At 41.6% G+C, this 137,889-nt stretch overlaps 12 protein-coding genes across 17 annotated transcripts; 7 read left to right on the top strand and 5 right to left on the bottom strand.

The window, feature by feature from the left end:
- Window positions 1-20,075: 20,075 nt before the first annotated feature.
- Window positions 20,076-25,530, top strand: mpx (myeloid-specific peroxidase). Its single transcript, XM_076757242.1, has 16 exons — window positions 20,076-20,121; window positions 20,255-20,320; window positions 20,418-20,505; window positions 20,683-20,858; window positions 21,065-21,197; window positions 21,409-21,535; window positions 21,627-21,833; window positions 21,925-22,288; window positions 22,721-22,881; window positions 22,991-23,249; window positions 23,334-23,504; window positions 23,614-23,851; window positions 24,146-24,363; window positions 24,513-24,550; window positions 24,768-24,860; window positions 25,433-25,530. Exons 2-16 carry the CDS (start codon window positions 20,257-20,259, stop codon window positions 25,439-25,441), a joined length of 2,346 nt encoding a protein of 781 aa, XP_076613357.1. The 5' UTR covers window positions 20,076-20,121; window positions 20,255-20,256; the 3' UTR covers window positions 25,442-25,530.
- An 8,820-nt stretch (window positions 25,531-34,350) lies between these two features.
- Window positions 34,351-39,110, top strand: loxa (lysyl oxidase a). Its single transcript, XM_076758275.1, has 7 exons — window positions 34,351-35,153; window positions 35,493-35,601; window positions 36,059-36,196; window positions 37,348-37,504; window positions 38,210-38,305; window positions 38,472-38,587; window positions 38,689-39,110. Exons 1-7 carry the CDS (start codon window positions 34,526-34,528, stop codon window positions 38,693-38,695), a joined length of 1,251 nt encoding a protein of 416 aa, XP_076614390.1. The 5' UTR covers window positions 34,351-34,525; the 3' UTR covers window positions 38,696-39,110.
- A 978-nt stretch (window positions 39,111-40,088) lies between these two features.
- Window positions 40,089-46,067, top strand: snx24 (sorting nexin 24). The gene is made up of 7 exons (XM_076757952.1): window positions 40,089-40,284; window positions 41,610-41,693; window positions 42,452-42,556; window positions 42,843-42,937; window positions 43,074-43,103; window positions 43,309-43,373; window positions 43,547-46,067. Exons 1-7 carry the CDS (start codon window positions 40,216-40,218, stop codon window positions 43,615-43,617), a joined length of 519 nt encoding a protein of 172 aa, XP_076614067.1. The 5' UTR covers window positions 40,089-40,215; the 3' UTR covers window positions 43,618-46,067.
- ggcx (gamma-glutamyl carboxylase) lies at window positions 46,063-52,240 on the bottom strand. The gene is made up of 15 exons (XM_076757951.1): window positions 52,007-52,240; window positions 51,555-51,755; window positions 51,288-51,446; window positions 50,193-50,358; window positions 50,014-50,092; window positions 49,803-49,909; window positions 49,532-49,695; window positions 49,121-49,422; window positions 48,597-48,728; window positions 48,321-48,472; window positions 48,025-48,194; window positions 47,767-47,897; window positions 47,532-47,679; window positions 47,189-47,384; window positions 46,063-47,076 (listed from the first exon to the last, which is right to left on the bottom strand). Exons 1-15 carry the CDS (start codon window positions 52,029-52,031, stop codon window positions 46,920-46,922), a joined length of 2,289 nt encoding a protein of 762 aa, XP_076614066.1. The 5' UTR covers window positions 52,032-52,240; the 3' UTR covers window positions 46,063-46,919.
- A 2,776-nt stretch (window positions 52,241-55,016) lies between these two features.
- gmcl1 (germ cell-less, spermatogenesis associated) lies at window positions 55,017-61,679 on the top strand. Of its 2 annotated transcripts, none has more exons than XM_076758256.1 (15): window positions 55,017-55,365; window positions 55,975-56,157; window positions 56,280-56,403; window positions 56,505-56,601; window positions 56,724-56,821; window positions 56,942-57,054; window positions 57,159-57,224; window positions 57,494-57,578; window positions 57,679-57,769; window positions 57,879-58,019; window positions 58,601-58,670; window positions 58,791-58,866; window positions 58,965-59,110; window positions 59,754-59,841; window positions 59,957-61,679. In XM_076758256.1, exons 2-15 carry the CDS (start codon window positions 55,982-55,984, stop codon window positions 60,095-60,097), a joined length of 1,512 nt encoding a protein of 503 aa, XP_076614371.1. In that variant the 5' UTR covers window positions 55,017-55,365; window positions 55,975-55,981; the 3' UTR covers window positions 60,098-61,679. The 2 variants fall into 2 exon arrangements, with proteins under 2 accessions (XP_076614371.1, XP_076614372.1); XM_076758257.1 differs by having other exon boundaries at window positions 55,228-55,365; window positions 55,975-56,161; window positions 56,284-56,403.
- Window positions 61,680-62,924: 1,245 nt separating this feature from the next.
- Window positions 62,925-64,751, bottom strand: fam136a (family with sequence similarity 136 member A). Its single transcript, XM_076758258.1, has 3 exons — window positions 64,478-64,751; window positions 64,221-64,361; window positions 62,925-63,816 (listed from the first exon to the last, which is right to left on the bottom strand). Exons 1-3 carry the CDS (start codon window positions 64,562-64,564, stop codon window positions 63,628-63,630), a joined length of 417 nt encoding a protein of 138 aa, XP_076614373.1. The 5' UTR covers window positions 64,565-64,751; the 3' UTR covers window positions 62,925-63,627.
- A 649-nt stretch (window positions 64,752-65,400) lies between these two features.
- Window positions 65,401-70,283, top strand: pcyox1 (prenylcysteine oxidase 1). Its single transcript, XM_076757284.1, has 7 exons — window positions 65,401-65,659; window positions 65,872-66,009; window positions 67,002-67,208; window positions 67,325-67,499; window positions 67,626-67,837; window positions 67,959-68,111; window positions 68,219-70,283. The coding sequence occupies exons 2-7, from the start codon at window positions 65,889-65,891 to the stop codon at window positions 68,887-68,889; spliced, it is 1,539 nt and encodes a 512-aa protein (XP_076613399.1). The 5' UTR covers window positions 65,401-65,659; window positions 65,872-65,888; the 3' UTR covers window positions 68,890-70,283.
- A 402-nt stretch (window positions 70,284-70,685) lies between these two features.
- Window positions 70,686-73,927, top strand: LOC143337667 (uncharacterized). 3 transcript variants are annotated; one of them, XM_076757351.1, is made up of 13 exons: window positions 70,686-70,906; window positions 71,082-71,135; window positions 71,241-71,267; window positions 71,552-71,602; window positions 71,713-71,748; window positions 71,844-71,864; window positions 71,949-71,984; window positions 72,086-72,121; window positions 72,264-72,290; window positions 72,390-72,404; window positions 72,620-72,658; window positions 72,754-72,786; window positions 73,808-73,927. In XM_076757351.1, exons 1-13 carry the CDS (start codon window positions 70,852-70,854, stop codon window positions 73,819-73,821), a joined length of 444 nt encoding a protein of 147 aa, XP_076613466.1. In that variant the 5' UTR covers window positions 70,686-70,851; the 3' UTR covers window positions 73,822-73,927. The 3 variants fall into 3 exon arrangements, with proteins under 3 accessions (XP_076613466.1, XP_076613465.1, XP_076613467.1); XM_076757350.1 differs by having other exon boundaries at window positions 70,749-70,906; window positions 72,083-72,121; XM_076757352.1 differs by lacking the exon at window positions 71,949-71,984 and having other exon boundaries at window positions 70,749-70,906; window positions 72,083-72,121.
- Window positions 73,928-74,108: 181 nt separating this feature from the next.
- On the bottom strand, window positions 74,109-86,747 carry slc20a1b (solute carrier family 20 member 1b). The gene is made up of 11 exons (XM_076757349.1): window positions 86,443-86,747; window positions 84,553-85,265; window positions 83,950-84,090; window positions 83,137-83,222; window positions 82,716-82,812; window positions 79,116-79,235; window positions 77,734-78,015; window positions 76,945-77,581; window positions 76,191-76,376; window positions 75,969-76,053; window positions 74,109-75,750 (listed from the first exon to the last, which is right to left on the bottom strand). The coding sequence occupies exons 2-11, from the start codon at window positions 84,899-84,901 to the stop codon at window positions 75,595-75,597; spliced, it is 2,139 nt and encodes a 712-aa protein (XP_076613464.1). The 5' UTR covers window positions 84,902-85,265; window positions 86,443-86,747; the 3' UTR covers window positions 74,109-75,594.
- Window positions 86,748-90,015: 3,268 nt separating this feature from the next.
- Window positions 90,016-95,474, top strand: stard7 (StAR related lipid transfer domain containing 7). Its single transcript, XM_076758488.1, has 8 exons — window positions 90,016-90,923; window positions 91,242-91,405; window positions 91,542-91,591; window positions 92,003-92,113; window positions 92,327-92,409; window positions 92,502-92,601; window positions 92,702-92,786; window positions 93,111-95,474. Exons 1-8 carry the CDS (start codon window positions 90,469-90,471, stop codon window positions 93,284-93,286), a joined length of 1,224 nt encoding a protein of 407 aa, XP_076614603.1. The 5' UTR covers window positions 90,016-90,468; the 3' UTR covers window positions 93,287-95,474.
- Window positions 95,475-100,554: 5,080 nt separating this feature from the next.
- On the bottom strand, window positions 100,555-107,259 carry drg1 (developmentally regulated GTP binding protein 1). The gene is made up of 9 exons (XM_076758989.1): window positions 107,071-107,259; window positions 105,464-105,587; window positions 105,146-105,321; window positions 104,982-105,051; window positions 104,310-104,479; window positions 103,477-103,607; window positions 102,160-102,327; window positions 101,899-102,021; window positions 100,555-100,907 (listed from the first exon to the last, which is right to left on the bottom strand). The coding sequence occupies exons 1-9, from the start codon at window positions 107,107-107,109 to the stop codon at window positions 100,808-100,810; spliced, it is 1,101 nt and encodes a 366-aa protein (XP_076615104.1). The 5' UTR covers window positions 107,110-107,259; the 3' UTR covers window positions 100,555-100,807.
- A 960-nt stretch (window positions 107,260-108,219) lies between these two features.
- On the bottom strand, window positions 108,220-135,450 carry kcnn2 (potassium calcium-activated channel subfamily N member 2). 3 transcript variants are annotated; one of them, XM_076758755.1, is made up of 9 exons: window positions 134,558-135,450; window positions 134,056-134,151; window positions 119,348-119,766; window positions 118,918-119,059; window positions 118,589-118,699; window positions 118,355-118,482; window positions 116,350-116,358; window positions 113,273-113,342; window positions 108,220-110,285 (listed from the first exon to the last, which is right to left on the bottom strand). In XM_076758755.1, exons 1-9 carry the CDS (start codon window positions 135,326-135,328, stop codon window positions 110,010-110,012), a joined length of 2,022 nt encoding a protein of 673 aa, XP_076614870.1. In that variant the 5' UTR covers window positions 135,329-135,450; the 3' UTR covers window positions 108,220-110,009. The 3 variants fall into 3 exon arrangements, with proteins under 3 accessions (XP_076614870.1, XP_076614868.1, XP_076614869.1); XM_076758753.1 differs by lacking the exons at window positions 113,273-113,342; window positions 116,350-116,358 and having other exon boundaries at window positions 110,132-110,285; XM_076758754.1 differs by lacking the exons at window positions 113,273-113,342; window positions 116,350-116,358 and having other exon boundaries at window positions 110,132-110,285; window positions 134,056-134,148; window positions 134,558-135,421.
- Window positions 135,451-137,889: the final 2,439 nt, after the last annotated feature.

Here is a 137,889-nt window from a genome sequence, read left to right as displayed (position 1 = left end):
TGAAGACTTAAAGATGCATTTACAAATGTACTGTGATTATATTTAAAACATGCATTGGCTACATTGTATCACATCATCCTATTTTATAGTTTGGTTCACTTTAGCTGTGACTACTGAGATGTATTTTGCAGATTCATCTGTATAATGTTAGCCACTCCACTGTAAACGTTCACAGAGGTGCATCTTAAGACAGTGAGAGATGGTGTTACTGGTGCAGAAGGCCGTGTTGCCATGGCCGTGTTGTGGTGAAAAATAGTTACACGGGTCCACGTTCTCTCTCCATGTACTGTTTAAACTATAACTTACTACATGTATACTAACGTGTGCTCGCACCAAAGCTAATAATTTTTTCAGAATACTGTAGACTGATTTCTAATCTCAGTTTTTGTTTGAGAAACTCAAGTGAGACATACTGTATGATCCCCCTGCCTTAAAATAACCTTCTCAACTTCCCAGAAATTGTACTTTATCAGCAAATAATAAGACAAAACATGCAAGGCAGGTGACACCACCTCAAATCTCGTCATAGGACGTCTTTTGAACAAATCTGTCATACTAAATCTCATATTTATGCTTTCACAACTGTTTACTTTTGCAGGTAATTCTTGTTGTTTACCTGTGAATGTGGAGTCCATGCACATTGTAGAGGCAGGAGATTTTTTTGGTTTCAGGATTTAAACCCTTTCTTGATGAAGTGTGACCATTAGGTCTTTTCAGACATGGCCATATCACTCTGGCGACTCCTAGTGGTAGCTTTAAGGACACAGTGGCAGAGAGCAGTGCTCGCAGCTCCCTCCCTGTCCCATAAATGGGATCTAGGAATACTGAGATAAATTAACTGAAAGCGGCACAGATGCACCAGTATTTACTGTGATAGCCTCATTTTTCTACAAATGAAAAATCTTTGCTATTAGAGTAATTTGAGGTGCCATAAATACATAAAGATTCTGCACAAATACAATTTAGCATTTTTTAGAGATTGCAACTCCTGCAGGTCTAAGTTTGAACACGCTGTAGGTTTTTATTTCTGCAGATCACTACATCTGGGCTGTAAAACCACAGCATGAAGGAGACTACAACATGAAGCCTCACCATCGTCCCAATTCCATAAAAATTGATATCTATGAATGGCCGGTACACCACTTTGGTCCAGACTGAAATATCTCAACAACTATGCACATTGCTGATTATTTAAGTTCTTGCGCCACCAGCAGGTCAAAATTATGAGCTATCCAATGAAATATCACATCATGTGAAACAGTCATAGCCTTAGCGTGATGTATACCAATGACTTTGGTTATCCTCACACCACTCAGGATGAAGTACAATAATATTTGTGATCCCTTCTCATTTAGCTCAATCAATGGGTAAAACATTGAATTTGTCAAACACTTTGGTTTAGGACCAAATACCTGAAAAACTAATGCATTCCCATCAGCCTCAGCTGTCCATTGTGCTCAGTGCAAATTAGCCACAAAGTTAAGATGGCAAGCATGGCAAACACTATACCTGCTTAGCATCAGCATGTTAACATTGTTTTTGTGAGCATGCTGACAACTGCAGTATATTTTCTGTCAGCTGCAAAAAGCAAATTTAGGTGATCCCATACTAGGTAATATTCAGAATTTAATGAGTTTTTTAATGTCATTAGCTGGCACAGCAGTTAAAGTGATTTGTTGTATAAACAGAGATAATAGATAATGAAAGAATGTCAAAATTAAAACGTTAATGAAAGTAAAAATTGCATAACCAGAAGTCAGAAGAAGGCCTCAGTAGAAAGGTCATAAAAACGATTACATCCTCAGAAAAACATTAGAGTGCCAGTAATTCCTGTTTTTGCTTTCAGTGTGTGTTCTAGAGATTAGCAATAGATTAACAGCATTGACATACCCACACACACACTCCTTTGCATGGACAGTAAGTTTTTTCTGTCTGACAAAGTACGCAGAATAATTGCTAAGTTTGTGTTTTTCAGCATTGCTTTTATTGAAAAATCACACATTTTGACAAGCTAAGTTTTGTCCAGCGTAGACTAGATATACAATGCAAAATCCCAAAATGCAGCAAAAAAACATTGCAGTTTCTCAAACGTCAAAACGATTTTCTGCTTTTCTCTGTTTTATATCATTGTGCTGTACATTGACTGTCCTTGAGTCTCTGACTGTTGGTCAGACTAAAGCAGCTTTTTGAAGACATCACTGTGAGCCCTGGTGAATTATGAGGGACAATTTTAATATTTTTCTGTGCAAAACAATCAATTAGAAAAATATTTGAGATATTATGTGATTAGTTGTCAAGCCTGAACACATCACTGAACAAGAGGCAGCTGTGCTAACTCACCTACAAAAGTAGCCTCCCGCAGTCAACACAAGCGGATACCAAGGCATATGACTGAAGGCCCAGCTCCCTTCAAGATGAAGTCCAGTATCTGCTTACCATACTTCTCAATGAGGATGGTACACTGAGGTCTGACGGAGACGGGCATAATATGACAAACCTTCTCCATGAAATGAAGCACAATTTCCTGCAGAAAAACAGGATATAAAATTGAGATGAACATGAGCTTGCATATCTCCCCCACAGTCATCAGTGCTGTCTGTGTGCAGGACAAAAGTATACTGTGTTTGTTCATGTATATGTGCGCTTCTTCACTGCATCAGTGTGACACACCTCAGTCTGAGTCTCAGGAAGTAGCTGAATCAACACCTTCATCATAGTTTTGCAGAGTATGCATGTGAATGGCCCCTTAGGTAACTGCTGTGGAAGTGAAGCACAAACAGATCAAACTCGGATGTTTCAACAATAATGTTTCAAACAATATTGTTCTTTTCATGTTTCCCTCCAAGTTCTGTTTAACTGACATTTTCAGCTACAGAGCCATTGCTGAGTATGTTTGAATGTGGGTCAATGGAGCCGTTGCTCTGCACCTACAGACAGAGAGATGAGACATAAGAATTAGAAAAACACAGAAAGCAAAGACGACAGAAGTCACTGTTATACTGGGAGACATTCCCCCTGCCTTACCATGGCAGCAAAAACCATGTTGAGGGCCAGTGGAAGCATCTCCTGCACCTCTCTGTTGCACATTTTGGAAACAGTGGGTGATGCCGTCGGGTTGTCACACTGCTCTTCATCCATAAATTGATCCTGGAAGTAAGGGGTGTATTAGCATCCGAGGCACCATCATTGTTCTGTTCTTTGTATGTATACGTGCTTTTGTTTGTCTGGTTATTTTTGTTGTATTTATGTCATGTCTGGACTTTTTAATTGCTTTGAGTGTATCCACATGTGTGTGAAGAATATTTAGTCAACTTTTGTACTCACCTGGAGGTCTGGATTGGAAAACATGTCAGCAAAGAGTTCAAATATTTCAGCGCAGTTTTGGCAGTGGTGGTAAGGAGGTCGCTGGTGCCAGGGCCTTTCTGTGTGAAGTCTGCATGTTCTTCCGATGCATGGGTGGATTCTCTCCGGCAATCCTGCTTTGGGCAAGATAAGATGGTCCCCTGGGTCTGGTTCCTGGGTTGTCTTCTATACGTGGGTATAGAAGATGAATGAATGAATGAATGAATGAATGAATGAATGAATGAATGAATGAATGAGTTTTGGCAGACGGCTCCATTCTGAGAATCCTATGAAGTCACTTACAAATAACATTTGCCACATTCTCAGTTGTTGCATCATGAGATACATTTGTCAAAGATATTTTTCGGTTAGTTCTGTTGTGTCAAATCTGTTTATTGTTCATTCAAAGTGTAGTCCTTGAGGCTGAACTCTAATTTGTGGCTGCATCAGTGTTTCTGATCTTGTGCAAAATTCACTTGCACATCTTTAACAAAACTGCTGGAGTGGACCTGATTTAAAACCTGTCAGGGATTCTGAGGAGATCTCTGATTGTGCTATAATTCATTCTTTCTTGTAGTTTGCTGATTCAAATCATGTCTCAATAAGTTCTATTTGGTTACTATAAATGACACACATCACATTGTAAACCTGCACATCACTATTGTCAATCAATTATGATTTCTTTCATATTCTTGTTTTCAGTAGAAAAACCCAGTTTTGTTGAAAAAAAACAAACATGTCTTACATTTTCCAGAACATCCGGATCCATTGTCAATTCGATTTCAACAGCAGAAGTCAGAGCTGAAGAGGAAAATGTTACAATTAGTCATCAAAATAATACTCACCAGTATTGGAAAAAAAACTGAGTACATTTATACTCAACTGATGTACAATTTCAAGATACTTAATGTTTATTTGAGCATTTCTGCTACTTTGTTCTTGTGCTGCACTACATTTCAGAGGCAAATATTGTACTTTTTACTCCACTACATTAATTTGATAAGTTACTAAAATGTAAATTAGTTATCATGTAATATTATGGATAAGATAAGATGATCCCCTGGGTGAAATTCACAAGCTATACAGCTGTAAGTATACTTTGATGCTATTACTTTTGTGCGTTTGTAAAGTTTTGAACACAAGACTTTCACTTGTGACAGATTATTTCTACACTGTGTTAATGTTACTTTTACTGAAGTCAAAGATCTGAGGTCTTCTTCCACCACTGATGCTCACTGTAATACTGTTATCTTCATCCTCACACAGCAAAGTGAGTAAAATGTGCAGCCTTACCGCAGCCAAAGAGGACAAAAGAGAGAAGCAATGCAAACTTGAGCGAGGCCATCATGTGTTGTTTTCAGGCTGTTAGTTCAATGCCTTCCTTTCCTTCCACAGATGTGTGCAGTGAACAGTGGCTGCAGCTTATATTGGAGAGGGTCCACCTGCCACCTACAGTCCCCACCAGCCAGAATTTGAGGGGGAAAAAAAAAAAAAAAACAGGCCAGTATGTTACCGTAAATCATGTGTTTACATGGCTTTCATCCAATTTAGATAAGTTTCCCAACCAGTTTCTCATGTCAAAGTACAAATACTTCACATTATTTGTTTCACGTGCATGCAGATATAGTTGTTGAACTTCATCTTATCCCACAGTTTCTTTCATTCTAGTTGGGAATACTCACACATATTGTGTCATAAGTCCACATTAAGGACTTAAGTTCCCTGTAAGAGTCCATTGTTTTGTACAATATTATCCACTCCAGACAAAAGACTCCACAGTTTGTTTTGGTGTCACACAGCTACACAATCATTCTCCATGTAGTAATTACTTCCTCTATACCAACACCAAAGATAATTGATATTTCACAACGCTGTGATCACTGACTAACTCACCTACAAAAGTCGCCCCCCACAATCAACACAAGCGGATGAGAGCGCATACGGCCGCCGGTGCGGCTCCGTGCCGTCCAATATCTCCTTACCATACCTGTCAATGAGGTCTTATCTTCAATGAAGGAGGGCAGAATTTCACAGACCTTCTCCAAAGCATCAATCACAGCTTGCTGCAGAAAAGCAGGATGTAAAATTGAGATAAACACAAGCTTGCATATCTTCCATACAGTCGTCAGTGCTGTCTGTGTGCAAGAAAATGACATATTGAGCTTGTTTATGTGCAAGTGTGCTCCTTTACTTTCACTGAGTGAGTGTATTCATCAAATCAATGAGTGGATGTGCCAGAATTTTCTTCAGCTTAATGCAGATAAGACAGAAGTGATTGTATTTGGCCCCAAAAATGAAAGGTCAAAGATCAGTGCTCACCTCAATTCCATGTCACTGACAACAACAGATAAAGCCAGAAATCTTGGTGAATTTTAACAGCCAGTTAAAGCTCATTACCAAATCAGCCTACTACCACCTGAAAAATATAACCAGAATTAAGGGATGTCTGTCCAAAGAAGACATGGAAAAACTGGTTCATGCATTTATTTTCAGTAGGTTGGACTATTGCAATGGAGTCTTTACTGGCCTAAACAAAAAATCAATTAGGCAACTACAGCTGATTCAAAATGCTGCTGCACGAGTCCTTACAAACACCAGAAAAATGGACCATATTACACCAGTCCTCAGATCACTGCATTGGCTTCCTGTGAATCAAAGAATAGACTTCAAAATCTTACTGTTGGTCTACAAAGCATTAAATGGTCTAGGGCCGAAATATATTGTAGATTTATTAACTCCATATGAACTATCCAGACCTCTCAGGTCATCAGGGACAGGTCTATTGTGTGTTCCCAGAATGAGAACCAAACCAAGTGAAGCAGCTTTCAGTTATTATGCTCCTCACCTGTGGAACACTCTCCCTGCACACCTGAGGTCTGCACCAACCGTCAGCTCATTTAAATCAGGGTTGAAAACATTATTATTTGCTACAGCTTTTACTTAAAGTAATCATTTTAAATGCTAAATTATTGTCTTAAGTGCTAAATTATTGTCTTTTACTGGCTTCTGTTTTTAATGTTCCTTTAATTGTATTTTATTTTTATTTTTCTATTCTCTTCTAATCTCTTTCTTTCTTTCTTTCTTTCTTTCTTTGAAATGTATGATTTTAATGTATTTTTATCCTTCTGTAAAGCACTTTGAATTGCCTGGTGTATGAATTGTGCTATACAAATAAATTTGCCTTGCCTTGCCTTTACTGCATGAGTGTGACACACCTCATGGAAGTCAAATGGAAGCATGGAAGTAGCATGTCCCCACCAACCAGAATTTGAGGGGAAAAAAAAAAAACCTCAGGCCAGAATGTTACCGTCAACCATTTGTTTACATGGCTTTCAACCAATTTAGGTAAGTTTCCCAACCAGTTTCTCATGTCAAAGTACAAATGCTTTACAAAACCTCAGGCCAGTATGTTACAGTAAGCCATTTCTTTGGGTTTCAAGTGTTTTATTTAATCCAAAAAGCCATCTGCCATCATCATCTTCAACTCATCCTACAGTTTGTTGTTTCTGTTTCCTGTCTTATCCAGGCCACACAGCATCCACAAGTTAGACTTACAACACAAGAGTTTGACCTCAACTTTTATCATAAAACCTTTCTTTTTAACCCTCCTGTCAATCTTAATCTGATCTTCATATGTTCATCATAGTTTGCCTCTAGTTCGACCTTGGCTTCGTTATATATTTATCATCTCCACTGACATGGAAAACAACAAATTGAAGTGTTACACTGGCGAAAAGGCACAAGTTTACAAAAATAATTGCTTTTTACATGTCGGGCAGGAAGTCTGAGGGGAAAATCCAATAACTGTCAAAGCATGTTTCCTTTCTAATTTTAAGGAATCCCAATTGTCACAGTTTTAATTTTATTCTTGATTGAGGCCCTTGGCTGTGTTAGGAGTTCTGCCCAAAGACCGAAGCCATCATTCAACTCAGACAGATTCCTCTGCTTTCAACTGTGTTTGAAGTCGACTGACAAAATAACAGTCATACGGTCGTATTCTTTAATGCTCCCAGCAACCACTGCTGCATCTTTAGTGTCAACTGAAAATGACACTGAGGATGAATATTTGGTAATAATAGTCTGATGTTGACTCAACTCTTAGTCATGTTGGAGGATGTGTAAACTCACCCTTGCACCCTTTAACCAAGCTGCTTGGATGTTTAATTAACCTTGTGTCCATCACCCAGTAGTCTGAACATTGAAGTCTGGCTTAATTAAACAATGAGATCGCTGCTGGTCTTTCTAATATGCTGATAGAAATGTGCCAAGATAGCAAACATGGCGCCAAGGCCAACTGGTTTGCCAGATGTATGTTCTGTGTGTTTATATCCAACATAGAGGTGACAAATCACCTGTTCTGAATGACAGATGCTGGTGCCATCATCATCCATTGGTTGAGCTGAAAGAAAAAAAAATCATGGCAGTTTTCAAATCTGGATTCATGAAATGCTTTCTAAGTGTTATAAAAGGACACACTGGTTGTGACACGAGTGGAAACATCACTTGCTGTCTGCATTTTGCCACTTCTGCAAAATAACCACAGAGAACTTATCGCCAGTTTTAATATTGATTGAACCATTTTGGACATAATTTTAGACTGATAGGTCTCACTGTGTGTGTAAATGTTGTTTTTAAGCAGGTCCACTGCCCACACATTGAACCCAAGGGTTTGTGTATTCCCGCTTATCTTTTTTTTCATATGTACACAAATGACAACACACAGAATACTGAGTTGATTTAACTTTGACAGGGAGCATCAGGATGAATGGCCTGTAGTGGAGAGTTTTGTGTCATGATTTGACAAGAATACCCACAGTTAAATATATCACAGAAACCATGTTTATGTTTATTAAGTAAAGCTTTAGTCAAGGATGATATGTAGCTGATGTATAATCAAGTATAGATAATACAAATAAAGTTGGCTTTAAACTAAATGGGGATGCTGTTCCAAAGGAAAATCGTTTTAATAACTGATTTGTAAAGAGAAAACAGGTTTGGCCATCTTGTTAAGATTCTCAGGTCAAGTCCTGCTCAGAGACTTTTATAACTTACAGGTCCAAACCCAGAGACATGCTACTTCCATGCTTCCATTTGACTTCCATGAGGTGTGTCACACTCATGCAGTAAAGGAGCACACTTGCACATGAACAAACTCAATATGTCATTTTCTTTCACACGGACAGCACTGACGACTGTATGGAAGATATGCAAGCTTGTGTTTATCTCAATTTTACATCCTGCTTTTCTGCAGCAAGCTGTGATTGATGCTTTGGAGAAGGTCTGTGAAATTCTGCCCTCCTTCATTGAAGATAAGACCTCATTGACAGGTATGGTAAGGAGATATTCCCAACTAGAATGAAAGAAACTGTGGGATAAGATGAAGTTCAACAACTATATCTGCATGCACATGAAACAAATAATGTGAAGTATTTGTACTTTGACATGAGAAACTGGTTGGGAAACTTATCTAAATTGGATGAAAGCCATGTAAACACATGATTTACGGTAACATACTGGCCTGTTTTTTTTGTTTGTTTTTTTCCCCCTCAAATTCTGGCTGGTGGGGACTGTAGGTGGTAGGTGGACCCTCTCCAATATAAGCTGCAGCCACTGTTCACTGCACACATCTGTGGAAGGAAAGGAAGGCATTGAACTAACAGCCTGAAAACAACACATGATGGCCTCGCTCAAGTTTGCATTGCTTCTCTCTTTTGGCCTCTTTGGCTGCGGTAAGGCTGCACATTTTACTCACTTTGCTGTGTGAGGATGAAGATAACAGTATTACAGTGAGCATCAGTGGTGGAAGAAGACCTCAGATCTTTGACTTCAGTAAAAGTAACATTAACTGTTGTGGCCTCTGCCATTTTCTATGGTGTAGTCTGCTGGGGGAGCAGCATCACTATAGTTGACAGGAAGAGGCTGGACAAACTTATCAAGAAGGCCAGCTCTGTCCTGGGATGCCCTCTGGAACTGGTGGAGGAGGTGGGGGGGAGGAGGATGACAGCCAAGCTGTCCTCCATGACAGACAATGACTCCCACCCCCTCCAAAACACACTCACTGCACTGAGGAGCTCCATCAGTGACAGGATGCTACATCCAAAGTGTGTGAAAGAGCGGTATCGCAGGTCATTCCTCCCTGCAGCTGTCAGATTGTACAATAAAAACAACCCCAAGTAATCAGTGCAATAGTCTGGACAATAAGCTGTGCAATAATACATGTACATAACAATCTGTAAATACGATCTGCAATTTCTTACAATTTTTTATTTTTACAATTTCTTCTTTTTATTTTTATTTAAATCCTCACTCTTTTGTATATACTGTTTTGTTTCTAATCTGCATTGCACTTCTTATATTAATCTTTACTAATCTTTACTGATGCTGCTGTATTCTGAAATTTCCCCTCGCGGGACAAATAAAGGAATATTGATTGAGTGATTGATTAACACAGTGTAGAAATAATCTGTCACAAGTGAAAGTCTTGTGTTCAAAACTTTACAAACGCACAAAAGTAATAGCATCAAAGTATACTTACAGCTGTATAGCTTGTGAATTTCACCCAGGGGATCATCTTATCTTATCCATAATATTACATGATAACTAATTTACATTTTAGTAACTTATCAAATTAATGTAGTGGAGTAAAAAGTACAATATTTGCCTCTGAAATGTAGTGCAGCACAAGAACAAAGTAGCAGAAATGCTCAAATAAACTTTAAGTATCTTGAAATTGTACATCAGTTGAGTATAAATGTACTCAGTTTTTTTTCCAATACTGGTGAGTATTATTTTGATGACTAATTGTAACATTTTCCTCTTCAGCTCTCACTTCTGCTGTTGAAATCGAATTGACAATGGATCCGGATGTTCTGGAAAATGTAAGACATGTTTTTTTTTTTTCAACAAAACTGGGTTTTTCTACTGAAAACAAGAATATGAAAGAAATCATAATTGATTGACAATAGTGATGTGCAGGTTTACAATGTGATGTGTGTCATTTATAGTAACCAAATAGAACTTATTGAGACATGATTTGAATCAGCAAACTACAAGAAAGAATGAATTATAGCACAATCAGAGATCTCCTCAGAATCCCTGACAGGTTTTAAATCAGGTCCACTCCAGCAGTTTTGTTAAAGATGTGCAAGTGAATTTTGCACAAGGTCAGAAACACTGATGCAGCCACAAATTAGAGTTCAGCCTCAAGGACTACACTTTGAATGAACAATGAACAGATTTGACACAACAGAAATAACCGAAAAATATCTTTGACAAATGTATCTCATGATGCAACAACTGAGAATGTGGCAAATGTTATTTGTAAGTGACTTCATAGGATTTTCAGAATGGAGCCGTCTGCCAAAACTCATTCATTCATTCATTCATTCATTCATTCATTCATTCATCTTCTATACCCACGTATAGAAGACAACCCAGGAACCAGACCCAGGGGACCATCTTATCTTACCCAAAGCAGGATTGCCGGAGAGAATCCACCCATGCATCGGAAGAACATGCAGACTTCACACAGAAAGGCCCTGGCACCAGCGACCTCCTTACCACCACTGCCAAAACTGCGCTGAAATATTTGAACTCTTTGCTGACATGTTTTCCAATCCAGACCTCCAGGTGAGTACAAAAGTTGACTAAATATTCTTCACACACATGTGGATACACTCAAAGCAATTAAAAAGTCCAGACATGACATAAATACAACAAAAATAACCAGACAAACAAAAGCACGTATACATACAAAGAACAGAACAATGATGGTGCCTCGGATGCTAATACACCCCTTACTTCCAGGATCAATTTTTGGATGAAGAGCAGTGTGACAACCCGACAGCATCACCCACTGTTTCCAAAATGTGCAACAGAGAGGTGCAGGAGATGCTTCCACTGGCCCTCAACATGGTTTTTGCTTCCATGGTAAGGCAGGGGGAATGTCTCCCAGTATAACAGTGACTTCTGTCGTCTTTGCTTTCTGTGTTTTTCTAATTCTTATGTCTCATCTCTCTGTCTGTAGGTGCAGAGGAACGACTCCATTGACCCACATTCAAACATACTCAGCAATGGCTCTGTAGCTGAAAATGTCAGTTAAACAGAACTTGGAGGGAAACATGAAAAGAACAATATTGTTTGAAACATTATTGTTGAAACATCCGAGTTTGATCTGTTTGTGCTTCACTTCCACAGCGGTTACCTAAGGGGCCATTCACATGCATGTTCTGCAAAACTGTGATGACCACGTTGATTAGCCTACTTCCTGCGCGCACTGAGGTGTGTCACACTCATGTAGTGAAGAAGCGCACATATACATGAACAAACACAATATACTTTTGTCCTGCACACAGACTGCACTGATGACTGTGGGGGAGATATGCAAGCTCATGTTCATCTCAATTTTATATCCTGTTTTTCTGCAGGAAGCTGTGGTTCATGTCATGGAGAAGGTTTGTCATATTATGCCCGTCTTCGTCAGACATAAGTGTACCATCCTCATTGAGAAGTATGGTAAGGAGATACTGGACTTCATCTTGAAGGGAGCTGGGCCTTCAGCCATATGCCTTGGTATCCGCTTGTGTTGAGTGCAGGAGGCTACTTTTGTAGGTGAGTTAGCACAGCTGCCTCTTGTTCAGTGATGTGTTCAGGCTTGACAACTAATCACATAATATCTCAAATATTTTTCTGCCTAATTGATTGTTTTGCACAGAAAAATATTAAAATTGTCCCTCATAATTCACCAGGGCTCACAGTGATGTCTTCAAAAAGCTGCTTTAGTCTGACCAACAGTCAGAGACTCAAGGACAGTCAATGTACAGCACAATGATATAAAACAGAGAAAAGCAGAAAATCGTTTTGACGTTTGAGAAACTGCAATGTTTGACGTTTTTGCTTGAAAAATGACTTCAGTTATCAGTTGTGAAATCATTTTCTGTCTATCAATGTATTGATTCATCGATTAATCGCCACTACATATGTGAAATCAACAAGATAAGACGGACTACATATGTACTATATAATGTTTCATTCAGTCGTCTATTCAGGCAGGAGTTTTATGACAATTTTTGGCTAATTTAACGCAAAATGAAACATACAACTCTGCAAAAAATATCTCCTGACTCTTCTTTTCAGGGTGGGGCTAAACATGAGTCAACCTCGGTGCTGTCATTGATGACCCTGATCTTTCAACACAAAACTACAAATATTCCTCTACCTGCTTAAAAATGTGGCAGTGTGCCTTGTAAATCTCTCACAAATTGGTACTGATTTGATATTTTGCTGCATTTTGGGATTTTGCATTGTATATCTAGTCTACGCTGGACAAAACTTAGCTTGTCAAAATGTGTGATTTTTCAATAAAAGCAATGCTGAAAAACACAAACTTACCAATTATTCTGTGTACTTTGTCAGACTTCAGTCAGTTCAATCAGTCTGTGAACTTCTCATCAGGTGTAAGATTGGAGGTGAAATCCTTCACAGAAAAAACTTACTGTCTGTGCAAAGGAGTGTGTGTGTGGGTATGTCAATGCTGTTAATCTATTGCTAATCTCTAGAACACACACTGAAAGCAAATACAGGAATTACTGGCACTCTAATGTTTTTCTGAGGATGTAATCGTTTTTATGACCTTTCTACTGAGGCCTTTTTCTGACTTCTGGTTATGCAATTTTTACTTTCATTAACATTTTAATTTTGACATTCTTTCATTATCTATTATCTCTGTTTATACAACAAATCACTTTAACTGCTGTGCCAGCTAATGACATTAAAAAACTCATTAAATTCTGAATATTACCTTAGTATGGGATCACTTAAATTTGCTTTTTGCAGCTGACAGAAAATATACTGCAGTTGTCAGCATGCTCACGAAGACAATGTTAACATGCTGATGCTAAGCAGGTGGACCCTCTCCAATATAAGCTGCACCCACTGTTCACCGCACACATCTGTGGAAGGAAAGGAAGGCATTGAACTAACAGCCTGAAAACAACACATGATGGCCTCGCTCAAGTTTGCATTGTTTCTCTTTTGTCCTCTTTGGCTGTGGTAAGGCTGCACATTTTACTCACTTTGCTGTGTGAGGATGAAGATAACAGTATTACAGTGAGCATCAGTGGTGGAAGAAGACCTCAGATCTTTGACTTCAGTAAAAGTAACATTAACACAGTGTAGAAATAATCTGTCACAAGTGAAAGTCTTAAAAGCAATAGCATAACAGTACACTTACAGAACAAGAAGTAAAAGTACCCCTGCAGAATGGCCCATTTCAGAAGAGTGTGAAGTACATTAAGAATGAAGAATTATGAAACTGTACTTCAGTACATCAGTTGAGTATAAATGTACTTAGTTTCTTGCCAATAGTGGTGAGTATTATTTTAATGACTAATCGCAACATTTTCCTCTTCAGCTCTGACTTCTGCTGAAATCAAATTGAAAATGGATCAGGGGTTTTTGTGATGATTGTGATGTGCAGGTTTACAATGTGATGTGTGTCATTTATAGTAACCAAATAGAACTTATTGAAACATGATTTGAATCAGCAAACTACAAGAAAGAATGAATTATAGCACAATCAGAGATCTCCTCAGAATCCCTGACAGGTTTTAAATCAGGTCCACTCCAGCAGTTTTGTTAAAGATGTGCAAGTGAATTTTGCACAAGGTCAGAAACACTGATGCAGCCACAAATTAGAGTTCAGCCTCAAGGACTACACTTTGAATGAACAATAAACAGATTTGACACAACAGAAATAACCGAAAAATATCTTTGACAAATGTATCTCATGATGCAACAACTGAGAATGTGGCAAATGTTATTTGTAAGTGATCGAATCGGTCTGAGGTGCTGATTTAGTTTCATTATGTGACTTCATAGGATACTCAGAATGGAGCCATCTGCCAAAACTGCACCGAAATATTTGAACTCTTTGCTGCCATGTTTTCCAATCCAGACCTCCAGGTGCGTACAAAAGTTAAGCTAAATATTCCTGAGGATTACTATTTATTCACTGATGTGATTTTGACTGTCTATGTCCATATTCACAGGTCAAATATGAAATACCACCGTGCTTACAGAGGTTTCATAAAAACAACTTAATTCACTGTAAAGTCTTTATGATGAAGCACATTCTTTACATTCAGAGATGCAAACACGTGGAATTAGTCTTGCAAACAACACACACAGGGACATATACATTCACACACGCGTGGATACACTCCACCACATTGACCTCTTCAGTATTTTGGTGAAAACTTCAGTCTGGGTTGAGACTGGATAGTGAGCCAGAGTATAATCAAGTCTTTGGTTAAAAGAAGTATGTAGAATTTTATTTACGTACGTTATCACTGTGAAGAGCTCCAGAAGGCAACGTGTAAAGGTGCAACAAGAAAAGGTGTCTGACAAAACAGCTGTTACACACATTCATTTCTCATGCTTTACACACCCCTTTCTTCCAGGATAAGGTCATGAGTGAAAAGCAGTGTGACAACCCGACAGCATCACCCACTGTTTCCAAAATGTGCAACAGAGAGGTGAAGGAGATGCTTCCACTGGCCTTCAATGTGATTTTTGCTTCCATGGTAAGGCAGGGGGAATGTCTCCCAGTATAACAGTGACTTCTGTCGTCTTTGCTTTCTGTGTTTTTCTAATTCTCATGTCTCATCTCTCCGTCTGTAGGTGCAGAGCAACGTCGAGTTGTGGAATATCCTCACATTTGGGGAAACTGGATTATTTTACATTTTTGTTTAAAGAATGACTTCAGTTATCAGTTAAATAGATCAATTGATTCATTGATTAATCAGTACAACATATGTGAAATCAACAAGATGAGACGGACCATATATGGACCATGTAATGTTTCATTAAGGCAGGAGTTTTATGGCAATTTTAAGACAAAATGAAACACATCACTGTGTAACATGTCTCCTGACTTTTCAGGGTGGGACTAAACATCTGAGCCAACCTTGGTGCCCTGATGACTCAGATCTTTCAACACCAAACTACAAATATTCCTCTCCCTTGCAATTGGTATTAATTTGATATTTTTGCTGCATGTTATGATTTAGCATTGTATATCTAGTCTACGTTAATCAGAACCCGACAAAATGTTCTAATCAACAAGATGGTCTGATCTTCAAATAAAAGGAATGTTGAAAACCACAATCTTAGCAATTATCCTGTGTACTTGGTCAGATTCTTAAGATCCCTAATGAAAGACGCACTTGGCCAAATCAAAGTGAAATAAAATTTATTGATTGAATATTAGCTGTGATTAACACCAACAGATGATAATCAATTTTCTACTAGCTGTAATATCAGCAGTGTCAAACAGACTTGGGTTCATCATTCTTTCAGTGTGTGGATATCTGATGTGTAAAATTTAGTGTCAATATTACCTGAAGCAAACCGCAGGTATGGAAGTTCCTGAGGTGACAAACCACAACAACCACAGCTCGTTCAGTGACGTCACTGACGTACGGCTCGTATGACTCATAGAGAGTGTCGTCAGGAAAAGAATTCGTGAAAGGGAAGAGAGGCTTTTTTTTAGCAAAATTTATATCTGAAGCTCTTCATATAACCTGGTCTGGAGCAGGTTAGGTGTGCAGCTGAAGTAAGCGCGGTGATCGAGGTTGAAAGAGAGCGACCTTCGTGACATGGAAAACTCTGCCTTTATTCCCGTTCATCTCGTTTTGTAGCACAACCCTTTGTTCTCTCCATCTTCGGGATTACCAGCCAACCAACCTGCCTCACTAGTTTCCCAAGCCCACCAGCCAGCTCACACACCTGGGGTACTCTCTACCAAGCTAACTGGAAAAGATAGAGTCTGACCTCCAATGTCACGCACAGTGTTATCACGTCCACATGACATGACGTCATGATACACTTTATCTGTATCAGAAGTAGACCATGGTTCTCCTTGTATTTCCCAATAAGTAACTGTGCTTACGTATGTTGAATCCTTGCCTAATTACCATTTATCTTGATCTAAATGATTTCCCAAACATCACTCTCGGCTTATCTTTATGACCAGTAGTTCATGGGAACTCACGTGTGTCATTGTGGTAATTCATAACTCAGCCATTTGTTTACTCTGCAAACACGTAACTTGAGGTGAGAAACAAGTTTAAACAATGTGTTGCTGCTTTGATGTTGGTTATTTGAGCACTTTTACAACATAGAATTGGACTTCCTGTTGAGCATATAGTTAGGAAAGTAACATACTTTAAAGGGAAGTAAAAACATACGTGAGAGGTGTTGACGGACACTAACAATAGAAAGTTTTAGACTTGTGTTCATGTGCTGTTGAGGCATCCAAGTACCTGGCGTCAATAGTTGTGTGGGAATAATAATGGGCGGGATTCCGTGACAGCATCTTTGTTCTTCTCTCAGTTTCCTTGTTGGCGCTCCTTCTTTGTAATAGTTTAGCTTGTGAAATCCCTCTGGCATTCTGCACATCGCTGCTTCCTCCTGCCTCAAAATTTGCGACAGAATGTGCAAGTTAGGTCCACGTGACTTACAAACGTAATTCCCCTCCACCGAGGAGATGCCGAGGCCTTTTTGTCTGTGCTGTTTTAGGCTGAACAGTTACCACAAAAGTGCAAACAAACATAAAAAATTACAGCTGGAAAGAAATTTCTTCTGTATCTAGATCATCTTGTGCTGCACGTGTTTGTCCAAATAAGTAATAATACCTATTATAATTAATAATGAATTAGAATCCTGCAATTCGACCAAACTTTTGTCTGTCTGTGATCTTTGAACAGATGTTGGAAAACAGATCTCCAGATGCTGAAAGGAACAGAGTTGACCCCGATCAAAATTATTAGCAAGCAAAGTTCAGCTTCAGTTGTAAAACCTGGTTGAGGTTAGTGGGGCATTGATATACTGTCAGGTGGAGGCCACAAGTAATAAAGAATTTCTCCTAATACCAGGCAGGTGTATGAAGACTTTAGTGATAATAGTCCTTATTTTTAAAAATAAAATCACCAGTAGAAATAGCCACACCCAAACAAAACCTTTTCAGACTGTATTATGTGCAAAGCCAGTTTATCCATTATCCATTAGATGCTTGTTGAATTAATATCTTAATTAAACATGAGTACATATAGTGAATTGCAAACACTACAGGAAATATGATAAATAAATCAAAATTTCACATTTAATGATAAAGCCTGATAAGTGAGACATCTGGGAGGAGGGTCTGGGGGAAGTTTAGGTTGAGATATGTTCTTTTTTTTAGTCTAACTTACAAGTTAATAGAAGAATGTGCAATTTAATTAATGAAGCATTTTACAGTGTGTGCTGTACATACAGTATGTCTCCATATAAGGCTTGTCTTTGTGTGAGAAAAGGAAATACACTTAAAAAAAAAAAAAAGACATGATTTTATGTTCCTCAAACTAACTTTGAGTTTACTGGGACACTGTGAAACTAAACCCAGCCGCTGGCCTTACACTCAGCAAAAAACCGAACGAACAAAGAATTGCCAATTCCATCACCGTGTATGTGTACATGTGTTTTTATAGTGAAACTGAAAGAAACGGGCTGATTCTTTGTGCCAGTCGATGCTCATATGTGCCAACCTTTTGCCGCCGCCCTGGCGAGACGAACTCAGACGAGATGTCTGTGAAAGAGAAAGCTGCATTGTTCTCTGCCCTTTTTGCTGTCAAGTCTCTGTAATTTCTTTTATCCACAGATGTTTGCTGCAGAACTGATGCTCTTCAGTGCTCTCTCATATTTGCATGTTAATTAATTATGTTCATAAAGGCCTCACTTTGGTGCATGGATGAGCACATAAGCTCCTGCGCCTTTCTAGATTTTTACATGCATTCATAAAACAGGGTTCAATTAAAGTGACTGAGAACAGTTTAATCAGTAATAGGATAAGATTTCCTGCAAGTTGGAGACTCCTTTTAGCGTAACCATTCTGACGCCTTGATTTTATTGACTCCGGTACCAAGCGCACCACTTCCGTGTTATGTTCATTGTACAGGTGAAGTCTATTGTGCAGCTTTGTGTACTGAGTTATTGTAGTTATAAATGCCATAACTGACTCATGCAGTGTCCAAAACACCTCCGCTTCCTGGGCCATGGGGAATTACACTATTCAACAACAGAACTGGGAGTCATTGTTAACAAAACTTGGTGTTTTTCAATTGGAATCTATTACTAAGTGTAAAACTTGTGTTCTTATGACTGTGCAGAATAATTGCTTGGTTGTAGAAGCAGAGTTTCCCAACAGCACGCTCCTGTCAAATACAACTGACAGCACTGGAGAAATATGATTTCTTGCTAAATCCTGTGGTTGACTAAGAATGTTTCAGCCATTGCTCTTAATTTCTTCTTTTTTCTTTTTTTTCTTTTTTTTTTTACCTCTTTGAAAGGGGGAACTGGACATGATTAGTGCAACTCTCCTGTGGATGTGGCAAACACATGATTTGCTGACAGAAAGGTGAGGGCCCCACGCGTTGTTAACAAGCAGACAAACTGACCTCACATTGAAGCTGATGAGCAAAAAGTGCATGAAAACTATTTATTCATTTCAAATTTTCTTCATGATGTGCAGGAACTTTGACGAAATTTACTTCTTTGGTACCGTGCTTCAAGATGATTGTCCCTGTTTGTAAGCAAGCACATAATTTTATTTTAATATTAATGCAAGTGTGAAATGTGCAACCTATGTCAGGCTTTTTTCACAGGCTAATGGACTTCTCTCGTACCTTTCTTTGTTTTGTTATCAGTGACAATTTTGCATGAGAACTATGAAAAAGCTATTGTGCGTGCAGGAGCCACAGGGCTCCTCACCAAAACAGACACGTACAGGTTCAAGGTAAACTCGTGTTTGGCCACATATCTGTCTTTCTTTTTCCTCATTGCACAACCATGTCTCACAAATACAACCTATTACTTATTTACCTACATTGCTCTGTGGCTAACACCTTTAGTAAATACAGCACTGGTGTGAACTCCTAACCTCATTCAGCCTTACTTTTGTGAGGTGTGGAGTTCTTCCTCTTTTCAGGGACTTTCTCAAGTTAACCAGTTTCTGTGTGGTAACACTGAAGGCCATCAGCCACAATATGGCAACATCAGTAAACAATTGAAAAAAAGGAAAACTGCCCAAAAATTTTTTTGAAGAATAAGATGCTCAAAAACTTTGAAAATTCTGGGCTAAAAAACAATTTTTCCAGTGAGAAAAGTCTCGATCTATTTATGTCAAATAATACAATGAAAAGGGACAGTGACTCAAATTTACTCAAAAATAAGGCTTAAAAAATGTCAAAAAGTCGACAAAATGACTTCTATTTCTTAAATGCACTGATATCAAAGTTATCATAATGAATAGGAAAATTGATTATTCAAATAGCTTCATAGTAAATGATAAAAAAAAAAAAGCCAACTGTGAATAGTAATAATGCCAGGATGATATAGTGACTGTGCCATGATGACTACTATCATTATCACCACTGTCACACCCTTTGTGCTGTTGATTACGTATTTATTATATAGTTTTTCAGCAAAAAAAATCAATCCTGTCAATCCCTGACCAGAAGCCATAACTGATAAGAAGAAAGGATTTCCCTCAGCACAGAGAGACAAGGAAGAAGGAACTGCTCTTTGCTGCTTTACTGTAGTTTCACCTGGACGGCCCCCAGGGGGGGGGCGAGGCCTCGGTGCCTCAGTCAATATAAAGAAGGCGACGATGCTTGACTCAACACCACTAACTCTGATCTCCAAGAGCATCTGGAACCTTCACAGCTATCTTCATAGACACAGGTATTTCTTCTTTTTTTGGAGATTCTTAGATATTTTTTCTGTAACATGAAGCTTGAGCAATAGTTTTAGTGCTTGCCTTTTGACAAACTAAATGAATTTAGCTTTTGAACTGACTTTTGTTTGCTTGTTTTAGAGATGCTTCTCTCTGTCCTTCTTGCACTGGGTGTCTGCCTGATGCCCGCTCACTCCAAACCAGCAGGTACAGGCTACACCTTTCACATTGCGGACACGTTTCTAATTCCCTTTTATACCTGAATTTTTAATGAGCAATTTGATGAGTGTGGTGATTTTTGCAGGAGAAGATGTTAGCAGTACTCTCCTTCAAAGCTGTTTTGAGGAGGCAAAGAAACTTGTGGATGATGCCTACTTATACTCCAGAGAAGAGTGAGTTCATCTTGTGGGTTATTTCACAAGATAATTGATTATCTTTCAAATTAATTCAGCATAAATGCTTACTGAAGTGCTATCTCTTTGGTTTGCAAGCCATTCATTGCAATAACTTTGTAATCTCCAAAAAAGGCCACAGTTTTCACACAACTGTAACTCTGTTTTCTCCTCCAGGAGTCTGAGACGAGTCCGCAGGGACGTGGTAAGTCCCCACGATGCTCTTCGTCTAATGAAGCAGCCTCGTGGTGACACACGCTCAGCTGTGAGATCTGCTGACTACATGGCACAAACCCTCCGTCTGCTGCATGAGAGGATGCATCATGTGCACAAACGCTCACTCAACGCAACAGGTCAGACATGCAGCAGACGAAAAAAGACAACACACACAGTGCTCACATTGTTTTTGTGACAACTCTTCCTGGTCTTGGTTGAATGTCAGAGGTTTACTGTTTCATAACGTCGGCTGCATGGAGCACTTCAAAGCTGCAATTAAGGACAACACCTCCAAAATTGACACACTGTGAATCCATGAATTGTGTCTTTAAACATTTTTCAGACTTGCTTTCTGAAGAGGACCTGAAAAAGCTTGCAGAAATAACTGGATGTGCGGCTCGAGTCAGTCTTCCACAATGCCGCACCACACCAAACGTGAACGTGTATCGCACCATCACCAGCGTCTGCAACAACCTGTAAGAGAAGCATTCAATTGCAGTGTTTCTTTCAAAAAAAGCAGTCTGTGTTGAATTAAGGGAAACAGGGCCTGTGAGTGCTTACGTTCAGAGCATACTATTGTGAAATAGACCTAAACACCTTGGGCCATACGCCGCAGAAGATGTGTACACTTCCCTGGGATTTCTCAAGCAGCATTTCCAAACATGGACGTCTCCTGTTTGATTTTAGAAATAACCCTCGCCTCGGATCCGCCAACACCCCCTTCACCCGCTGGCTGCCTGCTGAATACGACGATGGCATCTCTCAACCAAAAGGCTTCAGAAACCGAACATTCAACAACTTCTTGCTCCCGCTGGTAGGACTTTGAAATCCCAGACACTCGCTTCTATGAGTAAACATCACTGCTTATTAAAAATGAAAACTGCTTAATTCTCCTCCACTCTCAGGTGCGACAGGTGTCCAACAACATCTTAAACACGACGGATGCAGGAGTGGTGAACGATGGACTCTACACTCACATGGTGACCTTATTTGGGCAGTGGAATGACCACGATCTCACCTTCACGCCGTTCTCCCCCAGCATCCGCTCCTTCAGCAACGGGGTGAACTGTGACGAGAGCTGTGAGCGAACTGAGCCGTGCATCCCCATCCCGGTCAGTGTCCAAACTCTAACCCAAACATTGAGATGTTGTTTTCAACGAAAGATTGTCTGATAACCTTCGCTCTCTCGTTTCCTACAATCAGATTCCTCCCGGCGACCCCCGCTTGCCGTCCGGCCCAGAGAGCTGCATCCCTGCGTTCAGATCAGCCCCTGTTTGCGGAACAGGATACTCAGCCTACAATTTCGGCGGAGAGCCCAACAAGAGGGAGCAGATCAATGCCCTGACGGCCTTCCTGGATCTCAGCCAGGTGTACGGCTCAGAGGACAAACTTGCCCTGTATCTTCGCAACCTTGAAAATAATGACGGCTTGCTGCGTGTGAATACAGAGTTCAGAGACAACGGGCGCGAGCTGCTGCCCTTCCACCCTCTCCAAGTGAACATGTGTGCCACTCGCAAAAGAGTCACCAACGACACGAATGCCAAGGAGGTGCCCTGTTTCATTGCAGGTAAGTCATCTTGAAAATTCATTGTAACTGATAGCTTTAGAAATGGATCATTAATAATTTGTTAATGCTTTAGATCAGCAATAAGCCATTCGAGGTGTAATAAGAATTTTGTGTTGCCAGGTTGTGAAGAACTGTTGTACAATTAACTAACTTGGCAACACTTTAGTTAAAAACCCCTATTTATCATTTCTAAGCACAGGAACGCTATGCTATAATGTATTTGTCAACAACTATAACTCCTATTGTACTCTTACACTTCTTATAATAAATTCTTAAAAAAATATATTCTTAATAACATCTTATTGCTGATCCATGAAGAATAGAAAAGAATAATAGACAGAGAGGCCAAATGTATGAATCTGAAGAGGAAATGGACAAACCCTCAAGCATTTGTCCGTATGTGACTTTGATGTCTACGTTTCTGTCTGGTAGGTGATGTCCGGGTGGATGAGAACATCGCTCTGACATCCATTCACACACTGTTTATGCGTGAGCATAACCGGCTGGCTCGCGAGCTGAAGAGACTAAACCCACAGTGGGACAGTGAGACCCTCTACCAAGAGGCTCGCAAGATCATGGGAGCTTACACGCAGGTAGCGAAACCTGAGAGTCAGCCAGCGTTCACGCCTCTGTCTTTACATCTGAAGCATGTGTCCTACACTCCAGTCTTTTACTTAAAGTAAGTCTCTCTGTGTCTCTCAGGTGTTTGTGTTCAGGGACTATCTGCCACACATTGTGGGCAGCGACGCGATGCGCAGACAGCTCGGCCGTTACCCCGGCTACAATCCCAACGTTGACCCCAGCGTCTCCAACGTCTTTGCGACAGCAGCTTACCGCTTCGCCCACTTGGCCATCCAGCCAAACTTAGCCCGTTTAGATGCAAACTACAGGGAGCACCGTCAGTTCCCAAGTGTCTCCTTGTACAGGGCCTTCTTCACCCCCTGGAGAATCATCTTTGAGGGTGAGCTGCACGGAGAGAAGTGTGATAACTTATCGGTCACTCTGCCTTAAACTGTCACCCTAATTTTTTATTTTACCTCCCCAGACGGCATTGATCCTCTGCTCCGTGGTTTGATCGGCCGTCCCGCTAAACTGAACACTCAGGATCACATGATGGTGGATGCTCTGAGGGAGAGGTTGTTCCAGTTTGTGCAGCACCTGGCTTTGGACCTGGGCTCTCTCAACATGCAGAGGGGACGTGACCACGGCTTACCTGGTACATCCCTCACTCTCATTTTAAGCCTTTTCAATTTCTCCTCGAACGTTTCATCTCTTTCTTAATTGTCCTCATCCACTTTTTGCTTGATTGTTGTTTGCTCCTCTAGGCTACAACGCCTGGCGTAGGTTCTGTGGCCTGTCTCAGCCCAGGAACCAGGCAGAACTCGCTCGGGTCCTGAACAACAACGACCTCGCCCGCAGGATGCTGCAGCTCTACGGCACGCCCGACAACATCGATGTCTGGATGGGAGGCGTGGCTGAGCCGTTTGTCCGTGGCGGCCGTGTGGGGCCTCTGTTCTCTTGTCTCATTGCATCTCAGTTCCAGAGGACACGCCAGGGCGACAGGTCAGTAATGTCTGTGTATAAAGGAGGCGTGCAGTCTGTGTTGCTTTTAGCTCGTTCATGTCAGTTGTTTGAATCCATGGGGGCTGCAGAGTTGAGGATGTTGTAATACCACATATGACCACTTGGGGGTGCAAAAGTCATATATTCTATTTTACACGTTATGGATTTAAAAACATGATCTTGTTTTGATTACATAAACTGATGCATTAAGTTTTAGCTTTTGGCCACATTTACGATAACACAGTCACAAAAATAAAGTCTCTTTTCACGCTCTCCTTTGTTTGAAACAATCAGGCTGTGGTACGAGAATCCGGGCGTCTTCACCCCGAGTCAGAGAGCCACTCTGTCCACTGCCAGCCTGGCCAGGATCATCTGTGACAACACCGGTATCAGGTCTGTCCCCACTGACGTCTTCAGCGTCCTCTCAAACAGGAATCGCCTCGTCAACTGCTCCAACATCCGACGGCTGAACCTGTCGGCCTGGAGGCAGAGACCCTGCAGAGGATACTTAGGTGAAATACCACTGGCCCACACTTTTTGACTTTGGGAGGGGGAGCAAGACTCTCAGCATTTTTCAGTCTAAGTTTAACCTGGTGTGTTTATTTCTTCTCTAATCACTTGAATGGAAATCGTTCTTCATATGTGGTGTTTGATCTTGCAGGCCCGGGTCATAGCTGTTTTCAAGTCAGTGGAAGAGAGGTCGGTTTTAAGTACTAACAAGTGCAACTTACTAAAAAAAGTGCAGATTCAAATCCTTTACCTGTTGTTCTTTTTGGCATCTTAGTGAAGGGGATTCTTACTCCCAAAGAAATCAGTCTTGTTTTACTAATACAAGCACATTTTGAAAAATTCCTTACGTTATTAGGCTAAATAAGTCTAACTTCTACATCTTCTTCATTTTCTGAATGTGTATCAGCTGGACCCGCTGGACCCCCTGGACCCCCTGGACCCCGAGGACCCCGAGGACCAAGTGGACCCCCAGGACCAAGTGGACCCCCAGGACAACGAGGTAGTGTATTCAGTTTTTGTATATGGTGTCTGTGCAGCCTTTTGTAAACTGTGCACAGTGTTGAATGTCTTCCAAAGAGCTTAAAAATGTTAAAGAAAAAAATAAAAATAAAATATATATATATACATATATAAAACGCTTATTGACACTGTAATAAGTCACAGAAATTTTACAAAGAATATTATTTTATATATAATAATATCGTATGTAATGTTTTATTCTGAATGCATTATTTAAAAGGGAAACAAAGCACTTGAAGCACATATTATAGGAATATTATTACTGATGCCTTAATAGAAGAGACATAAAAGAACTAGTAACTATCTAGTGGAGTGAAAGGTGCAATATTTCCATTTAAATGTAGCAGAGTAGAAGTATAAACTAGTAGAAAAAGGAAATACTAATGTGAAGTACAAGTATCACAAAAGTGTGCTTGAGTATAGCAATTCAGTGAAGGAGCTAAGTTCCTCTCCATCTCTGGATAATTCATAATGAATGATGATTACAAGCCTACAATATGCTGTGTGTTTTTACAGTGTTTTGAAGTAATCTGTACTTTTGCTTCTCTGCAGGTCTACTAGGACCCTCTGGCCCGAGAGGCCCTCCTGGCCCGAGAGGACCTCCTGGACCGCCAGCACTCAACATCAATGCGTCGCAGCCACAATCTGCCTTCTCTGTCCGCCTGGGCAAGTACAAACCATCCCCAGAGACAATCATTCACTTCCATCAGGTGATCTACAATGAACAGAACCATTACAGCACTAAGACGGGCCTGTTTACGTGCGTCACCCCTGGTGTCTATCAGTTCAGCTTCCTCTGCACGTCCTACAGCAGTGCAGGAAGTGTGGACCTTTGGTGTAACAAAAAGCTGGTGCTGCGCAGTTTCAAGGTCTACCTGGGAGGTCGCCACTTGTCATCAGGGGACATGGTGCTCCGGCTGCAGACAGGGGACAAAGTGTGGCTGGAGGCCACAGACGGGACCACCAGCCTGAGCACCAAAAGCTTCTTCTCGGGTCACCTGCTCTTCGCTGTGTGAGACAAACTCTTCTTCCCCAGACTGAGCCGCCTCTCTCTGATACACCAGTGGTCTGTCTTCTGTAGGATCTCTCTGCACTGAACTTCGCTTTCCATTAATCAGGTCACATGAAATATCGACTATTGATAATTGACGTTTTTGCCATACAACTGCAAACATCACACATTTTTTTCTGAAAACTAAAAATATGAGAAACAAATTTTTGGTAGTTTTAGCCAGCAGCCTTATGAACACCACATATGACAGCACCACATTTATTAAACTCTGTTACAGCATACAGCCTGTTGTAAAATTCATCAGTAGCCAGTTTTGATGGTGGGATTTACTAGTATTATGAATGTTTTATGCACTGATAAAATTGAAGCCTACACTGATAAAATTGAAGTGTGCCTTGAAAATGCTGTGTGTTGTGCTTGTGTCTGTGAAGCTTGTTTTACTTTAACTTTCATATCTGTTTTATTTTGCATTAAATAAATAAAGAGACTGAGCTGCAGCAAATGTTGTGTTCATGTGTTCTTTGATGGTGATGGTTTGCACAACTCTGCACTGCTACAGGCATGCGAGAGCAAAGAAAGACGTAGGTGTGCACCGAAATAAATCACACCCAAACACTAAAAATGTCGTGTTTTTCATTATGGGTGAGAACATACTTAGAATCAGCAGCACGGCAAATAGTTTCCTTGTTGTCACATATTTTTAAAGTTGCATGTTTTTAACTCTCGGCGATCTCATTTGTCCAAACAGCAACATTGTCATTCATTCTGAGTTGTGTTTCTGGCCCCTTGTCGAATGTAAGTCCAATATTCATATTCATGCTTTGAACTCCTGAGAAAAATGTGTCCAATTTGTTTGCCAGTGAGCCTGTGACTGTGTTTCTACACCAACTATGGTAAAATGTGTTATACATTATTATAACAGAGACAGAACTGCACATAGGACCATGTGAAGGTGGTCTTCAGCTTCTCCAAGGTGGGACGAGTGTGCTTCCTCAACCTCCGGCCTCAGCTCCTCCCCACAGAGGAGCAAGGAAGACAGCTACAGCTCACAAGAAGGGATGATGAGAAAGCCCGAGACTCGACATCCAGGACTTCCTTGACGACAGCGATGTTTGCTCCAGACCAGATGAGGAGGATGGATGACTACAGAACCGACTGCAGAGTGGTTGTCACCTGTCTTTCAGTCAGTTAAGTATAAGTGACCGCCTTACTAAGACTACAAAAGCAGCAGTAGTGACATATGTGGTGAAAAGATATAGAATCATTCCAATGTCAGAGGCCAAAATACCAGCAATGCAAATGTTGTGTCCAAAATGATGCATGATTTATGTCTCATTTGTGTTTTTGTCATTTCTGGGGCAGCTAAGAGTGGACCAGTCATCCAAGGAAGACCCAGCACCACCTTGTTTCCTGGCACCAAACTCTGTCTTAAGACCCAGTGAGTTTCATATTTACATCACTTCTGTAAACCGAACAGTAAAGTAAAAATGATTTAACCGTACTGAATGCCTCCTGTAGGTGGAGCCATTGTTCCTTTTTAAACAGGATGAATGAACTATTCTTGCAGTGAGTAAACGGCTCGTTTTGACAGCTAGGCCTTGAACCCATCAGTGTCACTGTTGTCCCATTTTCATCTCTTTGACTCATTCTTAAGCAAGCTTTCTCTAAACAAAACACAAAGTTGTGAATTTCAACAACATCAAAAGACAATTTGGCAAAATATAAATGTTCTTCTTCAGCCTGTTAAACTTATATACTTACCAGCATCTTCAAATATCACACTTCATTCATGCGATAAGATATAAGGGCAAGATTTTACTGGCTAACAAACATTCATTCCTTCAATTGTCTTCTCCATTTTAACCATGTTAAAGTCACCAGAGGGTCACTGGAGGCTGGAACCATCCCACCATGTAGTGTGGGGGAAGGATAGACAAACTAACACACTAACATTTACACCTGTGGTTAGCTTATTGTATATTCTCCGGCCCACCTGGGCTGCACGTGTTCACACTGCAAAAGGCGTCCAGAGGAAACGGAGGTGAAGTCGAGAAGAAACATACAAACGTTATGTAGGAACGTTCGAGCCTGAGGTTCAAACTCAGGACATTCTTGTGGAGGGGTGACAGTGAGCTCGTGTCTTTAAGCAAATGTTTGACATTTTGAGAAAATCCCTTATTTGCTTTCTGGCAGAGAGTTAGATGCCATGATTGATATCATTCTCAAGTGTGTATGGTTAGCTTAGCTTAGCACAAAGACTGGAAACAGGTAGCCTGGCTTTCTCCAAAGCTAACATAACTTGGCTCATCTCAAAGCACCAGCGCCTCTGAAGTTCACTGCTAAACAAAAACCTTACCAGTAAACTGTGAGCGTTTTTACAGGGTGTTATGTGGACCGTTTTCTTGGCACTGAGACTCCACAAAGTTACTGTGATGGGCCAAGAAATAGTCAGAGTGATGAGACATAACGTGTTAATTTGTTAGTTTCAGAGGTGCTGGTAGGTGAGGCAGGCTAGTTGTTTCCCCCTGCCAACAGTCATCCAGTCTAAGGTAACTGGCTGCTGGCTATAGATTCATATTTAATGGACACGCATGACAGTGCTTTTCAATCTTCTCATCTAACTCTCCACCAAGGAAGCCAATACTTCAAACTATGCCTTTAAATGGTGATAATTTGTCAGCATGTTCACAGCTTATTTCCGCCGTGGCCAAAGAAATGAGTTCTTGACTGAAAAGCACATCATTTCACATATCAGCTTTGACATTTTAAAAGGCTTCCACCAAACAGCACTGACGTAGAGTAATTTATGTTATTCCCACACTTTATTCTGTTATTGTCTTGGCAAATAGAGAGACACATAAATCACTGCTGTAAATAATTAATAGAGCATTGCAAGTCAAAGAGGAGCAAATAAATCGCTAACTGGAATTTCTCCCTGCATTTCTGTGGCCGTGGGATGAGAAGAGATACTGGGAGTGAAAAGATAAAGAACCTCTGCGTGAATCATCGGACAATGTAAAGTTTTCTGGGTAGTGTCTTGACAAAGTGCTCCTCCTCCTGGTTACAGGGTCTATAGTGCATGTGCAGAGTGCCACGTAGTCCACCAGACAGTGTGTGTTTGTGCCTGAGTGTGTGTGAGTGTGTGTGAGTGTGTGTGTGTGTGTGTGGTGCAAGCCCTAACTTGGTGCTCCAAGAGTAATGGAAACCCAGTATTTATGAAAGAGGAGAAAATATTTGAATTGTCTGTTTTTGTCGTCGAGTTTTTAGCTGAACTGAATCTGGCCTTATTTGAGTTTTGCAAATGGGTGGAGGGAATACCCACGACTAGAAGGAAATGAAAGAGCGTACATCTCAGAGTGTAAAAACTGTAACAGAAGCAGATGTGTTGTGGGATAGAACTTGTGGGGTTTAAGTCGAGGGATCTGATAGAAGAGTCTTGGAATCCGGCCTTGCCATGGATGCACCGAGACATGTGTGTGGTTCTGTTTTACTGTGATGAGATCATGATGATGACATAAAAATCAATTATTAAAAGCAAATTGGGGAGAAAAAAAATCCAAACTGGAGAAAACAATACATATTTTCTCCAACTGATATTCCTGAAGCTGGATTTTTAGCAGATTTGGACGATTTACTTGAGAAAACAGAGCCACCAAAGCTGCAGCGACATGGGTTTTATGTCATGGCTGTGATGGGTCACACATGCACACACACATGGGTCATACATGCTCATCAAAGCATGTATGATAAAATATCTATATCTGCCTTAAATCTAGTCACTGGCTGCTTTAAGTGCTGAAAAGTAGGCTTCACCTCTCAAGTGCAATGCTAAATGTCTGCCAGATGTTGAGTCAGTGATGGCACTGAGTAATTGGTGTTGGTTTTAAGGTAAATTTAGCATCATGAAAGGATGGAGATCTTTTTTTTTTTTCCTCTTTACACGATGATGAGTTTCATGCAGGAAACCTTGTCACTATTTTCCCACCTCATTCTCCAACTCAGACGTGGATTTATTCAAATTCTTTTAGCTCCACCAAGTGCCCAGAAAATCAGGAATGGGGGTGAATTCCAGCAACGTGGACAAAAGAACACAGCTAATTCCTTACAGATGTGTCTCAGAGCTGTGTGAGGGAACACTGTGCTGCCCTCACTGGAGAGAAAAAGGACTCTGCACTGGAGAAAGTTCAATGAATTACGAGCGAAAAACATCAGTGACCCAGTACAGCTGGTTCTGACTGTCTGTCTGGTTTTCCAGTGAAGAGAAAGGAGGCGACACTGGAGTGCATATTTTTCACTCTCCGGAGGAACTGTTGGTATGCAGACTCACAGGAGTGTATGTTAGTCATCCTCAAAGCAAAAACACAATCACATACTGGTTAAAAAAGTGCATCTACAGCTGTTTTATACTGAAACCAAACCCCTTACAGTTGAATGAATAAAACTGCTAGAGGGCATCTCTGGAGACAAAACAGGAAACACGAAAGAGCAGTCAGATTCACTGCTGATGTTGCTGTGATTCAGTTTGCGAAGACTTTTTTAGGAGTTAAAAACCTTTTATTCTCATCTTTTCACCTCTTAATCCTCATTAACTGATTCTTCTCGGTTTCACTAATGCATCTTCTAGTATATCTGGATTAACAAGCCTTTGGCATCCTCATCCTGTTTCTGTATCAAACATTTCCTACTTATCTTTACTCTTGAACGACTCATATAAGTCTGAAGGGAGGATTCGTTTTCAGAAGCTCATATAACTCCACTTGGCTCAGATTCACCCTCACAGCTTACACAAGCTGAAACGTAACCTCACGTGACTGTGAGATGATGTGTGCCCTCTGCTATCCAAGAACAATACAACTGGTTTAACTGTAATTTACAGCATGATTTAATCAGTGTACTCTACCATTAAAAAGAACCTATTCTCAGACTATTAACTATTTTTGGTCTGTTCTTAATTGTTGAACTCTCTCTCTGCCACTGTTCGGGCGGAAAAGATTTTCACAGGAATCCTAAATGTTTGAGTAAATTGAAAAAGCACCATCATGCTCTTTTTAAAGCTCCTGAAAACTTGGTTTCATCTGAAGTATTTCTCAACAACAATAAATATTCATTGCTGAAATGCACCAAAGTTAAAGGCTCCCTGTAAGGTTTTTGACCACTCAGTGTTTGTATGAGTGGGGCTCTGCTTTGTGGGTTCTTGTGATTGATGCACAGGAGTGCTGTGACACCACCTTTTCCAATTTAGTCTCGCTCCTCTTTGAACCAGTTAGAGGCGCAACGAAACAACAGCGCAGCTAGTCGTCTCTCACATGAAATAACAAAAAGTGTTCCAACTTTGGGAGAAAACTATACTTGCAAGATACCATCACGTAGTAAAAAGGTTAATTGCGAAAACATCTTTTCTGGACCTGTTTAAAGCTGTTCTGAACAACTTCGTTCAAAGTTGGAGCATGCCTGTCATTACAGAGAGAGGTGAGACGCAATAATTGTTCAAATGAGGATAATGGCGCCCACTTAAAGGCATTGATGATGTTGCACTTCTTTGCAAATGTAAAAAGTGATCTGACAATCACACCCTCGCTTTTGGAGTACTTGTGTGAAGAAATTAAAAAGAGAGCTCCCTCACCTCCACACGGCCGGCCAGTCACTGTGTGAAGTGGATGTCGTTGTCAGATCGCTGGTTTTGGAAAGTTCCTGCCAAATTCTACCGGGCACAGCAATGCCACATTCTAAAATGATCAGCCGGAGCTGATCATCAATGATCAGCCGGAGCTGATCATTTTAGACAATGTTTGCAATTCTACCGGGCACGCCATGGCGCTTTTCAGAAGCACCCCGGAAGTCGCTTTCCACTCTGCCCTGCAGAGAATAAGCAGCTAGTCTTTTTTTTTTGATGGACGCTGCGTCAAGCTGCACAGATCAGATCGAACCAAGTAGGTCGTCAGACACAGGAACGACATAGAGAATCAGGCAGATCCTATCAGAATCCTGTGAAGATTTCCAGCTGCTTAGCTTAGCTTAGCTTAGCCTAGCACAAAGACTGGAAACAGGGACACAGACTGCTTGGTTCTTGTCTTACATCTTGTTTGTTGAATCAGTACAAAATCCAAAGTGACAACTTGTTGTGTTATTGCATTGGACAGAACCAGCCAAACTGTTTCCATTTCCAGTCATTGTGCTAAACTAAGCTGAGAATGGTGTCAAGCTTCCTGTCTAACTCTCGCCCTGAGTGAGTAAGTGAATTTCCCAAAATGCTGAACTATTGCTTTGAATGTTAGAGAAGCAAGCTTGTGACCAGATGGCCGCCAGTTCATTTGTAGAACTGACGAATTTCAGCAGCAAAGGTGAAAAACAACACTTGATCTTCCCACATTAAAACCACCAGGAGAAAATTGTTTGTTCAGCAACACTGGAGCTGCTGGTGGTGAAAGGTCTTGCTCATGAACGGACCCGTGTAGACGATTTAGGCGGATGCATTGGCAGAATATGACAGAAATGGAATATAAGATTCGTAAGTTTGTTTTCATGAGTACATAATTACCTGAAAAAAGAAGCAGTGCTTCATTACCATAAAACGAGCTTCTCATATCTACAGAGGGAGCGGGTCCTCTTCCATGTTGCACTGCCATGTTTCTACAATAGCTCTAAAGAGTGCCTTTCATGTCTTTTGCAAGTTTTGAGGCCACCAAATATTCTGCTACACACTTGGAAATGGTGAAGCGACAGGTATTCATTTGATTACAGTCTGCAACCTCACCACTAGATGCCACTAAATCTAAAATACCGGCCATTAACAAACACCCCAAACCTCCCGCAGCTCCAATGTTTCTGCTCAGTGCATCCAACAGTTCAGACCATCGGTGGTCATCGTTGCCTCACAGCTAGAAGGTTTTGGGTTTGATTCTGGGCTGGGGCAGGGTCTTTCTCTCTGGAGTTTGTACGTTCGATCGTACGATCAGGACATTCCTGAAAAGACGGCATTGTTCTCAGTGTTACTAGTCTGGATAAATAAGGTTAATTGTGAAAACATAAGAAGAAATAAGATAAGAATGTAAAGTTCCTCTAAGGTAAGACCGCAATCCCCCTCATAGGAACTGATAAGACAATGGCATGCAGCACTCCAGTATTAATTGCAGTCACCTGCCCCCTAGTGTCGGGATATGGGACACTAATTGATGTGTGATTAGATCGCGCAGGCTCTTTGATCCTGCACCTGTCACATTCCTGTTCACGTTAGAAAAAGCCTTTGCTGATTCATGTCATTGTTCTTCTTTCTCTCGCTCCATTTTGAATCAAACCTGTGAAGCATATTATTTGTTGCCTCTGCACTGCTCGGTTTTTCCTGATCCATAATGGCTCAAAATTGGTTGTCCAAATTCTCCACCTGTAATCTTTGCTTTGAAGTCAATAGCTCTCATAAAACTTTGTGATTTGAGAAACTGTAAATTCCTTGTGACGCCTTTGCTGTGGTTTGGCAGCATCTATCCTGTGGTCAGTTGTGTAGTTGTTAGAAAGAATTTCCTGGTTTGCTAAACAGAAAGAAAATGAATACCTTGGATCAAGTCTCCAAAGCTATGCATTATACCTCTGGTGTTAACAGCAGGGCCGTGATTTGACTGGGCTGCAGCAAATGACTTAGATTTATCAGCAGAGGAGTGCGGCGGTCACCAGTCTGCAACCAGACGCAGTAATGCAGATATCAAGTATCAGCACAGCCTCATTTTGTTTATTGCTCAGAATAGACTAATTATGACCTGAAAGACGATTACTGTGAGAAGCATGTGATGAGGCTTTCACGTTGTCAGCAAAGATCCAGCACAGACAGGACTGAGGCGCGGCTGGGGTGGAGGGGGGTTTGTGGGAGATGGTTTCCCAGAAAAAAAAAAAAAAAAAAAAATCTGCGAAAGCTGCATGGCCATCAAAGAGTCATGTTTAGGTTTCTGCCTCCTATGAGAAAGTGGAGTGTAGAGGCTTCTGGCAGACTGTGTTGCAATTTGGTTGGGAGTTCATCCAACAGTGAGGGGAAAAGGTATTTATCATGACATTTTGTTGATCTGGCAAAGAAAAAAAATGACAATATAGACAATAAATAGTAGTTTCCAGGCAATAGGTCAAATTATTCAAGTTCTATCATAACTTTAGTAGGATGGATTTCACGAGGAGGTTTGCATCTGTGTCCGTGCCTGGTTTTGATATAACCGTTATGTTTCAAGAAATGCATCTGTTTCCATTCTTCGCGATGAAAAAAATAAGTTTCACTCGTTGTTACTAACACACATTAACCGTCTTACAAAGGGCCAGACTGAGCAGTTATCAAACACACTTGGACGGGCATGATCAGACATCACGTATCCAGTGGTTATATGAGCAGCAGCGCTGAACTTGTGTAACAGATTCAGAAACTCCAAATGCTGAACTCCTCCTCCTCATCATCATCTCACTGGGCGCATCTGCAGGCTGCAGGAGCAGAGCGATATGAGTTTACACGGATACATTCAAACTTAGTTTTTCTTCTGTGCTCATTGGATACCCTTCAAATTGACATGAAGGATATTTACGTGTAAAGACAAGAGGGAAGCCCGGCACATTTGAAAAAGTCGCTTTGTTATATTAAATCTGCTTTCATTGAGTTCATAATGGGATTACGCATATTTGGCACGCCACTTTACGCATATGCGTGCGTCTACTTTTTTGTTTTCATCCTGCAAGCTGCCCAGTCTCAGAGGGATCCGGGGACACAACAAAGAGACAACCAAAGAGCGGCTCTCCGACAGACGCTACAGTGGTCACACAACGGCAAGATTTTTAGCATTTTAAGTCAGGGCTCGGAGTATCAGCCACCCAGGCGGAGAGGCGCACCTCAGGAGCAAGTGCAGGCGCGACCTGTCACCATCATTCGTGATGCGGACGTGAGCCATCCGGACACCTCGAGCCTGCCGGCGGCGCAGCAACAGCCTCCCCGGCCGGCGTCCAATGCGCACAACCCCGGTGACCTCCCTCCTCCACTCCAAAAGCTCGTGAGAGGGCACGAGCACCGCCAGCATCACCATGACAGCCCGGGAGAGCGCACGGGAACGCAGAGGAGCGGCAGAGCCAATGAGACCGAGGAAAAAGTCAGGAGAGAAGACATGATGGTCGGTGATGACCCGTATGACCCCTACAAGTCCATTGATGGGGATAATCCATACTACAATTACTATGACGTTTACGAGAGACCGAGGCCGAGAGCGAGACCCGGATATGGAACAAGGAATCATCAGTATGGTAAGACTGGGCAAAGTGCTCTCAAATCAACATTCGAATCATTAATGAGACAGATATGATGTAATGAAGTGGTCCTTAGCTTCCTATTGTTCAAGCAAGCAATCAGTCCATCACTCATGGCATCAGTTTTTGTGTCTTTCTTGTCTCTCTGTGTCTCTAAATACCTGCATGTTTATATGTACTCATCTGTTAAAGTGTTTGTTTATTTGTGTATGAAAACTATGAATTTAGTGAATTATTACAGTCCATTAATTCGTTTTACCAATTGGTACATTTTGATGTACCGCCTGTATTTACTGTCATATTTAGCACTTCTAGAATCTTGTTTTGTCGTTGTAGGTCTGCCCGATCTGGTACCTGACCCATACTACATTCAAGCCTCTGCTTATGCCCAGAGAGTCCCAATGTACAACCTGAGATGTGCTGCGGAGGAAAACTGTTTGTCAAGGTAGACTGCTGTCAGAACTGATCCACATGGAGGGGAAAAAGAAAAAAAGGGCTTACAGCCAAGTCTGTGTGTGATTCAGAGAGCCTTGAGCCATAACAACCACCTAAAGTGTTTGTGGGTGAGGGCTGCCCAGTGGAACCATGAGGTAAAATTAACCGAATCCTGCCACTGATGGTGGCGAGGGGTGGAGTGGTGAATTTCTGTAAAGTTTAATCATAGTTTGTCCGAGGAGAGAAAGCCTGAGTGGTAAACACATTATCGAAAACTAACCCAAACAACCACGTGCCTTCAAACTATTTTTCCACCCACCATTTATACATAGGCTGCCTTCACTCAGACGCTGGAAGTCTGCTCCACTGAGAGGAGGGGATGTAGCAGGAAAAACAATCTCGGTGATGTCATCATGTCCATATATGACCTGTTTTTTTTTTTTTCTTCCTTTGGTTTGTGCCTGCAGCTCAGCCTATAGATCCAGTATCAGAGACTATGACACCCGTATGCTGCTGAGGTTTCCTCAGAGAGTGAAGAACCAGGGGACAGCAGACTTCCTTCCCAACAGGCCACGTTACTCTTGGGAGTGGCACAGCTGTCACCAGTGAGTATAATGTCATGTCGGAGTCCACCTCACCATCACACAGTGAACGAGCCGCTGTGACTTGTGGCTGCTCCCTCGCATCATTTGTTCTCACTGACCAACAACGTGCTGGCATCAGTTAGAGTCATGAACCAGATCTGGACTATTCTGCTCTGACCTGGTATGTAGGTCAAAAACATTTCAGCACTGAAACATTAACATGCTTTTATGAATTTGAAAACATTTTCATGGCACGCTGTAACTCAAAAGGCAGGTCTGTGTTGTTGTTCATCATTGACAAATGAAAGCTTTGTGACTACATGATTTGTCTTTCCCAGTCTGTAGCTGTGGTATGGCACCCCCTGTTGAACCTCAGCTGTGTTACTTTTGGCTGTTTTATAGCTTTTGTTGGCTGTTTTATTGCTTTGCAGAGATTTTGATATCAGGACTGACATCTTAACATGAGTTTTTATTTGTGTCTTCAGGTTTTCAAAGATGTAATTTTCCATTTTTACAGTCTCAGCGTAAAGATAGTAAAACACACTCTGGGCTTAAGAAAGATGGTGTGACTGAACTTCATATGACCTTTAAGTTCAGTTAATTTACAGCTGCAAAGCCAGACATTGTAAAATAAAGTTGTGAGATGTGGATAATGAGCCAAAAAGGAAAGCTGCTGTTATTTTTGTCCCTTTATTGAGCTTCTGGAAAGTGCCCAGCTCTCCTTGATTCCACCGAAACTACCTCATTCCAAAGTTATGTTGTGAAATAACCAGTCCACTGTGCTAATCCCCAAGATGGAGCACAGTTGGCAGAGAGCCAGTAAACTGTTGCTGTAGACTGTATAGATTTTTTTTGCCAGTGTTTTGAAAAGTCAACTTGTGTTAAAATCCAGACTGTTTCTGTCTCATTAAACAAACTGCCTTTAAGATAATGGAGTGAAAGCAGACTCAGATTCACTGCAGTGACTTGCAGCCATTTGAATGAACGCCGGGAAATGTCCAACAAAATGTGTTCAAATGTTAATCAGCAATTGTAGAAATGTGACTCAGGAACAAAAACAGCCCCTCATCATGGCAGACAGTGGTCTGGTTGTCTTAGTAAGACCCAGATTGATGTGGAAGTCACTCAGCTTGGATTAAATGTTGTTGAACACTGTTGCTGCTGGTCCACAGGCACTTCCACAGCATGGATGAGTTCAGCCACTACGAGCTGCTGGATGCCAGCACCCACCAGTCGATGGCTGAGGGCCACAAGGCCAGCTTCTGCCTGGAGGACACGTCCTGCGACTACGGCTACTACAGGCGATTCGCCTGCACCGCCCATACTCAGGTCTCAAAGAAACCTCCTGAACAGACAGCTGTTGAAATGTGGTTGCGTTTATCAGTATTTTAATATTTTCAATGGAATATCTTCACCCCTGTCACGTATGTATAATGAGCTTCTCGGGTGCTGTCCAGTCACCAGTGCCACGCCAAGATTTTCAGTGGCACTTATAATGGATTTCTGGGGGCTTGGGTGCACAAGTGTTCAGACCAAAATGGAGGATAATGTCTCTACTGACGTGCCTCTCCCTTAACGGCCTGGTCGTAGGATTTTGGTTTATACATTTCTAAAAACCAGAGTGGAGCTAAGAAAAACAAGCACTCTTTCACTGAAACGGCCATCTTTCAAAGAACTAGTTTAGTATTTCCTTTTTGCGTGAGCCAGTGATGATGGTGATTTAATGATTTCCTGTTTCTCCTGCAAGACGATCCCACCTGCCTGAACATCTGTGATCAGTTGTTTAGTGCAAGATTTCTTTTTCCATCCTCATCTTTTCTCTGTTTTTTTTTTTCTTGATGAAACTGCATCCAACCATAGCACTAAGAGCGAACAAAAAATACAGTAAAAATTATTCTTTTTATTATACGCTTTTTAATCAAAAAGTCTTTGTTAAAGCCACAGTTACTGTTCTAATGAAAGGGCCTTACATTGTTTAACAAGACGCTTTGTTTGTTTATATAATGCTTTACATGGATGCCGTCCAATGTGCAGGGCCTGAGCCCAGGATGTTACGATACCTACAACGCAGACATCGACTGCCAGTGGATTGACATCACAGATGTGAAACCTGGAAACTATATCCTCAAGGTTTGTGAGAAAAACCAGATGAGACTTCATGTGACACTAAACCTCTTTAGAGGCACATTGAATTTGTGAACTTTTGATCAGAGTTTTTTGCTGTTTATTTATCTTTGTTGCTGTGTTATTGATTGGATATTTTTATGTGTAATGTGTATTTTGTTGTTCTCCACAGGTCAGTGTAAATCCCCAGTATCAGGTCCCAGAAAGTGACTACAGCAACAACATCGTGCGCTGTGATGTTCGCTACACTGGCAACTACGCCTACGTGTCAGGTTGTCACATGTCAGCGTAAGTATCGTGTCTCATGTAACAGATATTTCTTGGACATTCCTCGTGTCCTCCATTAGTCCTCATGTTGTTTTCATTCTCGTCTTCATCTTTCTTTTCAGGTATTAAGAGGTGACAGTCATTCACAGCATGTGCTGTAGATGGCAGTGAAGAGGACTGCATATGAGAGCGTATAAAACATCATGAAATGCATTTTAAGTTGTTGGTGATGTTGTTTCTAATTTAAAATAATCGTGGTTTAAAGAAAAAGTAGCAATCATCTGACGTCATAGTGCCGGATAATGTTGAATTCTTCTTTGCTTGTGTGGGAAAGCAGTTTTAATCCTGAAGTATATTCTTATCTCTTCTTGTCTCGTGAGATATTTTTCATTTCCTGCTTCTGTTGCATTGTACTGTACGCTTGTATTTCATAGCCATTGTAAGATAGTAAAAGAATAAAATCCATGAAATTTAGAAGCTTAGAGTAGTTTAATACAAACATAAACTAGCTTGCCCTCATTGTTAAGTCAATATCACTTATATCACAATTTTAAAATGAACCAGTTGATTAAAGGAAAAATGTATTTGTTATATTTATAAGCAACGGAAGAAGCTCTCTTTACTCTAAAGCTTTTGGTGAAACTTAGTTGAATAAAACATTGAGATATGGTATCACTTTTTTAAACTGATCATTTTTAAGTGACTTCCCTTCTGTCTTGCCTTTTGTTTCTCACTTTTTTGTCTTATAGTGTTTTCAACATCTTCATACAAAAAATGAAATAAATAAATAAATAAATAAATAAAAACAGAAAAAGAAGGAAACACTCACATTTAAGAAACTGCAATCAGAAAAGTTTTGGCATAAGTACTCTAGTGAATTAGTATTTCATTTACATAAAATGCAAAATAAAGTGAAAGTTATTTAGCTTTAATAAGGCTGTGCAGTATTTAAGGGAACATCTTTAGGCGCTGCAGAGAAAAGTCAGTTTACTGCAAGCCCTCAGCCCAGCCTAGCTACTTTATTTGGCAAGGTCACGTGCAGTTTTGTTAAACTAAAAGGATAGCTGACTAAATTTTTTTGCAGTTGTTGAGTTTGCTTAAACCTGGATTAACAGAGTTAAATGCTAAAATGCTCTGCAGAGCTGAGAGGGAATTTATCTGTGGGTTCATCAGAATGAGTGACCCCTTTCACATCCAAGAAATCAAGAGATCATTGCTGACATTAAATAAATAAATAAATAAATAACCACTTTAAAAGAGGAAGGGGACATATGACTGGCTGAAAGATGAGGGGGCAGTTACTGTGATGACATTATAATAATTATTATTATTTTTCTAATATTATAACATGGGTATTATTATCTTTATATAATAAATAGGATTCTTTTTTTAAGCATTTAATTCTGTTGGGCTTCAGCTTTCTGTGTTGGCCAGTATCAGCATGAACCATGAAACGGCCTGGTCATGCGCGGTGTCCTCCGCTCCAGCAGGGGGCAGCACTGAGACTCTGTTTAGGTTATTTGAATCCAGTGATTTCTATCAGGCTGACAGACAAACTGGAGTAAACCACCAGCAGTATGTGAGTGTATGTGTGTGTGTGTGCCACAGGATCAAAAATCACGTAGAAACTGTTCGTTCTTCAAGCCGAAATGCATCCAGTCAGAGTGTCGATTCCGTCGTTTCGCTCAGAAAACAACTCGATGGAGAAAGGGTTCACGGTAAGCTGTTCAGCAATAACCTCTATCTGTCTGTGTGTGTGTGTCTGTGTCTGTGCGTGTGTGTCGTCTGCTCTGCTGCTGTCATCAGTTTTTCATCTGAACTCACATTTTTTGTTCGCTTCAAATGAGAAACTGTCGTCTGTTTAACATCAAGCAGCGTGACTGCTGATATGAGTCTGGTTATCGGCTGTTCGGATGTCTCCAATCAGCCCTTAACTCACCTTGTTTTTAAGCGGACATTTGAACGTTTCATCGATCACAGACTCCAAAGAGCTAAAACTTACACAGAAAATATTTAATGTAACTGTATGTTCGTGTTGTCAAGAATTTTTATTATGATTAGAGACACTGAGCCTGTAAACCCACCCACCCACTCCTCTAGGTCAGAGGACCACCCCCCACCCCACCCCCCCCACCGCTCCCCAGCTGTCTGACATAATAAAGCTTTATGACATCAATTCATTGTATATGGGAACCTCGTATTAAATGTTAATGAGCCTTTTAAACTCTGTTTTCTCACCACACATTTCACTTTAAAAGGTGACATCAGCCACTTAATGTTACTACTGACTTTTAATGCAAAGTATTCTACATTTCCCATAATGCCTTCTGGTTAGGCCTTAAGCTCTCATGTCTTTCATAGTGTGACTTGCTGTCATACATTAGCCCAGCACCTTCTCTCAGGACGTCTGACTCGAGCCCACTGCCCTCTCCTCACCACATGTAAATAGTTAGGCAGTAGTTTGGCATTTTGGGAAACACTTGCTGTCTTGGAGTCAGCATAGCTGTTTCCCCCTGCTTCTCGTCTTTATGCTCAGCTAAGCAATCTGACTCCTGACCTCAGCTTCCTATTTACTGTGAAGACGTGAAAGTTGTAATAATCCTCTTATCTAAATGTTGGCAAGAGAGCAGCTGCTCGTATTTCCCGCTATTTCTTTAACTTCTGCATTCCTCATATATGCAGAGTGAATGAATTGGAAGTGAAACACTCAGTTTTTGTCAGGAAATCGTTTAAGAAACTGTATTTGAGGTGCTTTGCTCACGTCATAAGACTCTCTGAGCTGTTGCCTCTCATGCCTCTAGTCCAGAATTGCAGTAACAATGCTGCCGTCACTTAAGAGTGGATTTCCTCTTTTACATGAAGTCGGTGAGAACAGCAGCGGTTCTGCTGTATCTGCAGCTTGTACGGAAGAATCCAGCTGAGTGAGGGAAGTCTGTTTAGGGACGTTAACGGTAACTGACAGCAGTCAGATGTTTCCTATTCGCTGACACAGGCTGTAACTGACAGATTCACTGTATGTGCTCAACTTTTTCCTTCCTTTCAGGTCTTCAAAATCGACGTGCTGATGAACGGCAGACAGCATTCTGTTGAGAAACGCTACAGTGAATTCCACGCTTTGCATAAAATGGTGAGATTTAGTGAATCCCCTCATTTAATGACCACTGGTCAGTGTCGCGTTTGAGTCCTCCTCTCTCATGAGCTCACATTCCACTTTAATGTCCTTAACCTCAGCCTTTAATAAGTGAAAATGTTATGATTTTTACACATTGGCCACCATGTTTTTAAGCTGTTGTCACTGATATTTGAGTTACAATAATATTTTTGTGCTTAAAAAAAAAAAAGGATTGGTTGTTTGATCAACCCACTGAAAATAAATCAATTTAATCACTGCTGCTCATTTAAAGTAATTTATGAAATTTAAAAAAAAAAAAAACCACTTTGGGGTTTTGTTATTAACTGGATCCATTTGGGCTTTTTGTCTGTTATTCTGTCAAATGAGACAATTGGACACTTTTCCATCTTCAATGTCTGACACTGAAGAGATGAAACTATTAATTGGGTCATCAAAAAACAATACGTGCAGTAATTGATCATCAAAATAGTCATTGACTGCAGACCTAATTGTATACATTATTAAATGAAATCGAGAAATCTTTATTCACATGGCACATTTCATACAGTAATATGCAAAAAACACACACACACACAGAGCAAATCAGTACTTAATGTGGTCCGTGGTGGTTAACCACATTCACCATACTTCGGTCGCTGCTTCACAGATGAGTTCCTCTTCCTGTCCTGCTCATTGTCTGCATTTTGTTTGATGGGAGCGCCTGATCTGCCGTGTATTTTCGTTTTTTTGATGATGTATTTAAATCCTTCCAGCTGAAGAAGAGCATAAAGCCACCAGAGATCCCTTCGAAACACGTTAGAAACTGGGTTCCCAAAGTCCTGGAGCAGAGGAGGCAAGGTCTGGAGCTCTACCTGCAGGTACTGAGACACACTGTCGCTCCACCCACCGGGACTGTTAGCGTAATATAAAGAAGCTAATCATTTCTTTATGTGTGTGAAGTCAGTATCATGAATGCATCCTGTCTGTTTTTACCTTATACACATTTTGTCCAACTCAAAGTAAACATACATGCTACAGTACAGATGTAGGAAGGCTGAACGAATCCAGACGCTCGGCAGAGAAAGGTCATGCTGGTCACTGCAGTTGTGTACCGCCGCTTCATGCGCACATTGTAATTTGCTTTTGTTTTGCCTGTTTTGCCAGACTATAATTATGGAAAATGGGGTTCTTCCAAAGATATTCCTGGATTTCCTGAATATCCGCCATTTTCCTTCTGTGCCAAAAACAGAAAGCTGTGGGTGAGTTGAAACTGCAGGTTTTCTATGAAATAAAAGGCTAGTTTGTGGCATTTTTTTTTCTTTTTTTTTAATTTGTGAGTTTGCTCCCAGGCTACTGGAAGGCGATGTGGCTAAACTTTCATTTTTCTTCTCTCAGGTCATTCGATACAGAATCAGAGGAATCGAGGTGAGTCCTTTTGATTCCTGTTTCAGTGGGTATTTTAAAAAAGTGTCGGTTGAAACCAGTTAAAACTTGTGCCGCTGTTTGCTCTGCATTTGAACTCCACACCACATGTCAGTGACACCATCTACATTTCTTCAGCTCGTTAATTTATATGCAGCATGCAGCCGCGCATAAATGTTCTCACTTCTCCTTTTTGGTCTCCTTTCAGTAAACTTTCACACCAGCCGGTCTTGCTGTTTCTGAGAGACCCGTACCTGCTGCCATCTGCACACGGTGAGTTCAGGACACTTGCCTGTAACATCCCAGTTTGTTCTGTGATTAATAGATAAAATAGGGTAGATGAAAAGCTTAATTATTGCTGAATTATTGCTAAATTAACTGTGTAAAATGGGCATGAGTTTCTTATTATCTTGCCTTTTAATTTCAAAAACTTTCTTTGCTTTCAGACACATTTTCAAATGTTGTGATTGAAGGTGTGGTACATGGAGTTTTCTACCCGGATCTTCAACCAAGGTAGAGCTGCAGACAGATGCTCCGTACGTTTGCACCATTTTAGGTGTGCGTCAAGAAGAACACAACATGTAACACTGAGCCTCATTTACATTTTCCAAAGCATAACATTAAAAAACAAACAAAAAAAACATGATTTAAAAAAAAAAAAAGGGATGCCTAATCTCTCAAAAATTCACTGGCACTACATTTTAAAAGGATCCATCCATTTTATACCCAGTAACTCCTGCACCAGTTGTACTTAAAATATACACTATTGACCCTGGTTCATGTGAAACAGTTTGGCAAGTTAAGATAAAACTACTAAAGAATGAGATTATTTTCAGAAATTACAGATACACACATAGTAATACATTTGCCTGTATTTTCCTGCTTTCTTAAGAAAGTAATGAGTGAAATAAACACACACGATCGACTGGAAATAGAAATAAGAAGCGTGTGAGCGCAGTGGAGACCTGAAGTGTGTTTTGAGAGTTTTTAGTTTCCAGAAGTTCGTAAATCTCCCTCCACCTCTGGGGAACCAGAGAGGAAAAGCTGGTGGCAGCAGATGCAGACGTAGCCCAGGGCTGTAGTCTGGAGCTGGATCATGGCCTGCAAACAGGGAGGTGCCGCTCCCTTTGTAGCACCAGTGCTCTGGTTTCTGAATTTGTTCAGAGCTTCCACACGGAGCCATCTGAGAGTGAGCAGCGTGGAACAATTTCAGGGCTGGGTGCTGGTGGAGCTGACAGCTACGTGCCACATGTTAGGGTGGACGTGATTTGAGCTTCATAAGTAGGTTGCGGCAGTGAGGTGGACCTCTTTTATTGAGCGTCAGATGTTTGTGAAGGAGCGCTGCGGTGTTTACAGTGGTGATGGAGAGCGACTGGAAGGGCAGCTCGGTTCGGTGATGAGCCACTTTGAAATGTGGCCGCAACAGATGTGGCACAACCTGTGAGCGAGGAAAGACGCGTTTAGAGAAAACAGATGCTGACAGAGTGAGTAAAAGAGTGGTCCACCGATTTTGCTTTTTGCACTTCTGCTGCATGATCAGACTCACGATACGTAGTTTAAAAAAGGATCACACGTTTGACCATCGACAGTTTGGCCGTAGATTCGGGTGTTGTGCTAGTAGCGGTTAATGTAGCCTCAACCTGCTAACCTCAGCAGACTGATAAACTCACTTCCTTCTAACTCCACACTAACACTGACTCAAGTGACATCACCTGAGGCAGATAATTGGATTTGGCACAGCTCCCTCTGGAGCCACAAATAGCTTTGTACGACTGTAGTGACACACGCAGAAAACCTCCTCAAGTATGTATAAAATCTGTGGATTTTTCTTTAAGAGAGGATTACAGCGAACTCAAGGCCGCTGCTCCATTTCTTATTTATGCCGCCTTGCTTCGCTCATGTGCATCACCCCCTCCCTTCAAGGGCTTTCCATGTCTACCGTAAGATGCAATAATGAGGTATGAGGACTGATAGCGCAGCAAGAAAACTGAACACAGGGTTTAAAATGTTGCCGTCTCACCTTCCCACCTTTGAAAATAGCTCCAGTTTGTGCAATATAATGTGAACTCGAGAAAAAAAGGTATCTATTATCATAATTAAATCAAAGCAGAAATCCTTCTTATTGCTGACTAGACCTGACACAAGCCCGGTCCTGTTATATTGTCCCAAATCCCACGAAAACTGCCTTCAGACACACACGCTTAGTTGTAGATTTTCACATTAAGGTTTTAGTTTGTGCACGAAAATAAGAATCATGTGTGATTTGTGTACACAAGTAGGGAAAAAGGCTTCTGGTAAGACTTAGTAAAGGCCAGCATTTGACACCAATACCAGTCATATTACACTTAATTTTGAAATTACACATAATACAGAAGGGCCAGTTTTTCACGTGTGACACAGTCACAGTCGTCCGTCAGGTAAAGGGAAGCAAAGTGTTTTGTTTCGCAGAGCGTTTGTAAAATGAGAGACGGTGATTTTAAAGTCTTTCAACCAGTAAAAAACACTGTGCAACATGTCATAAAAATACTGATTGTCTTGACGTTGTTCCATGTGAACGAATGCCTGTGAACATACAAACCATCTCCTGTTGTGACATGACGTGTAGCTTTTGTGAAACACGATGCTGTATCTCACTTCTTGGGCTTAACTGATGACACTTCTGACAGGACTGGACCTCCACTACAGCACAGTGACAGCTACGTATTTATACTGAATGAAATCAGCAGCTAACCTCAACTAAACACATCATGATTTTACGTTTCAGCAAAGTAAATCACTTCATAGGGATCCGTCTTGTAGATTTATATGTATTTATACTGTGTAACATTGTACCGTTTGTGCTCTCTGTGAAAAGTGTCTTTTATGTGCCATAATGTCAACCTACAGTGAACACTGGAATTCTGCTGTAGCACTTTAAGATGGGCGACATGTAAAATACTGACACCAATAAAATTCATTATTTCCACAAAACCTTGTTTGTCAGACTGAAAATTCAGGTTGATTTTTAATTAAAATAACATCAAATTTGTAGACACCGTAGCCTCTTTATTAGAAAAGTAAGTAGAAAAGGCTGTCGATTGACAAGCTAACAGCTGTTTGTCAGTTTTTCTCACATTCCAGGGTTCGCATAAACGTTCAGAGGAGTCCCTGAAAACAGGATAAACCTTCACAAAGCCCGCTGTATGTTTGTAAATGTGCTTGGTTTGACTAGAATTACTGAAATTGGAGTTGAGGAAATACACCAACAGGAGGAGGAGTGATCGACCGTCCTGATCCCGTTCACGTCAGGGTGTGTTCGGCGATACGTGTCCCCTCAAAACGTAAAACCTGTCAGTAACCTGCTCATTTGTTGTACATTTTCATTCAAAACAAAGAAGCATTAAAGCATAAAATATGATCTTCCAGCGGATCATATAATCATCTATCATGGAGCATTTCAAATTAAATGTCAGTGTCTTAATATTTGTTCTTGGTCATATCACCCAGCTGTGATTGCAATAATAAAATTCCTAAGCTGAATTAAGCAAACGGTACGTATCTGTTAACATGCAGTATTCTGGTTTTGCTGTAGCTACAACAGAAACATGTCCTCTGCATGAATTTAGATTCGTAAACAAACACTATCACAAAATACTGGCTTCGCATCTGGAAATAATCTGAAATGGCGAATATTTCAGAAGCATAGAAAATTAAAAATCCTTTGAGTTCTGGGCAGCGATGTCCCAGTAACAGTCCAGTGGGAGCGCACGCACGTTCGAAACGTGCGGTCCAGCAGCTGCAGGCGATTCAACAGAGTATCTATGGTCCCAGCAGCAGCTTTTAAAGTTCTCCATGACCAACTTCATCTTTCAGTTCGTCCTGGCTGCCGTCTGCCTGAGGTGCTTTCATGTTGGCAAAGGCAACTTCTCTTGTCAGCTGTTCGAGAGGAGGGAGACCCACCGCCAGGTTCCTCATAGCAATGGCTGTCATCAAGAATCTAAAAGAGAGGTGGACGAGTTAATGAGAGACATTCTTGGATTAATTGAGTTTTTAAGTGTAAATACAACCAAACCTGCCGCGTTCCTGTGCTGTTACAGGACAACACTCACCCCCTCCGGATGGTGTAGTACTTTTTCACTGCAAAGCGCTCCAGCCGCTCCAGCACGCCAGCCTCCCTGCGTTTCTTCACCTCCTTCAGGCGTCGCTGCCTCTTCAGGAACAGCTGCACAACCGGGTCGGTGGCGTTGACCTCATCACCTTCTGGGGCGATGAGAGGCTGCAGCTCGGGAGGCAGCGGCTCGGTTTCTATTGGAAGAGACTGACCAGTCAGCTTCGAAGGAATTCTTTTTGAGCTCTCGAGCAAAACTTCTTTATATTTGGATGAAAGAGGAGAAAGTCCTCATGGGGTCCGAACTGATTCCAAAACAGAACGTGATATGAGCGCGTTTTCACCTGTCCCATTGCGAACGCGCTCCTGGAGCTCAAACAGCTTGGTGAAGTTCTCCTGAAGCGCCGCCTCTGTGGTGTTGACGTAGACGTACATGTAGCAAGACGGGTCATCAGATACCGTGTACACCTTATGGTAAGCCCCAGCAGGCACCTACACACATGTAGATTACAGTAAATGCTACAGTGTGTCGAGGCTAAACAGCATCATGGTGACGGTGGTGACAGTTTGTTGCTGTACCTTCATCTTCTCACCAGGCTGAAGAGTGTAGTTCTTCTTCTCCTCCACTACCTCGACGTTCACGCTGCCCTGCAGTACATGGATGCTGGTGTTGCCCAGATCTTCACTAACAAAGTTTTCTAAGTGGAGACCTAAAAGGTAACATGCTGTCAGTTAGCACTAAGTGTAGCGCCGAGAATTAATAACAGCAAATAAAACTTTAAACATTACTGTACGTTTCCATCTAAATGACAGATAGGACAAGGAGAGGCCCGGAACCTGGGAAGTCAGCGATGAAGACGATCTCAGTCTGATTGTCCAAACTGCCCTCGATCTCCTGGAACTTGGTCCTCCACGGTGAGAGGTCCACCAGGAGAGGCATCAGCCATGGGTTTGACTGGAAAGGTGACCAATCGGCTTTCACAATGTCCACACGGGGATCAAAGATCCTTAGAGAAAAGTCCAGAGCACATTTTAAAACACACAATCTCACTCTTCTGTAACATTGTCCAGTTGATAAATCCTACGTTAATTACATTAATAGCATCTTTTTCTCAAGTGAAAGGCTGTCACACCTTTGCTGGAAGCGTTCATTGATGGACACCCAGATGTCAAAGTAGATTTCAGGTTCAGAGATGTTGTAGCGGGGCAGGAAGTGACTGAGGCACGTGGCGTACTGCTTCAGCATGTCTCCATGGTCCTTCCAGCGGCGGCTCTGCGTGAACACCTTCAGTTCACAGACAGGGCAGTGAGGAGAGTTGTTCATTGTGATTGTCTATGCTGCACTGATATACCGTGAAGCCAAACTGAACAAACAGACTGTTTCTCACAGCGTTTCACTTCTCGCTCACCCCTGGGTTCAGATATCCAATTTCTCCAGTTTTTCCGTCTTTGTAGGTGATCTTCACGTGCTGATGGCTGCGGGAGTGAACCATCATGTCCCACGAGTAGCCGTACAAGCCATTGGTCCAGTTGTTGTAACCCTGCATAAAAACTCAGCATTACAATAATTGCATACTAATAAAAGTGACTGTACATTATTTTTAACACTTTCACCAGCTTTTAGTAAATATGTGTAGAAACCGAGCATAAAGTTCATTTCAGAGACGACATGATGAGTATCTTCTTCTTCAGGGCTTGAACAGCGGTGAGCTGTTGTTTGCTGTGGACCAGTGACTGTTGACTGATTGAGCAACTATCAGTCTGGTGACTCAGTCAGGGTTTAAAAGGCTTTTGCTGACAGCAAAGTACAATCTCATTGAACGGAACTGCTGTGTGTAGAAAAGGTAGCAGAATAACATGACAAAGCAATTTACGGTTTCTTTTTTATCAAGTCAACTGTAAAAGTTGACAGAGACGCGACAGGCAGATGTACCTTTGTGATGAAGTGGGAGTACGGCATGAAGAACTGTTCAGTTATGTAGAGGATAGTAAAAATGGCCGCCAGCTTGTGCTTAAGTCTCAGTTTAGAAGCTCTGGCGACAGGCGGGGTCTCCTGACGCTCGCTGCTGGTGCCGTGGATCTCGTTGTAAACACAGGAAGTACTGGGCTGAGGGTCCGGTGAGGTGAATGGCAGGACCGCCCTCAGGAATGCTGGGAAACGGGCGAAGAATCTTCTTGGCCAGTCAGGGTAGCAGAACAAGGGACTGGTGGCCAGCATCGTGTAGGCAAACATCCCTGTGGAGGATTAGCATTCTTGATGAAGATGATGGAGTAAAATGGCAAAATTTTAAACATTCATGTCAACGACGAGAACGTTTTTAATGAAGCAAGACAACAGACTCACCGATGCTGAACAGCTGAGAGTTCATACAGTGGAAGTACGAGACAAAGAAAAATGCATAAGGTCGCGTGACATCAAAAAACAGCAGGTAGCCGGCAGTCAGATCCAGAACAAGACCGCCTCCGTGCACCACCAGCAGGCTTATTAAATCCACAGGAAGGATCAATCTGAAAAATAACGTGCAGCACAGCAAGATCAGAGTGCGAGCACTGACATACAACAGTCAGTGATTAAAGGCAAAAGTACCTTTGGACTGAGCAGCACTAACACCTACTTGAAAGGATCAAACAGCCAATGATGTGCCAAGTACGACATCGAGTATCCCTCCACCCAATCAGCATCCAGCTTTTTGATTCCAGCGATGAAGTATACGATAAATATCTTAGAGTGGCACAAAAAAAAAAAAAACATTGACATCATTAATCACCTGTCGCCAAGATGAAAAATGTACTGTATTAGCTGCTAGAAGTCACTGGTGCACAAACCTGCGTCCTCAACACAGTGTAATTCCACAGAGGCACATGGGCATTTCTTATGGAAGGCCTACGCAACCCATCGATTGACCTACAAACAGACACATGCACGGTGGGCTTCCTCTGTGGAGCTAACACAGATCAGAAATGCACGAGCAAACAGACAGACAGGCTGACGAACATCATCTCACCAGTATCTGTTTCCATCCATGAGCGTGAGCTGAAATCCAATGAGGCCGTAGAGGTACGAGTGATTGTTCCAGGCCGTTTTGTCCAAGAAGAAGATGTACCAGTATGTCGAGAGGAACATGAGGCAGGACAGACGGTAGAAGCAGCCCAGCATGATGCCCACGGCGCCTTCAGTGAGAGACACACAACTTCAGTTCACGTTAATAAGAACAGTTGTTAAACAGTGTTTCACAGAGTGGTGAACATCACCTCATCCTTCCTCGAGAACGAGGACGCCCCTTTCAAACCCAATCATGACACCAACACCTGTTACCAATGAACCTGTTTACCTGTGGAATGTTCCAAACAGGTGTTTTTGGAGCATTCCACATCTTTCCCAGTCTTTAGTTGCTCCTGTCCCAACTTGTTTGAAACGTGTTGCTGCATCAAATTCAGATTAAGCAGATATTCTGTTTTTATTTATGTTTCAGATGATTGCTGCCCCATTACATGCATTGTAATGTGTGTTGCTGCATGTAAATAATGCTAGAAGCTGACTATGTGAGTAGAATAGTGAAGTACCACATACAAAACAAACACTATTACTGCATCTACAACAGTGTAACGGGTCATTTTAATGAGTAACAAATGTTGTTATTTAAACACTGGAAGTGTTGAGATTAAGAGTAGAACATGGATTTGTAACCAGGCTGGTGTGGTCTCTTAGTACAGTACTAGATTTGTTCCCTTAATGATTATCCTCAGTATTGATTTTCTTATTGTCATTCTGCTTTTCTGTTTGCATTCTTGCACAAGCTACTGTGAACGCTACAAAAGCCTTCGTAGTCAAAATGTTTGGAAGACTCAAACAAACTCTTGCATGAGTTAGTTGCCTTGGGGGGGGAAATAAAAGGTCTGGTGTATTTGCTTTCATCTTCACTATATGCGGCACCCCAGAGGGACAGTCTCCTATAAAACGACTGCATCCGTTTAGACTCAAAATCCAGAGGTGGGGGGGTGGGGGCTTTCCTGACGAGGTCTCAGTAAACACTGAGGCGTGAGCTTTTAAACCTTTTCAACATATTTCTTAACATTAAAAACAACAGAGTGTGACCCACCGAGGAACATCACCAGATACACCAGGTACATCCAATCCAGTGACAGCGGCTGCAAGAAGTTGAAGAGGGGAAAGCGGCACACAGGGGCACCATCCAGGTACTTATAGTCCAGGTGACTGAGGCCACGTTCCTGTGTGACGTCGATAGCCATCAGCAAACCTGCATGGGGGACACATGATGGAGTTGCACACTGACCAGAGTGTGTTATCTTAAGCCTACTACAAAAATCACTGAAACCAACTCTGCACAAAAGTCATCTTAGCTTACCAAACAAGCAGCGGAAGATCCCCAGGGACGCAGGGTCAGTGGGACGGTTCAGGAGGACCACCAGGCTCCTCCAGGAGGTCAGGTCCTCCCTCCTGAACCCAAAGATCCTCTCCATCTTGCTTTCGGTCTGTTGTTTATCTTTTTTGGGAGCTGGGTCCTTCTTTGTGGCCTGCTCGTCTCCATCGCTGCCCACGAGAGCAGCTAGAGGTTGAACAGGAACATAAACGTGACACAAAGTAGTATTATTTGGAAGTATGAGCAAGGTATTGTGTACTAAAACGCGATGTCACCGAACTTCTCGTTCCTTATTTACAAAACATTCAGCTCTTGATTGCATACCAAACACGGCTGTGGTTTGGATAACAGCTTATCCTCAGTAACATGTTGTGTAAGTGCTCATTACTTTGGCTAAACAACAACACATCGCCTGTCTCTGCTAACAACAGCCTCACCTGCAGTCGCGTCTCTCGCCTCCATGCTGCAAAACGCTCCGAATAAGACGGATTTGGTCGGGGGGACAGGGGGCCAGAAAAGTGCTCTCTCTGTTCTCCCTGCCCCAGGTGGAGGTGTCCTGCCTGGTCACGTCACCGAAACGGACAGAGTTACGTGTCAATGTCCCACACACTCTCTCCCACTCACTCACACACACACACGTAGGCCAGTCAGGGCAGGGAGAGGAGGAGGACAGTTTGGGAGGGATTGGAATGTTGTGAAAGAGGTGCTCGTTGTTGATTGGCTGATTCCTCGAATGACTACGCCCACTACGGGAACACCGTATACGTCATATCCTTTCTTTTTTGAGAATAGTTACAGTATTTTTCCTCGGCATATAGCAGCTGTATAGGATATCATCTAAGCTGCAGTAAAATAAATAAATAAAAAAATATATATATATATGTATATATAATTTCAACTTTTATTTGTTCTAGAAGTTAATTAAAAAAATGCACATAAATAATAGTTACCTAGAAATATTCAAAGACCAACAAGGCAGTTAATACATTCTCTTCTAATTAAAAAAAATCCCCACATACACTGTCTTAGGAATATGATTCAATTATTGATTTGAACAGAGTTAATCAACCCTAACCCTAAAGCACAGATCTTTTCCTTCATACATGATGATTCCTTATTGTATGCTTGCATCTCTTTCTCTAATTTTTCCTCTTTTACAGCACATCCAGAAGCACCAGGCTGACGGCGTCTTGTGCTCAAGAGGAGGACAAAACCTGGTCAGCAAGTCACACAGACAAACCATACCATAATCAGCACCCTGCTGGTTATTGTGCCCAAAAAATGAAAACAAAGGCGTTTACGTTTACATGAGGAAAGTCTTCATGTATGAGCATAGAGCATAATTAAACTGCTGGATAACAACACATTGAAATGTAGTCAGTGTTGCACTGAGATCTCACTAGATGGTCGAGTAATTCAAAGATTCATCAAATTAGCAAAACAGCTTTTGCTGAATAAGTATTTGTGCTAAGTGAATGATCAATAAGGAAGAGAAGAATGAGACAGGACTGCAGAGAAATTATATTTATTATAATCATTGCATATGTTTGGCTTTGGGTTTAGATTCAGAAAAAAAACCATCAATGATGGGGATCAAATATATCAGCAGAGATTATTTGTGATACTATTAAATGGTGAATTGCACAAGAGGCACACAACACAAAAAACAGTCAGTCAATACACACAAACTCTTTCTGGTGTGACTGTGTGGAAGGAGAGTACCACACAGTGCCACTGGAGGGCTGTCATGGATTGTATATTAATGTCTGTTTGCTTTTTCTTTATTGACCCAGAGGTTTTGGAGTAAAGGTTGTGCTGTGCGGGATTTTCTTTCAGGTCTTTAGGACTCCAGTATTCACACTATTAAGCCAAGTGGCAATGTCAGATTTTTTTGATGTTAAATGCTGTTTACCCTACAGCTAAAATAAAGAGGCAAGTAAAGGGCAACCCTGTCTTTATTGAGAAGAGTGTTTGGAGGCTAATTAATGGTGCAGAATCCTCTACACTTTTAAGTATCCCCTCTTTCACAATGGAAGGAGGCATTAGGCTTTAAATTATGTCTTTAATGGTTTGGAAGGTGACCACAGCTGCTGAATCTCAGTTGTCTGTAGAAACTGGTGGTATGTTTTGGCCACTGCAGATGGTTGTAGACTAAACACTTTGTCCAACTCAGGGCTTAACTAAGCCTCCATTCAGTGAGGTCTTGGTCTTCATGGGTGGGTTATTCAGATGTGACTGGGAAACGGTGTGAGAGGTTTTGAAGTGGTCAGAACAGACAAAACAGCAAAGACCTTTGTACGCCAGTTGCCTTGGATGCATTGACACTGTCCCACGCAGGCAACACAGGCATACATCACTAGAGAGAATGTTGTTTCAGCTTCACCACTGTTTTCAATTAGTGGACATTAAAGAAAATAAAAGGAAAGGGGAAATAGAAACAAACCTCTGAGCTTTGTTAGAATTTCATTAGTTATTAGTTTTCAAGCAGCTTCTTGGAAGAACTGCTGCAATTAAACCCACATAAATAATACATTCATACATTCTTCACAAGGCACTGGAAACTTTATTCTTCATATGTTTCAGAGAGTTTTGGATGATTATCTGACCTGCTGTACATTGACTAGATGACTCCACCATCAAAGAATTGGATCTGAATCAGAATCAGATGTGCACCAGCTGAGCTGTTTTTCTTGTTCTTTATGCAGGTCACTTTTGCTGTTGATCTCAGTGAGTCTACCTGATTAAATAAGGTTAAAAATACAGTATTACTCCTGAAAATTAGTGACAAACTATTTCTATCTTTGTGGGAAACCTCCTTGAAATCTACTCTGTTAGTAATATGTTATTTGTGCAATGTAGGCTCAAATGAAATGAATGCATTTTTTTGTTGTTGTTTTTACCTTCTGAATTCAGACAACAGAAAGCATAAGTTTAAACTTGATATGGAGCATATTTGGCTTTATATTTTGGGGTTTCACAAAAGGAAATGGTGGTTGCTCCACCCTTTCTGTTTTCAGTGTTGTTTTAAAAACATTTTAAAGTTTTTATATACATAAATTGCTAAATGATCATTTTCATCTCAGTGCAGTCTTAAATGAAATCTTCATTAGGCAAAGGGAAATATAAGACTAAACAGTGTTGATTTGGCTTCAACCTTTGGACTCAAAAGGAACCAGACAGACTAGTCAGTAGGGTTCAGCGGAGGTCTAATGTGCAGCATTATTATTGTACAATGTGATGGCTAATAACTATAACGCTTATGGTGAATTTAACGTATGGGTATAGTATGAATGAATCGTTAAATCAAAAAGTATACATATAATGCCAACAAAGAAAAAGATTTGCGAGACTTGACTGACATTTTCCAGACGTGTAATTCGTCCGTCTCACAGTAGGTGACGCCACTGAGCAGAGCAGCCGCCTGTGGGGTATAAACGACGACGAGGAAGAACAACAACAACAAAAGCAGCCGCAGAATTCAGGGCAGTTACACATCATCTCCTGTCTGCGGGTTTATATTTGCTTTAATGAAAAAAAAGATGTAACTTGAACCAAACGGGGTTTTGTGTCCTGGAGGCTTGCGTGGAGTCGCAGGTTGTCAGAAGCAACGCTGCTGCTGTTTTCAAACTTGTTTTTCGTTTATGAGCTCGGCAGCTAAGCTAGCTCTCAGGTTAGCTCTTCAACTGGCACGTTAACGTTAGACCGACAGACTGTCTGACCTGAGATAATCACCCGGTGTCTACCGTCCAAATTAACCCGACACCTCTCTCTCAGCTTTTCCGGTGCTAATCACCAGGTAAGGTGGCTTAGTCGCTGTCTTTTGTTGAACAGACTGTACATCTGGTTTGCATATGCTGAAGGTAGGAGCCCACAGCAGCTGCTGTTATGGACAAGTGTCGATAATGAAACTTCAGTCACGTTTTGTTTTGTTGTGCACTCAAACTCAAAAGTACAAAGTCCATTTTTCTTAACAGACCCACGTTAACAAATTTGTCCTAATATCATTTGCTGTTCTGTGATATCATGTTTTTTAACCAAATACCTATACACTACATGTGATGTGCTTGTATTTCTGGGATGATTGGTGGTACGTAGAAAATACCGCGACACGTGGAATATGATGTCCAAACAAGTGTGAATTTGCTGCATCTGTCATATTTTTGTTATATCATTGAATTTTGGGTTGTTGGTTGGACAAAACAAGCAATTTAAAAATTGTGATGGGTATATTTCATAATTTACAGACATTTCATAGACTAAACAGTAAGGTGATTGAAAAATGAATCAACGCATTAATCAGGAATGACATTCATCCGTAGTTGGAGCCCTCATATTTTATCACTGTACTCTAAAAGCCTAAGTGCCTGACAGATGATAGCTTTGCTTGTGTTATGTCTCTTTAAAGCGTAGAGATGGGAAGTCTGGGCAGCAGGTTCCAGTCCCCGTCTCAGGGACCAGAGGAGGCTGCAGAGGGCACAAGTATCAGCCGCAAGCATGGATGTGAGTGTAAGAAGAGGAAAAGAAATGCCCAGTGCGACTGTGACAGCGAACAAGAGGAGGACGATGCCATACTGGATACACCTCGCAGGCAAGTCCATTAAAAACATGATCATGAAGGTCAGTTCAGTTTCAGAAATCTTTAAGTCATCAATATTTTGCTTTACATTTGTTTTGTCTCTTCTGTTGTTTGTGTTTTCCAAACGTGAGCAGGAAGAAGTTGAAAAGCACATCACGATACATTTATCAGACTTTGTTCCTGAATGGGGAAAACAGTGACATTCGCATCTGTGCTCTGGGACAAGAGTGGAACCTCCACAAAGTGTACCTGTGTCAGGTAAAACATAAACACAAACACACCAGCCACTCATGTGGGTTATCATTGCCTATCATTTAATACGCTTTCTCTTTTCTCTCTGTCCGTCTTGCATATTGAAGTCAGGGTATTTCTCCAGCATGTTCAGCGGCTCCTGGAAAGAGTCCAACATGATGGAAATCAGCCTAGAGATCCCGGACCAGAACATTGACACTGAAGGTGAGAGAACATCAGGCTCAGAAAGCAGAAGTCGACCATGTTTGTTTATGCTTTCAACTGACAGAACTTTACCTCTGTGTGTGTGTGTGTGTGTGTGTGTGTGTGTGTGTGTGTGTGTGTAGCTCTGCAAGTCGTATTTGGATCCCTGTACCGGGATGATGTTCTGATCAAGCCGAGCAGGGTTGTCAGTATTCTCGCCGCTGCGTGTATGCTACAGCTGGTCAGTACAGTGAATAAAGTGGATTACTGTCTCAAGTGTCAAATTCCCCTGTTGATTTTTGTCTTTGCAGTCACTTGATGGAAAACCTAATCAGGTCTCGTGGTTTGTTGTTGTTGATAGGATGGCTTGATCCAGCAGTGTGGAGAGACCATGAAGGAAAACATCAGTGCAAAGACTGTGTGTGGCTACTATGCTTGTGCCAGTATCTACGGGTTGGATTCAGTCATGAAAAAGTCAGATTTTAATTAATTTTAAGAATTTCACAGGAATAAATGGGCAATCTGTCCTTTGTGCTGTGTTCTTACATCACATTGCGTTTGTGAATTTCTTTCTGCAGGTGTCTTGAGTGGCTTCTGAACAACCTGATGACCCACCAAAATGTTGACTTGATGAAGGAACTTGGGTATGTGCTCACAATTCTTCTTTACTGTTCGCCCTCTTTTAGCTTCAGTCCTTTCTCAAAGTAACTTTTCTGATAATCAAGGCATCAGATCCATTTTTATATCATAGCTCAACCCTCATGATTGTAATGTGCTGCTTAATTAGAATAGTCTTGAATAGTTTTAGTTCTGTGACTTCTTTAATGAGAATAATCAAATGGTGAGTAGTTATGTTTTGAACCACAGTGTAAAAATAGTGTCATACTCACCGTTTTTGTCTCTGCACTTACAGGGCAGAGGTGATGCAGCAGCTCATCCAGTCCTCAGACTTGTTTGTCATGCAGGTGGAGATGGATGTATACACTGCTCTTAAAAAGGTACATGAGAAAAATTAGAAACTTTATAACTCTCACATACACTCACTGTAGCATCAGACCTCTTTTTAAGAGCTTTCTTTGTATTTTTTCCTCCCCACAGTGGATGTTCCTGCAGCTCAACCTGTCATGGGACGGCCCAATCAAGCAGCTTCTGGCTGACGCCGACGCCTGGCTTTGCAAACGCAGGACAGGTACAAAAAGGCCACGTCTTATGAAACAGTTATCTTCATATCTGGCCTTTTTTTGTTGGTAGCCACACATGGATGTTTCACTCTGTTTCCACTTGACTTTGCTTCACAGATCTGAGTGAGAAAGAGCCCTTCTTGAACACAGAGGAGGGGGCACCTTTTCGTTCAGTGTTCAGATACGTTCGTCTGCAGTATATCATCAACGATCTGGCATCTGCACGCATCCTGGAGAGAGACAATATTTTGCCTCCTGGTAAGATGTGGCTCTGTCTGACATAACTTAATCATGAATTTGTTTTGTCTGTGCTGTGGAAAAGAAGACATTTTAAATTTCATCATCTAGTATCAAATTGAATAATTTAATTCAGTTTTCAGAGGCTCTCATGTTATTCCTGACTGCTTAATCGAGGAAAAATAAGGCCAGTTATGGGAACAAATATTCTGTTTTCATCTTTTGTGCTTAATTCAGTTGCGTGAATGGTCTAATTTCACTAACTGCATTTGCTTGCACAACATAATCCGGTGTTTGCCTTTATTCCAAACATCCACATCCAACATGGCCTAAGGCCTAATTCTGGAAATCCAAATAGAGCATGTTGTTTACATGACCTGATTCAAAGTCTGAATATTGTCATATCTGGAATGATAGTGGAAAATGAGTGTGCATGTAAGCCTAGTGATTGTAAGCGGTACGAAGAATTAGACACACTTGCTTACATTTAACTTAAATTCAACAAAAGCTCGTAAAGCATCATTACCATCGTTCATCCTAACGTTTATTTCTTTTCCATGTGTTTATACATTGCTCATATTTTCTATTCAATCTTACTCCAGATTGGCTAACGTCGGTGTACAAAAACCAGTGGTTCGCTATGCTCCGGACAGAATTTGAGAATGATAACGGGTGAGAGCCTGAGGCTGAACAGTCGTTTTGTCAGTGGACTGTTTTCTATAACCACAGAACTGCATGCGTTGAATATGTTTTAATGCTGTTGAGATGACGAAGGCGCCTGTCTGTCATTAGTCCCCATGAAGCCAACAAAGAGGAGTTCGAGCTGAGCAGCATGAGGTGTGGCAGGAAACTGACTAAAGATGGAGACGTGAGTTGGACAAACTTACTGCTACAGTAACTTTTGCTCCTGTGCAAAGTATTTAGTTTGATTTTTATGGAAAAATAAGATAATTTTCCTCCCCTCAGTACTGCTGGAGGTGGACAGGCTTTAACTTTGGTTTTGACCTGCTGGTGACCTACACAAACCGTTTCATCGTCTTCAAAAGAAATACTCTGAGTCAGCCATGTGGGGGCGCTGTGAGTCTGCAACCTCGAAGGCATCTGGCGTACAGGTCTGTAGTGCGCTCAACCTTTGAGCATTTATCTAAAAGCTGCGTACAGCTGTGTCTGTATGGACTTTAAAATAAGCGAATTAAGATGATCATTTATAAATAGACCATAAAAATTACAGCTATAATCTGGAAAGAAACTCATCTGCAAGAAGAACAAAAACTAATACTTAGTGATAGAGCATTTGTTGAATTTGCTTATTTAATGAAATTACAATAGAAACAATGCTTGTTTTTGACCATTTGTACAACAAGATTTTATTATGTATATGTATGTATGTTGTGCATTTATGTTTCAATACGTAATAAATAAGGATTACGTATTGAAACTAGGTGTTCGATGATTGTTTCCTGGAAATGGAATTTATTTGCTTTCTTCCCGAGAGCTGGATGTTACCTTTGGACAGAGCCAGACTGGCTGTTTTTTTTCCTTGCTCTCAGTCTTTATGCCAAGCTACATTAGCCAGCCGCTGGTGGTAGCTTCATATTGACCTAACTGACATGTGAGTGGTATCAGCTTCTCATTTGACACTTGGCAAGAAAGCAAATAAGCAAATTTCCCAAAATGTCACGTTACTCCTTTTAAAAATATGTGCAGCTTCAATTTTGGAAGGTCGTTAACCTTTGACAACTCTCATTTGTTCAGGCTGCGTCTCGCTTCCTTTGATAGCCGTGGAAAACTGGTCTGCAGTCGCTCAACAGGTTACCAGCTTCTCACCCTTGAGAAAGACCAGGTCAGTGCACGCTGTTCACCCGTAGATACAGCTGGCTCGCTTGCCGTGCCGTCACCTTGTACAAAATGCTGTTTTTGGCTTGCTAATTGTTCCTCTTTTCCCTTTGATGACTCAGGAGTATGTGGTGATGAACCTGGACAGCCGGTTGTTGTCATTCCCCCTCTACGTGTGCTGTAACTTCCTGTATACGTCGCCTCAGTCGGACCACCGCCCAGACTCCTCAGACCAAGAAAGCACTGCTCACAGCGTGTCTTGATGCACCGTGGCACACCCAGCTGCCATTATCTGCGACTATTCCTCTGGTAATGCTGAGACACTGACACGAGCTTGTATGTACAATCCACCGACACATTAAACATCACCTGACATTGGACATATCATCTGCATGTTATGTAACTCAGTGGATTATGGGAACATCATGAGGGAACAGGACTGGAGGGTGAAACTGGACCTTTGCTGGCTTGTATGGGAAGTTTCAGGTCTGTTGTTCGTTCTGATCATACTGTATGTAAACAGACTTTGGGGTGATGGTCGGAGGTGTGGCTGTGGCTCCGCTGATTGGTGCCCTCGAGAACCCAGTGCTGTTTTTACGATGCACATGTTTTCCTTTTGATTTCTAATCGGCGCACAAAACAGCACCCTTCTTTTTTACGGACTTGAATCGATGGCTCCGTGTAGGAAGCAACAACAACAGAGTGGGACATACGGTATACCAACAGTGTCATAAACAATGTAGACTAATAAACAGATTTCACATGGCTCGCCGTGGCTGAATCCAGATGGCAAAGGTACTGCACAATCACTGCCAACACTTAAAACCTGTAAAAAGACTAAATGAAAGACTGGCACGGCATCTCTTCCACCTGCTGCTGTTTGAGTATCATCATAGCTGCTTCCACATATCACCTCTACTCTGTATAAGTGGCTCTGTCTGCCGTTACATAAAAAGAAGGTAGAGCACAGCCGATGGCTACAATCACCAGACATCACTTTGAATTGTGAAAAATGAACTGATACATGCAGTAAAAGCAGGATTTTCAGCCTGTGTTTTAACCCTCGTTGGTCCGTGTCCGTCTTTGTCTTTGTTGGACATGAATCAGTGCTGTTGTACTCCAGAGCAGCTTCTATGAAGGCTTTCGGGTTGGAAAGTCCACCACCTCTCAGATTATACTCTGCATCAACTTTCAACTTTGTAAAATATACTGCAAAATTCATTTTATAAAACCTGATATGAACAAAAATGCTACGTCAAGTGATACAAGTAGTCTCACAAAGCCCAAGTAACCAACCTGAGCCTCATTGACACAGTTTAACGATGGACGTCCAGTCACTGACACCAGCTTTGTGATGTTCACAGCAGAATGTTGAAGCTCACACAAATGTTGATCCACTGCAGCTCTTGACACCAGCTACACTGTCCATTTACTGACATTAAAGTGAGTCCACCGCTCCTCTTTTGCAGCTGTTTGACACATTTATAAGGCAGGATATTTAGACGGCTCCCATCACCACATTATGTACCTTTGCAGTTATGTTGCTGTACACTTGAGTGACTATTTGTTTGGCAATTTTGGAAATCTGTTGTTACCTCATGCTGTTTTGAAAACCAGTAAATGGGTGTTTTTCGCAGACTGATGTGCTGCTAACTCATTCTGCTCAGTATGACTTGCCTGTATAGCTGTAACTGTAATTAAGTTCAAAGTTGAAGGTGTTTTTGTTTGGCATTTATTTATTTTTTACTTGATTTGTATTTGTATGGATTTATTTTTGCAAAACAAAGTATGTATACACTTCTCGACAGCCAATAAAACTGCCCAGTCACATGGGCTGTGGTGCTATCCCATGACCTCTTCTTCCAGCGTAGGTCTTTACTACAGCTGCAGTTATCTGTGTATTTATGCTTCTGTAGATATTACAAATTAACTCTTGCTAAGTATTGATTGTGTCTTCTGCTATTATTATTATACGGTGTCCTCATTATTTCCTTTCCTCCTGCTGACGCCCGGTTTCCTATTTAATGATGTTCATTTGGACATACTAAACGATCATATCTGACAGAGCTGCTCAGCCATTTTGATTCTGTGAATGTCAGTGATCATGTGCTGTATCATCCCACATGAGATGACCGAGCACTCAGACTACTCTCACAGCTAAAAATGATCACCTTTTTGTGGTGATTCTGGTGGATTTCCTCTGTTCAAAACAGCTGATCTTTATTAGGAGTGAAAAAGGTTGGATAATTAGGAAAACAGGAAACTCTTCTAACACTCATCCACAGATTGGCTGTCGAGTTCTTCAGATTTACGACAGGGTTTCCTTAAGGCGGGAGCTCATTTTTGTAAGAGGTATTTCTGTGAGAGTGGCTCAAAGATAAGTGTGCAGGTGACAGAATATTCAGTTTTCAGTTGGCTCATCTGCAGGCTCTCTTCTTCTTGAATGTAATTCAGCAGTGATCTTCTCTTGCCAAATGTTGGTTTTGGTAAGTTCTGGAGAGGCTGCTTTTATCAACGTCTTTGTTTCTGACTTTTTATTCTACATTTAGATGATGTAAAGTACTGAAAACGAGACCTTAGTCGTAAGAGTTCTGTCAGAGATTATCACATATCCTACTTCATCCTCTTGGCTTCGCTGCTCTCTCAGGCTTGCTCTTCCATGTTCCTGACACCTTGTTTTTTTACTGGCTCCATGTATGCATTTCATTCTCCTCAAAGGGCAGTCTGACATAATTGCAAACTTTGCAAGTCACCAGATTGGTTGCGTTGAAATAATTTCACCAGCTGTGAAATTAAAACATTGTCCACATTAACAATGACAATATGTTAGAATTGGACGAAGTAAATGGGGCTGTAGGACTTACATCAGGTCTACACTGCGCTTCCCGCGTCATGTATTTGTTCATGTACAATGTTCTCCTGCACTTACTCAGACTCAGTGTTGCCTTTCTTGTAACATTATTTGTATATAACTGAATATTCTTTTGCAATCATTAAAATATGTAACAAAAGCATCTCTGGCATTTGTCTCAATACTAGCAAGCAGAGCTCATGCTGTTATGATGAAGTAATGCAGTTCAAAAAGCAGGTACGTCTATCAAACTTTTAATCCAGATATATAAACATCTCCCACGAGGGGAGGTCAGATAATCAGAACAACTCGCAGTAAGTGACACACACAAAAAAAAAAAAAGAACGAGGGATTAGAGGGCTCATACTGCAGTGAAACATGCTAAGCTTCACGACAACTTCGAAATAAATTGTGGCTGGGAGCAGCTGAACATAAAGGACATTCACACCTGAATACAGGAATAGATGCACACTTGAAACGTCATGGAGTACTCAGTTTTAAAACTTGATACTCATATGCATATTTTTTTTAAAAACGGACACTTAACAGGTCCCTTCAAAGCTTTTCTGAGCTGCTGTCTTGTTCACACACAGTGACATAACACCAGATGATCACTGGATGTTTTGCTCGTCCCAGATAAACCAGGATCTGACAGGTCAGATCCTCTCAGCTCCCAGTCTCCACTGTTTGTAGATGACACATGGTACAACAACAAATCTCACAGCGAACAGTTTTAAACCTCCACAACACCAACATTCAGTCACAGCCTCTAAAACTTGTCAAAAATCCTTTGTATCAAATGATCCATTATGACGTTCACTCTGCTGACCCTTTCACGGTGTTCCAGCCCTCTATTCCTCTGTTGTAACTGGTCAAACTGGCTGAGCTGACTAACCCTGTGATGCTGTATGTATTTGCGTCTCCAGCCGCTCATCCCGCCCCTCACTGCTCTATAGAGTCCAAATTCTCTCTGAGCCTTCGGGTCATGCTGGGGATCAGGTTTACGTGGTCATCCACACAGCTGCCCACACAGCGCTCCATCAGCGATCGAACAGCTGGCTCCTTCGCGCCAGAGTCAAACAGATCCTTCGCCTTATCGTTGCAGTGCATCGTGCATCTGGTGAGGCGGTCCTGCGGGGCAAAGACAACATGGTTTTATGCTCACTGAAGACACAGAGAGAGAAGTAGTAGTAGTAGTAGTAGTATCATAGTTTACAAAGAGTGGTGAAACCTGTAATATGAATATGGGGGGGATATAAAGCACAACACAGAGCCAGATTACTCTTCTTTTATTTGCTTACTTTTAACCAGGGATGGCTGACAACATTTGAACTTTAGACATTAATGAGCTGTGTGTTATGCCTATTGCTGTTGTTTGTAACTTGATATGCGATTTATTGCCTTGATTTCCCTGCTGCAAAGCTAAAGGTTATTTCTCATGTGCCCTTTAATAAACTCCCACTGCGGGTCTGATGCGAGTGAACTTAAAGTGCCTGGTCCCAGACAGCGGTGAGCGTGGATGTCATGTCCCTCACCTGGAACTTCTCCAGCTCTGAAGTGACCAATCCCTGAGCTTTGGCCAGAGGAGTGTGACACCTCTCGATACACTGATGCACCTGAGACATGGAGTCTGAGGGGCGATCACAGCAGTCTGCACTGCAGCGGAACATGCGACCCTGCAGCAGGAACACACAGTTAACACATGCGATGGATAAAAACTGCTGCACACATCAGACTGTCAGAAACACAGCGCTGCATCCACACTTCATGTCTCCACAGATAAGACACCTGCCTGCATTTTACGGATGTGGTCCCTCTCCAGACTTTGCACCATGTCTTCCACCACGGTCTGCATGCGTGCCTGATGTGCCTCTGCCATCTTTGCTCTCGGCGCGAAGTCTTCACTAATATTTACGACGAGTTTAGTTCATAAACCGGAGCGGACACGCTGTACCTGCGGTGTCCACGGCAAAGCTGTCACCGAGCTGCTTTACTTTACAATTTCTTAATAACTAAGGTCACCTCCATAGAAGCATGGTTCAAGATGTGAGGATGATTACGTTATTTCCGCTTTACTTCCGCAATAGATTTTCTTAAAAAAAAAAAAAAAAAAAAAAACCCTCTTCCGTTTTTGTGATCTGCCTTCAAAATTTAAAAAAAACAGTGATAAAATAGACTGTCACAGACACATTTTTTTTTTTTCATCATTTTATCATTATCGGCAATTAACTATTCTCAATATTGATTTTTTTTCTCGTGAGAGATTACAGACGACAGATGACAACTTCCGCTCAGCTCATTCAAAGTTCAATGAGCCCCTTTTTCCTGTAAATTTGACCGCTAACCACCGAGTATGCTTATCTGCGGGCACATCTGCCATATGATACACATTAGAACCGGAAAAGATGTCTCAGAGAGTGGGTCTTGTAGTTAGCGAGACTGTAGATGGACCCCTCTCGACTCAATGCACAGATCGATTAACCCTTCAAAATAAAAGATCTTAAGATCCCGACATTCTACCTTACATCCTCCTGCCATTCTTAGCCATGGTACTGAAATTAAATTATATAGTAGTCTTAGTATAATTTAGTATAGGTAATGTGATTTATAATGTATAACGTAGGCAGGTTTACACAGAAGCATATAATTGTTACTTTTCATTACCAAATGTGTGTAGATATAGCGAAGCCTTTAGTTTGAAACTCAACCTTAAGCGTACCCGGAAGTGTGTCTCAATATTCAGAGACGTTCACGGTACTCCGGCGTGAGTCAATCGCTAAACAAGTTTAATAGTTAGTTGTTATTGTCTCTTTGTCTCATTGTAGCTTTTGTTAACTGTTCAGTTTAATGTCGAAATAGACGGGAGGGAATTTTACTGAGCTTTCAAGTTATCTTGAAGTGCAACGGCGAAGTTAACTCTGTGAAGGCTCCTTGTGGACCGAGCTGCAGCGCTCCTGTACTGACTTTTGAAATAGTGAGTCCACAACGTGCACTGTACCACTGAACTCTTTCTCTTTATACAGTTTTAAGACATGATAGCGGTCGCCTCGGCTGTGTAAGACGTTATGTTACCATTTCCTTCGTTATTCTTTGTGTGAGTGTAAAACCCCGTGAGTGTAACCTTTGACCAAGACTGATAGCGACTGATGGCTTGAAGTAATTGGCTTGTTTCTTCCTCTTTTTCAGATGCTCCGTAGTGACAGATGCCCACAATGAATCCACGAACCCTGTCACTGAGGGCGCTGCTGCTCCTGGGCCTCTGGAACACCGGCAGAAGAAGCCTGGCCTCAGCCCCAGAGCTGCAGGAGCAACCCCAAAAGATTGGTAAGCCAGTCCCAGGTCAGGGTGAATGAAAACAAGACATAAACACATCAATCCTCCTCTCTAAAACTTCCTCTTCAGGTCATTATGATGCTTCTGAAGTCTGCTTCAGTGGAGGGTAGGCAAGCTTGTTCTCTCCAGGGTGCTTCAGGTTCATGTTATATTTCTTTGGGGAGACCTCACTGTGAACTCAGCCAGATGATCAGCAGGCAAATAACAACAACAGCATACTGTAAATACACAAAACTCACAAAAAATACTTTGCACAATTGTGTTTTGTGGCATGTTTGATGTGAGTTGAATGAGGAGATGGCATTTGCATTCATCCTGCAGTGCCTCCCAGAGGGAAGCTCGTCACATTCATTCAAATCAGTTAGTCAATATGAAAGATTGATTATCAGATGGAATGTTTTTCTTGGTATTATCCATAAGATATTAGACACTATGATGATATGTTCTTTGATTTAGCTGTATCAGTAACTCAGAAGCATGTAGGTCACGATGATCTTGCTATTAACCAAAACTATGAGGCCTCCACGGGGGAACAGAATTGATCAGGGGACTAATCAATCGTGAGAAAAGGGCTGATAACAGCTTAATCACTCTGGGGTTTTGGACTGTCCTTGAGACTCCAAAAGCGATTTGAAGACATCACCTTGAGTAGTGGAAAAATATGATGGGCATTTTATGGGCAATATAATGAAAGTATAGATTTAGATAACAGTGATCATCTAATCAAAAAATGATCAGCTCTTACTCTATAATGAAAGTAATTATTAGTTGTAGCCATAGTACAGAACTTTAAGGAGAAAACAGTGTGGAAGATTTGACAAAAGTAGTATCAAGTGTCAAATAACATAAAATTGATGAAAGACGTTTGTTCTGTAAAGGTGCATATGGATCGACAGTATAACCAGTGTCATCAGCCAGGTGAACAATTCCAGCTGAGCCTGATGCAAAGTTGGTTTACTCTGTTGTCACTTCTTTTTTTAAAGCTGTGGTCGGAGCAGGCATCGGAGGAGCCGCTGCGGCCTTTTACCTGAGGCAGGAGTTTGGAGTCGCGGTGAAGATCGATGTGTTTGAACCCGGCAGTGTTGGCGGGCGACTGGCGACAGTGAAGATCGGAGATTATGAGTACGAGACGGGAGGCTCGGTCATCCATCCTCTGAACCTACACATGAAGCACTTCATTGAAAAATTAGGTAAAATCACCGTTTCTTGAGTTAAACAGGCTCAGCACAAAACATGAATAGTTGAAACCATAGTTTTCATGCACTCCAGTGTATTTGAAGCCAGCTATGTTCCCTGTGTGTTTCAGGTATTCCTCCCAGAAACGCCGTCCCCTCTAAAATGGCCATCTTTGACGGGAAGGAGCTCACCTTTGAAGAGAGCGACTGGTTTTTAGTGAATTTCTTCCGCTTGCTGTGGCGTTACGGGTTCAACTTCCTCCGAATGCAGATGTGGGTGGAGAGTATTTTGGACAAATTTATGAGGTGAGGAGGAGAAAAGCAGCTGTCATGGCTCCTAAGTCTAATTTCTTCAGCGTGAGAACCGCAAATCACTGTTCCTTGTTCTGCTGGGTGTCTTAACCGTCGTGTAAATCCTTTTTTTTCTCACAGGATCTATCAGTATCAGCAGTATGGTTACTCATTCTCCAGTGCGGAGAGGCTCTTGCACGCCATGGGCGGCGACAGTTTTCTTACCCTGATGAATCAAACCTTGGAGGAAACGATGATAGGCGATGGATTTTCACAGATCTTCCTCAATGATATTGTGACACCCATCACTCGTGTCAACTATGGCCAAAGTGTCCGCGTCAATGGCTTTGTGGGTATGTTTTACAATGTAAGAATTTGGACTGCTTCATTACATATGTAGTAGAAATATGTCGGGGAGGGGTTTGTTGAAAAAGCTTAAAATAGAAGCAAGTTCCTGTATGTGTTGTCTTCTAGGGGCCGTGTCATTAGCAGGGGCAGATTCAGGCCTGTGGGCAGTGGATGGAGGCAATAAGAGAGTGTGCTCGGGACTGTTGTACCACAGCAATAGTGAGCTCATCCCTGCCAGAGTGACCTCCATTTCAGTCAAACTCCGACCATCCAAGAGAGGTGCCTTTCACATTCCTTCAATTTACTCATTTTCTCTCACTCGTGGATTTCTCACGTGTATGTTAACACCTTTGAATGCCAAACCTCCCTCTGTCTCCCATCTGCAGGCACCACAGCCAGCTTCTATGAGGTGAATTATGTTGAAGAATCAGGCTCAGCACACTCTCTGTATGACATAGTGGTGATAGCAACACCGCTTCACCAGGGAAAGTCTGACATCGCCTTCTCAGGTTTCTCACCTCCGATCCCGTCTCACTATCCGGGGCGTTACCAGCAGATTGTCTCCACCCTGGTCCATGGCCTGGTGAACATGTCCTACCTCGGGACCACAGAGCCGGCCTCGGACTTCACCGTGTCCGACGTCCTCACCACAGGCTCAAAGGGCTGCGCCATCAACAGCCTGAGCTCTGTCGACCCTGTCCACATCCCTCAGGGTTACAAGCGACCCCCTGCCAGCCAGGCCAAAGTCTGGAAGGTGTTCTCCCCAGAGCCGCTGTCCCAGAAGCAGCTGCAGGACATCTTCCTCTCCTGGGATTCGGTGTCTGAGACCAAGTGGCTGGCTTATCCCTCTTACCGCCCGCCGCAGCGTCAGACCCCTCCTTTCATCCTGCATAACCGGATGTACTACCTCAACGCCGTGGAGTGGGCGGCCAGCGCCATGGAGATGAGTGCCATCTCTGCCCGGAACGTGGCCCTGCTGGCACACCACCGCTGGCACCAACAGGTCAGCAAGATCGACCAGGAGGACCTGCACACCCGACTACGAGGAGAACTCTGAGGAGCGAGAACTAAAAGCAATAAAGTACTATCAAGTACAGTATAAACACACATGCCTGCTGCACTGTAATAACACTCATGTCGGGGCAAGTCTTGACTCTCTGTCAGGTATCCGGGGGCCCTAACTACTTTTAAACACAAAAGTTTGGCCATTTTTCTCTCTTTTTCTCAAAAAGCTCAGTGCTGAGGTCTGGGAACACGGTGACAAAGTCTGCAGCTAAACAATCAGACAGGTTTAACCAAGTCAGTGGTTTAACTAGATCATCCAGACCACCATAACTGGGGGGTAAATAATCCCTCACTGCACAGGAAAACCTGTTTGTGCACACACAGCTAATACAAATATGACATTTTTGAGTTGAACCAAGAAGTCGTTCATGTTTATCTTTGCTTTCTCTTTAAAATAAGAGGCCAGGCACTCAGACAGGTCGAGCACTCTTGCTTCTTTCACCATGTCTCTGCTTTCCCAGATCTCAGCGGTCACCTTGGTGAGTATAATATCATTATTAGCAGTAATACGGCATCAGCCTTTAATCATCCTAACAGAAGCCCCAGTTCATCATTCACCAGCAACAGAAGCACAAATCACACTGAAAGGTGGATCAACATTGTACTGTGCTGAATTTAGTAATCACTGTGAAACATGCTGCACTGCAGGGTAGACACACACGCTCGAGTGTTCCTCTGTCTGCAGGAGGGTCTCGAGCACGTGTGTTTTTTTTAATGTGCTTTCCTGCTGTTTGGAACACGGTACAACTAACATCCAGGAAGTCAGCTTGTCGGTGTCGCACAAACCAGCCGCCATGACCCTCGAGCTGTATCCCTGCAAAGTGTTCGCTTATTTGTAGATGTCCTTTTTATTGATTGACTTAAGTGTCTTCCGATGATCTCTCAGACGCTCTCTTCAGGTCTTCCTGCGCCATCAGAGTCAGGCCGCCAGGACCGAACTGAAAAGATGCATTTCTGTGTTTTGTTTTAACGAACGGAGGTTAATCAGTTTTTAAGCGTCCTGTCCCTGTGATTTATCAGATGTCCTGTCGCTTTCATGCTCTGTAGCCACTTTGGGAGGAAACTGTAGTTTGCTAACTGTTTCTTGAGCACTTTTAGAGGTGTATTTTTCTAGGTTTCTCAAAGAAGTTTTCTGGTTGTGAGAATATGTCAAGAGATACTGTAGCAAAAATAATAATTATAGCGTGATTTAATTGACAGTAAAGTTTCCGTTTTACACTTAAGTCCTTTTGCAAATGCCAAAATAAAATCAACCATGTGGAGTATTTAGACCAGCTTCTTCCGCACAAAGAAAATGAGACTTTTACAAATTTAGATTTCAAACAGCACTGAAACCTCTCTGATCACACTGTATGTTTACAATCACAATAAAGTGACGAGGCCTTGTCTGCCCTGTGCTCTTATTTACCATTTTAGTGTGATTGTGTTATTGTTGACCATTTTACTCCTGTCTAAAATTCAGGTTTTTCTCTTTTTTTGAGTGTGAGAGGAGCAAAATGTCCTCCAGTCCCTTTCAGGACTGAGGAGACAGTTTGCATCCTCTCTTTGATCTGCGTGCTTAATCGAGGAATTGTCTTTCTGAGTCACATTGTGATATGCAGTGAAGTCACCATTTCCATTCCTAAAAGGAAATGAACATTGTTTTCAGCTCAGATTGCAAGGACCCCCATTTTTTTTTGAAATCAGACAGACACAGAAACATCCCAAATAAAGGCCCGTGTGACTGAAGAGCCAACAATGGGTGGCATTGACGGCCTGAATAAGGACACGTCTGTGTGCTGATGTGCCACCCAGCTGTCCTCTCAGGTAGGGAGGGACAATGGTACCAGAGCCGCCTGTCCATGCAAAACATGTGATGTGACTGAAGATATAAGAGGCTGCAAACTGTCAACAACACGACACAGTTTGGAGGGACACTCAAAATCTTCCATCCACAAGCAGACCAGCAGCCAAGATGAGATTTCTAGTACCGCTATTTGTTTTCCTCGCTGTGGCAGCGTTTCACTCTGGTAAGAGGAATAAATAGCTTTATGATTTTCAATGGGAGGTCGAAATCTGGGCACAGAGTTGCTGTATTTTGTTCATTTTCATGTATTATTTCCTTGATAATGTGTCTCTATTCATGCTTACAAGTAAGATTTGATGTTCGGTTTTGTATTTATTTGCACCTATGATGACTTCCAGCTCTCTCAGCCTCTCTGGAGTCTGCAGAGAAGGAGCAAGTAGCTGCTCAGCACGGTGAGGAAATGATTATCAATAATGAATATCAATGATAGTAATGTGAAGGTGACACGTGCATGCTTCGAAACAAATATGATTCAAATGTCTTGTATTTCCATGCAGATGGGCTCACTGAACTGCAGAAAATAGGTATCAGTCTGAATGCAAACCAGCTGGCTTTGAAACTGATGTTTTTATGTTTTATTTTGTGTCTGTGTTGTTATTCACCTGAGTTCAGTCTGTGTGTTCATTCACGCCACTGTGAGAGTGAGAGTCCGACCTACCTGACGCTCTTGTTTAAGTCATTTAAATTCTCAATTTCTCAATTCATTCATCTTTTTCTCCACAACACTGCTTTCCTTCACATTCATTATTATGCAAACTGCCAGTTTTTGGCTCTTGTTTTGCATCATTTTCTCACTATGTCTCCTCAGATCAGATGGAGTTTGAGGCCGCTCAAAAAGCTGAGGCTGCTCAGATGAATGGTAAGTTTGACCAAAGTTCAGAGCAATGGCCATAGTAAATATACCTTTCATTCACTGTGTTAAGTATCTGAAACAAGCTTTAATTATTTTTTTTAATCTTTCCTGTCAAGTTACAGAGGAACAGAACGAGGACGGCCGCTACCTCGGTAAGTAGACCTATATCACCTTTTGACATTTAACACTCATAACTGCTGATTCAGTTGCAGCTGGTAATGCAATCTTCCAAATGTTTGTCACACAGAGGCCGTTCAAGATGGATCTGGTAAGTTCAGCTTAATCACATGATGAATATGAATACTGATGGTGTGTTCAACGCCAGAATCACCTGTTGAAATGTTTCCAACAGTGGAGGAGCGTGTTGAAGCTGAGAGTGACAGCACAGGTGTGTAAAAAAACAAACAAACAACATCCTGCTGGCTGTTACAGACCTATGATCTTTAATTTCCCGAAAGCATTACATAACTTTGAATCCTCGTCCAGCAGAGGGAGGAGGGAACCCTGACGCTGCAGCTCGTGAAGGTAACAGATGTTTTACTGTTCGAATATCAGCCTGTAGATGGCAACAAAGGACAGTTTAGAGCAAAAAGTGCCAGAGTGCGCCAACATTTTACAGTAAAATGTCACAATCCTGTGGCTGATCTCGCTCCTCTCTTCACCCCAGAATCCGAGTCCTCTGAGGAAGCAGACGGTGAGTTTGTGGCGTGAAGTTTTTTCAGCACATTAAAGCTGCAACTTCAGCTTCTGTCACTCCATCAATGGCAAATTCTGTCTTTCTTGTTTCTGACAGGGAGACAGAGGCGGGGTAAGTGCTGTAAATCTACCTTAAAACACTACAAATAACAGCTGACGGTAAAACAAACACTACATTATGAGCTTTGAATAATGCTGTGTGCTGTTTTGCTTCTGAAACAAGTTATCCCCTTATTCATGAATTTCAAACATTTACTCAAATAAGAGTCTTTTGACTGCCTGTAGTTAACTTTGTTTAAACTCAAAGTCATTTTAATGTCTTCCCAGAGCACCATGAGGCAAAGGCAGAGACCGTGAGCAGTGTGGGTAAGAGAAAGGAAAACTCAAACTCTACTTCTGACTTATTACTCATTCTGTAACTACTTGCTGCAAATCCTCATTTTCTCATTTCTCCTCTGCAGATGAAGTCAGCCAGGATTCAACCAAGGAGCAAGGTGAACATGTCTAAATGCTACGCGCGCACACACACACACACACACACACACACACACAGATCCACATCTGGGTGTATCCTGGTCTGTTTATTGTCCCTATCCTGTTTGCTAATGATCTGAACTCAGAGTTTTGTTTTTCTTTGTTGAGCCAGACTCGCAGTACCTGCTGAGGCAAGATGTGGTGAACTGTTTTGAGCAACACAGTGAGAGTTAAATTGCAGGTTATGCAATGATGGTGAAAACACAGCCAGTCAGAGCCAGTCTCAGCTAGATTTAAACCTTTATAGGTTGGGTTGAGAATAAAGTAAGCAATAAAATGCCTCAGGAGCAATTACGAATTCACCACTCGGCAGCTTGTAAAAAGTGTGGAGCTGTTTTTTTGCCCCAGTTTAATGTGTCCAGACGTTCAAAACACATGTTCTGGAGTTATTCAAGTCACCACAGATATGACAAAATCTGTTTACTGCTTGACCTCAAAAATAAGATGCTGGGATTGTTTATTTGAACACAGTCCTCCTTGTATGTGAGTAAATCTAGGACAAGAATCCAGGACACTCCGAGACATCTGTCCCCAGGTGCTTATTGTGCTTGATTTATACTGTATCATCTGCTTCAGGCTATTTTAGGACCAAGGATGCACTGTCCCTGCCCTAAAAGCTGCCCCAAGAACAGTTTTAAAATTGATCCAAGGGTATAGATGAGGTCATCTTTATGATAAGCTTAGAAAAGTCTCCAGAGGGAAAGCCTTCACGGGCTGGTGTGAAAAAGAGAAAATCAACCTGAAGTGGTAGCTCCAAATCCTTTGACGTAGAGCAGGCCTCGCTTTGTGCTCTACAGCAGTAAAACCACACGCAGTCATCATTCACCAGTACCTACACAGGAGTGAGTCATGTCAGAAAAACCTAGGAGGGCTGTTATTCATATATGCGCTATGAGAGTGCTGGAAAACTACTGAATTGTGGTGTGTTAGCAGTGTAAAGCTAGCGTAAAGGAATCCTCTCTGTCTGTCCCTGCGTCACAGATGTAATGGAGTGAGAAAGCGTAGAAGCATGCGGATCCCAACGCACATTCATCACCCGGCGCCTGAGCTGCACCGAGCTTACTGTCAATAAAAAGGGAACCATTCCACCTCTCTGCACAACCTGTCTCCTTTTGTTCCATGTTATGTGCTATGACAAAATACTTCTGTTGAGCAGTATTTCAGAGCTGCTAATACTGCATTATTTCACCAGGACTACCATTTATTGTTACTTTGTGATGTGTGTCTATTATATTCAGAAGCTTCCCTTTAAAATTAGAAACAAAAACGAATTCAACACCAGTATTTTCCCATTTTTATTTGTATTTTTTATCCATAAGTGTGGAGTAGAGTATGTTGATGTGCAATTTAAAAAAAAAAACAAAAAAACAACTCTTTTCTTTGGTACCTAAGGGAAAATAAAACAATTAAGGCAACTACAGCATCTATAGGTCTGAAATGCATTTAGTACTGCAGCCAGGTGTCTACACACTGGTGGCATGCAACATGTTTGCCCTCATTCAAACAAGAGACCACATCAGCTCAACATCAAACCACCCCATTCCTCCTCAGCTATAACCACACTCAGCGTCTTGTGGGCCAAAGGAGAAAGAGAAAAGCCAGAGCAACCTGAATGGGTGATTGCAAATTCCACAGAAAAACCAGACTGGGATGCAGCCGATGCAAGTTGAACTAGAAAAACAAGGCTGAAGCGGTCCTAAAGCACTCAGCCTCGAGGATGCAATCAAGTTTTGACAGGAGTCTTGTTTGAGAGCATGTTTACTTTAGTTGACATTCTGCTGATCTTATTCAAATTCAAGTAACCAACTTATTTCCAGGCATTTACTTTACTGGATTGCAGATAATCCATCAATTGAAAAAAAACGTGGGCGTTGTCATTTCCTGCCAGAAGTGTGCTGACGTCTTAATGCTAATGATACAGTATGTCACATATCATTCTGCAGGTGGTCATCCAGTGTGTACAATTAGTGCTTCTACCATAGTAAATTGTTAAGGTAGTGTGTCGTAAAGACAAAACTGTTAGTGCTGTGAGTGCAATCACATCATTTTTAAGTATGGTAGAAAACACTGTCACCAACCTCTCTGAATTTACAGTCAATTTAGTTCTGGAACAAGAGAAAGGGAAAACAAATGTCCCGGTTTTAGGGGATACTAGGAAGCCAGATGCAAAATATGAGTTCCTCAATAACAAGTATTTGGAATTAGGGGGAAAATGCACACATACACACTGATAACCTTGTCTTTGACCTAAAAATCCTCCTTTCGCATCTATGTCATTTTCAGCATGTGTTATGACTGTTACATCTGTAAACGGCTAATACTGCATTTTAATTGTTCATTTCCTTTCTATTGTGTAAAACAAAATGAAAACAGCATGGTTGTATATACATAATTGCAAAGTTAAAAAAAAATTGAAGAATGAGTAGTAGAAAAAGAAACAGCTGATGCTTTTAGATTAACTCTTTACAGAATGATGAGATATGAAAAAAGCAAGTCAGAATAAAGAAATGCATGCTTCCCAATGGAAGTAATGTGGCCCAACTGGAACAGACAGCAAATTCTACGTTGAAAATGATGCAGCCAAGAACCACAGGCCCATATCTCAAGTCCTTTCAAACATTTCTTTTTTTTTTTTTTTCCTTTTTCTTCCAAAGTTGTTGGCTTGAGGTAAGCGATATATTTTGGCCTTCCAACTTTACTCCTTTTCTCCTAGTGCGCACTGGAGCGATTTTTCTTTCTCCTCCCCTGCTCGGGGTGTAGCCGTACGCTCAGAGGATGCCATGGATGAAGATAGCCATGATGGCAGCACTGATCAGGCCAGAGATGGGCACAGTCCCAAACCATGCCATGAAGATGTTTCTGAACAGACGCCAGTCTACGGCCTTCCTCGAGCGCAGCCATCCCACTGCAACCACAGAGCCCACCTGGAAACACAGCAGTTGTCAGATAAATCCCATCATTTTACTTCAATTTATGACTTTGAACAATGTGTGTGCAAACCTAAAATGTTACATTATGAAGTAGATTCACATCTGAACTTTAACAGACTGCGTTTCTGTTTGCTGTAGCCTCCCTCACACTAAATAGTCTCTTCCCCCGTGTCTCAGTCTACTTCCCAGACCACAGTGTTTGACCATCTTACCTTGCAGTGGGTGGTGGAGACAGGCAGGCCAATGTTAGAGGCTACCACGACAGTCAGGGCTGAGGCCAGTTCAATGCTGAAACCACTGCAGGGGAATAAAAACAACACTCTAAGGTGGATGTGTCTGAGCACGCTTACTAAATCCAAAGACTGGTAATGTCTGAGGAGGATGTGGTTTTATGGCAAAGGAGAAACAGGTTTTGCACTGTCTGGAGTCCATACCTTGAGGGGGTAATGGGGGTAAGGTCCTTGCCCATAGTCTGGATCACTCGGCGACCCCACACCCAGAGTCCAGCGCAGATGCCGACGCCACCGTACAGCAGCAGCCAAATGGGTGTGGGTTCATTTGAAGTCACACTGCTGGTTGTGTAAACCAGCCACAGCGCTACCAAAGGTCCAATGGCATTACTGCATAGGAAAGAGTGAGGTTATTTCAACAGTGACCGAAGAAAGCTGAACTTTGATCGGAAAAGTCACTTTTTTTTTTTTGCCTGAAAAGAAGAAAATGATCAATGTGCAGCACCCACGTCCCTTCCCTGAAGCAGTGTTAGCAATACGAAAAACTTGTTCGCACTATTAGAATTTTAAAAATGCACTTAGCAAGGTCACTATATAAACCCCATAACATCTCTCTGATAACTAATCTAAAAGGTAAGTAAAATAAATATTCCTAACATCAAAATACTAAGTTTAGAGAGAATGAAGAATGCAGACGTCACTATCAGTCCCTCCTCCTATCCTCTGTCCTCCCTCTGCTGCAGATGTGATTCACTGCCTGCACAGAGGGAGGAGGGCTGCCATCTCAGCCAGTAGCAACGGTTACAAAAAATGTAAGATGCGTGGGAGGCTAAGCTCAACAGTTAAGACTACAAACAGAAAGCTTTCATTTTAGCTTGTTCATAACAATTAGCTGTGTGACTAACCAGTGCACCGTGGAATGCGATAAGACATGACCTTTGTGAAGGAATCTGCATACCTAACATCGTTTCCTCCATGAGCAAAGGATCCGAAGCAGGCGGTGAGAATTTGGAGGAACTGAAATAGAGTTGAGACTTCTGGCTTGTCTGCCTCAAGCCCATCTTCGTCCAGAGAGCTTTGGCTGCTACCTGCATCCTCCTTCCCGATTTCAAGTGTCACGTCACCCTCTCCAAGACTTTCCGGAGTTGTGTGCTCTGCCACAGCATTGCAGTAGCTAGTGTAACTGTCCATACGCACACGCTTCCTGTCCTGACCACCTGACCCTGGCCCCTTGTCACCATCTTCACTGGCACGGAAGTCCCCTTCTTTATGCTTGAAGTCTCCGTGCATGCCAATGATGGCCATGGTGTAGGAAGTGTAGCTGTTGTTGCGCCGGATAGGCCGGTCACCACCCTCACCCATGCAGTCACCAACCTTGGCCAGGTGGAGCTTGTGCAGAAGATCCTTGTAAAGGCCAGAGTCCTTGTGGACCGTGTGGTACTGGCTGTAACCGTTACTTGGTATCTGTGCTGGCCTGTTGTTGAACTGAACCTGATTGTTGAATTGGACCTGACCGGAAGCCGTGGAGCCATTGCTGTGCTGGACTTGCTGGTTGTTTATCTGGACCTGACTATTTGACTGAACCTGTTTAGGAGCTGCAGAGAAGGGTAAAAACTTGTAAGTCTTAAGTTCTATCAACTTCATGTGTTGTTTCATGATTATATGTGTAGAAGAGTTACCACTGTATACCCATAAACTGCATCATCACATACATATTACTAACAATGTTGTTTCTTAGCATACTTACCACCATTTGACATGCTGTAGTCTGTGTCATCAGAATCTCCAATGTCAAATGCCACCTTGCGTTCCTTATTACTGTCAACATCGTCAGAATCTCCGATGTCAAATGCCACCCTGCGCTCCTCAGGTGCAGCCTGGGGCTGAGCAGGGGGGTTCTGACTGACAGCTGGGGTGGTAGGCGTAGATGTCTCCTTGGCTGTCTGTTTCAGGATTGGACAGTGGGCCTCTCTCAGCTCCCTCTTGTCCATCAGGGGGCTCTCAGAAGGGCTGGAAGACTTAATGTCTCCTAGTAGGGGAGGAGGTGGTGTGAGATAATGCTGGGATCGTGTCTGAACATATAACAGTACAGGAGAGAAATACAGACACAGCACGTGTTTTCTTCCAACCTAAGCTGTAGAGAGTCAGAAGAGTTGCATAACCAGACTTAAAAAAAAAAAAAAACACTCATTGTCCTATAAAGGCAACATTATCTGTGTTCAAAAGTGAGCCACTGTGTTCACATGATCAGATAAATAGATTATGACCTTACAAGGAATATATTTACACAACCTCTAGCAGCACGACTTATGACAGATGATAAGACTCAACACAGCCTGTAGCTCACATGACATTTGTTTGTGGTTTTAAAGTGAATCAGATACATAGTGCCAATATTTTCTATTTGACAATCCTACTAATATTCTGAACAGTTGGCCAGACTGCATCATCCAAACTGGTCAAAGCTGGAGCTGAAGCAGTCAATCACCCTCAGACTTCTCCCCACACATGTACTGCAAATGCCAACACCTTAAGTCAACCTAGGCTTATTTTAGTCAAGGAGGTAAAGACCAATTAGTGGATCACAATGACCCAATTAGGCTGCTTGTCAAATGGATGGTGGCTAATCTAGACAGATCATGCTGGGTCAGATAAACCTGCCATTTCTGTTACACAAGAGACATGACAGGCAGACAATATCATTCAAGAAATATTTCAAGATCTGTCTCTATGACAATAAACAGGTTTATCAGCATCGCTTCAAGTTTTGGTTTAGAAGTGTTACGAAATGTTCTACCAAAAGACTACACTATTGGTGTGTAAATTCAGATGGATTTTTACTTTAATCCAGGATTATAGAACAAAAACTGGTGACAATATTTTTGGATGATTTTCATTAGAGCGACTCCATTATGACAAAAGATCCCTGAGCTCCATTCACTGGATTAATATGAGCCCTCACTGTGAATAGGTTGGCATTACATGTGCAGTGCTAAATCCCTCACTTGTCCAATGGCTTAAGTGAGGAAACCATCATTTCAGTGGTCAGCACAAACTGGTGACAGGGATTTGAAAACTGAGTCATCAGGTCGCCAAAAAAAAAAAATCAAAAACATGAATGTGACTTACGTTCAATCTTCTTCTTGAGGCGAGGGCACACAATAAACCAGACCACAATGGCAGTCAGCAAAGAGCAGCCCAATGAGATTAGCAGGGTGCCCCACCAAGGGATCTTGTCAAATCCCAGCACTGAAGGGCCGCCAGGTGCCACGGACACAATCAGACACACACACAAAGACAAATAGAGAAAGGCAATTTTAAAAAAACAAGGCAGCAGGTGCTACCTTCCTCAGTGGACAACACAGAAAGTTGACTGAAATACCAAATGTAAAGCAGAGTAGTTTTATAAAACTATGTAATATGTAAGACAAGATAGCACTTACAAGTCAACATGAGGTCATATCAAGGGGAACTTTTGGCAACATGAATGGCAGCAATAAATGAAAATGAACTACACACGAACAGCAGTACCTAATTGCATCTGACAGTGACATCGGACCATGCAAGTTATCTTTTGGCTCTAGTTGTTAAATTTATGAGCATGACTGTGTTGCCTCTTTTTGCCACATCCTTGTCAAATATGGAGAGCATGTGTACCCCTAGATGTGAACAGTTATGCAACACCCAAAAGGTCAAAGAGCAAAAGTGTCACCATGACCCCAAAATGCCCTGCTAACACAGCACATAGACAATGAGTTCCTTAAAAGGCGACATTACTTAAGGAGAAAAGGGAAAGGGGAGTGGGGGTCATTCACTGGAGCTGTTTGCTGTAGCAATAAGGGTACCCTCTTGCCAAGACTGCAGCAAAGCCAGTGCAGCAGAGGTAGATATAATGCAGCACATGGTGGCAGAAAGCAACTATTTAAATTTCCCTGGGGAAGCAGTCATCTTTGTCATGCAGAGAGGATGCAAGTCAGCAGTGTGGTTAGGAGAAAACAAAAACAAGAGCTACTGAAAACACCAGCAACCACGGTGAGGTGAGGTGAGGTGACCTTGGTTGCGCATAAATAAAAAAACAAACACTTCCACTAGCTTGGGAAGTTTAAGATAAACAAAAGGAAATGAGGGCCAAGGCTAAGTGATAAGTGTCTCGGTCACCGTGTTCATCTAAGGGCAGAGTCCACAGCACGCTCTCTCCACTGAGTCACGCTGCAGCATGAGACTGCAGAGCACCTAACTGATGTTTATTTAGTTACGCAATGGAAGCTCACTCCCTTCAGGACTGAGGAGGCATAGGAGGAAAAACTGAAAGGCGGCTCTGTAACAGCTGAGGCTGCTGTCTTCCACTGGTGTGCGTCAGCTCACATGTAGTGAGACATCCAGAGACAGGTGTGATTCAGACATTAGTATACAGCAACACACCCAGAATTCAACAATAAAAAAAAAAAAGGGACAAAAAAAAATCCCAAAGACTAAAGAAGACAAGGAGAGCCTGACAGCATTCATGTGAATACTCTGCCACTGTGACTTGTTTGGAGGTAAATTCTTAAAAAAATATGAGAGTTTAAAAACTAGCCTGTGTCTAATGGTCTGATAAACACTCCCACACAAAGGGTGAGTTTACAGCACAGCCACGCAGTGGGATGAATAGGACTGCACAGGAAATTGAACTTAACCACGGCTACGTTCCAAACCCCTCCCTGAAACCTCTGTATCCCGTGGCCTACATTACACAATAACATGGTTTGTTGTTTTTTTCCACTACTATATATGTCCATCTCGCCACAACCTCATTTACAATAACAGTTAAAGTGGCAGTTTATGACTCACTTGGTGAACAACCTTTGGTTATTTGCCCTCACTTTTGCTGAGGACCCAGTGTAGCACTTACCAAGAGTATTAGGATTAAGGTACAGCTGCATAAAGCATCAGCACTGAAATGATATTAAAGCTCCTTCACTCCTTACAGTGAGTATCTATCCATGACAACAGAAGCCTCTGAAGATACTAAAGATTTTGTTTCAGGAGTACGGCTCAGGTTAAAACAAGTGATGTATTCTGAGATGTGAGTATCGGTTTTGTGTGGCTGACTGTTTGTGCCCCCAGAGCAACCAACGCCACTGGGTGTTTTTCAGAAGGTAACCCAGGCAGAAAATTCGTATCCAGCTAAATGCATTGAAGTTTCATCAATGGAGGCTAGTGTGAGGGGGTCAAAACATACTGTCAGTATGACACTCAGCACTTTGAAACATACACTGGTGTGCAAAAAAGGACCTGCGTATCATGAGTTGTATGAGGGTAGATTCAGCAGATGTAGGGAAGAGTTCTCCGAGATGCCTACTTAACAAACATTTGTGGAATATTTTAAAGAGGATATGACTTGTATGTCTCTGGGCAGATTTTCATTTGACAATGAATAGGGCTGAAGTGGAGTGACAGCGGAGTGATTTATAAGGTGTGAAGAATCCAAGTCACACCAAGCCTCATCTATAAAGGATCGACAGCTGACCCTCAAATTCTTTGGCCCAAATTGCATACACATGCTGACTTGAGGTCTCTGGCACTGGTGTATATATTGAGTATAGGAATGCGCTGTGGGATGCCTGGTGTCCAATCGCACCACTACGCTAGGATCTAGGGAACTCAGGGGAACGCCAAGTCCTATCACAGGAAACCAAACATACTGTACTCAGTTGGCTGCAGATAGCACTGTTGCATATGAGAGCATATATCAGCAATAATGAGCTGCGTGTAAGTGTAGTATCTAAAACTGAGCCCGAATTAGACATGGGATTGTCGGGGGGAGGGGGGGGGGGGTTCATGCGTGGTCTTATTATAGGATACTGATCATGCAGGAATAGATGATTATCTCAATATTAAAGACAGGCTGCACTGCAGTCTTGAGACTTTCAGAATGACCTGTGAGTGTGCATGTGGATACTATGATGTCTATGTGAATATAAACTTAAGTCTACATCCAGCTTCATAGAAGATGCAGTGAGTTTGTTAGGGTGTCTGAAATGCAATTTTATGTGAGGTACCCAAGTACAGGTCCTCATGTACAGTGAGTTGAGGTGTGAGGGACTTTACACAACTGTACAGAACATGCCTGACTAAGCAGGGATGTGGACTACGTTGGAACGGCAAGTGATCTCCTCTCTGAGTGTGCTACTGATGTGCATGCACACATCAGCGCACCATATCTGGTCAAACTCTGGCCTGTAGCAGCCATTTAATGGCCCAGGCCAGCTTGAACTGTTAGGCCCTGTAGAGAGAAGAAAACAAAGGAGCAAAAGTTGCTCATTTAATGAAGGGAAGACGAAAAAGCCAACAAGTATTCAGTGCATTTCTAAACAACTTTTGAGCAGCAATACAACTACGAGCAGGGGACAACTATGACCATTTCAAACACCCTCTTTACTTCTCTTTTCCTCCTTCATGTCTGAAGGGCACAGACAGTGACGTCAAGAGTAAAGTGAATCTTATTTCCATCTCCCTGTTGTGCTCCGCTCTAAAACTTCATTCCAGCTATGACCCACATAGAACCACAAGCAAGACAGCCCCAAAAAAAACATGTTAAAATAAACACAGCTTCTGTGAAAATGGTAAACACAGTCTGGGTCAGTCTGGAATACATGTGGGCATCCGGCTGTCTGAGGGAGCAGTTTATTTTAAGATGTGGCTTTGAGCAGGCATGCAGAGCAAAATGACACAAACAATGATACTCACTCGGAGCTCCTGTGAACATGATGGAGAACAGGTTGATTCCCATAGTCATGGCATAAAAGACAGGCAGGGCCCTCAGTCCATTAGGCACAGGGTCTTTCTACAGGGACAAAGCAGAACATTGTGTCAGAAAAACAAATTCCACTGTAAGATAAGAAATGCCACATTTTGCATCAACATCAGGTTACAGATGATGACATGACAAGGGCAGAGTGGTAATTTGAACATTGCTGTATGATGTGAATGAGGAACTACTTCAGAGGAAGAGTAGCTTTATTCTTGCCATGTAACAAACATTTCCTCAATTTCATTTGGAGTGTGGACTAGTACACCGCTGAAAGTGACCTAAATGTATCATTTAAGAAGGTTCTTGTCTCCCTCACAAATACACATACTTTCTACAATTTGAGAACAGCCAGCTTACCTTATGTAAGATGAACATGCGCACAAAGTAGAAAACAATGCCTGACATTATTCCGGACAAAATGGGACTCAGGAACCAGGAAGCAACTGCAAATTAAAAGAAATATGAGCACTGTAATTTGGTGGAAACGTAATATCTAACAACTCTGTTGCAACAAAGCCCCCATCCTCCTATTCTTACTTGAAATCATAATTAATCATTTTCTTCTAAGAAATGCACTACTGTTTTTTTCTTCTAGGAAATAGAATTCCTGTTGAGAAATAATCCAGACATGTCAGGCCATTTCCCCCAGTGCAATGGACATTCTTTGGCAACAAGGCTACCTGTCCCATGAAAAGGCAAGGTAGATCTTTTTACACATTGTTCAGCCATTCAATTAATAAGGGGTATTATTGTGACCTCAATATAAAATATCGGGCACTTCCCATATCTGAATGATGTAAAGATTTTATTATTTGTGATTCAGTTTTGTTGTTCATCTAGAAAACGGCAAAAAGTCAGGTTTGGGCTTTCTGTAGAGGAACATAGACCTGAATCCCACAATCTAATACAAATAATGTGAGAAACAACTTGTGAAATTAATATTGCTGCTTGTTTTCCCCCATCTGGTGTTGTGGATTTAGCTCTGAATCTGAAAAGGTCATTCATAAATTTCTGACACAGGATCATTGCATCATCAAAGCACTTGCTAATGTATTATGATAACACTGCATTACCGGTCACACCCTGCCATTATATTAATATAGTATGTGATGCAATTCAACCAAACACCAAGAACATTTCTAGGTCAGCTGACTTGAGTGTTTGACTCACCAATACGGAGGAGTTCAAGCCACTTGACTCCCTGATGGCCTCTGGCAACCAGTGAGAAGCCGATAGTAGCACCAACAATGCAGTGTGTTCCAGAAATGGGGAGCTTAAGGAAAGAGGCGGCCAGCTGCCACACAGCAGAACCTAAAGAGAATAAATAAATTGATCACATTAGACACACTGACCTTAGCTTTTCCATGCAACTTTTTTCAGTACACAGTGATACATTAAAGGGCTTTCCACAGTCTGCATTGTGACAAAAACAGTAGAAACTGGTAAAAGCTACAAATTTAAAAAAAAAAAAAAAAAAAAAATTTGTTGTTTACAGCCATTTCATGATTTTTTAAAAACACCATCTGACAATTTCCTTGCAACGTAGTTTTGTCAATGGTTCAATTAAATGATAACCATGAATTAAAACCTATGTGGAAATGATTCAGCAGTCTACACAGTTAGGTACAGCCCTATTCCCAGGTGTTGGTTTGACATCTACAGATTCTAGTTGAAAGAACAAAATCGTGCGAGGCCTACGTGGCACCAAGCTCTCTTCACAGGGTTCAATGGCCGCAGGTCTAATTACACATGAGATAAGCTGCAGATACTCACCAAACATGGAACTGATGGATCCAGCCATCAACAAATGCTCGGAGCCATTGTACATGTTCACATCGATGATACCCTTGCGGATGGTTTCACTCACTTTGGCCCCAAGGAGCACAGATCCCAGAGTCTCAAACACTGTGGCCAGAATGCATGCCTGGCGCAAGGTGACCACTCCAGAGCCTACAGCTGTGCCGAATGAGTTGGCAACATCATTGGCACCCACGGAAAAGGCTAAGATGAAGGCGATGATGAAGCCGACAATCAGCAGCCACATGTACTCTGTCAGAGCAGTCTGGGTTGCCAGGCCCACTGCGCTGGTCACTATTATTGCAGTTGTAGTTGCTGAAACCATGATTGTAGACTAAAGAGGAATTGCTTCACAATCTTAAAGGGAATGAATGCCTTTCAAAATAACTTTATATAATGTTATTTCTAAGCAGCAGCTAGTAAAATAAAGAGGTAAATGGTAAAATAAATAAATATTCTTTAGGCCCACCTGCTTTAACAGGATTTCTGAGATTTAGCAGTGCAAACTTGTAATGTGTTTATCTGGAACTGACCAGAAAACAATAAAAGGTAAACAGAGGTATAGCGTGGGCTTATTGCTATCCTGTAATTATACTAGATCTGTTGCCGTTTCTTTGGTGCAGTGCTATCAAGCAGAGTGAATAGACAGCCATTGTGCAACTGTAACTGCAGATGAGCAGGAGAACATCCTGAAAAAGACAAAGACAGAAAAGGGCAGCTTAAATAACAGTTTCACCTCACTCTATCTTCATGTAAAGGCAAAAAAAGAAGAAACTGACAACACTAAGGAAATGCAGAGAGGTCAGGGTGGATTTCACGCGGCGAAATCAGCTTCTTGAAAGACTGAATAAGATAAAACAACGTGAGAAGCGTGGAGAAAAATTGTTATAAACGCTTGAAACAGATGACCACTATCGTTACTGCCTATTCTCACAACCCGATGGGAAGCCATTTTCGGTAAATGTCGCAGGAGGAAACCGAAGGTTAACCTTGTTTTACATCGGCGTCCTATAATTTTACTCTGAAACTTCACTTATTTAAGGGTTTTCTGTCGTGTTTGTTTAGCATACTTGGCCATAATGGCCGTTACGACATAGGGAGTGCCTGATCTGAAGGAGACTGTATAATTCTTTCCTGCGTGCGCACGTGTCGTCATCCATTCATTGAGCACAGCCCTGAACACAAGCCCCGTCTGTTAATACTGCTTCACGAGAATATAGAACAGAAACAGTTCCACCGGCCTGGTGTTAACATTTAGCCGTTAATTTGCCGTAATTACCGCTGTAACAGACTACCGTGCCGATTATCTACAATTTTATTTGCGTTTGACGTTGTTTTTCGTAAAAGGGGACGCAACCGGATGTAACTGAATTAAGGGAACACAAGGTGTTCCTGGCTGGCCGGGTGGGCAGTCACCGTAGTGTGTCTCAAGACAATTTTAATTTAACGTTAAGTATGTGCGTGACCGATGGTGGATACTGCTAATGTTACTTTAACACTAATATTATCGTAACAGACAGTTTTCACTGCATCTTAACCTTGGTTCGAGCCAGGTATTACACAAGTCTAGCGTCTACGGCATTTCAGTCACCAACTTAGCGACCAAATCATCGATTTATCCTTGGTCGAACAAAACATTTCACATACAATAGTATGTTAAGTCTCCGTCTTCACGTATACTAGCCAACTAACAAACATCACTCGTATTACTGTTGCATACGTAGCACAATGGTTTATTACTCCGACTAACGTTAGCATTTGACTTACGTTAACATTAAATGGTGGTGTTTTCTTAGTTACAGTGTTCAGTGAATACACCACAATTAGCTCTTTAGCCCAACAGAAAGTCTGGATGGCAAAACTTACCACACGTTGCAGTTTTCAGTCCGTGAAGAATGGCGCTTGCTAGCCAATAAGCTAATTAACGTTAGAGCGCGCACAGACGTTAAGATAGCGCGCGCGGGATAATGGAAAAATTCACAGATTATGAAATATCTCTTCAAAAAAAGCTTCCTTGAGTTAAAGATAAAGTGATTGTGGCCAAAAAAAAAAAGGCTATTTACGACTATCCGATTCGATATAAAATAAGTCCGTCTTTTCAGATCCAGAAACGTCTCGGTTTGAATGAGCCAAGCTGCCGCATGTGTAGAGCTCGTGCCGGTGAACGGAACAGGGGGTTTCTTTTTTTATTGGATGAGTCCGTCAGGAAGCACCGCCCAGCTGTAAGCAGGACCTTCTTCCTCTTTTTTTAACTCATCGTGCGCTCAGTGGATGGTCGCAGTGCTCGTCAGAAGGTCCTGTTTCAGCGAAGCCTTTTTTATTCTATTACTGTATCTATTTCTCTTTTCTGTACCCCTTCACTTATAATTAGCCACAATCACCGCGACTAAAATACAACTACATACATTACTGAATAACTGTTACACTTAGTATCGATTTCTGTAGTATTAAGTGACTTTACTCACATATCACATCGCATATCTTACTGTATATTATCTATACTTGTGTACATAGCTGTGTATTGTGTGCATGCAGTGGTGGAATAAATACATTCACTCAAGGACTATACGTTTTTTGAGGTACTTGTACTTAACTATTTTGATGTTATGCTGCTTTATACCTCTACTTCAATACATTTAAAAAGGAAAAATAAATTGTGTATAATTATATTTGGTGAGCTTCTATAAAAAAAAAGTTAAGCTTTGCTCCACCTCAACCAGTTTCAACTTAGAAAACTGCTCACAAACAATGCATCAAAAATAACAATCAAAAATATAATACTATAATATATGATACTGACATGAGACATTTTCTGCATAACAAGTACTCTTGCTTTTGAAACTTTAAGAACATTTTACTGTTAATACTTTTGATGTTTGCTTAATTTCTATCTATCTATCTATCTATCTATCTATCTATCTATCTATCTATCTATCTATCTTGTAAAACTGTGCTTTTATTCCCATACTGCCTAAACTGTAATGTGACTACATTTCAAGCAGAACCTTGCAGGCAAATAGGCACCTATATTAGACACACATGACAATTAGCCCTACTAACCACAGCTTTCCAAGCAATGAAAGCAAACAAATGTAATAGAATGTCACATTGTCAAACAAAGTCAAATGTCAATGTCAAACAATGTCACGTCAAAAGAGTGCAGGGAAACAAAACACCCAGAGGTGGTGATTGTAACTGCATCACACAAGACTTGTGTTCATTCAAGTGCGTCCGACTGGAAATGATAACATTCACCAACAAAGATCGTTTACTTTGGTCAAAGTTGTTTTATTGTGCCTAAGAGAGACTTGATGGGCTGAATGAAAGAAGTGCTCAATAAGCATTGCAAATTATATTTGGCTGATTAACTGTTAACCCAAAACTTGTTTTGCGTTTGCATTGCAGCGACAATGAACCAGTGAGAATTCCCTGAACACACCACAGTACGTTATTTATTTACATGGGATAATGCTGTAGTATCAGCACATATAATTATTTTTTATCCCTCCCTTCCTTGTCTCTCCCTGCTTGACGTCATTTCTGTTGAGGATCATGGAAAATTTCGTCATTCTGAATATATTAAGCTATGTTTAGGATCGGCCACGATCGCTTGTAATTACGATTCTTGTCTCAGCCCGTGAAGGCAGCATGTCACAAAGGAGGGAGTGGCGACTGCATCCGTTTCAAAACCACTCACTCGGGGAATTTTACACTCGCAATTTCCAGAACTCCATGCGTAACTTGGAAATATATCATTTGCGTCTTCTTTTACTCCCTCTTCAGCCAAACACAGCAGTTACTCTTACAGCCTGTTACAGAAAAGTGACCTTGGTTCAATAAAATATTAAACAGATTAGAATGGACTGTCAGTGTCAGAAAATTCTCAGAATTCATTGATTGGATATAACAAATTTCTTGCAAATCATGGAATCAACGTCACTCATTTGTCATTTTATATCATTCAGTGCAGGGTTGCAAATATAAGTTGTAGGCCCCTTGATGCTACACAGACACAGACCATATATACAAATATTTTCATTGACAACAGAATAAAAGAAAACAACTGTGTACATATATATAGTATATATACACATATATACATGTACATAAATAACTGCATATAAGTCACTTGAGCAGAAAACTAACGATTATGTGGATTTGTTTGCTTTGGAGATAAGTAAACAGAGATAGAGGCAGCAGGCTGTGTTCTTTAAAAACATGTTGCCTCATTGTCTCATGATACTGAAATCCTTCACAGCTTTCATGAGCAACACACACATGACTTAAACTGTGATGAATCGTGCTAACACAGGACCAGGAGTGTTAAAATGAAGTACCTCCCTTACACCCACTTCATTAGTATTATAACGATGAAGTGAAAAATTAATGATACGGCTTATGTTGAAATTTTGTTTGATTCATCACCTCTGCCCTATTTTATTTCTACATGCTAGGCCGCAAAGGATAACTGGATGAATGGCTGAATGCTTGATTGAATGACAGGGCTGGACAAAAGGAAATGCAATACATGGGACTGTTGCTTCCATTGATTCCTTGGGAGCCTCATGGTACAATAAAGCCTTTTCGATGTTAAGTTCAGCGCATACAGTTCCTCTGTGGAGAACTTTTTAAAATATTTATTTTAAAGTTGTATTTGTGTAATTTTTAACTTCGAACAACGAACTAAGCTGTTAGGGCTGTTCTCTGCATGGTTAAACAGCGCCATCTGCCGCATATTACTCTCATAACAGTTTAATAAATTGAGACGTGTGTCTTCCTGTATCTTTTCATAAAATGATCCCAGTGTCAAATTAGTCTTTTCTTATAGTTTTCATTTACACCCTCCATTCCGCTACTAAATTTAGCATCAAGGACGTGCTATTAAGTAAAAATTAACCACTGCTTCCTTTGCCAGTAGGAGAACACACACAAAGTAATTAATATTATTATTATATTCCAGAAAAGCTTTATCGGATGTCTCGAAAATATTGTTTTTATCCAACAGCACGCATATACATGATTCCAGCGAATAAAATTGGTTGCCACAAAAGTGTAACTGCTGCCTCCTGCTGTAACAAACCTTTTCAACTCAAATACACGTGCTAAGCTCTTACTTAATACTTCTGACTTTGGCTTTGAACACCACCGCTGGGGGGCGATTCTGACTTCCTGTATGGGTTCAGCTTTGCGTTGAAACTGATCCTGGACGAGGTTTCAACTTATCGTACTGTTCTATAGCTGCTTTCCGGAGCAGCTCGGATGCAAAATCTGATCCCAGTTCGTCGAAGAACGGAGAGCGTTGGAAGAGACGTGAAGCTGGACAAGCACACATGCTGGTGCCCTGGAAGCTAAAGTTAAAACAGGCTCCCCCTAAAACCAATCACATTTGTCCTAGAATAACAAGCGTCCAATGAACTCCCGCTTAACATTTTGTAAGGCGGGTTTTCCGGGTGGGTGTGCGAGAGACAGCAGCAAGAGGAGGTCAAATGCACTGCAGGAGTTTGAAAAACGCGAGGCTGTCTTTGGGAAAGATACACAGGTAGATAATTGTGTTAGAGTTACTGTTAACGATATAGTTTACTGTACAGTTGTTAAAGTTTCGATACAGAAATAAGAGCGGCGGTGTCGAGTAGTTTGTGTCGCAGTCGTAGGCAGTTAACAGAGATATTGTTAGCTAACGTTAATGCTAACACATGTCGCGTGCTCGATAACTATCATTACAAGCATAGTAAAATGATGACTTTTCCTCCCCAAAAGTCTTTATTATCATATGTGTAAAGGTAATGCATGGTGCGCCTCCGCAGACCATTAGCTTTGGCTGTGCAATTCGTTAGCTAGCTAGTGAATTCGGATTTATTTTGTCTTTGGGAACTTGACACGGTCACACCTGTCATGTTTCACTCCGTTCATCGTCGTCCGATCTGCGAGATCGGTGTAAATACAATAAGGCTCCAAAGCAGCAGGTCATTCAGGCGGACTGTCGAGAATGGCAGGGAAAAGTTCGACAGGGTCCCATGGTTGGGCAGGGGCATGGGCCTGCTGTTGTCCTGGCTCCAGAGGGCAAGTGTCGGTATCAGTGAGGCCGCGGGATCTGGCCAAAAGAGGAAGGGTTTGCTGTCCATATTTGCGGATCACTGCAGCTTTGTGACCGGGCAGAGGCTCCGGCGTGCTTGTCAAATCGGGGAGCTTTACTCCAACCTGTACTCCGAGCGAACCAGGTGGACCCTGGTTGGGAACATATGGCGCAGATTTCAGAGCAAGCACGCCCCCACTGGGAAACTTATCGCGGCCATGGCTGGCATCTTCATGTGGGACAATGAGAAGATTGAAGATGAGGAAATTCGCAGGTTTGAATTCTTCCTTTAAATGCACATATGTATGTATTTGCGCATAGACATACAGTTGGATGTCAAATTACAAGAAGAACCTGAATGAAAGATTGGAGATGCATAATAAATACGGATGCTTCCGTACAGGGCACGAGGGGGTGACTGAATGGTGGCTCAAGAAGTTACCATAATAAAACACATATTATAGTTTCTGCTTTAATTTATCTGCCATTTGTATATGCATTGTAGCATCACGTATTAATGTGACTATGATCTGTAATGTCAGCTGTGCAGAATGCTGAATAATCTGTCCTGTTATATGTATTCCTTTTAAAGATGTGGACTTGAGCTGCAGGCGCTGGAGGCTGTGAAATGTCTAAATACAGAGTCAGGTGCAGTGGCCCGACAGGTGGAATCTGGCTGGGAAACTGTGATAGAGAAGAAGGACTTCAGAGTGTGGAAGCGCCCCATCCCCAACAGTCACCTTTATGAATACAGAGGTCAGCCAACTCACCCTGTCACATGTGTAACTAGGTCTGAAATGCATGTAAAGCACACATTCTCTGAGCTTGCTTTGAGCTTTGTGGTTTTCCTGGTACTTTGACTCTGCATCCTTCATTTATGTGTTACTTGCAGTGTTGGGCTCCTATGACGATGTCACCCCAAGACAGTTCTTCAATGTACAGGTACAGACTTTTAAAAATTTCTTAATGTGCAGTCCTAGTCTGGCACTCTTATTTCCTTATAAGGGGTTTGGATGTACTGCAATGTCATCACTCCTGAAGTCGGACTTATGAACTATGAGAAATCTTTGTGTTACTCAAATACAGTTATGCAAGTAGATCTCAGCTGGTAATGGCAGTGATTTCGTCAAAGATTTACTATTTATTGCATTGGGACATTGGCATGCTTATTTTTTCGTCAGTGGAGTTTTTGGTGTGTTTACAGCAGCTTGTTTTGAGTTTCCATTACCCAGGTCCTCTTGCACAACCAGTGTGCTTGTGCTGTATGTGTGCAGCACAAAAGCAACTCTAACACTCACTCTATGTGCTATATTAAGCACCTAACCTTGACTTATGCTTTCCCCTTTCCCCCAGTTGGATACAGAGTACAGGAAGAAGTGGGATTCTCTGGTTATCAAGCTTGAAGTGGTGGACAGAGATGTCAGTACAGGCTCCGAAGTTGTGCACTGGGCTACACACTTCCCCGTGAGTTTCTGTTGTTTGCTATTTTGTCTGAGGGGAGGAGGCTATTTGTTCCAGATAATGTGTTTACACAGGGCATTTTCCTTCTTTCAATTCACGTATGACCAAACTATGACATTGGCTTATCATTTGGTCAACAGCAAACACTAACCAAGATGCAGTATATTAATTTTTCCCCCCAGCTGTTAATTTATCTTGTTTAATCTCTGCTCACAGTATCCCATGTACTCGAGGGACTATGTGTATGTGCGCCGCTATAATGTTGATGTAGACAACAACCTGATGGTCCTGGTATCCAGGTGGGGCTTCAAAAAATAATTGGTCTCTGAAGTCAAATATGGTTTGGTTTTTGATGCATTACTAGCAAATGAGTAACATTGTTGTCTTATAGAGCCGTGCAACATCCCAAAGTCCCAGAGACTCAGGAATACGTGAGGGTTCATTCATACCAGTCAAAGATGGTCATCCGCCCTCACAAGTCCTTTGATGAGGTTTGTGATGAACATTTTGCGACACAAATTAATGCAGCTTGCATCCAGGGTACTTGTGTTTTGTTGCCACACAGTTTGACTTGTATGTTTTCGTTTACAGAATGGATTTGATTACCTGCTGACCTACAGTGACAACCCTCAGACGGTCTTTCCCCGTTACTGTGTGAGCTGGATGGTGTCAAGTGGTGAGCTCTTTTCACTGGTTGAAACTTATCAGGGCCACATATTTAATCATAGTTTAACCATAATTCATCAATTAATTGTTTTTTTTTGGGTCTAACCAATAGTCCACAATCCAAAGATATTCAATTTACAGTGACATAAAGCAGCAAGTCCTGATGCTTGAGAAGCTGATGCTGGAAAAACTGCATTTTTGCTTTCTGTTACATTCATCATGTGCATTTTTAAACTTTGCAAATGTACTTTTCCTCACATACATTTCATGTTTTCCCACTGAAAATGCATATTCCACTCTGATAGTAAGGAGGCTCTCCCCTTGCATCTGCCAGGTATGCCTGATTTTCTGGACAAGCTGCATAATGCTGCCTTGAGGGCCAAGAACTTAGAAGTGGGTATCCACGACTACGCAGGTGTCATTAAATCCAGCGACAGTCGCCAGCCAAGCCAGGAGCGCCTCAGTGGAGAAAAAACACACACAGGTGGTCCCGGACAGATCTACGCTTGAGAAGATTATTTTATAGACGAGGAGTTTTATTGGTGTGTTGTCACTTGCACTCGTACCCAAATCAAACCCTCCAGCCAGCTTTTTTGGTACATTGCGTGAACTGCAAATGGAAGTTGCAACCTACTTTGAAGACAAATATACAGTATGTCCATCCGCAGACATGGTTATATTGGTTGTAGATGAGATCTTACAAGAACAATGGACTGTGCTGGTGACAGCATTACTGTCCTTTTGAGAAAATGATGCCATGGAAATATTCATCCGGACGGTTGGCGTTGGCACTATTTTTGCGTAGCCAAGCGATGCCATGTGACATTTTTTGCCTCTTTTGCTAATGATGTATGTTCTAGAACTGTTCTGTTGGTAAGATCAAGCCAAAATTCCTAATTGTAGAGACGCTTTTGCCAAAGCACCGTTCCTCTCATTTTAACATTCTATGTCCTGTCTTCAATTGTTCGACACGGCTTGATTTAAAGGATGTTCAGACCGCCAGGAGCCACGTCACTGTATTCGTGTCTGTGCTGTGATTTCAGCAAGGTGTTGTGGAAATGGTTGTACAGTATTTGACATAGAGCAGTATGTATGACTGGCTTCTGGTCGACATGATCACTGAAATCTGAAACTACTGCTGAGATTTGTGCGCTGACAGATGAACAGTTGAGGTTTCTCTGTGGAACTTTTTATAACACCTTTCTTCATGTGATGGATTTTAAGGCAACTGGTTTCCTGTTTGCTTGCAGCATGAATGAAGAAAAAGAGATGGAACCTGAACAAAACGTTGCCATTATAGGAAAGATGTGTCTGCAGAGTTGAAAATGAAGACTCTAGGGTGTCTCTATGTGTTTTGAGGATGGTATTGTTTCGCTGTAAACACAGTTGAGAGTTCACACTGTCCATCTTACCGTGTTTGTTCGAAACTGCCAGCGTTGACAAAACAGCCTTTTGAAGATAAACCAGTCCTTCAGCACTAGGGGCATAGTGTCTTATAACAACCACATTAATCCTCAGATGCAATGGTACTGACACGCTTTGGTTTAGCTTTACCTGCAAAGAAAAGCCTTTTCTAGGGGGACGTATAGTACTTATGCTGCATCACAATCTATTTACATTTCCTAAGAAAAATTAGGTTGTCCCATTTCAGCTCTGATTCTTTTTTTGTTTTCCTGGTGTTCACAACAGTTGTAGCAGACATCACTCAAGTTTGCACTATTGAAGTTATGGGTTTGTGTTTTCTGTGTATTACTGTAGATCTTGTACATTCATAAAAGAATTGCCTGAGTAATAGAAAACCTTCTTCTTATGAGTACAACAAGCTCTGGAACATGTTTGTCCTGCGTTGTGATTCTTCAGTTTTAGTTATTCATGTGGATCCTACTGAAACTCCATAGACTTCATCCTTCCATCATCCTTGTTGCTTTTGTAGTTGGACTGTTTGCAGGGGGTGTTACGAATGTACAAAGAGCACTTCATGCTGTGGAATAAAACATCGCCTAATAAAGTACACTGTTTACAGCCTGATAATCTGGCACAAATGTCGTGAAATCCATTTGTGTTTAAAAACATCTCATCTTGTACCAATATTTAATGTCATAGTTGTTGTAGGTGATGTGCATCAGAGTGAATCAGCCGCAGTAAATGTCTCAAAATAAAGCAGTACGGTGGGATTTTTGTGAAGGTTTTCCCACAGGTACCAGTCTAGAGTATTAATTATTCCCCTGTAAAAAATGTGTATAATTCTGCAGTGAAGTATTTCCTGCTATTTAATTCAAAAAATGGCGACGTGAGATATGCTACATATGTTGAAAGTGTGAGTGAGGAAATAAAATGTTTGTTTTTGATATTTGTCTCTTGTGTGGTCTAACAAAACTGTGACATTGAGGAGATCGTGATAATCCAATTAAACATTATGCAACGTTTTCTAATGTTGAGCTTGCGAATGTAACAGTTTGATGCTCTCTCTCATTTGATGTACCAGATGCAGTAGTCTACGAGTTCTCACATTTCTCACTGTTTGTTCTTTCTTTCTGCAGCTAGTATAACTAGTTAGTGATTAGCTACCATGTGAATTACTTAAATAATGGAAAAATTGTGTGGCTCTGAGTTGATGCACTTATTACCCTGTGATTTGAAGAATCATTGAATGGAAGCGCGACTAATCAGATCAAATAAACAGATCTTCACATGTGTCTCACTGTGTTCAGCATTCTTGGTTTTGACCTTGGTAGAGAAAAGGGTGATTAGTGTTGTTCTCGTACGCAGTGTGGTGCAGACACCAGCGTCCAGTCTAATGGGATAATCTGTAAACCCTGTATTCCCTGTCTGGGGCTAAGGTCAGTGACAGGCTGCACGGAGAGGCTCCACAGTTTGCTGAAAAGAGTCTGCTCAACTGATCAGCTTGGAAAACTACCACAGATGTGTCCCAAACCCAAGCTTCATACTAATTCTATACAGTATTTGCCACATACTAATCCTCATACTGTAATGTTTTAGCAGTTAATGCACAAAATATTAACATATCTTCCAGTTTCCTTCCACGAAGGAAATGTCACAATATGTTTGATGTTTTGTCAAACTTTATTTTATTTTATTAAATTCATAAGATAAATTGTATTTGGAAAAAATAAACATACTACCCGCATTCAAAATGGCAGCTACAATTGAGGAATTACATCACCTCATCCACGATATATAAAGGTATAACCAATAATGACAGTATCTATAATTTTAACTCTGACACATATGCTGCCAATATTAAAAATCCCAAACAAAGGAGGGTGCATTTGTCTGGGAATATGTTGTATACAGCAAATCCATGAATAAATATTTGTCCAGGATGGAGCTCATTTACTCAGTACAGCATAACTAGACAAGGCTCTTGGTGTATTTCATTGCTGTAATGGTGATTCTGACAGTGATTTATACCCAAAAGTCTTACATCAGTGTTTTATAGTGTACATTATCATCTACTGCCTGCAGCACATGACGTGTTAGTAAAGACTGAATCAATTAAAATAAGAGTCATAAAGAAAGGAGGAGTCAGGTTTAGTCATTTTTAATTTATTCCTTAAATGCACCAGTTGTGGTTTGATTTATGGGACAAAATAGAGTAAATTTGAGTCGCTTGGAACAGTATAGAAACAAAAATCATTTAATTTTACCATCATTTCAAGAGGATAAACTCTCTCTGAACACATGCGTTTGTATGTCTCCAGGTTTGATTTATGCATTGGTGATGTGTCCGCAGTCTTAACAGAATGACCTCCACTGGCTGAAATTATTAGCCATAGTTAAAAGCCATTGAGTACTTACAGTAATTGATCGTTTCCACAAATCTGACATATTGACGGCAACCAGGTTGTTGAAAATGACTGTTTTATCTGTACGAATGCCATAAAACCGTTTAAGCCCCACTCCTCATTCAACATTTAAAAAAAAAAAAAAAAAAAAAAATACACACAGGATGTTAACATAATATTTATTGGTCATAGTCCTACATTTTTGAGTACATCATGAGATAAAACAACCAGAGCAAAATTAGAGCCTGGAAGCGATACATAACAGTTCAAATTTGTTTATTGGTCCTGTTGAACGTACCCTAGAGTCTTAATTTCCTCCAACTATTCAAGTTTTATTGCCCTATTTAAGTGTTAATTTCATTTATGTTTCTATATTTTAAACATGCACAAGCACATGATGGCCTTGAAAATGGAAATCAGAGTTTTTTAATTGGGAATTCACAACAGATGGAAGCGCTCACAAGCCTCCAAGGTGCTTGGCACAACCATGGACAGAAGATGCACTGCATGGTTAGATCAAGCACAATGGGGTCCTGGGCAAAGACGAAAAACTCAAAGCGGATCACAGGGGATCCAGCTGAAAATAAGGCGACCAAGGGATTCCAAAGCATGGTCATTTGCTTTAGATGTAAATGGAATTAAAGGGCGAAAATCTGTGAAACAGAATATATCATTTTGCGTATGTCAGCGAACTCATCCAGAAGTATCAAAGAGGAACACGTTATCGTCAAAGCGTTTTCCTGGGTTCTTGCAATTGAAGGACAATCCCACGGCTCGATTTGTATCTGCGGTTCAAGAATCGAAAAAGTCTAAAGGTGTGAGGGAGGAGATCCAGGGCTCATGGATAGATTAAAAAGAAACAACACATCTCACCACTGGTTTACAGAATGATTAGAAAAGACCTGTAACAATTAAGAACATCTGCAGAATTAAAAAAAAAAGAAAGATTAGTCATAGGTCACACTCACACTGCGGAAAAAAAGGGCTACACCCTTCCTGCGCACGAACTGCGTCAAACCCCACCCTCCCGTCCTTCGTGCCCGACTCAACTGCACATGACCCAAACAGAATTTCTAAAAATTCAGTCCTTTTTTTTATGATGCAAACATTGGAATAAGAAGCATTTGAAGGAAAGATCTACAGCAGGCCTGAGGAATGGCGGCTTAATCAAGTTAGTTCTCCATCACTCTATTGGGTGGAATTCATCTGATCAATGGAAACACAGTTTGGGTAATGCGTCAGTGATCTTGTTAGGAAGCGCAGCTTGTCATAGAGTCCACTCTGAAATTTTACAAGTAATTGACTAAAAAATAAGTCTTAGTGTCCGGGGACACTGGTGACCTCAAGAACGGTACTTATTGCTAAATTGCTGCTCTCCGTCTGAGGACATTTGCTGTCTTCTCAGAGTGAAAGACACAACCGCTCCTGACGTTTTAGTCCTAACTATGTTAACGGTCACTGAGTGCAATGTCAAGAGTCATGATACCATCAAGCTAAGACAGCTGTTTGTCCAAAAGGTTTGACAATCTTGTTACCTTCTCGTGTGTCTCTTCCAGCTCCCCAGGGACATCTTACTAAAATGAGAAGGCATTGGTGCGATAATCAACTTGGAGCTCTGGCAACTGAACCACTTTGTGTGATGAAATTACACCACAATACATATTAATGCACCAAAGAGAAACCCTGCATTTGTTGGGACCAAATGGCACGAAAATGGGAGTACTTTGGGTGAAAATGGTGGGCGGTGGCGGTGAAACAGACCTCTGTTTTCCAGAACAATGAGGATGTTTCAAAGGGATGCAGTGTGGCTGATGGGATGGTGTGATGGTTTTTATGCATGGATGATTGTGATACATAATTATGCTCCCTTACCTTGTGTCTTTCTTTCTTCCAAAATGGATCACCACAAACAGTAGTTGCCCTTCAAACTCATGCAGAATCTAAGTCTAAATCTGGCTAAAGAAGGTTTATTTGTTAACATTTATCATTAAAAGTATCTGATTTAAAGTAAAATAGGACATTAGATATTCTTGTGACTAAGGGTCACAGTGACCAACCCAACAAACTATCAATACAACACTACAAATATGCGTCTCAGTCATAACTTACTCTGGATTCTACTGACAACCTCCAGCTGCTGTCTTTGGAAAGTCACTTCAGCACATCTGGTCTTTCCAAGAAACCCACCTTTCCATCCTCTGGCTCCAAAGTCGATGTTAGGTGCAGCGGGTTGACGGAGGCGAGTGGGTGCTCTGAGCTGTGTCTTGGGGTCTTCTAGCTTGCTCTACTAGAGGCAGACTGTCCTGACTGCGTCCTCAGCACCCTTCAAGTCCCCATCTCCTGCCCCTCCTTCAAGCTAGGAGGGGTTGGTGATGTTCTCTTGGGATAGGTGCACTGGCAAGGAGGACTTGGTCGGGCTGGGATTGGACGTGGGTTGGGGAGTTTGGGGGGGCCGCTGGTTCCGCATTTCATAAATATTAATACTGAGTCCTCCCTCTCCAAATGGGTAGATTCTTTAATTTTGTTAGAGGGGGAAGTGCTTTATTCACTTAATGGCTTTTATTAGTGCCCGGTCTTCAACTCTTTCATTAGCTAAAGTGCTGCTATAATTTACAGGGTAAAAGGGGGTGGGGTAGAGGTGGTGTCTGAGGAGGGTTGATCCTGCTGCTGTGGGACAGGCAGGCAGTACCCTCAACCACTGCAGCTTTTCCTAAAAAGTGTTTCTTTTCTTGATAAGAACTGTAGTCTATAACATGAAATACGCTCGACGGCATCCTCGCTGACCGTTACAGTGCACTAAGTGTTGTCTCTCTTGCACATCTGCTTTTTATGGATCCATTAAGTTGAATCCTGTTGCATATCTAAATCCTTGTTAAACATCCAAGACTAACATTGTTCAAATACAGTGTAACCAATAATTAATGGACTATATTGATCGTACTTCTGACAATTTAATGGCTTCTTATGTGTAAGCAGAACAAGATAATTTCTGTGGTCTGACAAAGCAGCTTTTCTCCTTGACCACAGAGGGTGGATTCATTTCATGGAAGTATCTTTTGTTGCTCTTGCATGTTGAATGATTTCATATTCTTTTGGGTAAATGCTGATAAGCACGATTGTTAAAGCTGCTGTTTTCTATACTATATATTTTGCATGTCTTTCTCAACCTTTCCCTGTTTGATAACATTTTGTGTGTATTAGATGAAACGTGAGCATCAGTTTATTTAACCAGACGAAGCTCTCATTATAAAGGACACCACCACATATTTGCAGCATATTAAATACGCTATGAAACAATCTCCCTTTGAGAACATACACGCTGAACTGTATGCAGCTTCATTGTTTAGTTCGATGAAGGGCAGTCTTCAATTTTCCAGTCTTACTATATCATATCATAGTCTATATACATGTGCATGCACTGGCGCCATCCGCTGCAATCACTGGCTAGCACTGGGTGCTCAGACACAAAATGGCCGCCACACTTCATGCAGGTTGAAACATAACGACATTAGATAATGCACACTTCCTGAAGTGCTCCCGACGCTGATGAAATGCTCTTTATTTTGCTCTGTGGAGTCTTGTTAGTTGTGAACAGCTGGCGTATGATGTCCCCAGACTGCGTCTGAGTGAATGAACTGATTAACCTGAGTGGCCGTCTCTACCAGAGAAAGGGGGTGGGCCACCAGCCTGAATAACTGCCTTCATCATCAATGTCACATAAATCACTTAGCTGGACAAGGCTTTCAGATGAGACCTTTCTTTTCCTCTGAGCCAGACTGAAATGGTCGTCCTAACGCTGCTGCTACGTTTCTGAGGGAGACCACGCAACTGTGATGGAGCACAGGATTCAATGATGCAACATTTCTGTGGAGCTTCGCTGACAGACCACATGTAGCACATGATCTTCATTTAGGCTACACTTTAAACACGCATGGGTGAAATACATGTTAAAACTGGTTGCACAAGAATGAAAAAGATTCCTTAATGTTTTTATTGTACAGATTTTATTGCAAGCCTTAACCAATATTCAATATGAACTATTCATGGTGTTAAGTACTGTTGGTTTTTTTTAACCGTGACACTTCCATTCATGTCATCACGTTTTTAAATTAGAGCAAAAAACTGGGATCCACATGACACAGATGCTCTCATGGATGTTTGGTGATTTACTGAGCAGCTGTACAGAATGCTTGGTGATACAGACGCCATGCAGTGAAGACTCCTTTTACTTTTTCACCAGCTGGATAACGTCTTCATCCTCCAACACGTGGTCCTTGCCCACCTTTTGAGGGTTGTGTTTCACAGATGAGCCCCACACGAGTGCACTGAAAGAGGACGGGTTATAAAATCACTGAAATGATTGTACGTGAATGAGAGTTAACAGGATGCATGTTTCATCTTACATCATCTTATAAAAAATGTTGCAATCAACACCTTAATTACAACAGAGAATTATTTATATAGACACTATTATCCTTTCTTTGCTACAGCAGGAATGGCTGTGCATTATGAAGTAACCCACAGGGTACAATGACACCCTTTAGTTCCAAAGGCTTTCTAATCGCATGTGTCACCGTTTGACCCACTCATTCCCTGGAGGATGGGTAATGCTCAGCAGCATTAACATATCGACTGATTGATGATCTTAGCTCCCATTTGTAGATGGTGGTGCAACACATCATCTCAGATCCTAATCCAGACTCTCAAATTAATGCTTATCTGGCATACTTCGCCACACAGAGGGCAATGGCTGTGATTAAAGCAGCTGTGTTGTTTTAAACCATTTGATGACCACTCGTCCATCTGGTGTGAGGTAAGTTATGCCTTTTAGAAAGAAACTGAACCAGTAAAAAAATAATCTGGAGTGTGGGATTTGTTGAAATACTTGTTAGTGAGCACTTCTCCTTTGCAAAGAGAATATCATATCAAGATGCTGATTAAACAGCATGGTTATCGCACAGGTACAGTTGACTGCTCACGATTAAAGGTCACTCTCAAATGTGTTCGCAGTTTTATCACACAACACAAAGACACAGACAGCTTTCAGGGAGCGTGCTACTGGCATGCTGACTGCAGGGGTGTCCACCAGAGCTGTTGCCCGTGAGCTGAATGCTCATTTCACGACCATAAACCGTCTCCGACGTCGTTTCAAAGGAACTGGCAGTACAACCAACTGGCCCCACAGCCACTGCATTTCTAAAGCAAGCGTGATCATACTAACCATTCCTCCATTTAACGTGTTTAAAAGTGATAAGTCCTAAGAGACAGAATTCCCTTTAAAAAGTGAAAACTTGAAGCAAAGTCTACAGTACTCACTACTTAAATTCTTTGATGAGGTTTTTGTGAATCTTTAGGCAGAAATCCTCAACTGAAGTCCGTTCGTCAGGGAGTACAACGGGAGATGTGTAGTCAGGAAGCTGGCCTTTAGGTTTGGTGTAGCTGCAAATGAACACATGATCTCAGTCAAATTCTGCAGTCTGAACCTACAAATATTAGATCTCACAGAGGATCCTTTTTCTGCACTGTCTTTCACCCCCGTTCACACCTCCTTGTGGTCACTGTATAAACAACTCTTACATGCGCACGAGCTTTAGGTAGTCCCACAACTTCTCCAGCAGGTCGTCGAAGTTCCAGCGATGGTGGGCCGAGATGGGTACGCAGTGGGGCACCTTGTAGATGATGTCGAGCTCCTCGATGGAGATCTGATCGATCTTGTTGAGCACGTAAATGCATGGGATGTAGACCCTGTTGGGACAAGAGACTGTGAGTGCTGCTGTCCATAAAAACAACCATAAAGAGGTGCAACGTGTAAGAATTGGCTGCCTCTCAAAGGTCATGCCACACAAACAGGGGGCAGCATATCACCAAGGTAACCGCCAACTGCTGCTCACTATACTCTCTGCTGTAGCTAATAACTGCTGTTAGCTTGTTAGCTCAGCCGAGCAGCTAGTGGCCCTATGAGCTGACTTGAGTCCTCCTGGATCAAGACTTCCTCCCTACACACTGACACTTCTTCTCTTTATTGTTCCACTGCTTCCCAAATGTTTGTTGGTGTTTTTTATGAGAGAAACATGTTTTCGTGTTGTATTCATGTGCCTTCCCACATAAATGGAATTTTTGTGTCTTAATGGGAAGTTCAGCGACGGTTTTATTTATGAACCACACTATTTGTGTTTCACTTGCTTGCTACATCGATTTACTTCCTCTTTTGCTCTAGACATACAGACAGGCATGTTCTTTCTCTAGAGACACACAGAGGATTTATGTGAGTGGGTTTTGGACATTGTTATTTTATTGTCACAATATTTTACAGAAAGAATATGTTTTGGTTATTTAGTTTTATTTGTGGCACTGTATTATTCATGTGTTTTATGCTATGTCTTTTAATTCTGGTCATTTCTCTGGACAGAAACAGCGAGCGCTGATGCAAGAGAGACCCTGTGAATGCTTTTCTCTACAACTGCAGGGATGTTATGCTGCTACTACGTCTGTTGCTTTGCAATAAAACCCTCAACGACAGTCCTGAGAAGTGAGGTCCTTGTCCAGTATGAACACAGTGCACAATAAGACCCACCACATGTGCCCCATCCTGCTTTATCTTATTTGTTGAGTTCATATAGTCAAATACATTGAGGAATGGTAATCCCATAGATTTTTAAGTAAGAGATGACACTGTTTATCTAGAGATTGCACTTGATGCATTACACACATATGAAAAATTGGAAAGAGGTCTGAAAATGCATGTGTGGCAGGAACTGCGAGTGAAACATGAACAGCACTGTCAAATGTATCTGCATTGGTAAAATGGGAATTGAAATGAGACTGAAGATTTCAACAGGCCACACCCACTGGGGATGACTAAGGAAGCCCCATTTTGGCACTTCGGCAGCTTACCGATTTCCCTCCACCACATCAATGAGGTCATCAGCTGTGGAGTCGCTGCGCAGAGTGATGTCGGCGTTGTGGATCTTGTACTCTGCCAGGATACTCTTAACAGTTTCAGCATCCAGCTCACTTTGTGCACACTAAAGGAGAAGGGGGTGGGGACACAAGACAAAAAAAAACACAAATAGTTTACACATATTAGAACAGTCGCACTAATAGATGATTTCACACTGTATGTACAATTTCATCATGCTTCAAGGAAAACATGATGAAAATCTGAGAGGAGAACAAATATGCAGGAGCAACTATGTTAAGTGTAATCATGTGTATGTCCACCAGAGGGCAGCATTAAAAAGTGTTTCAGGCTTTGCTACCAAGATGGGTGAGACATAATTAAGTAATGTGTTTTCTGCATTTGTTTCTGCAAATCAGTTTAAACCTCTAAGAAACTTCACTCACTCACTCACTCACACACTCACACACACACACAAAAAGGCTTTTACATGTTTGTTTAGAGGAATGGGATGCCAGAAAAATGGCCATCATTTAAATGAACTGTCAATCTACAGATATCGCTGACAACTAAAATCCTACATGTCAGAATAAAGGACATCCTTTAATTTATCAGTTTATAGAGTGATGGTTCTTGTTATGATTATCTCACTTTTCCGGCTCATCAGTCAACAAGCAGACAACCAGTATTTATAATACACACATACCGCCACTAAAACCAACTAAAAACTGATCAGCACTATTCATTTCAGTCACTCAGCTTGATGTGATCAATCGTGAGAAGTCTGCATTCGTGTATTTAAATTGCTGTCATTCTGTGTGAGACATACTGTAGCCGTGAAGTTGATGCCTCCTTTATCCTTCTTCTTGAAGCCGATGTTGGGTGGTTGCTTGTTAAGTCGGATGCCAAAGCCCTCCAGCTCGTGTTCTATCAGCTTCTTATGGCCAAGAGGCTTCAACACATCGAGCACTATCAGGATTAGGTTGCAAGTTCGAGCCACTAAAACAACGGGAGGAGGGGGAAGCAGACACTGATTGGAACAGAGTGGATGACGGAATCACATCACTTCTGCAGAGGATACAGTGTGGATCTGGAGCCATTTCATAATAACAACACTCTTGAGATTTTACTTTTTCCTGGCAGCATTTAAATGCACAAAATGTTGAAATGCAATCACGTCTTTGTCATAGTGTACACTGTAAGATAAAGTAGCTGCAAGCTGATAGTATATCAAAACTTCATCAGTAAGCTTGTTTGTCTTCTGGCTTGATGAAATAAATATGATTAAATCATGGCCTCTACCCATAACCTTCCACTCTTAAGTGTCATTCTGCCTCTTTGCTGCCATTAAAAACACATAAAAGCACAAAACAATATCAAAAGTGTCTCAATAAATGGATTTGCATTAATTTCAAATGGAAATAACTAACTCTAACTGCTTTCATCCTACGTTTTACAATTCTATTTTGTCAATGAAAACCTCACTGATCACATCTTTTACCTGCGATGACCTGTCTGCCTCTTCCCTTGCCATCCTTGGCCCCCTCAATGATACCTGGGAGATCCAGAAGCTTTGAGGGAAGAAGCAAAAAAATAAAATAAGTACTGAAAATATGGCAGACTGAAAGCACTCGCAGGTGTTGAACAAGTAAGAAATTCTTGTACCTGAATTTTGGCACCTTTGTAGCGAATGACTCCAGGTACCGTTGTGAGAGTGGTGAACTCGTAGGCGGCAACCTCAGAGTACACACCTGCAAGGTTACTGAGCAACGTAGACTTTCCCACTGAAGGGAAACCAACAAAGCCGATACGAGCATCACCTGTTTTTGCAACATCAAAACCTAAAAAGGACAAAAAATGAAAATCAGAAACTTGATTCAACAAAATATCCACCATGATGCTTTAGATGACTTAAAACATGTTTGTAATGAAACCCAGATAAAAGTAGAAAGTGTACTAAGTGTGTGAAAGTCATGATCTTACCTTCTCCTGTCGCACCACCGCTGCCTCCCTTCGGTGTGATGAGTTCCCTCCTCAGTTTGGCAAGACGTGCTTTGAGCAGACCCAAGTGGTGAGCTGTGGCCTTGTTCCTCTGCGTCCTGGCCATCTACAATGAACAGTAACAACACCAGCATGAGGTCCTGTACTTGTTATTTGCAAGCCAATTTTGTAGTTATCAGCAAGCAGTATCTTAAGAGTTTAGACAGGTAGAACTAAACAGCTTGTGCTCCCTGCAACACACAACCAGCTTGTCCAGGGTATTTTAGTGCCTTTTGCCCATTGCATGCTGGGATAAGCTTGAGCCCTCCACAATTTTTAATGAGGTAAGTGGGTATAAAGAGTGGGAGCATAGGGTAATCTTTGGAGACTTTTACAGCTTATGTCAAATTGTTTTTTGTAAATGTATTGTAATAAAAATGCCTCACAATAAAGCCTTCCACTTCAGCTCAACGAGGAAACAATGTCAGGGGGAAAAGGGGGAGTATTAAACAAAAGACTTGGATTACTGAAGCGTCACGTTAGCTATGGATAAACTTTGGAAAACATTTGTCCACAGAAAGAGGGCTGCAGGTTTATTCTATCATAATTAGGGAGACTAAGTGTTAGGAAGAGATCTTTTAATGGCCAGTATGAACAGTTTCAGCGCTCATATGGGTACCTTACTATTGACCCATTTATAAAATAGTGAACCCATCCTTCAGTAACCAGCAGGTGGGATATAATACAGCAACTACAGACCACAGATGTTATACTATCTGAGCTGATTTGTGGTGGACCTGTTTTAATGGGAGACCTTGTATGAGGTCCTGCTCTGTTGAGCCACTTTACAGCACCACAGTTTACAGTTTACCTGGAGGGGTTATCACTGACCCTAAAAGACAGTTCAGTTCATGTTTCATCTTCTGCTCTCTCTCTCTCTCTCTCTCTGCTGAGGTACTAAAATAATCTGAACTATGACAGTATGATACTTCACAAAAGTTCTTGTCCAGGGCTAATTTCAAGACTTCTAAATGCCGAATTTATCTACAATAATACAGCACTGCGACAAGTTTGGATTGCAAGGCACAATCTGTTCCACACGAACTTTGTAGCTGAACTTATAGGGAGGAAACTCAATGACACGTCGAAAACGCCGATTGCTCAAAAGAAATTGTCGGCTTACATATCACGTTACTTTAGGTAAACCTAAACTTTTACTTAGGTTTGGATGTGTTATAAGTTACGGGTACCAAACACTGGTGAGGATGGCAGATCCCACCCAACACTGTACGTGGTTGCCCATTTAATTGCCAGGAAATCAAACGGAATCTGGAATCAGCACTAACTCTATCTATGGTGCTAGCTGGGTGTTAGCGGCATGCAGTAAATTCTAATGTTTGATTCAGAATTCATCTACAAGACGAATGAGCGCGTAAAGCAACTTTACAACAAACTTATGAAAGACGTATTTTGGTCTGTCAAGATGTATTACAGTGTACAACGAGGCCCAGCTGTGCTAGCTAGGATAACATTTACTAGCCTTGCAAGCTAGCAGTTAGCTACAACGTGACTGACTCTTTGGGTTAGCCAGCTGTCTGCTTATAGCTTACCTCATTTTCAATCTCTGCTATTTTGGCGAGTATACTCATGGTGACGGAGATTCCCGTGTACAAGCGACGTTACGGAAATAAGTTGGAAAGATTTTAACATGGAAGTTGCCAAAGTTAAGATGTTATTTAGCATGCACACTAGCCGACACGAAGCAAGCCGCGCTGCTTCGCGGGAAATCTCGCGAGAACGTAGCAACGCGTCGCGCTACACCCAACAGGACAAAAATGATGGGAAGGCAGGAGAGAAATATATTGTCGGCCCAAAATCATTAAAATGTACAGAATCATAGTCGATAGTTCATCTAGGAAGGGGTGACATTTAGTTTTGACAGACAGTTCATTTATATTGAGAGGTCATTGGACAAAGGCACCTGCCAAATGAACATATTTAAATGATGGTAGTTATACTTGTATATATTTTACAATATTTTTTTCACTCCTTTTATATCACTGAGGGTCAGTACTGAAAAGTAACAATTATATTTAAGTATTGCACTTAAATGCATATTTGAGGTGCTTGTACTTCACTTGAATATTTCCCTTTTATGCCACATTATACTTCTACGTTGCATTTCACAGGCAAATATTATACTGTTCATGTTATTTAAAGCACCAAACAGTATTTGCTTTTCATAGCAAGATTTTACATTAAAAATAAGATTTGTCTAGTGATCCTTTGGATGAGCCCAACCACTCAAAACCACTGAACTAAACTTTAGTACTTAGATGTATAGAATGTAGTTAAAACTAACCGCTTAATATAGGATTTTGACATAGAATATTTACTTTTACATTGTGATCGTGGTACTTTTACCAAAGCAAAGGATCTGATTTCTTCTTCCACCACCGATGGCCACCCTCTTACAGTCTATTAGAGGGCCTACAAGATACAGTCTTCGGCAAACTTTGCCCAAATTTCTATATTTTCCAACTCACACTCCCATAATTTGTCTCCACTAATTGGTTGATCAGTAAAAAATCAAGAAAGGTTGCCACACCTAACTAAATTCACTTGAACTTAAAAGTGATACAGTTATATGTTGATTTAATTGTCTGACTAGTTTACACAGGGACACACACAAACACACTTTCAATGAGCCATATTTAATACAAATTCTCACACAATAAAAAAGACACAGGACTGTCAAATTGTATATTTTTATTGTTTAATTGCTTATTGTTTAAGTCGCATACAGTATAATCTCTCATTGGTTTTTATGTTGCTGAAGTTTGTGGACTGAACATCTGTCATTTTGTTAACCATCTGATTGACCTATTGGTTAGTGGGTGGGCTGGTTAAACAAGATCAATGCTGCCGATTTGACCAGATCTCCTTTGAGCCATGCTATTGTCTGTGAACCTTGAAAAGGTTGCGTTAACAACTATGTTAATATGGTGAATATTAATGTATAGAGGGTATATTGGCCACATCATGGCTTTTGCACACAGTTGATATGGAAATATTTTGTACGAAAGGCCATTCAATCAAATTTAAATATCTTAATTTGACTTTTGATGTTGAAACTTAATCTAAAAACCAAATGAATACCAGCCACTGTAGGTAGATTTACCAGTACTGCTCTTTGATATTACTCTTCCAGCTCAGCCAACACTGTCATCTAAAGCATATGCTGTCAAAAATAAATGCAATCTGGAGAATAATACAATTTTTAAGTAGTTTATAATTAAGATCAGGAGAGAACCTAGACAAAGTTAAGTATGTACCTTAACTCCAGTCCAAGAGATATTAAATCATGTGCTAGATATGCTGAATCTGTCGCTTCATACATCCGTTTTGTTGTTTGTTTAGTTGTAGGAGGTGTGCTTGTCCTCATCAAAATATATAAAAATAGGCATTTTCTTTTTAAAAGGTAGATATGGTTTCAGCGAGTTGTTGTTCAGCATATGTTGTTGCCCAGCTGGGTTGACAGCAAGCATAAATAGCACAGGAAGAAAGGACAAGAGGTGAGACACAGCAAGACAAGGGGTAATTACTCAGTTTGTGATCACTCAACACATTTCTTTAGACCTCTGAAGGTCTAAGTTAATGCATCTTTTTGGAAAACAGAAAAAGGGCTTTGACTTGATTCATCAACACGAGCCACAACTTGAGAATTGACAATAATAAACCCATGCCCAAACATCTCAAATGTCTTTTAATGAGCAACGCATCTTTATATCATACGTCAGTCAGCATTGAAGTGCATTGATTAAAAAGTAAGTGCAAGTACAGATTTTGATGCATTCATTTTGACTAGAGGATTAAATTATTTGCAACGTCTCCCCAAAAATAGTCATTCTACAGGGGCACTCTGCAAAAGAAAACCGCTATAGTTGATGCTGTTTCTAACCTAAAAGATATATGCTTTTTTTTTTTTTCCTCATTTCAAGCTTTTTAAGTTATCTCTGAGTGACAGTGTATAGGAGCAATTTTCATCTGCCTTCTGGTGTCAGTTCACTCCAGTCCATCAAACACAGCACTTTTCCTCAATATCACTGTCATGCTCCCTGACTAATTTCTCAGTGGTTTCTCAGTTTGCTTTGAGGATCACGGCAACTGAATCAAGCCAGCAGAAGCACAAAGTCTGTGAGAAGCACTATTTTAGTGCAATTGTTTCACACATGGTAACCTTGCCACCTAAAACTGGCTATCTCTGCATAGAGATGGAGTAGAGCTCTTATCATACCCCTATCGATAGGCCTTTTAAGGAAGCGCCATTATTTGTGGTCATGTCACCAGAGCAAGGATAACAACATCTTTTGAGGTAATAAAAAACAAATAACAGCATGAAGTTATCCATTAAAATGCATTGTCCGCAGTATCTTGGATTCTGTCATCAGAATTTGGATAATACTTATTGAAACCATAAGGCTTTACGATAAATGCAACTTGGCCATATGATGGCAAAAGTCTTCAGTGGAGGCATTCCCCTTGGACTCTAGCTGCTCTCGGAGGAGGTGGGCGGTGCTGTGGAGGACGACCTCCGTCGGGACACTGACTGTGAGCGCTCAGGGCTATGTTTGTCATAAGGCTGGAGCTGCACCTCCAGGAAGTCCCTGTGCTGCTGGCTGATGACCTGGCTGATGAGTCCCGGCAGAGCCTGCAAGTTACTCAGTAGAGTCTCCAGCTTTGTCTCCAGCAGAGCAATCCTCTTCTCCATGTCCTCTCCTCTCTCATTCAAGTCCGATATCATGTCATACATGATGTTCTGAGTCTGGAACAGGGGAGAGGAAACACGCTTAGCATGATCATTGTCCAAACTGGTGTTATTCTTTGATGGATAGTTCTGTTTGTGTCCATTATGAACAGATCTGGTTACAGATAAAACCACATTCTTCTTCAATACTTAATACAATAAAAAATATGTAGTTGAAAGTGCTCTGAGTTCATTCTGTAAATGAAGAAAAAAAGAGGAGATTAACTTTCTCAACACATTCTGTTCAGACTGCAGACTCATTTTAATTAATGGAAAAAACCCCTTTGACTAGAGCAGCCATTACCAACTGTTAATTGTCTGACACAAAAGCAATTAAAGGATATGTTCAAACTTTTTCAAGTCTGTCTGAAAACAATACTCAAATGCCCATATGCACACTGAAAGCATTAATTGTACTGATGGGAAAGAGATTCCTTTCTAAAGCGATTTGAGTGTAAGTGATGGGGGACAAAATACACAGACATCACACTGTGTAAAAATGTGTTTTAAAGTTCAGTTGAAGCCAATATGCAGCTTCAGCAGTCTGCGTGAGACAAACGTCTTCCAAAGTCACAGTTTTTTAGTTCAGTTTTTGTGCTTCAATGGACCGTATTTGTTTGATGAGCTGAGTGACAGTAACACAAAGAGAGAATTTAGTGCAGGAGAAACAGTTGCAGCAAACAGAAACTCTTTCAATGTACCTCCTGTATGGGTATGCAGGTATTGTTTTAAGGCATAGCTGAAAAAAAATGGACCCAACACAAAATGCCAAATGGGATATCTGATTAGTAAAGAAAAGAAAGTATCAGGTATTAATAAGAAAACCAAGCTGATTTGATTAGACACATTTTACAAGTTCAAGTAAATGTTTGGTTTTTTATAGGTACTGTCGTGAAACTTCCCAGTGACTGTCTCATTGTCCTCCTGTCTTGGGGGAGCAGAGGTTGGAAGCAGGAAAGTAAATTTCACATTTAAAAAAGGCCAGGGGGTCAAGCTATTTTTATGCTTAATAGTTAGAACCTTGAGAAACAGCACTTTTCTGTCAAAGACTGTCTGACAAGGGTAGATTTTATAAGACCAGTTTACAAGAGTTCACATTTCCATGTAGACCAGAGTACATTTCGCCTGTGACCTTGAGGGGACAGGAAAGGAGCCTGCAGATGATGCCTTCTGCCCCTTTGATGCATCAAGCATCTGTTCACAGACCTTTAAAAATACACTGTGGCTGCTGCATTTTAACTCCCGAGGTTCATCTCTTCAAAAATAGTCAACAACACACTAAGAAATGCACGTCACATTTCGGATGAGCTGTGGGAGTGATGCTGCTGGAGGGCGGTTTCTGAGGTATTATTCAGCAGAGGACTAATAATCCCTGGCAGCCTGGAGGCAATGCCATCCATCACTTACCTTGTCCTCTTCTGATTTGAGGCAGGAATAATGGGATAGGTTGTTTATGTGAATCAGTGAGGACTAAAGCAGCACTGACACTTCTCATCCTGACAGCTAGTCACAGACAAGGGCGTTGTATTACTTACATAAACACTAATCTAATCTTTGATTTCTCGCAGTGTGCAAATTTCATAGCGCATCACACCTGCTATTCCACATGTAAACAGTTCATGTAGTGATAACCAAATACTTTCATGTATGGGTATATTATCTAATGCACATGGAAATCTTCCCGCATGCAGGCATACACCAGGACTGAACCAACCCAAGTCCGAGCCTCATTGGTAAATCATGAAATCTAACAAGACCACATTAAATAATGATGGCATAGAATGCTAAAGACCAAGAAAAGAGGCCTAGCGAACCACGAGGGAACAAATATCATAAATAGAGGATGAAACTGATGCAACAAGAATATATATGGTCATAACAGATCCACTTCAACCACAAACGGACACTATCAACGCATTCCCGCACAACAGAATGAGAGAATTAAGAGAGAGAGGAGAGTGACAGAGATCATTTCAAAAAGCAATATGCAGTTTGACGACATGTACAGTAATTCAGCCTGAATGGCAAAGTGATGAAAACGCTGAGGAAAGAAACAACATCCAACCACCATCCACTGCATCGCAAAGTCACATTAAATGACAAACCACATTCTGTATTAGACTGGAGAAGAGATAATGAGTTAAGGGGATACACTGGGATCTGAGGAATTTCACATTGCACTGCAGTGGTGATGCAGTTGCCAATGATACGTTCAGCTCTATTTAGCTCCATCTTTCCACAGGGAGCATGAAGGGACTGAAGCTACACTGCCCTCTGATGGTAACACACTCCTATAACAGGATCCAGCTGAGTGCCACTGGCAATAAGCCACCTTATCCAATGTCACATCCCAACTCCTCTCGCTGCTGTTTTACAGCACGAGGTGATTGGGCAATATTAACTAATACCGTTCATGACACGCTGGCTCGAATCCAGTTTGACTGTGGTCTGCTTTTGAATGTCAAAGCGCTCTGCCTTTCCTCTCTTTCTCTGCCTTTACTTCTGGCTGAATCATCAGATCACAGTGTGTCTCCCTTCCCAGGTTACTGTTTCTGCTGTGTCAGGCTGGCACGCTGCCTGGTCTTTCCCTAAGGTTTGTCAACTTCTGTTTAGTGCATCTGGAGACAAACATCAGAGAATACATATAGTGAAAAACGGTGCAAACACAGAAAGGGGTTTCTTGTTTCTCTCATTCAGTAATTTTCAGGTGAACATGTCCCGGGGATAGCAGTTTACACTGTAAAATAAAATGTTATCATTTCAAACCCAAAAGATGAGAATCTCAGGTGAGTGCAGACAACCAGAATCACCACACAGATTCATTTTTAATCACCTTGTGAACAGCCTGTCTGTTTATTTGACACCTGTAGACTTTGATTATATTAGAAAAACACAACTAATTCAGCGAGTGAACTAGCATGCACTGAATTCAATCACACAAAGGAAAGAAGCTCATCAGGATAGTTGTCTATCCCCATGTACAATGCAGCAGTAGTCTAGCTTACCTTAGCAAGGTCCACTAGTGAGTTTGCTTGGTCATTCAGCTTGCGTTGCTCCATTTTAACACTTCTCAATCTGAACACAAGACCATTCAGAACCCAATAAATTAACGCTATTAGAATTTTGTCATTAAATTTGTGCACACACAAGGCATACACACGGAGAACACTCCTAGGACATGCACAGAATGTGTGTAGAAAATGCAGGGGTCAGTCTGTTTGGTTGAGCTGCATGCAAGTGGAAAGGAGACCACGAGGGGAGGGGGGTCCTACTCAACCAATACATACAACCATATTAAAGGAATGAGGAGGACTCATCGTATCGGAGCACCTGTATTTTTGATCAAGTCTTATAGCTACACCAAAAAAAAAAAAAGAAAAGAAAAAAAAAAGCCCACTCTACCTTTAAAGCTTTCCTTCCGGTTAAACCAACTTTCTCAATTTAAGTTTATGAATTTTTTAGTCACCCAAAAGCCACAGCTGTCAAACATAATTTTAAGTTAACATGCAGACTAATGTTTAACCTTTCTGGTTGCAACTATCTGTACATACGGCATCTTTTCCTTTTAAGACTTTCCAGCATAAACAGAAAAAAAAAAAAAAAAAGTGTGACATAACTGAGAAAAATCGAACGTTCCTGCACAATTTACCGCTCAAAGGAATCCTGTTAATCTGACATCATGAATAGAAAATGATACGTTGCTTGTTAAAAAAGTCATAAAAGGCCACTTTTACATCAACTGCAAATCTTACTTGTAAAGTCTGCAGAAATGGACTCACCTACTCCATACAACATGCTTAAATAATTCACATCTCGTGTTCAATTAGGCCTCTGAAGCCTGTTTTTACTCATCCTCTCAGGGGGCTCAAAAACAGCAACTGTGCAGTATTGTAGCGTGTCGAGCACACGTGGTTTCGAGATATTAAAGAGTTTTTTTTTTTTTCCCCTGAATCACCCACGCATGCTAAATTAAACTGGGCACAATACACAGACTAACATCATGAGGGCAAGTTTGCCAGCGTTTCAGATTTTGATGAAATAATTAAAAAAACAAACCCTATAACAACATGAATGCGGTATGAGGTGATCATTAGGTTGTGTGTGTACTGAAGGCAAACATTAATGCAGATCAGGAGGGGATTGAAGGGGCCGTTGGGGAGTCTGATAATTAGCTGCGATACGCCCATTCTCATGCAATGCAGGATTATTTCTCTGTTTTCCTGCAGACAGGCAGATGTGGCGCAAAGATGATCGGTCGGACCAACAGAGGGTGCCACAGGCACCACAACAGGAAACTACAGGCAAGGGAAGATGTCCTGACAACTGAGGACTGAAATGCTTCACACAGCAGACTCTAAAGACAAGTACAGGAATACTATTGCAAAACGTTATTATTCAAGTCATCAAACAAAACAAAAAGGAGGCATCTAAAATGACAAGATATATTCAGTGTTGCATGGCTTTGCAGTTGATGTAAGACCTGCTAATATTACACATTTCACAGTTGGATGACCAGTAGCTCTCAGATGGGGTCGAAGCACAGGGCAGCTCGAGGTCAGGATGAGGAAGCCTGCTCGTCCTGTCTTTTATATATGCGTCTTGTTCCCTCAGTCAATCACTCCTCATGGGCAGTTCTCCTTTTGAATGGACACTCTAAATCTGCTTGATATTCATCAGGGGAAAACAGCAATGCAAAGCTTTTCAATACCCCACTAAATCAGTTAAGGCAATCTCAGTTCCTACTGCGCCATATTTTTTTACCCCTCCTGATTTGCTCTCTTTGTCATGACCTACGTTTACCTCATTGTGGAGAGAAATGATAATTTTTCTTCAGCTTAATGGACAGGGCAAACATTCTGCAGCCTGTCCTTTATTTATTTATTTATTTATTTTCTCTCCGTCCCGGCTGACAGCTTCACGCTGTCGGTCACAGTCGCAGCCTCTCAGGCTCAAATGGGATTGCTCGAAGGCTTTACCCTGACCTTCCTCTCAGGTCACTTTGCTGTTTCTCCAATCCACTGATCTCTGAGCTAACAAGCACTCACTGTCCCGCTTCATGCTATGATTCCCGCTTCAACCTTGTGGATGGACAGGGACAGCATTCCCAAAGGGGATCCGACTGTGCTGAGACACTCGACTTAACAGATGTTATGGCCTGAAACTGTAAGACGTTTGTCGCACGTGTGCCACATCATGCCTGTGGTGTGGTAGAATGCATCATCCGAATGACCTCAGGAGTGTTTGATCTGCGTCTAGTGCAAACTCTGCTAATTCTTCTTAGTGCAGAGAAGCATGACAGCTGTATGTCCGTGTTATTATGCTGCTTACCAGCCATGATAACACCAGATCAGCATCTGTGCTACTGTGTCATCCAACAGAGAAACGGAGGAAAATGTGGCTGCAAATGTAGTAACAGGCGTAACAATGGTTCCACACGCCGAAAGATGACCCTGAGCCCTGATCTGTATGAACATGACTGCTAAGTTGTATAACATGACTTGAGGGATATCATAAATCATATACTTGTGCTACTGCAGGTCTGTCTCCTGTAGAGCTCTAGTCGTCATCCTTCGGTACGTGAAAGCACAGTTGATTGGAGTTTAATCAGTGGCTTTCTGATTAAAGATCAAATTCTCATCACATCCATGCAGAAATGGAAAGAAAAACACCCTCCATCACCGATAATTGAAATTCACTTCATATGCATCTGTGGGTGTGTTTACAATGTGCAGCATGTGTCAATAATAAGACTGAAAATGTGTTTGTGCCGGTTATTTAAAGCTGTTTGCATCACAAAATGCTGAAGATTGAGTGAAAAATGGGAGACTGATCTGTATCTTATCAAATTGACATGCTACTCAGTTGAACATACATCTACGAGAAACGTTTGCAGCAGCTTAAATGTAATAATCTGGCAACGCTATGTCTTGAAAAACAGTTGCAAACTAAACATTTTTTGTGGCATGAATTTCACTTATCAAATGAGGGAGTGTAATTTTTTAGTACATTATTGGGTTCAAGGACAAGCTCTCGTTAGCATGCAAACAACAGGTCTGTATCTACATGTGAGGCGAAGACTTACTTTCGAGCTCTATTGCATTGTGTCGACACAAACAGGAAAAAAAGGAAACATGAAGTAGACAAATGAATTATTACAACATCAGATAAACATATTCAGATGGCAAAATCTGTTTGCTCAAGTCTGGCTGCTGGAACCCTCATCTCTACACTGTCACCTCACCTCTGAACAGCATCAACTCTTTATTCTTCATTTACTTCCTCCTGCAACCGGTGTGTTGCCCCTTTGTGTTTCTGAGAGCTGCAGCTCTGCTTGCTCTCTGAGTCTAATCCCTCTTTTTTTTTCCTGGTTATCAAGAATACAGTAAATCAAAACAACCCCTCTGTTAACTTCAGTAAGCATTCACCAACACAGACAATGCCTCAAAGCATCTATGGCTCCATTTAAAAACTGTCTACAGTTCACATCCTTTACAGTGACTGATAAGGACCTCTGAGAAAGTTCTTCTTGCAGCTTTGACCAGAGGAAACTGGTACGGTGATATCTGATTTGATGTTTACCATCGCCTCATGACAGGTCAAGGATGGCTGTAGGCCTTTTCCCACCCTCCACTTGAGCAATCTGCTCGCTGTCAAGCCGCTTCCTGTCTTACATTTATCTCAATCCCGAGTTTACGCATCACACACTGCACCTAGGCTACAGGCAATACTTAAAACTCCCCGAGATAAGGCCTGTGAACACACCACTTCCTGAACAAAACAGAATCTTTATAAGATAAAAGTGTGACGGGAGGATGCTGACACCATGCTGAGCAGTCGTCCTTGCACACAGAGCCGGATGTGACTTTTTCCCACTGAATCTGGTTGTGTATAGATTTAGCTTTAGCTCCAAGGGATTTCCATTATTAGGCTGTCCTAAAGAACAGGAGGTGGACATGAGACGTTGTCATCACCGCTGCGAATCGCCTGAATACGACAGCAAGGACATAATGACTCAACAAAGCAACCGTGACAAAATGCTGTTAAACGGCACAAATCTGGATGCGGGTTGCAGCAGCAGCAGACAGTTTGCTTATTTCTCGACCTTGTAATCAAACATCCTAATGTCTTTGAAACATAAATGTATGTCCAAAAGATTCATGAGCAAATCAAAGTTGCACACAGGAGACCACAAAGACCCATATACATACATAAAACCACAGAAAGCAAACAAACATACAAAAAGGAGACACCTTACTTGAGTATAAAGCTACATATAAGAAAATCACTGTACATCTACTCACTAATTTTAATAAAGCACTGAGCTGATTGCCAGCAGTCACTGGCTGGATGTGCTTGTAAGCACAGTAGCTTGAAGAAAAACGAGGGAGATGAGGCTAAAATCGATACTGTTTTGGAGTTAGATAGCGCATCAGGAGTCCTCGGGGACCCACTAAAAGACTAGCTGACAGGTAAGTGTCTGACCAACCGCTAGAAAAGTAGAAAGCCAGCCTCTGAGGTCAGCATGCAAGCCGACATAACCAAGAGAGACACGCAAGAGTCAATCTGACAGCAAAAGGTGAGAGAGAGGGGGAGAGATCAATATCATACTGCGTGAATTCTGTAACTCTGGAATATTTCAAGGTAAAATTAGATTTTTTCCTTTTTATCAGGAATACCTCTGTAAAACTGAGGCTGCTGGAGGAATGACTGCCTCCACAATATTATGGATGTTTTCCCATTCTCATGCAGAGAAAATGCCATTTTACACAGATAAAAATTACAAGAACCTCTGGTGCATAAGCAAACTACTGAGGTACATTTTGTCCCCTTGCATATTTTACCACTCTTGATGATGAAGAATCAACAGGCCAAGTCATTATCACATCTGCAAATTTAAAGTTAGTCAACTCAATTGAAACATGGTCAAGAATCGTCAATAATATGAGCACACATATTTGCTACAGGTGTCAAACAATTCAGATTTCAGGTTGGTGTCGCAGCGGTGAATCAAGTGAATGCACTGCTGGATGAAAAGGCATTAGACCAACATGAGTGGTGGGGGTCGGGGTTCAGAGCGTGGTACCTACTGGTGAATGGCTTGGAGAAATTTCCTCTGGTGCTTCCTGACTCTGGCGTGGTCCATCTTCCTCACCAGTTTGGTGTTCTTATAGATGAGCCACGTCTCCCTGAGAACATTCGCAGCTGTGTTTTTCACCTAAAATGTGCAAAAAAAAAAAAAAAAGGGGAAAGATTTGGTCAAGAACCCAGAAAGGTGAAGCATCCATGATGTCAAACTGACCGAATGCGGAGCGTTCGCTTACTCTTTTTGTTAGCTGGGTGTCCATCATAAAATTGTGGACGTGTTTTTCAGCTTTGGTTAATTCCAGTTTCTTTGCCACCACAGCCACCACCAAGGCAGTGCAGCCAGCACCCTGTGAAAATAACAAGAACAGACAGGCATTAATACACAACATGGATTTTCACTTATTTCATTTGCTTGTCAACTGTTTTTTGTTTTTTTTTTCCAGTTCTTAAATATTAGTGGCATATTAGTTACTTTCTGTCAGTCTGTCAACACTTTAAGAGATACTGACAGGCAAAACAAAACCAACCCTGAAGCACTCAGGGTGCATTTCATTGCTTTTCTCACCATAATGCCAGTCAGGAGACAGACTCCTTTCCCACAGTATGTGTTTGGGACCATATCCCCATATCCAATGGTAAGAAACGTGATTGAGATCAACCACATGGCTCCTAGAAAGTTGCTGGTTATGTCCTGGTTGTCATGGTACCTGCAATGAATAATAAATGCAATAGGTTGAGCAACCTCAATGCCTCTGAAGCACGCCAGCTTCACCTTATGACTAAATCGCATCTTAAAAAAAATTCAATAGAGTAATGAACATGAGATTAAACACGCTGTCAGAATACTGCAGGGCTATAATCTTTTCTTGTAAATCTTTCTATCTTGATGCTCAGACACACAGTGAGCTAAGAAGTGTGTACATTATCTATTTTTACGCCTTATCTATGTTTCATGCTGAGCGGTGCAGCATAGCGTGAGAAACTGATCCAGGCACCTCTCACAGGCTCTCACAGTCCACGCAGCAATGATCCACAGCGAGATGGTGAAGACCAGCAGCACGGTGCCAGGACAGATGGTCATGAGGGTCTTCATCACGAAGCGTGTGTTAAAGTTAATCTTGTTGAGTGCACCGATGCTGCGTGACGAGGCGTCCGTGAAGAGCTTGCTGTGCAGCAGCATGACACGAGCGATGAGGTACAGCCGCAGGAACATGGGGATGGACAGAATGATGTCCACATCTGCATCCGTCTTGGATGGCACGTAGGAGTAGGCCAGGCGTGCTGTCCAGGTGAAGGTGTAGTTTCCTGGGATGGGGTGAATGGCGCACACCAGGATCTCGAGGCAGATGAAGAAGATGCGCTCATATGTCATGGCTATCCTCCAGTCATCAGCTGCATTGTCCACCATAAACAACTGCAAGGGAAGGGCACGGTGAGGCCGACGGAGGGTAAAAAACATCTAACATTTCATCATGGTGACACAGCAAGCTTCGGGAAATCATTAAACCCCATTAAACAATAAGTCACAAATAGCCTCCAGCCATTAAATCACATTTCTGAGTCACATTTTTTAAGGACCTCAGCAGTTTTCTTTGTTTTTTGCCTCCTGCTGTTGCCCAGTTAAGACAAATATTATACAGCAGCGGTCCCCAACCTTTGTTTTTTGCGCCACGGATCGGTTTCACGTAAAGCAATAATACGAATAAAGGAATAAAAACAAATTGTTAAAAATGCTACTCACCATTACCCTAAATGTAGTTGTTGTAATTAGAGGGAGCACTGCGCTTGTTTCTCTTCAACGAGAAGGCTTCATTGCCTCATTTACGAGCCTGTCGCCACATATTACGCAGAGGTGGCTTGGTGCGTGAGAATCACCTGAAGCGATAAACCCGTATTTTAAGCAGGACTGCTGATATTGTCTCTGAAATGCACCTTTCTTTTTCTTGGAAGTTGTAGGCTCTTCTTCTTCTGTCTCATTATTTGGCTTTTTCCCCTTTCCGAAGAAGCTCACCAAAGACGTTTGCTTTTTACTCATTCTTTCTAACTCTGGGCTTACTTTTTTACTACCGTATCACGGGAGTGAGACGAGCGGTTTGACATGTGCACAGAGGCACAGGCGGATGCACCTGATTTTCAAAATAAAACTTCTTTCAGACTCTGACGATCAATAAAATAGTTTTTGTTCAGTCTCTCTGTGCGTCCCGGTACCAAATGGTGGTTGGGGACCGCTGCTCTTACTGCACTGACTTCCTGTAACTGTTACCATTATCAGTATGTGTGTGTTCCGGGTCAGATCCCGGGACTGATGCCGGCCGGTGTGGCTATTATTATTACAATTGTTATCATCATAAGTGTGTGTGTGTGTGTGTGTGTGTCCCGGGTCGGATCCCGGCCCGGGTTTGTTATTATCATAAAGAGTGTTTGCGTATCCCGGGTCGGATCCCGGGTGTGGTCTCGGGTCGGACACGGGGAAGTCCCGGGTCGGACGACCCGGAAATTTAGCGGGACATTGCCGGGGCCGACCCGGGACATTGCCGGGACTGACCCGGAATTTTCCCGGAACTTACCCGGGACCGACCCGGAATTTTCCCGGAACTTACCCGGGACCGACCCGGAATTTTCCCGGGACATTGCCGGGACCGACCCGGGACATTGCCGGGACCGACCCGGAATTTTCCCGGAACTTACCCGGGACCGACCCGGAATTTTCCCGAAACTGACTCGGGACCGACCCGGAAATTTCCCGGGACATTGCCCAAGTCGGATCCCGGGTCGTATCCCGGGTGGGATCGCGGGTCGGATGCTGAAAAACTGATTCATGCCTTTAATTGAAGCTGACTCCACCCAGCTGTTATTATCATTATTAGTATTATCATTAGTGTGTGTGTGTGTGTCCCGGGTCGGATCCCGGGTACTGATCCTTCCCGGGTTGTTGATATTATTATTATTATTATTATTAGCAGCAGTAGTAGTAGTGTTTGTCCCGGGTCAGAGCCGGGTCGGATCCCAGTTGTAGATGCTGTAGTGATGCTGTAGCTGTTGTAATTACTGGGATCCCTGCGCTTGTTTCTCTTCATCGAAGAGACTTCTTTGCCTCATTTACGAGCCTGTCGCCACATATTATGCAGAGCGGGCTGGTGTGTGAGAATCACCTGAAGCGATAAACCCGTATTTTAAGCAGGACTGCTGATTGTCTCTTAAATGCAGCTTTCTTTTTCTTGGAAGTTGTAGGCTCTTCTTTTTCTGTCTCATTATTTGGCCCTTTTCTCTTTCCGAAGAAGCTCACCAAAGACGTTTGTTTTTTTTAGTCATACTACCGTATCACGAGACCGAGACGAGCGGTTTGACGTGTGCACAGAGGCACAGGCGGACGCACGTGATTTTCAAAATAAAACTTCTTTCAGACTCTGACGATCAATAAAATAGCTTTTGTTCCGTCTCTCTGTACTTCCCGGTACCAAATGGTGGTTGGGGACCGCTGCTCTTACTGCACTGACTTCCTGTAACTGTTACCATTATCAGTATGTGTGTGTTCCGGGTCAGATCCCGGCCGGTGTGGCGATTATTATTACCATTGTTATCATCATAAGTATGTGTGTGTCCCGGGTCGGATCCCGGCCTGGTTTGTTATTATCATAATTAGTGTGTGTGTGTGTGTGTATCCCGGGTCGGATCCCGGGTGTGGTCTCGGGTCGGACACCGGGAAGTCCCGGGTCGGATGCTGAAAAACTGATTCATGCCTTTAATTTGAAGCTGACTCGACACAGCTGTTATTATCATTATTATTATCATTAGTGTGTGTGTCCCAGGTCGGATCCCGAGTACTGATCCTTCCCGGGTTGGATTATTATTATTATTATTATTATTATTATTATTATTATTATTATTATTCGCGGGCTTTGTGGCTTGGTACCCGGTGGTTGGGGACCGCTGTTATACAGTATATAAAAAACTTGACCATTTTCAAGAGAATAAAATCGATCCAAAAAACATTTGGAGGAGGTGCAGTCAAAGAAAATAAATAACTGTTTACATAGTTAGGACACTCCACTCGTTCAAGGCCAAACTTTGCCCTCAGATATGTCCAAGAATATCTGATCAACCCTGAAATATCATGCCTTTGTTTTTCTGAATATGTTTTCCAGAATCAACAAGATGTTTCATATGCTTTCATATTTTATTCTGCCTTTTAGCCATTTCTTTCTATTAATTTCTGTATTGCATGAAAGTCATGACTATCTGAAGCTTCAAGCATTGTCAAGTTTGATTTTCATATCACAGTGAAGTGAATGGAATACGACTGCCGGGAAGGTGCAAAGTAACGACTAGTTAGTTAATTAGACGATTGGCAGAAAAATATCGCCACTATTTTGATCATCAATTAATCGTTTGTGTTATTTTTCAAGCCAAAATAATTTAAAAAATATGTCTCTGGTTCCAACTTCTCAAATGAGAGGATTTGCTGCTTTTGTTTGCCATGTACATCATTGTAAACTGAATATCTTTGGATATTTGACTTTTGGTTGAACAAAACAGGACATTTGAAGATATCACTGTGGGCGATGGGCTCTGAGGTCTAAAATTCTATTAATGGCAGTCCAATAAATGGCAAGAATTGCATGTGATGGTATGTAAATACACAATTCATAATAAAATAGGCCACAGAAAATTTGTGTCTCTGAATTATGCCAAAAATTCCCCCCCTACTCTGTTTCTCTCTCACAAAAACACAAAAATAAAAAAAATAAGTGTTACATTAGCTGCATGCAGCGAGCATTTTTAAACTTCAAAGCGTTGCACTGATGAGAACATCTGCCGCCTCCACATTAGCATTAGGTTCTGGTCGCCTGGCCACCCCAACCAGAAGGTAGGCCGTTCCGCTGGGGACTTCAGTGTGGGTGGATTTCAGCACCCTCATCACTCTTCTCCACCCTGTCCTCTGTCTTTTACAGCTGCTTCCTCACATGCTCCTGCGTCTTCCTCTTGTTCATCCCCTCCCTTCTCTTCATCACTTTCAATCCAATCTACGGTGCGCTTGTCTTCGGCCAGAAGATTCACTGCTCCATGTATTCACCCTGAACTAATGGCTGAGCCTGTGACCGCCACCACCAGCTCATTCACAGTGATCCCTGATCATCCTTATAGTCATAGATACACTATCTCAGTCTTACTCCTCTCACCAGAGCTTATATTTGCTGGTGCAGGTTGAGGATTAAATGCTATCAAACTGTATTAACTTCCTCTACATTTGTCGAATAATTCCTCTCTTTGACACGCCACACTGATATTCCTCCACAGCTGTTCCTGCTCTATCCACTCAATCACCTCAAGGTCCTCTTCCTGTGAACAGGCCGTCACAACTGGCAGTAGATATTTCACAAAATATTGCTGTCAGCAACAATACAAGCGATGTTTCCTGCAGGATGTTTTTTCCAGGAGAGCGGAAGCCCCTCCAAAGGAGACAAAAGGAAAACTGCACATTATGATATTTTGTCGGAAACCTCCTTAATATGCTTGGTAATCAATTACACGATGTCAAGTGACTTCTCGGGATTTCATAGAAAATATGCACATGCAAGTGCAATGTTTTTGCTGACAGTTCAGCATCTCTGGGAACAGGACTGTGCACAGTTCATGTGTGTCGTTTCAATTTTTAGTGATTTCTTTCCCACTCCACAAGTACCCACTGGTAATATCCATGAAGCAGAATTTAATATATATGTTAAAGTTTAGGGACTGTATGAAAGTTATTGGTGGGGGAGATGGGTTTAGAAAAGGAGGAGGTTTATGTATTTTTTCTTTTTGTTGAAAGGAAGGTGCTCTAAAATTTGTGGGACAGTATGTGAGGGCTCATGGCCCACATTTCTATTTAATTGAATCATTTTTTGCATGTTTTCTTGTAAAAACACAAATTGGAAGGATACTCTGTGTGCACCATGCATTAGAAATCTTTTGCCTTTTGCAGATGATTGTGTCACCATATCAGGGCTTTATTTCATAGTTTCTGCAGGGGTCAATTTGTCAGAAAAAGTAAATCTTTACAGTTATTAGGAATTTAACATATTCTGTCCAAAGAGCATGCCTTTCTTACACAAGCAAACAAATGCCTACAATTATTTCTGCATTGTAAAAGAACTACAGTGAAGTTCACAGAGTTAACATATGACAAAACACATTACAGTACAACCCAACCGGTTTTACTAAAGAGTGAAACTATGATGGTGCTGAGGCGCCGCAGCAGCCACAGAGCTGCTGGCTGTTGGTTTAAACAGTAACAGTTGTAATAACTGTTCATTTAGCAGCTCATAGAGAGCAGCTGGAATTCTTAGTTCACAAAATGCACCAGTTTTTATGTTTATCATAAGTTTTGCAATTGCTAATTCCACTGCTAATGTGCCATTCAGACTCGGTATAAATTATTGTCCCATTAACACATTAAGATGGAAATCAGAGCTGAGTTGAGGAATTAGGGGGTTGGGTGTTGCAATTTTCTCTGTGTCAAACTAAATATCAATAACCTTGAGAAGGGAACAGTGTTGGTTCTCCTCCCCGTCCTCATAACTTCTGTACAGTCCCATAGCTGTTTAGATCTGAAATATACTGGATATATCGATTTATCAGTCAAAACTGCAGTTTTAATTCTATGAGTAATAAAACATTCAGAATATTCAACACGTACTGGTGGCACACATCACGACTCGGCATCTTGCCAGCTCGTCTCCATTTAGTTTCATTTGGAATTTCTCATTATAGAAGTAAAAAACTGTCCCACTCCTGGAGGGCTAATGGGATCAGTGACCTAGATTGTAAATTTAGCAGTGATATGTTACATAAAAATTGAATTGCTGAAACAGACATATTTCTCCCATCGAAAAGAGAGTCCCTATTCAACATGTTCAAGGACAAAGAGAGCACATGGAAAAATCAATAATACGGCCTCTTTTCTCACAGACATACATGAATGCTCCACAGCTTGACAGCTTTGAAGGCGCCCTGACACTACAGGCGCCCGCTTCACTTCAACACACAAACTGCACTGAACCACAGCGCACGCTTATTATAGCGTCTGAGCCAATTATACGTCCAACAGCCACTGCGGAAGAAATATCAACTGTCAACAAGCTGGCACATGACAAGCAAAACAGCGCAAGCTACAACTAACACATGTCCACGAACAAACGTGACAACTGTCCCACAAAGCCTCATTTATATTTATTTAAAAGCTACAATCAAAGTTTCCCCCAAACACAGAAAACACGTGAATTAAATTTTTAGAGGCAGTTGTTCATATCAAATGAGCGACACTGAGCTCCTTTAACAAACTGACATCTGTCAGAGAAGTGTGTAACTCTAACCACAGCTCGCCTTGTTCGGCTTTCCAAGTGAGTGTAATGTAGACACGGAAACACAAGCTGTGACTCCTCTCTGCTACGGTTTCTTACTTACAGAATTAGGCCTCTGAAAGCAGCTAAATCTATTGTTTGCACACAGCACAACCAGCGTTTTATTTTACATTTCAAACAACAAACCTGCCATGTCAAAAGCAGTTACAAAGTTTGTTACCTCAAAACAATGTAATTAAACATTTAAACGCAGGTTGCATAAGGAAAGCCTACTTGGTGGGTAGAAGCAATTATGGTAATGGATGACCTGAAACACAATACTCAAGGGCCCTTTACCTCAGAGCATCAAATATTCCATGCTAGCAGCAGAACCAATAGTTATGGCGGAGAGGTGGAGGAAGCTACATCTGCAGTGGAAAAATATTAAACTGTGTGTTTCCAGTGGTGTCAAAAATATGATAGAGAGGAAGATGCAGAGAGTCAGGCATGAAGACATGCAGCTGATGAGACAGGACGCTTTTAAATTAGTTACAGGAGGCTGACAAATCATTTAAACACAGCAAGTAAAGGGATTTTAAATGGGAAGTAACTTAATCACAGTTAAATCCATGTCTACAAAGGCTGACAGTGACTTAGAAGGCTGCAGTCTGACAGTCACACACAATGATATAGGAGTTTAAAGCAACATGAAAGAACAAGTAGAGCTTTAATGAGGACAAATGATCTCTACCCAAATGAATATGTGTCGGTCAAGTTACCAATTGTTTTATTATATTTTCACAGATATAAAATAGAAATGTAGAAATTGTGCACGCACAGTTATTTTCCAGAAAGCCTTAATCATAAGGAGGTGAGTCAGACACACGTCTCAAATTTGACCGTTGCGAGGAAAGTTCTATGGAGGGGTGGTGGTCTCCGAAAATCATGACGAGGTCAAACTCGCACAAACTGCATCAACAAAAAACACCATCAGGTTCAAGCTGAAACTTACAAATGTGTTAAAAGAGTATGAAGTAAAATGAGGAGATTTAGATACTGAGCACTAAAGTACAACTGAGGCTGATGGGAATGTCACTAGTATTTCAAGTTATCTGCGAATTTGACCTGATGATGGTGCTAGATGAAAAGTTAAAGGATCACCAAAGTTACAATACTTAAGCCTGAGGGGGACGTAGATATGAGCACCAGATGTCAATCCATTCGATATCTGTTGAAACATTTTCACTGAAAACCACAAATTTTGACCTCATGCTGGTGCTAGAAGAAAAGTCGGAGGATCGCCAAAGTCAGTAGACTTCATCCTCTTGGGACCATGAATGTCTGTGCAAAGTTTGTGAGACATCCATCCAATAGCTGTTGGGACATTTTAGTCTGGACCAAAGTGTTGGACCTGTGAGGTTGAGGATTAAATGCTATCAAACTGTATTAACTTCCTCTACATTTGTCAAATAATTCCTCTCTTTGACACGCCACACTGATATTCCTCCACAGCTGTTCCTGCTCTATCCACTCAATCACCTCAAGGTCCTCTTCCTGTGAACAGGCCGTCACAACTGGCGGTAGATATTTCACAAAATATTGCTGTCAGCAACAATACAAGCGATGTTTCCTGCAGGATGTTTTTTCCAGGAGAGCAGAAGCCCCTCCAAAGGAGACAAAAGGAAAACTGCATATTACGACATTTTGTCGGAAACCTCCTTAATATGCTTGGTAATCAATTACACGATGTCAAGTGACTTCTCGGGATTTCATAGAAAATATGCACATGCAAGTGCAATGTTTTTGCTGACAGTTCAGCATCTCTGGGAACAGGACTGTGCACAGTTCATGTGTGTCATTTCAATTTTTAGTGATTTCTTTCCCACTCCACAAGTACCCACTGGTAATATCCGTGAAGCAGAATTTAATATATATGTTAAAGTTTAGGGACTGTATGAAAGTTATTGGTGGGGGAGATGGGTTTAGAAAAGGAGGAGGTTTATGTATTTTTTCTTTTTGTTGAAAGGAAGGTGCTCTAAAATTTGTGGGACAGTATGTGAGGGTTCACGGCCCACATTTCTATTTAATTGAATCATTTTTTGCATGTTTTATTGTAAATACACAAATTGAAAGGATACTCTTTTCTGCATTGTAAAAGAACTACAGTGAAGTTCACAGAGTTAACATATGATAAAACACATTGCAGTACAACCCAATCAGTTTTACTAAAGAGTGAAACTATGATGGTGCTGAGGCGCCGCAGCAGCCACAGAGCTGCTGGCTGTTGGTTTAAACAGTAACAGTTGTAATAACTGTTCATTTAGCAGCTCATAGAGAGCAGCTGGAATTCTTAGTTCACAAAATGCACCAGTTTTTATGTTTATCATAAGTTTTGCAATTGCTAATTCCACTGCTAATGTGCCATTCAGACTCTGTATAAATTATCGTCCCATTAACACATTAAGATGGAAATCAGAGCTGAGTTGAGGAATTAGGGGGTTGGGTGTTGCAATTTTCTCTGTGTCAAACTAAATATCAATAACCTTGAGAAGGGAACAGTGTTGGTTCTCCTCCCCATCCTCATAATTTCTGTATGTATGATCAAAGTGTTGGACCAGCTGACCAACACTGCCATCCATGAAGCCAATCTGGCAGCATGGCTAACAATTCAGCAGCAGCATTTCTGTCCAGAGACAGTGTCCATCAAACTCTGGACAACCTAAACTAAGACAGAGACGGAAGACTCCAAACCTGAGCAAATCAAATCGAAACTATCTGCAGAGTCAGATACCTTCACCTAAAAATGAGGAGACACAGTATGTGTTTTTTCTAATTTGGGTGAATTGACCCTTTAAGTTCTTTTTATGTTTAGAATTTCAGAATTTTTATGTTCTGTAATCTTTTTATTGTTATATGCACACATACACTCATTTGTGCCTCTTTTTCTTTCCAAAAACTGGTACCCCGCAGTGAAAACAAAGAACAAGAGCACACACATAAAGCCTCTGCATTGTACAGCAGAGAAGAAACAGCCAGTGCGGTGAACATATCGAGCTGTCACTGGCTTCTCTCAGACGTTCAGCTTCTTCTCTGATGGACAGTCTAATCACTCAGAGTGCATGCCCCTCGCTCATCATGGGAAAGTTTCATTCATGTCAGGTTGAGAGACGACACAGCAGAATATGTCCCGAGATCATTCCCTGCCTGTCCTGCGTCTACGCTGTGCAGTCTCAGAGGGGCTCACTTGGTGACGCTAGCTGGGTTGGTTACTGGTTTCACTACGCTCAATATAACTAATGGAGTCCAGCTCAATATTTAATCTGTGTAATGTGGAGATGGGAACATATATCTTGTCACTGAGAATGAAATCGCTCAATCTCATTAGTGAATTAGGTTGAGAGGTTCAGCCCAATTAGACATTAATGCAATACTTTATTTATGATATCAAAGTGAGCCACTAAGAGACCACTTTGCTGTGTAAATCTGAAGCTGTTGCAGTTTCAGCTTGTTTTTGTTTCTGAAATTAAGTCTCACATTTGCATATACATTCTTCTATTGAAGCAACAGAGAGCCCATTTGAGCCGAAGCAAAAGCTGGTATGAATCCTTCTTTAAAGTGTTGCTGCTGCAGCCAAGTTGCTCATGTTAATGATGTAAAAACCATCGACATGTTTGAAGTCACATGCGGAGCACAATTTAGTAAATGCCATCAATTAGTAATCTGTAGGATTCTCAGCTCTTTGGGAGGCTGGGTGTCTCTGGCCTTGAAAGGCAGTGAAAACACTGAGGTCACCAGCCAGTGGTGGTTATCTGACTCCAGTCTGGAGTCTCAGGTAGAGGACAGATTTCACTGTGAGAAATGCAGAGCATCTCCTGCAGTTACACCATATCTCTGACACGTACACACCACCCAGGGGCGGTCTGACAAGCACGGCCAAGTTTGGCTCTGGCAGGATTCGCTGGCACGGTTTGGGCGATGTGTTGTTATTTTATCTTTTCTGCAGATTGTAAAATGTAATACTGTGTGACTGTGAAACATCAGCGCCGACTTTTATCACAAAAGTACACATCAAAGGCAGAACAGCCCCCAAAGCATTTTGCATTAGTTTAAGAAAACTCAGCAGAACTGTCATCACAAGGTACAACGACACAGCAATGGCCTGAACACAAATGCCCCTCGGCGAAGAGCCTTTGATGTGAGAAAGAAGAGAAAACTTTCAGCACAGCTTCTGTCTGTTTGGGAATAAGGTGAACTCATCAACCATCTCAGCAGCGAGAGCAGGAAGATGCTCCCAGCTCGTAGCTCATATCAGACTTTGACAATGACAAATCAAAGTCATGAAGCAGCTACAGACTCTAACCTCTCCATTTCCACTCATACTGTACAGTAAGTCGCTGCCTGCCAACACAGCAAACTCAACTCCACTAAAAAGTCTAAAAATTCCTCCGGCAGATCGCCAGCTGTCAACAAAAGGCGTGACGGGGACTGAATCAGGCTGATAACATTTCAAGGAGAAGTACAAAAAGACGCTGAGCAACATCAGCATGTGCAAGAGGATTAAAGATTAATATTATTTCTATTAATTGTAGGCGCTGGGACAAATGTAAGGACATATACCAGGACATGGACACACTGTCTCTCTCTCTGTTAATGCACTTGACTCAGTAGGACAGCCGTCACTGCCACTGCAGCACAGCAGATGTATCCCTAAACAATTCAAATGACAGCTGGTGTCCAACATCTATCCTGTCTGACCTGACCTTTGGAGTTTTCAGTCACTCCGAGGAGAAAAAAAAACTTCATGTTGTTATACCCGATAAAAAATGAGAGGGCAGAGTCTTTACCGAGTTTGACAAGTAAATCAGTTCTAAGGGGCTAGAAGTGGTGGGGAAATATTTCATCACCCTGACTTATGCTTCCACATCTGACAGGCATCTGTGAGTACACATGGATGTGCATGCATAATCTATTTCACTGCAGGAGCAGGAACTTCCCACATGGAAAAGTACACTTTTGAAACAGCACTCTCTACTAATATTACAAACACTTTTGGACTGCGTAGAGCATTAACACACAAACCACAAACCACGGACATTACATTATACTGAATAATACAACAGTGGATAGAGTGTTGAAAGTGTATTTGATGCAGTGTTTCACCAAGGAGATAGCACTACATATCGAGACAGGAAGCTGGTGTTTTTAATGGACACTCCACTGATTTTACAAGTCAAAGTCAATTTACCAGTCATTGTGAGTACAGCACAGTGTAAGAAGATAGTTGTATAATATCTGTGCCTCTGGAAGAGCTTTGAAAAGTCTGAGAAAATGACTCAAGCAATGTCACTCAAGTGTATCAGCTTGGGGTTAGAGATTGCAGATTTTGAAAAAGAGGGAACTCCATCAATTTTACACACCAGAGTCTGTCTACAGGTGTTGGGGAACAGTGCTGCATACTGCATGTGAAAACGTTGGCTAAAGCCTTTTGTGGCTCCAGGGGGAGCCGATTGGAGCGACTGCCTCAGGTGATATCCCTTGAGTCAGTGTTGGTTGGCTCTGAAGACTACAAGTTGGGAAAAAAGAAAGATGTGAGGTTCCCAGACCTCTGCTGCCCACTCCTCATCTCCGTCTGAGGCTAGCGGCTCGAGGCCACATTAGCCGCTACTCCCACAACACGCCTGAATCTCTAAACCAGCTGTTAGTGGTTGGGTTGGATTGTGGGTAATGTAGGGGCCAGGCTTTGACAAGGATGAAGAAAGGATGGAATAAAAAAGACCATCTCTGGTTCATTGATTTGGAGTCTGAATCTGACTGCAATGTCAAACAGATGGGGAACTCTGTAAAGAGCAGCTGCCTGATAAAAACAACGATCATGGGGTTTGAAAAACGTGACATTTACCAGAGTTTAATAAACAATAAAGCTGATCAGATGATGCAAATGAAAGAAGCACAGAGAAAATGTAAAGGAAACACACACACACACATCCCGAGCCACTGTGTGTGTGTGTGTGTGTGTGTGTGTGTGTGTGTGTGTGTGTGTGTCATTAGCAAGATAGATTTAGAATTCATTTGTCTGTATGTGTGTGTGTGTGTGTGTGTGTGTGTGTGTGTGTGTGTGTGTGTGTGTGCAAGCACATATGTCAGTCTGTGCGAACCAAGTAATGACAGACTACCAACAACAGGCACAAAAGGCCCTCAGGCAGGGAAGGAAAGGAGCAGCTGGTGTAGTGGAAGTTAAAGTATAAACACTGTGAACTGGATTTAAATAGTAAGACAGAGTCAGCTTCCAGGAACTGGCTGATGCTTCGTTCCAAAGGGGACTTGATGAATAAGAAAAGGGAACTTATAATCAATTTGTACATCTAGAGAGAAGCAGAAGGGAGTGAGTAAGACTGCAGTGATGCAATGATGTTTTCTGATTCATTTAAGTGTTCAGGCTTCAACGTTTGAATAAATTGTATATATATCATCGTGGAGAGGGGATGTGTGGTGAAAAGTGCATTGCGGTAATCAACTGTGAGGCAAACAATTGCCTTAATAAAGTTTTCTAGGTCAGCAAAAGAGGAAATGTCTTTATCGTGAAGAGAGAGCTATCCGGGGTGAAAAATGTTTTGGATATTGACGTGCCTGTCAGAGGAGTCTGGATCAAAGAGGTTTGAAACAGCCTTCCGGTGGGGTAAATGTGCAGCTACTGACAATTAAACAAATGGAAAGAAAAGCTCGTTTTGGAGCTAAAATGAAAATTTCAGCTCGTCTGCGGAGAAGGAAAGAATATTGCATCACAGCTATTCTTAATGTGAAAAACAGAGGATTTAAGCTTCCGAAAACTGTCTTCATCACCATATTTATGAGTACAGATGTGCTGCTGGATTATGACAGCAAGACATGACGAACAGTGACTGAAAGTGTGTAGCACAATTGAGAGCTAAAGCATTTCACTGGTTTAACTGAGCCACGGCTGCCAGTTTCACACAACCTGTTATAGAAGTCACTAAATGGAAACCTGCTGCGATGAAGAATGCACCTTTGCTCTCTATTAGTCACAACTAAATCGTTACATTATTCAGCATCAAGCAAAGTTTGCACAAGCAAGAGGTGAAAAAGCTGAGTTTATGAATTAAATAATTCACACAGGATTAGAGTTAAAGGAGCGGAGGCCTGGGAAGAGAAGAATGAATCTAGAATATGATACTCTCATGCAAACGCACAGTATGCTTTCTAATTTATAAACAGCTACTGGGAACTGTCTGCTCGGGAAATGAAAACACTTCTGCTATGCATTGAAATATGGTAATGATGTCTGTGCATTTCTATCATCCCTCATAAAGAAAGGTTTACAATGAGACATCTGAAAGGGGGCGACACATTTTACTGTTGGGCTATTTCAATGACTGATACTCCCCTGGGACTTGTAAGCACTAAATATACCAACAAGGCTGATGAATATACTGCAGCTAAAGCCAAATACAAGAACCTTATGTTTTGTCCAAATGGAGCATGTTTTACCCAAACTTCCTCTATGTCTTGAATAACAGCATATTAAAAAAAACAGCTTGATCAGCTCAAACAATTTAGCTAAAGGCATTTAGAAAAAAAAATCACCAGCTTGTTTAAAAGTAAGAAAATCCATTAACATGATTAAACAGGGGGTTGCTGAAGATTGGAGGGAAATGCCTGAGCTGTGTCTCTTTTCAAATGAAGTTTTCCTTTTAAGTTGATTTAATTAAAACAAAAGAAAAGATCTAATACACGAAAGCTTTCTGGCAACATACAGTCCCCCATTAATTCTGTGGCTGTTCGACAAAAGACACAAGTGCTGAAGCACAGGAAGAACTGTAAGCAATGCAACAGTGCTCCGAGGCAAGGTCATAAAACTGTCCAAGTGTTGGAACATCTCAGGGGAGCCTGACAGTCTGAATCCATCCACTGAGCCCGGTGAGGAGTTCCTAAATCTGATCCAAATGTGTAACGAGCTGTTAATGTGGCTTCAAAAGATAATGATCAGTCCACGACAGCCGTTCATGCAATCGCAGGGCTGTATAGATTTTCACTTTGGAACGAAGAAAATAAAAATAAATGTTGTTGAAGCCTTCCCCAGATTTCATGCTGGAAATCCAATTTGAGTAATTACACTGTCCCGCGCTGCAGAGAAAACTGAAATTTAACACTTCACTTGCTTTCACAAGAACTTATTTGCTTTGGTAGATTCAAAGTCAATAAAAACATCTTTTCTAACCTGCAAATGCTCGAGGGAATTTTCGACATGCAGACACATCAAACCGAGCATTTACTAAACGTGATGAGGCATTCACTGTTAGAGCAGACGACTGACCCTTCAACATCAGCAGTTAAAGAAGAAGAAAAGAGTGTTGCAACATTACCTGTATCTCTCTTGCATGGTATATGATAATCAGCCCCAGGAGAATGATTGTAGAAAGGCTTATCAGGCATTTTAGAGCTAATGAATACAGGGACTCCTGGAAAAGAGCAACAACACTAAAGCCAAACAAGACAACATCATGACATAAAATCACATTCCTACATGCTGCTAAATGTGACACAAATCTGGAAGGAAAAATACAGGAAAATAAGAATTCAGCCTGTTAATGTGCACTGCAACAAAATCTGACCAGTGATATCTTTGTGTATTATTGGGGTTCCCCTTCATGGTTGGACAGCAGTGGGCCTTTTGGCCTGCGTGTGACAACGTGACTACGTGGGACACTTTGCAGTGAGCCCAGACTTCTGTTCTGCCTCTTATTTAAAGTGGCTGCTTTTCTATAACGCTTTGGCCATAACTTTGCTTTTAATCATTGTCTAATTGAAATTGCTTGCTGCCACTAAATCAACTCTGAACGGCGTGGGCTTTGAGAAAATACGCACCTTTCCATAGGCTCCCCACGAGAGTTCAGTCTCTATAACCATAACAACGATCCCAAACATCCCAAAGATTAAAGCATAGTCGCTGAGCCGCTTCCTTTTCTCAAACAAGGCCCTCCTGTGTCCGAGCTTTTCCCCAATGTTCTGGTTTTTCTTTTTACCCGATTTACCGCCGCTGTGGCTGCAGCCTCCCCCTCCGTCTCCCGATGCGTAAGGCATCAGGGTGGTAGAATTATTCTCCGGCTTTGATACTAAAGTGTCCGACGCATCTGCGGCTGAGATAGGCTGCAAGGGCTGGGACTCGGAATCAAACTCGTGTATGTTTCTGCGGGACGAGCTCAAGTTGCTCAGCGGCCGCATTACGCCGCCGTTGTATCTGCAGCTGCTCATGGCTATTTCATTGTAGGAGTTACTGTCTTTGTGGCTGCTGCCCAGGCTGCCCCGCTGCCGATCGCGGCAATGCTGCTGCTGATGGTGAGGATGATGATGCCTGGATGAACTACCATGACTAGAGGGTGTGAACTCGCAGACGCTGTACTGGCAACCTTGCCTCGAAGACGTTTCCGAAGGTGTCCTTAAAGTTCCCACAGTGGTCGGCGACGTCCCGCGAAAGACGAGGCTTTTTCTCGCATCACAGGTGCAGTTATTGCAGGTGCAGCATTGGTCGTGCTGCTTGCCGAGTCGATCCTCCCGCCCGCAGTAGTGCTGGTACTTACAGTGCTGGAGCTGCTGCTCTGGAAAGAAATCGTTCTGCAGCTGCAATGGGGTTTCCATGTCAGTGCTGCTGTTTAAAGCAGCAGTCGGGTACCATAGACCACCCCACGAAGGGCGTTATGGTACTTACGGGAGGACAGAGCCGCTGCATGAATAGACCCATTTCGGCTCCGGTAGAATGTGAGCGGAGGCTCCGATTGGGCAGAGGGGACCAAAACAACTGGCTCGACGTCATGAACAGGTTGCAACCATGGGATGTGAAGCCCATCCTTATTTCATCAGGATCAACATAAACTATGCAGAATTCTTGCTTTTTTTTTCATTTCTGCACATCTACCTGCACTTTGCAGAAGAGAGAGACTTCATTTCTCTCTGAAGCTACAGCCAAAAATAAAGTAAAAAGTTTACATTCAGACATATGAAAAAGGTATTATCTCTCTCTCTCTTTTTTTTTTTTTTTTTAACTGGTTTTGCATGTCACACGTCAGCATTCTGCATTGTAACACCCACCAGCCTGGCCTATTCATAAATTTCTGAGCTGATTTCCCATATATTGACTTCATAGGAAACACACGTAGCTCGCTGTCACCCCTGATTTACAAGGTGCTGGTTCCATTCAGCTCATTGGCCGCTGACCATGTGACCGTGCAGGCCTGCAGCACCTATATGGCCGCGGCTCGTGTCTGCAGCCACAGATTGATGTGACCGCTGGTGGCTGCGTTATTAATGGAGTAGAAGAGTTATATCACCCTGAGGAAATACAGCCAACTGCCCGAGATTGAGCAGCTGTGGAGGCATAAACCAAAGGCTGAAACCCAATCATCCACACGTCCTGGCGTTGCAGCAGCAACAAATTTAGTCTTAGGGCTGTTAGGCTATATTGGAGTTATGTTTTTTATTTGTAGTGGGATTTTAGTCAGAGCTGCACTGTTTGCTCACAAGACTTTCCTTGCTTTAGTTGCATTGGAGTCGTAAAGTTCGCTCTCTCTCGTTATCTCTCTATGTGTGTGTGTGTGTGTGTGTGTGTGTGTGTGTGTGTGTGTGTGTGTGTAACCAGCAAGCGACATTGAAAATCTTAATATCTGCAAAGTTGGAAAAAACAACCTTTAAACAGATAAATGTAGTATTATGTGTTATATAACTGCTCATACATATTGTTTGTAACAGGACTCGTGAAGGTGGAGCTGCCCGTGGTGCTGAAAGTCAGACCACCATGAAGTAACTTTCAGCACCGTGGACAGCGCCACTCGCTCATTGATCATTACCAACCCTTTAATAAAACAATCCTTCTGCACAGGATCGCAATGCGCACTTACTCCTGATTGGCTGGGGCTACATACCACGTGACACCTCCCACCTTCTGGAGGCGGAAGATTTTTTTTTTTTCGTGTGTGTGTGCGCGCGCGCGTGTGTGTAAAACCAGTGAATGAAGACAGTCTGCATAAATTCGAGCCACGGGATGGACACGGTATCCTACCCGGGCATCATGTGAGCCGTGTCATTATTCTGTGAGGACAGGAAGAGCTGTTCATGTAAACTGAACGATGATCTTTCCATACGGTATTATTAGCTGAGAGCATGCATCCCACTTGTGTCGTTATTTTCCAGTTATCTTGGTAAAATTCCACCCAGTGTGGGCTGTTTTATCCAGCATTTATCTAATCCGTCCTCGTTTCGCCAGCAATTTAATCAGAAACTCTTACTGCCTCAGCAGTTTTACTCCCATCATGGTTTTCTAGCATTTATGAATTTTGTTTTATGAATCTGAAAGTTTATGGGACTTTTACAAATATAACCAAAGAGATGCCACACTTATGCCTGAGCATGTTTATTATGCAATGTACATCATCCCCCTGTTAAAATATCAAATGAATCTGTCTGTCTGTCTGTCTGTCTGTCTGTCTGTCTGTCTGTCGAATCTACACTATACACTAAAAGCAGAACAAGGAATAGAATAATCTAATTCCCTATGTATTACCTATATGATTTTTTATTTGCAGTATATGTACACACACCAGGGTCCTGCTGAGATGGGTCTATGATGAGCCTTGTGATGAGTGCTATGAAAGTCCTAAAGGCTGGTTATTCATTCAGTTAGAGATTTATGAGCAAGGCACTATAATTAGCAGAAATGCATTCATATTAGTCATACACATATTATTCATTCATATTCAGTGTTATTGCCTGTTGAACTGGTTATTGCTCCCCCTAGTGGTGGAAATGAGACTGAAGACTGACATGCCAGTGTATTTGAAAAGGAAGAAGCACAGAGAAACATAATCTGATGAGGTCGTGCCTCACAAAAGGCTGGCATGAGATGCTTTATTCATTAATCTACTGATATTTTGGTGCATTTTGCCCTTTTGAGGATAAACCGCATTTCATCCAAATGAGATGTATGCAGGAGCAGGTGTTTCAAATTAAATACAAATAAAAGGTGTAGAGAGTCACTCATAATCAAAGAAAGGCCTCAAACATCCATATGCATGCATTTAAATATACTATCTATAGGAGAATTCAATAATGCATCCTAATCAAGATTTCTAACTTAAATCTCACCTACAATTCAATAAACATATAGACATAAATATAATCAACAACTGAGATTAAAACATAAAAAC

This window comes from Chaetodon auriga, chromosome 19, assembly GCF_051107435.1.
Source record: "Chaetodon auriga isolate fChaAug3 chromosome 19, fChaAug3.hap1, whole genome shotgun sequence".
Lineage (NCBI taxonomy): Eukaryota > Metazoa > Chordata > Actinopteri > Chaetodontiformes > Chaetodontidae > Chaetodon > Chaetodon auriga.
This window is presented reverse-complemented; position numbering and strand designations above follow the sequence as displayed.

Coding starts and splice junctions, on each gene's coding strand:
- loxa (XM_076758275.1), top strand. CDS start 34,526: ATGGGATTACGCATATTTGGCACGCCACTTTACGCATATGCGTGCGTC. Junction 37,505..38,209: donor CCTGCACCGCCCATACTCAG/GTCTCAAAGAAA, acceptor TCCAATGTGCAG/GGCCTGAGCCCAGGATGTTA. Junction 38,306..38,471: donor CTGGAAACTATATCCTCAAG/GTTTGTGAGAAA, acceptor TGTTCTCCACAG/GTCAGTGTAAATCCCCAGTA.
- pcyox1 (XM_076757284.1), top strand. CDS start 65,889: ATGCCCACAATGAATCCACGAACCCTGTCACTGAGGGCGCTGCTGCTC. Junction 67,838..67,958: donor CCGCGTCAATGGCTTTGTGG/GTATGTTTTACA, acceptor GTTGTCTTCTAG/GGGCCGTGTCATTAGCAGGG. Junction 68,112..68,218: donor ACTCCGACCATCCAAGAGAG/GTGCCTTTCACA, acceptor TCCCATCTGCAG/GCACCACAGCCAGCTTCTAT.
- drg1 (XM_076758989.1), bottom strand. CDS start 107,109: ATGAGTATACTCGCCAAAATAGCAGAGATTGAAAATGAG. Junction 105,588..107,070: donor TAGCAGAGATTGAAAATGAG/GTAAGCTATAAG, acceptor TGTTCATTGTAG/ATGGCCAGGACGCAGAGGAA. Junction 103,608..104,309: donor GCATCAACTTCACGGCTACA/GTATGTCTCACA, acceptor CTTCTCCTTTAG/TGTGCACAAAGTGAGCTGGA.
- LOC143337667 (XM_076757350.1), top strand. CDS start 70,852: ATGAGATTTCTAGTACCGCTATTTGTTTTCCTCGCTGTGGCAGCGTTT. Junction 71,136..71,240: donor GCAAGTAGCTGCTCAGCACG/GTGAGGAAATGA, acceptor ATTTCCATGCAG/ATGGGCTCACTGAACTGCAG. Junction 71,268..71,551: donor CACTGAACTGCAGAAAATAG/GTATCAGTCTGA, acceptor ATGTCTCCTCAG/ATCAGATGGAGTTTGAGGCC.
- mpx (XM_076757242.1), top strand. CDS start 20,257: ATGCTTCTCTCTGTCCTTCTTGCACTGGGTGTCTGCCTGATGCCCGCT. Junction 21,198..21,408: donor ACCAGCGTCTGCAACAACCT/GTAAGAGAAGCA, acceptor GTTTGATTTTAG/AAATAACCCTCGCCTCGGAT. Junction 21,834..21,924: donor AGCCGTGCATCCCCATCCCG/GTCAGTGTCCAA, acceptor TCCTACAATCAG/ATTCCTCCCGGCGACCCCCG.
- gmcl1 (XM_076758256.1), top strand. CDS start 55,982: ATGGGAAGTCTGGGCAGCAGGTTCCAGTCCCCGTCTCAGGGACCAGAG. Junction 56,158..56,279: donor ATACTGGATACACCTCGCAG/GCAAGTCCATTA, acceptor AAACGTGAGCAG/GAAGAAGTTGAAAAGCACAT. Junction 58,867..58,964: donor AACTGACTAAAGATGGAGAC/GTGAGTTGGACA, acceptor TCCTCCCCTCAG/TACTGCTGGAGGTGGACAGG.
- slc20a1b (XM_076757349.1), bottom strand. CDS start 84,901: ATGGTTTCAGCAACTACAACTGCAATAATAGTGACCAGCGCAGTGGGC. Junction 78,016..79,115: donor CCTCAAGAAGAAGATTGAAC/GTAAGTCACATT, acceptor CTCCCCTACTAG/GAGACATTAAGTCTTCCAGC. Junction 75,751..75,968: donor TCTCCACCACCCACTGCAAG/GTAAGATGGTCA, acceptor CTGTGTTTCCAG/GTGGGCTCTGTGGTTGCAGT.
- snx24 (XM_076757952.1), top strand. CDS start 40,216: ATGCATCCAGTCAGAGTGTCGATTCCGTCGTTTCGCTCAGAAAACAAC. Junction 41,694..42,451: donor TCCACGCTTTGCATAAAATG/GTGAGATTTAGT, acceptor AAATCCTTCCAG/CTGAAGAAGAGCATAAAGCC. Junction 42,938..43,073: donor CCAAAAACAGAAAGCTGTGG/GTGAGTTGAAAC, acceptor TTCTTCTCTCAG/GTCATTCGATACAGAATCAG.
- ggcx (XM_076757951.1), bottom strand. CDS start 52,031: ATGGAGGCGAGAGACGCGACTGCAG. Junction 47,680..47,766: donor AGCCTGGTGAGAAGATGAAG/GTACAGCAACAA, acceptor ACATGTGTGTAG/GTGCCTGCTGGGGCTTACCA. Junction 47,077..47,188: donor TACTACACCATCCGGAGGGG/GTGAGTGTTGTC, acceptor CCTCTCTTTTAG/ATTCTTGATGACAGCCATTG.
- stard7 (XM_076758488.1), top strand. CDS start 90,469: ATGTTTCACTCCGTTCATCGTCGTCCGATCTGCGAGATCGGTGTAAAT. Junction 91,592..92,002: donor GACAGTTCTTCAATGTACAG/GTACAGACTTTT, acceptor CCTTTCCCCCAG/TTGGATACAGAGTACAGGAA. Junction 92,787..93,110: donor GAGCTGGATGGTGTCAAGTG/GTGAGCTCTTTT, acceptor TGCATCTGCCAG/GTATGCCTGATTTTCTGGAC.
- kcnn2 (XM_076758755.1), bottom strand. CDS start 135,328: ATGGAAACCCCATTGCAGCTGCAGAACGATTTCTTTCCAGAGCAGCAG. Junction 134,152..134,557: donor CGTGGGGAGCCTATGGAAAG/GTGCGTATTTTC, acceptor GCTCTTTTCCAG/GAGTCCCTGTATTCATTAGC. Junction 119,767..134,055: donor ACCATGCAAGAGAGATACAG/GTAATGTTGCAA, acceptor CTTCCCTTGCAG/TTGTTTATGGTGGACAATGC.
- fam136a (XM_076758258.1), bottom strand. CDS start 64,564: ATGGCAGAGGCACATCAGGCACGCATGCAGACCGTGGTGGAAGACATG. Junction 64,362..64,477: donor ACCACATCCGTAAAATGCAG/GCAGGTGTCTTA, acceptor TTCCTGCTGCAG/GGTCGCATGTTCCGCTGCAG. Junction 63,817..64,220: donor CAGAGCTGGAGAAGTTCCAG/GTGAGGGACATG, acceptor TTTGCCCCGCAG/GACCGCCTCACCAGATGCAC.